The sequence below is a fragment of the Simochromis diagramma genome, unplaced genomic scaffold (genome assembly GCF_900408965.1).
Source record: "Simochromis diagramma unplaced genomic scaffold, fSimDia1.1 OVJJ01000419.1, whole genome shotgun sequence".
NCBI classification, from domain to species: domain Eukaryota; kingdom Metazoa; phylum Chordata; class Actinopteri; order Cichliformes; family Cichlidae; genus Simochromis; species Simochromis diagramma.
This window is the reverse complement of record NW_024387244.1, coordinates 3587398-3729401: the sequence shown is the minus strand read 5'-3', so window position 1 is coordinate 3729401 and position 142004 is coordinate 3587398. Positions and strand designations below refer to the sequence as shown.

General features: G+C 40.5%; 10 protein-coding genes and 1 long non-coding RNA gene across 16 annotated transcripts; 3 read left to right on the top strand and 8 right to left on the bottom strand.

Annotated features, from left to right (window-relative positions):
- Positions 1-1493: 1493 nt before the first annotated feature.
- On the top strand, positions 1494-4764 carry ccl44 (chemokine (C-C motif) ligand 44). The gene is made up of 5 exons (XM_040053032.1): positions 1494-1680; positions 2547-2676; positions 3361-3505; positions 3624-3704; positions 3821-4764. Exons 1-4 carry the CDS (start codon positions 1617-1619, stop codon positions 3660-3662), a joined length of 378 nt encoding a protein of 125 aa, XP_039908966.1. The 5' UTR covers positions 1494-1616; the 3' UTR covers positions 3663-3704; positions 3821-4764.
- Positions 4765-8577: 3813 nt separating this feature from the next.
- Positions 8578-18123, bottom strand: slc1a6 (solute carrier family 1 member 6). Its single transcript, XM_040052984.1, has 11 exons — positions 16753-18123; positions 13072-13338; positions 12832-12969; positions 12423-12630; positions 11689-11731; positions 11356-11484; positions 11065-11249; positions 10693-10926; positions 10344-10538; positions 9023-9157; positions 8578-8776 (listed from the first exon to the last, which is right to left on the bottom strand). The coding sequence occupies exons 1-11, from the start codon at positions 16757-16759 to the stop codon at positions 8578-8580; spliced, it is 1740 nt and encodes a 579-aa protein (XP_039908918.1). The 5' UTR covers positions 16760-18123.
- Positions 18124-20449: 2326 nt separating this feature from the next.
- LOC120747280 lies at positions 20450-22893 on the bottom strand. Its single transcript, XR_005699077.1, has 2 exons — positions 22518-22893; positions 20450-20726 (listed from the first exon to the last, which is right to left on the bottom strand). It is a non-coding gene; the product is annotated as an uncharacterized LOC120747280 (long non-coding RNA).
- A 4114-nt stretch (positions 22894-27007) lies between these two features.
- Positions 27008-34149, bottom strand: tax1bp3 (Tax1 (human T-cell leukemia virus type I) binding protein 3). The gene is made up of 4 exons (XM_040053031.1): positions 33933-34149; positions 30072-30191; positions 28647-28724; positions 27008-28504 (listed from the first exon to the last, which is right to left on the bottom strand). The coding sequence occupies exons 1-4, from the start codon at positions 33969-33971 to the stop codon at positions 28355-28357; spliced, it is 387 nt and encodes a 128-aa protein (XP_039908965.1). The 5' UTR covers positions 33972-34149; the 3' UTR covers positions 27008-28354.
- A 991-nt stretch (positions 34150-35140) lies between these two features.
- hsh2d (hematopoietic SH2 domain containing) lies at positions 35141-42524 on the bottom strand. The gene is made up of 6 exons (XM_040053018.1): positions 40332-42524; positions 39710-39900; positions 37830-37919; positions 37558-37723; positions 37119-37379; positions 35141-36670 (listed from the first exon to the last, which is right to left on the bottom strand). The coding sequence occupies exons 2-6, from the start codon at positions 39832-39834 to the stop codon at positions 36206-36208; spliced, it is 1107 nt and encodes a 368-aa protein (XP_039908952.1). The 5' UTR covers positions 39835-39900; positions 40332-42524; the 3' UTR covers positions 35141-36205.
- Positions 42525-43544: 1020 nt separating this feature from the next.
- LOC120747271 (ras-related protein Rab-8A) lies at positions 43545-51377 on the bottom strand. Its single transcript, XM_040053028.1, has 8 exons — positions 50939-51377; positions 50388-50448; positions 49472-49532; positions 48881-48958; positions 47962-48051; positions 47795-47860; positions 45667-45717; positions 43545-45533 (listed from the first exon to the last, which is right to left on the bottom strand). Exons 1-8 carry the CDS (start codon positions 51060-51062, stop codon positions 45444-45446), a joined length of 621 nt encoding a protein of 206 aa, XP_039908962.1. The 5' UTR covers positions 51063-51377; the 3' UTR covers positions 43545-45443.
- Positions 51378-51595: 218 nt separating this feature from the next.
- LOC120747278 (40S ribosomal protein S27-like) lies at positions 51596-53794 on the top strand. 2 transcript variants are annotated; one of them, XM_040053037.1, is made up of 4 exons: positions 51596-51729; positions 52431-52539; positions 52628-52738; positions 52831-53794. In XM_040053037.1, the coding sequence occupies exons 1-4, from the start codon at positions 51724-51726 to the stop codon at positions 52857-52859; spliced, it is 255 nt and encodes an 84-aa protein (XP_039908971.1). In that variant the 5' UTR covers positions 51596-51723; the 3' UTR covers positions 52860-53794. The 2 variants fall into 2 exon arrangements, with proteins under 2 accessions (XP_039908971.1, XP_039908970.1); XM_040053036.1 differs by lacking the exon at positions 51596-51729 and adding an exon at positions 51859-52305.
- Positions 53146-75079, bottom strand: tpm4a (tropomyosin 4a). 5 transcript variants are annotated; one of them, XM_040053019.1, is made up of 9 exons: positions 74746-75076; positions 71971-72096; positions 58060-58193; positions 57807-57924; positions 57628-57698; positions 57441-57516; positions 56355-56417; positions 56049-56118; positions 53146-54340 (listed from the first exon to the last, which is right to left on the bottom strand). In XM_040053019.1, the coding sequence occupies exons 1-9, from the start codon at positions 74857-74859 to the stop codon at positions 54258-54260; spliced, it is 855 nt and encodes a 284-aa protein (XP_039908953.1). In that variant the 5' UTR covers positions 74860-75076; the 3' UTR covers positions 53146-54257. The 5 variants fall into 5 exon arrangements, with proteins under 5 accessions (XP_039908953.1, XP_039908957.1, XP_039908955.1 ...); XM_040053021.1 differs by lacking the exon at positions 53146-54340 and adding an exon at positions 54461-55181 and having other exon boundaries at positions 74746-75079; XM_040053023.1 differs by lacking the exons at positions 71971-72096; positions 74746-75076 and adding an exon at positions 65681-66277.
- A 15298-nt stretch (positions 75080-90377) lies between these two features.
- si:ch1073-396h14.1 (disintegrin and metalloproteinase domain-containing protein 10) lies at positions 90378-121256 on the top strand. Its single transcript, XM_040052982.1, has 15 exons — positions 90378-90605; positions 92685-92832; positions 93080-93198; positions 93805-93960; positions 99131-99216; positions 100022-100144; positions 103672-103764; positions 104036-104204; positions 110400-110563; positions 113896-114067; positions 114195-114339; positions 114588-114771; positions 117504-117603; positions 117975-118195; positions 119854-121256. Exons 1-15 carry the CDS (start codon positions 90545-90547, stop codon positions 119956-119958), a joined length of 2046 nt encoding a protein of 681 aa, XP_039908916.1. The 5' UTR covers positions 90378-90544; the 3' UTR covers positions 119959-121256.
- On the bottom strand, positions 120906-126562 carry LOC120747255 (lipoprotein lipase). The gene is made up of 10 exons (XM_040052986.1): positions 126314-126562; positions 125279-125475; positions 124832-125011; positions 124522-124633; positions 124194-124427; positions 123484-123726; positions 123123-123243; positions 122606-122824; positions 122247-122354; positions 120906-122155 (listed from the first exon to the last, which is right to left on the bottom strand). The coding sequence occupies exons 1-10, from the start codon at positions 126411-126413 to the stop codon at positions 122134-122136; spliced, it is 1536 nt and encodes a 511-aa protein (XP_039908920.1). The 5' UTR covers positions 126414-126562; the 3' UTR covers positions 120906-122133.
- A 4621-nt stretch (positions 126563-131183) lies between these two features.
- On the bottom strand, positions 131184-138394 carry lpl (lipoprotein lipase). Its single transcript, XM_040052985.1, has 10 exons — positions 138155-138394; positions 137186-137391; positions 136655-136834; positions 136041-136152; positions 135148-135390; positions 134314-134556; positions 133348-133468; positions 133008-133190; positions 132799-132906; positions 131184-132241 (listed from the first exon to the last, which is right to left on the bottom strand). Exons 1-10 carry the CDS (start codon positions 138252-138254, stop codon positions 132190-132192), a joined length of 1548 nt encoding a protein of 515 aa, XP_039908919.1. The 5' UTR covers positions 138255-138394; the 3' UTR covers positions 131184-132189.
- Positions 138395-142004: the final 3610 nt, after the last annotated feature.

Sequence of the window (142004 nt, the reverse complement as noted above, 5' to 3'; positions counted from 1 at the left end):
TCGGAGTCAACTCAATGACCGTAAGGTGTTCAGGTCCTGTGGCTGCAAAACAAGCTGAAAGTATGAGGTGTTCATGCTGACAGCCTGTGTTTGGTTTGGGCTAAATGTGGCACTATGGCCAAAACCGTGTCCTCATCTGTGGAAAGAACACTGTTTCAGAAGTCTTGTGGTTTGTTTAGATGTAATTTCACAAAAATTAAGCTCTGCTGCTATGTTCGTTTTGAATGGAGGAGACTGTTTCCTAGCAACCCTTAGAAACAAGCTATGGTTGTTTAGTGTTTTTCTAATTGTACTACCATAAAGTTTAACATCTAACATGCTTAATGAGGTCTGTAGAGTCTGAGATGTAGCTCTTGGGATTTTTGCACATCTGACTCCAAACAGAACCTCTAAAGCTTCAGCTTTTATAAAGGTGCTCACACTTTCTGATAATCAGTTAGCAAGTGCATTTGACAAGCAGCATGTGGCTGCCACTTACCATCTGTATTCCACCAACAAAGGTGCTAGCCCTTTGTTTACTTTTTGAATGACTGCTTACAGCGGTGCATCATTAGCATAGAAACGTAACGTTAACATGAAAATTAACAGTGTAAGAGGCCAAGGAGCTCAAAATGAGCAGATAAAGGGATATTAAGCATGTTAAATGAGAAAACTTTATTCTTTTATGTAGCAGTTTAAGCCTTTAAAGCCTGAACCATGAAATATCATAATGTTTTGTGTTTAATGAACCTTCTGATGGCAAAAAAGTAATAAGATATTTGTATCAGATTTGCTACATCAGACATTTTTTTGTATTTCAGTTTTTGAAGGAAAAAAAATCACACTGATGATATCTGAATAACTCACAAAAACTTGGCTTTAAAGAGTTAAAGGAGCATAAAATGTATCTAAAAAAAATAGATTTCATGAATCTGTCTCAGACTTTTTGATCTATTGTAAAATGTTACATGAATAACATTTATTACCATTTAAAATGACAACTGAAAGAGACATTTTTAAAGCAATCACTCATATTAACATCAGGATAAAGACATACTAAAGGAGGCAGACAGAAAACTCTGTGGTAAGAATGATCCAGATAAAGTTCAGATACTACCGCTTCCCCTACAGCCCGTACAGCTGCAAACCATTTTACATTCATTTTGTTATTTGGAAATGAAAAAAAAGCCAAATAACTGGATTTATCATGGGAATTAACATAAATGCTGCATGTTGAATACTTCTTGATAACTCGCCTTTTATCTATTTTGGTTCTCAATGAGAAAAATGCAGGAAAGCAAAGGAAAAAAGAATGAAGGAGTAATTTAACACCCTAAATGAAATAAATCAGGCCTGGCATCTTGAGTGAGGAGACTGAAAGGGAGAAATGAGGGAGAGGTGAGATGAATGTGAAAGAAAAAGAAGGAGGGAGTTAGTTGAGCATAAGAATGAAAATGGATAAACAGACGGTGGGAGGGAAAGACAGTAAGACAAAAAAAGAGAGGTGGTAAAAGTGAGTGAGAGATGGGCAGGGAGGTATAAAGAGAGGGAGGGAGTAGTATAAGAGAGGCAGCCATAGAGGGAGAGGTGACAGAGTAGATTATCCTCCTCTCCTCTCCTCCTCTGCCAGCCTCATCATGTTCATGCTGCAGATGTTGACTGTTATCTCTCTGACTGTTATCCTCTTGGCATCTGTAGAAGGTAGGACATAACCATACTTTCTATGTGTGTGTGTGTGTTGCATGGCTTGCATGCACCCTGCAGGTGGACACTCTAGCATAGACGGTGATGGCGAAGACAGAAAAGGAAAGAAGAGGGAAAGAGGAATAGCAGCAGCAGGAGCAGCAGGGAGGGAGGCATGGATGTAAACAGAGGAGCAGAAATCACATCACACACACACACACATGGAGAAAAGACAGCAACTGTGTCAGGGCTCAGTTCGCGTGATCGTGTAGTCTTGTCTGTTTTCTGAAATGTAGTCAAAGCGCTGGAAGTGCACTGATGTGGCTGAGGATGGCTTCAAAATCATTTGTGGCATTACAAAGCAGCACTGTCCTATTTTGCTCCTGCTGCCTCACATCACACTTTCAGTTGTTTACAGATTTGGATGAAGGGACATCATGGCATTCCTTACACACAAACACCTCGCTTTTTCTACCACTTTCTCCCGTTTCACTGGCATGCTCGTATGTTTCTCAGCACAACGGGATGCCATTATAATTCCTCTGGCATTCTAGTGTGTGTCCATATGTGACTCTGCGTATATGTGGGGCATGTGCAAAATACTCTGCTTCGGTCTTTGCTAATATCAGAACAGGGACTTGACAGTGCTGAAAAACTATAAATATGAACGCTCAGATTTAGGGTCTGATAATCTGCAATAATTTCTATTATTTGAAACTTTTCTGCCTGGCGTGATGCTGCATTAGCATCCCGTTTTCACAAAAAAGTAATTGAATGTGAAATCTATTCAATGATGTGAAACACCTGAAAGTTCAGCATCATTCTGGCAGTCTGCTTTCGTTTCAGTGACTCATTTGTCTTCCTTTGTCCGTGTTATTTCCTAGCCATAGGTGTGCAGATGAAGAACGATGTCCAGTGCTGCATGCTATACTCCCACGGCAAGGTGCGTACCAAAGATGTGTTGCGGTTTGAGGTGCAGACCGAGGGGCCCGACTGCAGTATACAAGCCATCATGCAAGTATTTCAACTATCCACTCCTGGAGCTAAAGAGCACACAGCAATCTGCAGGAATGGAAAATATGCCTCTCGTTAGAGGAGGGCAGAGCTTGGGCTGAGAGGCATTGTCATCTTTCCAGGTCATGTTGTTATGGCAGGGCTTAGAGCTGTAATTGCCAGGGAAGTGAAAAAGGAAATATGTGGGAATAACAAGCCATCTGAAAATACCTTCTGAGCCAGCTGAGCCCTGCTGCAGCCAGTCAGTCAGTCAGAACAGCAGGGTTTAGTTAAGTAAACTACATTGTGATACCTATTGTTTCCAGCAGGTCAGGGAAATCTGATGAAGCTGGGGAATGAAGAGCTTGCTTTTTCATGTGGCCCAGTTAACAAAAGCACTGAATTCTCATCCGTTGGATACAAGGCATTATTTTCGTTACCTGTTTTAGTTTGATCGCAATTTGTTCTTCGTTATACTAGAGGGGGAAATACAAAATTCCCTCTTTATCATCTTATAGTATATAAATATTCATTTTAATTTGGGCTATAGCTGGCAAATACCTTTGTAGATCTCAGCATGATCTTCTCCTTCTTACTGCAGCACATTCAAATCGGTGTGTTTCCATCCTTTGTCTCGAGTCTTCAGCACATCCTTGTACTGTCATCCTGCAACTTCTGCACATAATTTGCATTTGTCTTTCAAAGACTGTACACGAAGAAGGCGGTGAAGTGTGCAGACCCCAGAGACCGAAAGGTAAAGAGGTTGCTAAGAAAGCTCATCCAGAGACAGAGAGACAAGGCCCGCCGAACCAAATGGTTCCTTTCTGACAACCTTCCTGTCATGTCAGAGGTGAGACGCAGTCTGTTACACGGCTACTTTACTGTATTCTACACCTGAGATGTAATAAAGGCAGCTTGATGAAGTGAAACTGAGGAGTGCTGCAAAGTCATAATTTCCATGTCTTCAGGTCAAGAAGGACCACTTGGTGGTTCTCAGTGTGGAGTGATGGAGCGATGGAGGAAATATGGAGGAAAAGTTGTAGTCATAAGTAAGGCTCTTTTCCGTATGTTATTACTCATATAAACTTGGTATGTAGGCTATATGTAAAGTAAATCTCTAAAAGTCTCATCTGGGATTTTGAGCTGTCTTCCTGTGTTTCTGCAGGCCAAGTAAACTTTCAGCAGCTTGTCATCTTTACATGTCAAAGCTCGCTGACTCTCCAATCATCGTGTCTCTCTCTCTATCTACACTACCCGTCTCCCTGGGACTGGACCTGGGCAGCAATACATATTTAGATATTTAAGAATGAACTCTGCTTGAAATATTCCCAGTATGTGGCTGGAACATTCTCAACAAAGGGGGTGTTATTTGTAAGATATGTTGCAAAGATTTTTTTTAAAATGGCTTATACTGTTATTTGCCAGAGACTGCCTGAAAGTGTCTCCCTCTATAAAAAAGCATAACCACTCCTGGCTGATGTGAAATCAGTGAAACAGATGTAATGAAATGAGCAGTGATATGAATATTGTATATCACCAAGATACTCTTATGGTTATTTGTGACTTGTATACCTTAAATGTGTAATGACACTTCATACAGTAAAGTAGATGGGGTTTGGTTACGGTACACTGAGCGTGCAGAATATTGAGATAACATGTCTCCAGTGGTATGGTTTACAACTCCTTTTTCAGGCTATATTTGACTGTTTATAAAAAAAAAAAAATCACAGTTGACTCAGAGTGAATGTTTCACCTGGATGCAACCTTCACTATAGCTCAAGAGCAAATGTTCCTAATATTTTGTCCATTTTGTATATTGCGTGTTTGTAAAGTCCTGTATGAAATGTGACTCTAACACTAGGCCCTCAGGCATCAGCGACAGATTTAAGTATCTATTTGGAGTTTACATTTCTACGTTTAAACAATAGTTTGTCACTAAACTATGCCAAAGTGTTCATGATTCAGTTCACCACATGGCCAGGCTGTTAAAACTTAGAGGGCTCGACTGTGTGCGAAACACACAAGCATTGCATCGTAGGAGAATGCACTATATGTTAAAACACAGCATCTCGAGTGAACAATTTTATAAATAAATCTGAAATAATAACTAGAAGGGCTGCAGCGTCTTTTTTCAATCTTGAGATGTTTGCGCATCGCTTTCTACAGCGTGCTACTGACGTAGCTCAAAGTCAAACAAAAAAGAGTGAAATCTCTCACAACTGCACAGACATTCACTTTTATTTATATAACATCAAGTGCTTTAAAGGTAAAGACCCTACAGTAATACAGAGAAAACAATCAAATGACTCCCTATGAGCAGTGTTGGGAAGGTTACTTTTAAAATGTATTCCATTACAGAATACAGAATACATGCCCCAAAATGTATTCTGTAACGTATTCCGTTACGTTACTCGATGAGAGTAACGTATTCTTAATACGCTGGATTACTTAATATATTATCATGCTGTTTACAACTACGTGAATGTACTATTGCTGTGATTTATTACTGTTACTGAAGGTCCGCGGCTCCGAACCGTAGTAAAGGACCTCTGACTAATACAGTGGGTTCCGTGTCGGGCTCGTAGCCGAAAAATAGCTTTACTTTGTTGTCTGGGTCAACTTTGCTTGCGAGAGACAGAGAGAGGCGTTGAAAGGCTGCTCCAACGGAACTTATTGTTTCGGAGGAAAACACCAACACAGCGTACAGTCGAGTCTTAAGAGCGTACTTACACCTCGGCTCGTCAGGCACTCTTCTTGGCTGCAGTGGTTATTATTATATTTACATGCTTCCAGCTCCCGTTTTTGCTTGATGACAACTCCTACTTTTCCTTTTTCTCCCTCCCTCGCTCACAGACACATAACGGGTACGGCAGTCCATTCTCCCTGCAGCACGGACTACACTGCCCATGATGCTACATTCTTTAGAGCTATACCTGTAGCATTCTGCCTATTAGCTTAGCACAACAACAACAAAAAGGCGCTCTCTCACCCAGGAAACAGAGAGAGAGCGTCGCCCTGTAACCATGGCAACCGTAACGCTGCCGCCCGGAACAACAGAACATCACAGCTGTCAAACAAAACCCAAACAGTCCTGACCCGCGACAAAATGAAACAGGGAAGTACCGCCGTGTAATCCATTTATTTCAACAAAGTTACTGTATTCTGAATACCACCTTTTTAAACGCTACCTGTAACGGAATACAGTTACTCATATTTTGTATTTTAAATACGTAACCGCGGTACATGTATTCCGTTACTCCCCAACACTGCCTATGAGTAACAGAAGTAATTATCATAAACAGCTACAACATTAAAGCTACAGCAAGTCGTTTTTGAGGTTTTATTTAATTGGAAAAAGGAGATTATGATTGAAAAATGATAGAAAGATAAGTATGTGTAATTACATCTCCCAACAAATTGCATTTTCATAAACTTAGAATTAATCCGTTAAATATAGAAGTTGGCAACAGTTTTAATTTGCGCCTGCACAAGTGTTAATTTTGCAGACCAATAACTTTTGTCATAGTTTTTGCCCACAATCTCTTTTTTCAGACAAAAACAAGATAAAAAACTAAGGCATGAGGACAAAAACTATGATAAAATGTACTGACATCAATAAAACGAATGACAATGACATGAAAATATTCGGGAGATCCAATCAGAGGTAATCTCCTTATAAGATTAGATCCACACATTTGAGCTGCCATCAAGAAACAGTACCACTACCTCTCATGAAAACGCAACAAAAAGGAAAACAGGAAAAGGAAATATAAGAGCTTTTGTAAAACATGTGGAGCAACTCTCACCAGATTTAGTCTAACTACACTAAAACTAACAGAACAGGCAAGAGTTAAGAATATCCTCAAAATCTCTCCTTGGTATTGTTGCCATTGGTCAGAAGTGAGTTTACCTGACTCACTGACTCATATTGGACTCCTTTAACAAAGTTTTACAGCCTCCTCCAGAGTGAAATAACATGGACGCATATTGACAGCTGCGGTAAACAATGGACTGAAACCCTACAATCACTACATATAAACAGGAGCCACCGTAGGTAGGATTGTACACTTGGGATCGCTAAGAAAACAGAATACATTTGACTGCAATCTGCAATCTACTGACATCTAGTGGTGAGATTTTACACAATGTAACTTTAAAATAAGATAATAATGAATTGCTGTTTCATTATGTTTATGACTCTGAAAAGTCATTATACATAATAAGAATATTTATTTTAGGTACTTTATATATACTTTATATATATATATACACTTATATATATACTTTTATACAACTTGTCCTATATTAAACTATGTAAATAGTGCTGTTATTATTTGTACTAAAGCGGTAAATTGTGTGTTGTGTTTTGTAAACACTTTTCTAAACTGATTTTATTTCTGATTAAATATTCTGGTTTCCCTATCACATCCAGTAGTGACATATCTGTAGTGCTTACAGCAGCACAGCCAGGGTTAACCTAACTATTAGCTTTTATATAAAAGGATTTCAAACTTAGATGAAATGTTCGTAATAAAAAAGAAGAATTCACCTCATCCATATGTGAAATTTGTTTTTCATATAACATTTGACCCACTGTTTTCTCTAAGAGAGCAGCTGAGAGTGTCTGGAGGGGAGAATATCTTCCACAAGGGGTAGCCACAATCACAATAATGAGAATCACAGTTCATTTCAGTTCCTGAGACATTTATTTATCACGTTTTTTCACACGCTGTCCATCGACATGTTGAGCTGCTCCTTCATCAGAAATAACAATTCTACTGAAATAACTTAAAGCAACAAAACTCTAACCTGCAAACAAAAACTCGAGACCTCTTAATGGGCATGAACTGGTACAAAATCAGACACGTGTATTCACACCATCACTTTTATAATTATGTACAACACTGAAACAACTGTGTAGGTTCTCAAAAGCATTCACCAAGTTTCTTCACTGCACTTTTTCACAAAACCATCAACTGTAAAGTAACCAGCAACATTTCAATCAAAATATACCAAAAATCCAATTACATGTTGAGTAGATAATAACATATAATGCAGAAAACACAGACCGATTGGTGTAATAGTGTACTAATGTTTAAAAACACTGTTGCCATCAACAGGAGGAAAAAAGAAACAGAATATGAACACCTTCAGTATTGCAGCTATTTCTGTTTAATTACTCCTTTAGCATTGCAGTACTGTGCCCATATAGCACCAAATAAATACAAGAAATACACACCAATATCCATAAGAAAGCACTGGGAGTGGGGAACAGTCTATAAAGTCATTTAAAATATATCAACTAAATAAAACAAAGGAGTAAAAGTTTTCTTTTTCACTTGTATCCAGTGTTTAACAGTCACAGTTTTACGATTAAATCGTGTAAGCACACTTAAAAGAGGAAGGAAACAATACTGCTGCTCGTGTATTTACATCCAGCTTTATTTTTGTGTAGTGCTGTGGAAATCCCACATCTAAGTCCTATTAGAGGTAGTCATTATTAGAATGACAAAAATGGGTGTTTGCAGTGGACAATGTTTAGTCATGCAGAAGAACTGGGCAAAGTCTAAAGAATAAATTCACAAGACTGAAAAAATAAGCTGGTTTACATTATGAATGGTGTTGTTTCTCTAATAATGCTGTGTTTTCAAGCTTGAAAGTGAGATTATTTGATGGCTTTAAACTGTATTTCAAAAGTAAAAAATAAAAAAAAAAATCACAGGATGCTCCTAAACAACATGTGAACATTAGTTTCTGTCATCAAGCTGTCCCAGGACAGGCGTCACTGTGTCGTATTTCCCAGATAAGCTTTTGTATTTGAGGGAAAGATGTGAACCTCAAGCATTGGCTATCATGTTCTCCATCACTGCATCACGCTAATGCTTCTGTATGTTCACGCCGTTTCATGTGCTTCCCTTGCCTTCACATTGTGGTCTCGCTGTTGAGATGATTGACTATGTCATTGTCCTGGCAAATGAGCTGATAGGGTTTCTCGTTCTCCTCGATTACAGAGTTGCGCACCTCGGCGTCCTGATTCTGCAGCTCTTTGCGGGAAAGGTGCTCCACAATGCCGGCCCCGAGGGAGTCGCCGAGAACATTCGTGGTAGTACGCAAACGGTCCCTGGAGTCACGAGAGAGAGAGAATAAGTGAGAAAGACTAAAAAATGACTGCGTATATAAGTGGAAGAAAATGGATGGATGGATGCTATGAAAACAGTTGCAGGCTCTCTTATCCATCACTCTGCATTATGCATCGATAACCTTTGTAGTTGTGGGACCTCTGGGCTCTCTGAAGCTTTACAATGACATTTAAGCTGGCACAATCCCAGACCAATCCCCATCAAGCTGACATTTAGTGGGAACTCACAGGAACCAATCCACAGCGATGATCAGCGTTATGTCCTCCGTGGGCAGTCCCACCGATGTCAATACAATCACCATGGTAACCAGGCCAGCCTGAGGAATGCCTGCTGCTCCGATGCTGGCAGCCGTTGCTGTGATACTGAGTGGGCGGTGGGAGGGATGGAGAGGCGAGTGAATGCATTTAATAAAAGGAAACAAACAAACAGCACATGTGCACTGCTGGTGGGTGTAGTAGAGTGTGATAAAAGCACACGAGGAATACTGTCTCTACCATATGTTCTTTAAAATGTATTACACATTTTTGTCTAATAATAGTAATAGCAGAAACACACTTTTAATACATGTTTACATATTTATTAACCTCTCATTTCCCTATCTAGTAATAAAGAGTGTGATCAGAAAGGGGAGTGTAAGCTGGAGCAAATCCCTATCTCACGCGTTTACCTTGTTCTGTATTTGTGTATGTGTTGTATATAGGGGACAGCATGGAAGTGCCAGAAACTGCAGTTCCTTAAATGGACACTAGAGGTTTGATGCAAAATATTTCCATAGGCTACTATGTTAAAATGACCAACTTAGCAGCAGAATTAAGCATGTTTACACACATAGTCTATAGATTAGCACCTCCTTCGTAAACACCATATGGATATTCTTGCATACCAGTTATAATTTTTAAAATTGTATTGAAGCTAAAATCTCAGCAATTTCAAGTGACTGAACTCGATCTAAAGACTTGATTTTCTCATTTTGCTGAGTGAACTTTGAATATTTTATTTGTAATAGATGTGGCAGTTTACACACCGGATCCCTGATTTGATCCCAGGGCAGACACAAAGCCCTTGGTGGGTTGCAGTAGGAAGGCCATCCTCAGTAAATATTTGCTAGTTTAAATATACAGAGCTGCCCGTTATGGCAACCTCTCGTGAAAAATGGAACAGCCAAAAGCAGTAGCAGGTATTTAAACCTACTGGCCACTTTATTAGATACACTTGTTCAATGGCTTTTAAAGCAAGTATCTAATCGGCCAGTCACATGGCAGCAACCCTGTGTGTTTAGGAATGTAGAAATGGTCTACAGCAGCAACACACCACACACACCTACGCCACCTCTGACAGCTAGCAGCAGGAAACTGTGGCTACAAGTTGTAGCACCAATGTTGGACAATAGAAGATTGGAAAAATGTTGCCTGGTCTGATCAGTCTTAGTTTCTGCTGTGACAGTCAGAGAGTAGAGACAGCGATCATCTCTTTATGACCACAGGTTGCCCATCTTCTGGGAGGAAAGAGAGGGCTCAGCTGAGTACTAGCAAACCAAAGTACTGTTACCTGATGGTGAGAATCTGACCAAAGTTTAGCTCCATGCCATTGACTTGAGCAATAAAGATAGCTGCCACTGCTTCGTAGAGGGCGGTGCCATCCATGTTAATGGTGGCTCCAACGGGAAGGACAAAACGCGTCACTCGTTTATCCACGTGGTTGTTTTCTTCGAGGCAGCGGAAGGTGATGGGCAGGGTAGCAGAGCTTGAAGCAGACAGGGTGAGACATGTTAGCATTACCATAAACACGAGAAGAGACTGGCCTTTAATGCTGCTAAACACAAAGGAAGTAATGCAGTGCTTCTTATGATGAGATTCAGATGAATGAATAACAATGTTTGAATTATGCAGAAGCTAACCTGGAGGAGGTTCCCAGAGCAGTGATCAGTGCCTGCAGCAGGCCGCCAATGAAGCTGTAAGGATTCTTCCTGGTTACCAGGAAATAAAGCATTGGCAGGACAAAGAGGCCGTGGATGAGAAGACCCACGATGACCGACACAGTGTACATCCCAAGCTGACTACCCACTTCTGCCAGATCCTTCATCTCCACAATCTTCCCAGCAATCAGAAACAGGATACCTACTGGAGCATACCTGCAAGTTTGGAAACATTGTTTTACTATAATGGTAATTTTATTGGATTAGTTGCTTTTATAGACTAAAAGGGAGAGTTTTCTTCAGTTAAGTCTACTCAGAATCTTCATATGGTGTGGATGCTGGGTTTTTACTAACCAGATGATGATGGCCACCAGCCTCATGATGGCTTCATTCAGGCAGTCAAAGAACTCTCTAAGAGCCTGGCCCTGCTGTTTCATGTTGCCAATGACCAGACCGAAGCACATGGAAAACACCACCAGACCCAGAGCGTTTACTCCGCTCGAGGAGCCAGACACAGGGACGACCTCCTCCACAGTCTCCTGTGGTTGAAAACGTTTTACACATAAATCAATACGCACTGTAGTTTTCTTTTTCATAGTGATTAAAGTATTGCACTTATACCTGAAGGTGCTTGTAGACACCCACCTGTATGGTGTGCAGCACCGTGCTGAGGTTCATGCTCAAGGCAGAATCGGTCACATTGAGCGAGTCGGTGAGGTTCAGGGTTACGGTCACATTTCTGGTGTGAACAGTCTTCTTGTACACTGTTTTATACTGCAACAGACATGAAATGTTTTTAAGGTAGTTACATAGCAATACATGCAATTTAATAGAGATTAGGAAAATAAAACTATATGTTTATCAAATTTTTGTTGATCAAGATTTAGAGATAAAGGAGATTTTCTTTCTTTAAATGAAATGAAGTGTTCCATAATAAAGAAGATATGAACCATGGCTGGGATGAAAACAAAGGCTTACCTGCTTGAAGCAGGCTTCTACCAGATTAGGAGGAAACATGTTCCTAGAATAGAAAAAAGCAAAGATCAAATGAGCCACATATACATAAATAAATATGCCTAAAACCTAAATTATTTTAATAACCAGCAGGGGGCGACTCCTGGGGTAGTCTATGGGAAAACAGCACTCAGTTGCTTCATTCTGACCTCAGTAAACACGTTCCTGCTAACTTTATGGGCTCAGTCCAAGTTTCAGGTCTCACTGAAAATAAGATTGAGTCATTTTTGTAAATCAGTGTCATTCTAAAAGTCAGAAAGATGCTTGTGACGTGCTGTGGTTTCTCAGTTTCAAACAAACTTCACTAACTGATCGGTGACACCATGGTGGCTGTGCCCATCTTTTACACTGTCTGTGGCTAAGTATAGCTCTGCAGCCATTTAGCATCGTTCAGAACAAATAAGGGAAGCAATGGAAAGAGCCTGACTCCATCCAATTGCTATGTCTGCCATCCAAGCATGTTAGGTTACAGCTTGCACCTTATAAAGACAGAGGTGTGAACATCATTGGGTGTTTTGGAAGTTATCCTGAGCTAAGTAATTTGATTACTGGCAGTAGCTTCATATAAAAAAAGAGTGGTATCAATCTATTAATCCAACTCTTAACATTCTTGTTAGACTGCTCTCGTAATATGAACTGCGACTGTCTGTGGAAACACTGTGTAACCTAACACATGAGTCAAGTTTCTGAGTCGTTACCTGATGAGATCCAGAAAAGCATCAGTAGCCTGAACAGGTTCGATATTCCCACCGTTGGCCACGGGGCTGTCCCTGTTCCCTTTCCCCGGCTGGATGATGACGACGATGACAATGCCGATAAACACAGCAATCAGCGTGGTCACCATGTAGTAGACCACTGCGTGCAAACCCATCTTACCAGATGCTTTACTGTCCAAGGAGGAAATGCCTGAGGCAGAGAACATTATTTTCTCAGTGGACTGATGAAAGTTTGAATTTGACGTTAAATTAATCATAGAAACAGCTTGCTGGTAAATACTGAAGACTACGATAGGATATCTGCTCTCATTTCAGGATCTAGACAGTAATGTGCTGAAGCAGTGTGGGAAAATAAAACATATTTGCTTTTAAGTGCTCATTAGAAGCTAACCTGTGATCAGACTGGAGACAATTAGAGGCAGCACCAGCATCTTCAGCATTCTCATTAGGAGCTCCCCAGGAAAGGAAAAGTACTTGATTTCCCTCAGGGACAGATTGTAGGGGCGTAGAGCAAAGCCCAGGATTATACCTGGCAAATAAATAAATTAACTAATAAATAAGCATCGAAATGCACAAATATAAAAGCACAAGTGGAAAAAAAACCCTCCATTTGTTGTTCCTTTCCACTCACCCAGAGCCACGGCAGCGATGGTGAACAAAACGAACAAGTTCCTCTTCAGGAAACCCTTCACACTGGCCTTGCTGACGGAGCTCATCCTCTCCTTCATGCTGCTTGCTCTCCTCTCCATGGCCCTGCGTAAGCGCCTCCTCAGGTCTACTCTGTCTGGTAAGGGTGGTTTTTCTGTGTCCTCGTTTAGGAAAAGGCTGGCACTGGTGGGGGGCTTCTCGTTCATAATAAGCTCCAGCACCTGGTCCAGGAGGCAGGTCTCGTGTGAAACTAAGAAAAAAATAATAAAAATTATTTGGTAAGTGTGAAGTTTTTGTCACGTGTAGTTTCTGGAGGGACGGCACGCTTTAAGACATTCACAGAATATCCACACACATCGCATGTTGCTCAATTGCTCGGGGTGAAAAAAAAAATAGAAAAGAGGATGAAACGGCTGCTGCTGTGTGAAACACTGAAGCACCTGTTTAGGATTACAAATCAAAACCTGACCTAGCTGTGGCACAGTAACTAAAAAGCCTGAGCTATGTAACCTACCACTGCCAACTGAGATGGAGAAGATTACCAAGCTGAAATAGTTTTTATGAATACACAGTTTTCTTTTTTAGTGTTCAGAGAATAAACATCCCCTTTTTGTGTATAAGTTGGTTCAGTTTAGTGGTAAAACAGTTGGTGGACAAAACATTAATTGGCCACAGTTTGGATTAATCTGTTCTTCAGCATCTCACCTGCCACTTTGTTAGGTACACCTTCAACTTTAACTGTTCATTAATGCAAATAAACCAGTCGTATGGCAGCACCTCAAAGCATTTAGGCATGTGGAAATGGTCAAAGGGGCGTGATGAAATTCAAACTGAGCATCAGAATGGGGAAGAAATGGGAATCATGTGACTTCTGATGTGGCATTGTTGTTGGTGTCAGATAGGCAGAAACTGAGGTCTGCTGGGATTTTCCATCGCTAGAGTTTACAGAGAATGGTTTGAAAAAGAGAAAAAAAAAAGTTCTCTGGGTGAAAATACCATGTAAAGGTCAGAGGTCACAGGAGAATGTCCAGACTCGAGCCGATAGGATAGCAGAAATGACTCAAATAAGGACTCGTTATGCTCACGTCGTTTTATTTTACTGTGCTCAACAATCACCAGATCTCAATCAAACACAGCACCTTTGAAATATCGTGGAGCAGCAGAGTCGCATCACAGGTGTGCAGGGGCTAAATCTGCAGCAGCCGTGTGATGCTATCATGACAATATGAACCAAAATCTGCGAGAAATGTTTACAGCTTCCTGTTAAATCTAACTAGCAAGGCATTCCTAACAAAAATATGTATGAGCACTTCAATATGACCTCATAGTGTACAATAGCCTGTTTACCTAATTTGTCAAAAAAAAACAATAAAGACACGTTCAAGAGCATGAAGTCTAAAATACACACTGTCACTATGACAAAAAGCAGACTGCAAGCATAGTTCTGGTTTTGCAGTTACAAGCAAAGCTGGACTAGGTGCTGGTTTAGTCTTGAACCGAGTAAGCAAACATGAGCTGTGTCTTTTTCAAGCCTTGCTTTGCAATTTTTTCTATGCTTAAAGCTATAAAGTAGACTTCTTGATGCGTGTTCAATCGTCCAGGTAATAAATCTCCAAAAGTTGATTCTGTTCATCTGGACGTAGCGCTTTGTGGGAGAAACGTTTCGTCACTCGTCCAACTGACTGCAGGTTTCCCCAATCTTACAAACAGTACATTTGCATAATGACTGAAACCAGCCCAGTGAAGGAACAAAATCAACTTTTAGAGATATAAAATAGACTAAAACCTAACATGAATAACGAGCTTTTTCAGTCTTACCGTGTTTCCCTTCTCTCTCTCGGTGTGTGTGTAACACATGGACGCTGCTCGCACTTCCTCCTATCTAAGTAGGCTACATTGTTTCCTCTTAGCCAACCACTGCAAACAAACTTGAAGTCCCACAGAGCGGGTAATAAACAGGCAGTGTCCTCATCTGCTTATTCTTCACATTTACTATAATCACTGACCTCACACAAAAATCATTTTTTCATTCTTCCCCAGAGATAAACACTTTATTTTGAAAACCAAAAACCGAATCTACTCAAATCATTTTCTAAGGTTTGCATCAATCTATACATAATCTACATGTAGTAAAAAAGAAAAAGTTAACCACGCAAAGAGATGGACGTCTTCTTAGTTCTCTCACAGCACGATTCAGACCTGCTGTTTGTAAATGTCTGAACGAATGTGTAGCGCGGTCACAATGTTCTACTATCTGGAGGACTGGAGTGGACTGATAACCCCATTCTAGTGTGTAATGGATAAGAGTGGATGAAGCTGCCAGTTTCTACAGCGTTACACTAGAGTAGGAATGAAAACAAAATGTTCAGTCGTGAAGCTCAGTAAAGGCAAGACTAATGAAAAAGGAAGTCTCAAGGAAGGAAAGGCACTACAGCGAAGGGCTGAACATTAACAGTTCACAGGTTACCATATAACAGCATTACTACATAAATCTTGTGATGAACACAATTAAAGGATCAAAATGTTCCTTTCTGCCTCAATACAAGTCAAGCAGTGAGAGAGCGGTTTGATCTTAAGCTGCACCGCATGAGCTAATTTTGTCAGGCTGGAGCTGACCAGAAACTTTCAGCTGTGAGTCAGCTTAATGTTTCTTTTTTTTTAAAACTTCTCTGTGCTTCATTAGTATTCACATGCAAAAACCTAATTCCCAAAATATCCAGATGCTGATCAGGCTGCAAATGAACAGAAAGACTGCAGAGTTTCTGTTTTAAATCCCTGTTTCATTCACAGTTTCAGTAAAAAAGCTGCAGTTCCAGCTGCCTTAATTTTTTTTTGACAAATAAACACTGAAACCTTAACTCAACAACCAGGAAATATACCATAATAAAAGGGGCATTAACCCCAGATAATCAGCAGGCGTTTATTATAATGAAGAGATAATATTAAACTCTGAAATCCAAGTGAACACTGACTAACAATAAATCTGTCAAAACACGTGAACTCATGGTGGATATATGGGCTGGCAAAAGTCAAGCAGCTTGTAATGCAGGACATAATTCATGAATACTAAACAGGAAACCCCCAGCATGTAAAAAAAAAAATTAAAATTAGCCCGTGTTCCAATGCTTTATTATTATTATCACTTATTATACAACACAGTCTCAATCTGTGGTAGTTTTTGAAATGCTCAAAACCTTTAATGCACTGATTGTCACCAAGTACAAAAGACGACGTTTTGGGTTAAAAATGCAGATTTTTCCACCTTTTTTAACGTTTTCTTGGTTGCCATGGTGAGGTCTCCCCACACTTTCTGCTTCTGACATGAAATACAATGCTTCCTAATTAAATATATTACTTACAACGTTACTCTGACTCACACAAAAAAGGTGGAAATTCATGTCCATGAGCGCAAAACACAGTTTGCCTGGTCATATTACAGTTGTCATATTTTGTAAACTACATTGATACTATTCGGAACACTGATTAATTTATGCCGATGAAACACGACAGCTTTCTTTAAAATCAGACCAGGTGCAGGTCTTATTCTGTCGTGGTTACAATCCCAGCAATTTCTCCGTGAAATTGAGAAATAAAGGCAGGTATTTTTCTCGTGATCGCACAAAGTAGCGATCGGAAAAAGCCTTTAAGCTGTCTGACTACTCACCACTCATGTTTTAGACTTGACAGTCCAGTTAAAATCAGGTAACCGTCAGAGCTTCACCGCTGTGGACGAGAGGGTCAGGATGTCGCGTGTGTGAACCTCCAGAGGTGAGTGGAGAGTTTGTCTCAGCTCAGCTTTCATAACAAGACAGACATGAAAGACCTCTCATATGGCCTGACCTTCTCATACACACACACACACACACACACACACACACACACACACACACACACACACACACAGCCAATATTTTGTGGCGTGTGACAAATCAAAGTCAGACAAATCTGCCTACATTCCTAGTTTCTAATCGTCAACACTCCACACAATAAGCTTTCCATGTCAAACAGCATTCAGTAGAAAATGACACAGTGATGTACATGATAAATGTCCAGATCACAGCGATTCAAAGGGGACTATTGATTTTTCCCATGAAGGTTGAGTTATTTCAAACTCTTCACAGCCCGAGACAATAAACTGTCAGTGTAGAACAACGTGTAGACAGGAAAGACAACAATAAAGAAGTCGAATCTTCTCTTTGACAGTAGCTGGATCCCCTTTTGCCTTCCGGACTGCTTTAATCCTTCGTGGCAGAGATTAAAGAAGATGCTGGAAGCATTTCTCTGAGATCTCCATATTGACATGATAGCATCACACAGCCGATGCCACCACATCCCAAAAGTGGTCTGTTGGACTGATATCTGGTGACTATGGAGGCCATTTGAGTACAGTGAAGTTCCCTTCTTATCTGTCGAGAGTCCCACCCAGTGTGGTCTTCAGCAGTTGTACTCCATCTGCTTCAGGGTTTAACGTGCTGCACGTTCAAAGATGCTCATATGCACACCAACAACAAGCACCCCAGTTTTTTCTCTGTAAACTTCATGGTTATGAAGGAAAATCCCAGCAGAGTATCAGTTTCTGAAATACTCAGACCAGCCTGTCAGGCACCAGCAACCATGACACTTTCAGAGTCACCTTTCTTTCCCATTGTGATGCTCAGTTTGAACATCAGCAGGTCGTCTTGACCATGTCTACATGCCCAAATGCACTGAGTTGCTGCCATGTGATCGGATGATTAGATATTTGCATTAATGAGCAGCTGAACAGGTGAACCTAATAAAGTGAGCAGCTAAGATAACAAACAAACAAACAAACCCATCTGCACTGCATACGTCTTTGTTTAATACAATCCGCTTTCTCTATTACAGCAAACAAATTATGTTACCAGTCGAGAAAATACAACTTTAGTGCAAAAGTCTTTTGGATGCAAAGAAGCCAAAAGGTGGCAAACACGTACCAACCCTTCAGGAAACAGAAATATAGAGCTTCGTTTCCACTCCACAACATCTTTGTTTCCAAATTATTTGTTAAAAATAGAGAAAGGTGAGAATTAGTATAGCAGTATAGCAACAGGAGAAAATTCAATCCAATCAGACACACACATACATTCAGGCAAGAAATGTGTGAACAGTGGTCTATAGATGTCCATAGATAGATAGATAGATAGATAGATAGATATTTACCCTGTTTCTGTTTCTAGATGTGCTGAGCTGTCATAGATCCTTCCTGCTTTCAGTTGTCCTCCTTCAAGTCGCTGCAAGACACAAATTAAAACTTGACACAATCTTGCTACAACTTTGAATCGGACGGTTTTATCTATGATGCCTCCTGTAATTACAGATGAACTTGCTCCAAAAACGATTGGAAATAAACTCTCACACACCTCTTTCTGTCCAAGACGCTCCTCACACAGTCATGTAGATGCTTTCCTCTCCACTAAGCAGTCGATAATGAACAAGTGTCGCCCACCCACTGTACCCCCCCCCCCCCCCCCCCTTTCATCTTTACTGTTAACTCCTGTTTTACTGTGTGTCGGTTTCTGTTTGTGCGTGAAGCCTCCAGCCAAGATGAGCACCTGGGAGGTCTGCGTGGGAGGAGGAGGTTAAGGACTCTTCGGGAGAGAAAAATAACGATGAAGATAAGCCGCCTGCTGCCCATTCACGAGCACCAAAACTGTGCGAAATGCTTCATCGCAAATCAGCTATCTCGGTGGGTTTCATGATCACGTCACAAGCCCTAGTGGATAACCGGTTTATGTGTGTAAAACAGCACAACAGATCCACAATAAATCTCACGTGTAACTACACGGCACTTATTGCTATGACAACATGCATCTGCTAGTTAGACTCTGGGGAGCTCGTGTATGCGTAACCCCGATGCCATCCAGCTGACCGGCTTTTTACTCGCACTCCCACACATCATATCCACGTTCACAAACGGTGCATTAATATGCATGAGCACATACAGTGGGGAGAAAAGTAGCTTTAACATGCAGTCATATACTCTACACAACTGTGTGGCACGAACAAAGAAACAACAAGCCAACAAACTGCGCAGGATTTGGAGACGAGTTGAAACATTTTCTATTTGTTTCTTTACTCGTTTTATTGTTATGTGGTTGCCTCTGCCTCTTTCTTGGTCAAGTCACTGTCGAAAAGGAGACTTTAATCTCAACGAGACTTTTCCTGGATAAATAGAGGATAATTAAAAATACATAAGTAGATAAATAAAAGCCATTGAAAAAAGCCATTAAACATAACAGTGGATGAACTTTTATTTTTCAGAGTGAAACTATTCAACAAACAGAATCAAGATGTTGTAGAGGTATTTTAATTTAATTTTATTGGGCACCACCAAATGTGACTGCTGAGACTGGAGACTTTGGAAGTTGTTCTGGAGCTTTTAATTGACAGTTTGCCTAAGTTTGATGTTCAGAGACAAGAAGACTAGAAATTTAAAACTTATTAAAACTTTTGCTATGTTGAGTTTTTGTCAACTACTGTTCCAGAAAGATTTAAGAAAGATTAGAGATAAAGAACAGTCTCAATCTTTACACCACGGACAAAAGGCAGCTCTAGAACCAACTTCTTCTCCTTCTTCTTCTTCAATTTTGATTCCTTTATGATTTTTGCTTATTGTGTTTTATTGTAAAATGCATGTTATTGTAATCTAGCATTGTCAGAAGCTAAATAGAACAGCTAAATAGACAGGACTGTACATAGGACAGGACATTCCTGTGAAAAAACTAAACACACCCTGACTGCTTACATGGGAATTAAAAGGGTAAATACTTCTAATCAAATGCATTTGATTAACTGATCATCAGTGAACTTTACCATCCTTCATGAATACTGAAGTTTGGGGGTTTTATTGTGTCTGTGTTAATGCCACAATCTTCCCAGTAGGGCTGGGTATCGTCACTGATTTCTAGAATCGATTCAATTCCGATTCACAAGGTCCCGAATCGATTCGATCCACGATTCGATTTAATTCGATTTAATTCGATTTAAATCTGGGAAATTTTGACAGTCAGAAATATTATAATTCAGATCAGTACATTTACATATTTTTGTATCAATAAAAAGGAAGCTGACACACGCAAGACTTTATCACAGGTGTAAGCGTCACAGCAGATGCCTTTGTGTCAAAGTAGCTGAAGATAAAACACAGAAAAACATGAAGGTGATTTTCCTGGCCTGGGATTTTATAAAAATATTCTGCAGTACATCAAAAACGAAAGAAAACCATTAATCAACATATGGACTGTTAGGTATTTTAGTACCATGGGAGCATTTACGGGATATTGTTTTATAGTGACATTATACAGGAAAACTCTGTCATTCAATAAGGCCCCTTTGTTTTAGTTATTTTTCTCTTTGACCCAAGAATTGATGTGTGAGAATCACAGGCTGGTACAAGGTTGAAATACCACAGAGATCACTCCCTCAGCTACATTAGTTTGTAAATCTCTTAGGAGACGCCTGTTGAAGGCCAGCTGGTTTGTTTCAGAATTCACTAATGAAAGAACTCTTTATTTCGTGCCTTGAAAATATGTCGCTGAGATAATCATAATTGTAGCTGAACTGATAAACTATACAAAGGGTGCTTCTTCACCCAAGGGCAGGAAGACACTCCCTTATCTTGGTCATCAGCGAGAGACCGGTGACCAGCATCGCGGAGCATGACGTCCGAGCGGCACTGAGGAGAGTGAACACAAGGAAAGCGGCGGGGCCAGACGGCATCACCGGCCGTCTGCTGCGCTGCTGTGCTGACCAGCTAGCAGGTGTGTTCACTTACATCTTCAACGAGTCCCTGGCGAAGTCTGTGGTCCCCACATGCTTCAAAAGATCCACCATCATCCCTGTGCCCAAGAACAGCAAACCCTCATCCCTGAACGATTACCGGCCAGTTGCACTGACCTCGGTAGTAATGAAGGTGTTTGAGAGGCTGCTGAAGAACATCATCTCCTCCTCCATCCCAGACACCACAGATCCGCTGCAGTTCGCCTACAGATCCAACAGATCCACAGAGGATGCCATCGCCCACGTCCTACACACCACTCTCAGCCATGTGGACAAGAAACAGGGTAACTATGTGCGAATGCTGTTTGTTGATTACAGTTCAGCGTTTAACACAATAGTGCCCTGCAGACTGTTCACAAAGCTGAGGGATCTGGGACTTAACAGCCGTCTGTGTGCATGGGTGTTGGATTTCCTCACTGGCAGAACTCAGGTGGTGAGGGTGGGCAGGTGCTTCTCCAACAGCATCACCATCAACACAGGAGCACCTCAGGGATGTGTCCTCTCGCCACTGCTCTACTCCCTCTACACTTCGGACTGTGTGGCCACCCATGGCTCCAACACCATTGTGAAGTTTGCTGACGACACAGTGGTGTTGGGTGCCATCTCCAACAACGATGAGGCGGCCTACATGGATGAAGTGAAGAATCTGGCATCGTGGTGCCAGGACAACCACCTCCAGCTGAACGTCAGCAAGACCAAGGAGCTGGTGGTGGACTTCAGAAGGGGTCAGCACAGAGACTACAAGCCCATTATCATCAATGGAGCTCCAGTGGAGAGGGTGCAGTCCTTCAAGTATCTTGGTGTCCACATCTCCTCAGACCTGACATGGGCTGCCCACATTCAGGTCCAGACCAAAAAGGCTAGGCAGCGCCTGTATCACCTACGACAACTGAGGAAGTTCAGGGTCTCTCCAAAGATCCTCAGGATTTTCTATACAGGCGCTGTGGAGAGCATCCTCACACAGAACATGACATCGTGGTTCGGGAACAGCTGTGTGAAGGACCAAAAAGCTCTCCAGAGAGTGATCCGTACAGCAGAACGCTGCTGCAGGATTGCTCTCCCCCCGCTTCAGGACACCTACACCAGGAGATGCCGGACTAGAGCAGCGCAGATACTGAAGGACCCGTCCCATCCTGGCAACAAACTGTTCCAACTTCTGCAATCTGGTAGAAGGTTCCGCATCTTCCGGGCAAGGACAGAGAGACTCAAGAGGAGCTTCTATCCCCAAGCCATCCGTGCCCTAAACACACACACCCGCCCTCTCACATCATCTATAATTGACTGAGTCAGGACTCTTCCAGACACTAAACCAAGGCACAATGTACATTTCAAATTCCTTTAATTTTAAATATGTTTATATTGTCTATCCTGTAAAATAGTCAGATATCTATTCATATTAATGTACAGAATTCACCTGCTTGCTGCTACTACTGCACATTCACCCAGTGTATATACTATATGTGTGTGTGTGTATATATATATATATATATATATATATAATGTTCTTCCTCTACACCCCCCCCCCCAATTTGTGCACATGTCGAGGAGCGTGTCAGGTTACATTTCACTGTGTGTTATACTTGTATAACTATGCATGTGACAAATAATAAAGAACCTTGAACCTTGAACCTTGGTCTGTACTGGTTTAAACTGAGAATCTGCTGACTCGTGAATTTTTCCCTCTATATAAACTGTTGTACTTGAGAATAAAGTTGAGTCGATTTGGGAAGACAACCTGAAGCAGTCTCTGTTTTCTTGTTCTCCCAAGCTGCTCCCGAGCTCGTACTAACACGCTGAATGGCATGCTTGAATGTTACTTGAGAATATATTTGACTGTGTTACAGATTAAGGGACAATCTCTGCTGATAGACGCCCACGCCTCGGAGGAAGCCGATCCACGGATTAGGCCCTGGAAGCCGTTTCCTTCATGAACATTACCTCTGACGTTACAGCGGTTTTATTAGAGACACGGCTAAGCGTTTTGCATTTTGAATAATTTTAAAAAGTTTAAATTTGTTCAGTATTGAATGGCAGAAATGAGGTTTTCTTTTCGGAAGAATGTAAAAGGGAAAAAGGGAAACTGTTCTTGAAGTACAGAGAGAGAGAGAGAGAGCTGTGCATCATGGTGGAAGCAAAACAGTAAAAGTCAGAGTGAATTCATGATGATGTTTATGTGAAGCGTTTGGATCTTCTTTTGCTGCTGGTTCGGTCAATATTGTTTGGAGAGAGATCAAACTAACAGCTTTAGAATCGGCTCATTAAGGGCGTGAACACAAAGCGCGGACCCGCCGACAGATCAGAATCAGCGAGCTGTCGGCTTTCAGCCCCGACTGTGAGAAAGGCGACATCTGATTCTGATCCGCGGGTCGCGCTGTGTGTTTAAGTCTATGTGCAGAATCCGTGTACCTGCTCTCATTTACTGTCTTAACTGTTTGGTGGTTCTTGAAATTTTGTGAGATGTCACCAGAGATTCTGGCATTTCGGGCAAAATAAATTTATATTAAAAAATCGATTCAGGATTTTAATGAATCGATTTTACGTTATCCAAGCCAGAATCAATTTTAATCGATGAATCGATTATAAAAACCCACCCCTACTTCCCAGGAGTAGAAATCACAGCAAGTTCACCCCAAAATCAGACCACGCAGTGCTAAAATAAATGGAAAAAAACAAAAGTTACCATACTAAATGTTAATCTTCATGACAGTACAGTTAAAGAAAGACTGAACAAAATCAGTCTTTAGAAAGCTTGTCAGGTGAAAGCCTCCTCTCTCTAAAAAGAACATGGCAGCATAGCTTAGCTCTGCAAAGTTATATCTGAAAGAACCACAAGGCTCCTGGAACTGGGACCTTTCCACAGATTAAACTGAAGCAGGCATGTTTGGCTATAATTATAACACAACATATCAGCACAAACACCTTTTACCAGCTGTTAAGCACTTTTGGTGGATGGATGAGCTTATTTTGTGAAAAACAAAAGATTCAACATGCTGCAACGGCCCAGTCAAAGTCCAGACCTTAACTAAGTGCTGTGAACTGCAACATTATAAAGAAGAATAAAGAAGAATGGGTCAAAACTCCTTACAGTGTTGGTTTCACAAGCTGTTGAATCATGGATGTATTTAGATTGTCACAGGACTGTACAGAGTCCTTTGGAAATTTTATTTTTTACATGACTGTATATAGAATTCAGCTTTAAATATATATTTAAATATTTTAATTTTAAATTTAGGAGCATCATTCCTAAGCTGATGAACTGTCACAGAATGGTAAGCTCTGTAACATTTCATTTTTGAGAGACTCTTTAGGATTCTCCTTTATTGTCAATGTCTCCAACATTCAGCTTTCAATTCAGCCTTATTTATGTTGCACAACATTTCAGACTGAAAGGTAAATCTTTACAATGTTCTAAAGAGAAACCCAACAATATCCTCAGATCACCAAACCCCCCTCCCTTTTAACAGGAAGACATCTCTGGCAGATCCAGGCTCAGGGAGGTTGACCATCTGCTTTGATCAGTTGGGGTGAGTGGAAAGCAAAGACAAAAGAGAGATGATAAACAATTTAGTTTTTAATGGCGGTAGCAGCAGATCAGTAACGTGCAGCACCTGAGCTAGAAAAAAAAATGCAGAAAGAGTGAAAACACAGAAGGTTACAGAAATAGTGCAACATACTAATAAATGCATGGTGGGTGAGAGAGAGGAAAGCAGAGAAGAGGTGCTCTGCACAATATAGCATCTACCCCAGCATTTTGAGCCTATATCACTGAACAACAGATCCAACCTTAAATATAAGATTTATAAAAAGGACTTTAGGCCTAATTTTTAAAGTAGACGTCGTGTCTGAGTCCAAACCGTGAGCTGATTCTACAGAACAGGGTCCTGAAAGTTGAAGACTCTACCTCCTACTATACTTTTTAAAACTCCAAGAACCACGGGGATATTATGAGTCCCACAGGCAGCCAGTGATAAGTGGCTAACAATTAGATATAAATATGGTTTTGTCAGGTAGTAGAGCTATTAAACAGCCTCGCAACAAGGAATTGCAACAGTCCAGCCTAGGATCGGGATATCTCTGTAGGCTTCCTTCAAGTTCCAATCTGGTGTATGACCACAGTGATAGGAGCAGTCCGCATTACCATGGCAACCCAATTATCCTGCCATAACGTGGGAGGCATGGATCATGTATGATCCATGTTTAGATAGTGTAATTATTCACCCGCTTGTCTTAGTGTTATCTTTCAGCAGCAAGAAGCTGCATTCTTACTCATGTCATTATAGGCGGTTCGTTTAGTCTGATGGGAAAGTGTGCTGGGTTTTGATGAGTTTAATAAGTGTATTAATTGATACATACTTGACCACCGTGTTATCAAACAAATTAAGTAAGTTTGACAATTACTGCATTAAAATAATACAGAATAACTACTGCTGACTGGTAAGTGCTGATTAAATAATCACACTGGAATCAAATTAGGGGCTCGCTGTTACCCACTTAATAGCTGTCCATTAGTTACCTAGCAACACACAAGGTATTAATGTTGCGGTATTAGGGAAAGCCAACCTAGATAGCGAGTCTGAGCTTTAGCTGGTGTTTGCACAATCGCATTCTTGTCTCACAACATGGTGCAATAGTATTATGAAGCCCAGGTAAGTGGAATGGAGCATGCTTCCTCTGTCCTGATAAACATAACAAGCGCACACACACGGCTCGCTCATAAATTATTTCTCAAAGGGGGGATTTTAGCTAAGCGGTGCCCTAAATCGACCCTCTCCCATTATGTGTCCAGATGTTATTTTAAGACTTTAAACATTACACAGCACATTCAGTTCAGGTGTGTTTGGTCGTCAGAGCACAGATAATTCACTGGCAGTGCATTACACAACACCAAAAACAGCTTTTCCAAAACAATTTAAAATCACAGTAGCCCTGATCTATTCGAAATTAATAAAATACAAATAAAAACAACATTTCCTTTTTTTTAAAATTTTCCCCTTAAATAGCTTTAATATTTCACCTTAAAATCTAGAAGTACTGGTGCGAATGTTTACTTTTTATTGCCCTGGAACATACGTGTACCCCAAAAAAGGGTTTACTATTATGTAGCTTGCAGGCAGAGAAATGCACTTCCAGTGTTATTTTGAACACACTTGTCACTGCACAAAGTGGAAAATGAAATATTAGAGGCATATGCAGTTATAGCAACACGATGGAAAGGTTCCTTTCTATGAATTATCTGAGACCTCTGTTCAAAGGTATGCTTTGAATAGCTGATAGCGGACACATTTAAGAGATAAAAGAAGAGCGCACTATCAAAAAGCCTTGCTAAACATGGAAAGGTCAGGGAATAGATTCTTTGCTTTGAAATGTCAGCTGATTACTCTTTAACTGGCATCACGAAGCTATCTGAAGGTCCTGCAACATAAAAAAAAGAGGGGTAAAGTAATCAGTTACTGTATGTCTGTGATTCGCAGATTTTAGCACGTTTCACACATGCGGTCCTTTCTATTAACATGACATTATCTGAATCTGTTGGTTTCGTGTTCGAGCGTCCTGACAACGTTTGGATCAGACCCACTGACATTAACATATCAAGATAGTACAACTCTAAACATGATTCAGTCGGCCATTGTTGAAAAAGCAGAACTCCTTTTATATCTGACAAACATTCCCTTTTCAAATGTTCTACAATAAAACAAACAACAACAAAAAGACCAAAACAAACTTTGTAAACTGCCAGATGAGCACAAAGTCTTTAGCAAAATGTTTGAAACATAAAATTTTTCCAGGCTAAACTTTTATAAAAATACCGCTATACTGACATTTTCTGAAGCAGTGGTTTCCAACAGAGCAGTTCGTCAAAAACTCTTAGAGAGTCTAAGATGACATGAATTTAAAATACTGGGAGGCCCACATGTGCCTGTAAATCGACTCTACAGTACAGTATGAAACAATAAATAAATGACCAGCAGCATGTTTGTTTGGTTTTTTTTACAGTTATACAGGTATTTTATTTGAGCAAACCATTTATTTTACAAACTTGATTATTGCTTGTATAATATTGTAAAAAGTTTAATATTTTATAAGCAACTTACATACAAAAAAAAAAAAAAAAAAGAAAAGTAAGTTCACCCAAAAGTAAAAGAAATGTAGCAGAATATCGGTTTCAGTATGAAAAGGTTTCATAGCAAACATACTTATTAGAAGTAAACCAGTCATCTCCAGTGTCATTTATTACATGTTGCATGAAAGATGCACTAATGAGATCATACCACACTGGTAAATTGGAAATGAATTATTAAAACTTAGTGTTAATACATTTAAGGCTGCTGTGCACATTTTCAAGTTAACAAACAACATTCACTCCTTCTTGGCTGATTTACAGTTTCAAACTGGATTTTTGTTCAGTGACAAGAAACAAAACTAAACCTCGAAACAGTCTCAGTGGAGCTAACTGCTGAATATCATCTCCTCCAGGAAAAACAAACAAACAAACAAACAAAAAAAAAAAAAAAAAAAAAGCATCGTTCTCTTTCTGAAGCCGATAAAAGGTAACTGGAAGCAAATATGCCGAAAATGAGAAAGCTGATTTGACAAGTGTGCATCCAGAAACATCCAACATGTGAAGTAATGTTCATATGAAACACCTTTACTGTAATTCTGGCTGTGTAGTTACTTTAACAGATGAGAGGATGTTACACTGAATGCAACTTGAAAAATGTGATGCATCAGTAGAATTATCATTAGGAAAAAAAAACACATTGGAAATTGGCTCTATTGACATTTTTTGCATAGGTTTTATACAATATACTGTACCATTATTTAAAGAAAAAGAAAACTGGAAATACTAAATTACAAAAACTTTGATTTTACTTTGGCATTTGTTGCTGTGTTAGTGGCAGAAAAATATTGGTTCTTTAACTGAGATGAATAAACAACAGTGAATTTTTCCGGGTGTATCCAGTGTGTCCAGTTTAACTTTGGTCAGCTGCTGGAAAACAAATTAAACTCGGATTGTTCCCAAATAACCTTGTGGACAAATTACAAATTACTTAACAAATAAATTCTAAATGTGTGAATGACTTAACACTCCTTGCAGAAGAACCGGTCTATAAAATGTTCTCCAAATGCTAATTTAAATTGCTTTAAGTACAAATGAAGATGATAATCGCTGCAAATATCTCAAATGCTGTTATTCAAGCAGCGTTATTTCACATAATTTACTGAGATCAGTTATAATTGGATATGCCACAAATGAGAGAAAAACAAAACAAAACAGATAACAGTCTCATTTTCTACAGACTGATCTGAATGAACAAACTGATCTGTCTCAGTTTGTTTACTTATCTATTTTTGCATTACTGGAGTATAAAGGCCACGGTGCAACTATTTGGGGTAGTATGTGTTCTCCAAGTGAGTCTTCATTCCTTGGCTATGGCATTAGTCTGTGTAAAAGTAGAGCCACCACACTAGTGTTTGGGATAAGAGCACTTAGAGTGTTTGACAGCCTCCTCAAGCGACTTCCTGGTTACTAGCAGTCGTACCACATCCTCTCTCTTCTTTGTTAGTTTTTTACGAGCCTGATCATGAGTCACCATGGTCATGTCCCAACCGTTCACCTGGAAAGAAGGAAGGAACTTAGTTTGAAATAAAAAGAATCAAATACCAAAAGTAAAAGTCATCACAGCACTGCTCCTGAGGTACACAGTGCCATCTTGTGGATCAACTATTCCAAAAGAAAAACTTCATTTCACTAAATACCTGCATTATTTTGTCTCCCATCTTCAAGCCGGCCAAGTCTGCTGGGCCTTTAGGTGATATCCTGGTCACATAAATGCCCTGTGAAAACAAAGAACTCATTTCATTTTTTTGCCACAATTGGAGAGCAGGTCTGGTTTAAAATGGGTAGTCCAAAATAATACAGAATATCCTTGAAGGCCTTTGCCTTCAATACTGCCAGTCTGGAGCTCTGGCAGTACAGGAGGAGGATCCCAGGGGGAAAGCATCAAGTGCTTAATAGGGGTGGGGGAAAAAATCGATACTGTGTAGTATCGTGATATTTTGTTTGCTAATAATGTATCGATACAGGGACAGCAGAAATCGATATTTTGTTACAAAAAAAAGGTTTTTGTGCTCTGACTTCAGAGCATGTTGATCCTTTTTCTGAGCAAGAATCCTGACATTCCTTCACTGTCCAAATGTGTTTAACTTTTTTTTTGGCAGCAATAAACACGACAGTATACTTATTTTAATTTAAGACATGTTTTATTTTAATTAAGTTTAAAACTTTATTTAATGTAAAATTATATTTTGTTTTAATTTACTTTCAAATTCTTCAGTTGCTGAAGGGGCTGCATAGTTTTCATAAATTTCATAGTTCAGAATAGCTATAATTGTACCAGATGGTTGCATTCAGTTAAGTTGGACTAGACTGTAATACAAACCGTTCAGTTTGTCAACAATGCTTAAAGTGTAAAGGATACACTAGCATAAGAAATTATTTTTGTTCCATTAAAGTAAAACTAGGATTAAAATAAAGAGAAAAATGGACAGAGGCCTGATCTGTTGTTAATTTAAGGGCACAGAGAACATCTCTCACAACAAAGTTCCTGTAATGCTCAAAAATATGTTAATAAAGGAAACAGTAAAAGTGTAGAAGCCAGTATCTAAGTCTTATTCCTCTCTAACAAATCAGCTGGTACATTTCTGTGCAGTCAGCATGACTTAATGTAAACCTAAAGTCTTCCTCTCTGTGGCTCTGCTGAGTTTGTTTAGTCACCACCCGAGGCCATGAGTAATGTGTTCAGGCCTGTAGTTAACCAAAACGATAAGTACTTTGTAGATACTTGTACCACTAGGCTTTAGCACAATTGCAACTTGTGGGTGGATATTCAGCATCTTGCCAAATTAAGAATAAAATCCACATAACCAAAACGAGTGACCCGAAGACAGAGCAGCTCATCATCTTAAACTTTGATCACATTTATACTAAAATCCACCGCTGTATATGTATAACCATGACAGAAAACAGGGAAAATATATAATTTCACTTTTGATAGGGTCATTTGTGGGTTTATTCCTTTCGGCTACATCACTATTGTCTACAAATATTCTATTAAGAACAAAGGGAGAGAATCAAAATGAAAAAACTGCACGTAAAGAGATGATAGCTGCAGATAAACTCACTTTGTCAGACTTGTCCTCAGAGAAGGGATTCTGCCCGGGGTCCTGGTCTATCCCTCCTCCGATGCTGAAGCCAAGGATGAGATTCTCTCCTTGCCGCAGCTTCTGAATCTCAACTCGTTCCTGTTTAACAAAAGAAAACAAATTTAAAAACATTAAATACTGTTGAGGAAAATATTGGGTAGGCTTATCACCAAGCTTTCTCGCGTGCTGCTCAGTCACGTTTGCTGAAATGTTCTTGTTTCCATCACTGCTAATGTTAATACGATAAACTCCAGTTAAATTAGGTTGACAGGACCATGGAAAGAACGCAATTGCTTCCCTTCACATTTCACTACGATCGGATTAAAAACTCTTCACTATGAAGGTAGAAAAACGAAACACTTCCATACCCATAAATAATCAGTGTTGGGCAAGTTACTTTGAAAAATTAATTAATTATAGTTACTTGTTACTTCTTCAAAAAAATTAACCGAGTTAATAACAGAGTTACAAGATTCTAAAAATAATTAATTACTTGAAAAGTAACTATTGCGTTACTTGTTGTTTAACCCTCTGGGGTCCAGGCTATAATTGGCCATTTTGACTACTTTTGATGTTTCCTGGTTTGGCTTTCGTCCGTCAGATACACAACAAAGCATTATTTTTGGTAGAGCATGCTAGCGGGCCATCGTTATTACCGTGTTGTTTGGAAAATACGGCACTTAAAATCAATCCTTTGATTTTTCTGAAAATCGAGAGTGCCCCTTATAATCCCGTGTGCCTTATGTATGAATTCTGGTTGTGTTTACTGACCTCGAAACGATTTTATGTACACGGCGCTCGAAAATCTGTCAAATGTTTTAGTACGACTTTGCTAAGCTACGAACCCGCACCGCTTGATGGATTGTCGGAGCATTACGGCTATCGTTGGCAGGCGCCTCGTGGAGTGATACGTACTGTGCTTCAACATAATATTACCGTATTGTGTGTATAACCTCTTTTTAAGTTTTGTGGATATTATACATGGTTATGCTGAGGATATGTCGGCCAGTTTCCACTGGAAACACCTTTTGGTTAAACTGTCAGCAAGGAATTTGCATTGTTACATTTTTATATAACTTTAATGCACATTAAAAAAAAAAACTAAAAAAAAAACAGCTGCTTGTTTAAGTGAAAATACATTGGGGTTTTTTTAAACTAATAAAGTTGTGGAGTTGTAAAGTATTTTGTCTAGTGTCAATTATATCATCAGTTATATCGTTATCGCAAATTTCCAAATATATATCATGATAAATATTTTTGGTAATATCGCCCTGCTCTACTCCCAACTGACATACACATCGCAGTAATTACAGAAAGATGGACAACTTCTCTTCCCGTCAGGTAGTGAAGCACCGACTTATCACCACAGACTCATTTTCTAGATTTCAGTGCAGGCAAACGATGGATCTCAGAGGCTGTTTTTTCTTAACTCGAGTCCAGACAGACGGGCCCTACCCTTGACACTGACAAGCAGCTGCAGTTTCACTACATCGCAGAGACAGATGACTCAGAGAGACTCTTCAAACACAAAGACTGGCTCTGTGTGCGCGACAGTGAATAATCAGACAGCCTCTCAGTAGTGTGGCTGATCCAAAGTCTGACAATGACTTGAGCTGCTTTTCTCAATGTGCCGGATTCACACAGTCTGCGTAATCACAAGGACCCTACAGGCAGACTTAAAAGTCAGCATGTGTATGCTACAGTATTTTTGACGTGTTCATGCTGTTGGCAAACCGATATACTCAATCACAGTGAGAAGTCTTTCTTTATATGCTAACAATGGGCAATTTCAGCTTGTTGCTAGGTGGTTGCTAGGGATGTATAATTTTATAGACATGAATTGAAAATCACACAACATTTTTAATAGCTGTTATTTGTGCATTAAAAGGCGTACACCAGTCTATTATGACTCTTCATAACATCTGATATAGATTAGAGCTTTCAGGGGGCTGAGGTGTACCTGCGCGCCAACACAGGTGATTTAGTTGTTCGAGACTTGATGAAAAAAAACAAACAAACATCTAGTAAGTTTGTGTATTACAGTAAACCTGCTTCAAAGGTATTTTTGTGTAGACCTGTGACATAATACTTATATGTACTGTATAAATTTTATTTCAAATTATGTAACTCTAGCAGCTAAAGCAAGAAAAATACATTCCCACCTTTCGAATCCACCGACTTTTTAATACAAATGTAAATGTAATATATTTACTGAATTCATGCGAATGATGTTGTGCTGTAAAAACTTTTCAAGTTACAAATTCTCAAAGTTCAAAAAGTAGGTCAAAATTTTGCAATTTAAAATTTGCCACATTTCTTTCCGGCATTTTTGATTTCTCATAACTTTATAAGTGCAAGAAGGAGCCACAAGAAACTTCCAGGCAGAAACAAATTTGACATTACCTGTAAAAATTTATTCAAGTTACATATTTTAACATTTTCTTAGCTGAATTATCAGGGGAAAAAGCTCAAACATGGAGTCTCTGTTATGCTGCCGTTATGTTAAATTGGTCATGCAGTTTTACTATTGGTCCTATGATATATCAAAAACAAAAACATTATTCTGAAAATAAAACAAACTTTTGGATTTATGTCTTTAGGTTTTGGCCCCTGGAGAGGGTGTGTGTGTGTGTGTGTGTGTGGTACAATGTTATGCAACTACCTCCTGTATGAGAGAATTCATGACTCAAAAATGTCTGAAAAATTAACGGGAATTTAAACACACCCACACGTCCTTTGAGGGCATTGAACAAAAAACAATGATAGTAGAGTAGCGCAATTGTTGCGTAAGTCAGGACTTCTATCTTACAGTATTTCATTATAGGAGGTGGCTTGATCTGAAGTGTGTGTCAACCAGCAGGGGCACAACTGAGTGATCATTAAAAAAATATTATATTAAAGAATTAAAAATGTATTTTAGAAGACATTACAGAAACTGATTCTTACACACAACTGACTAGACTATGATTGGGATAAACAACCTCCCTGCCCCTGCACACTCTCTGATGCTAGGGGGACACAGGCAACAAGATGGATATATTGGGTGGGCATGGATTCACCCTCATCCAATCCCCACAAATCACTGACTGCTGTTTTGTTTGATCAGGACAAATTAAACGCAATGCCTCTTTTACGTCAATATTTCAGTCTATTTATACAAAAGGGACTCTGAGGGGACAAATGTTGAGCTGCAAAGGTCAAATAAAAGCAAAATAAGATCAAACAACAGTGATTTATGAAAATATATAAAGTTAAACAAAGATTTGACTCTGAAAAACTTGACTTATCAGTTAGCTCAAATCACAGCAATTGCTCAGATTTCCTAGTATTGATAATTTAGTGCTTGTCACACACTCTGCTCTACAACACAGGCCTGCTACAACCCCAGCTGTCCATCTCCAGCTAGATCTCCAGCTTTGGAGAAGACCAGGAAGCCTGATTTACAAAGGTGGCGACGCCCATTTTCATTAACAGCAGTTTTCTGACGATAAACTCCGTTGTCTTTTAATTAACGGTCAACTTCATGTCACCCTTTGTGTCCCCCGTTAGTGCCCACTTCTTTGCTGCAGTAATTTAATGAGGTATTCGGTTAAATTTAACATTACTGGGTACATAAAGTGCTCATATCTGTTCAGCTGCTATCACTCAACTGCTTTTAGCTAAACAAAGAAAGTCGCCCTGCTGTTAGCAAAAACTCCAGTTAGCTGGTTAGCGCGTATAGTTACCCAACATTAGTTAATTCAGAGTTTGCACCGATACGGTTTGGTGCTAAAGTCGGGTTAGAAGCTGAACAATAGAGTGCGGTGGTTAAATGTGGAGAGCCACAGCCCTCAAACTTACCACAACAGCAGTCACCGGCTGACCTGGGACGAAAGACATACTCTCGCTGAGATTTTTGGCTTATATAGAGAAGAAACTTTCCGCTTCTGCTGTTTTAAAAACTAAAGACACGTCGATTCAGATAGCGGGACTACTTCCTAGATCCTTATATGAAACAGCGCAGGAAGATCCCGAGCTGGAATCCAAAGGCTTTAGGGATGATGTCACGTCGCCCCCAGGCGTTCGGGTTCGCGTGTTTTGTCTCACCTTTGTAGCCAGGGAGGGCGGTGTTTAAATGCTGGCAGTCGTCCCGTTGTGACTCTGAACAGAAATGAAAACAAATCGAACTCATTACGGGGTTTTTGCTCCTCCTTTGCTCAGGCGAACACCGACAGCTGTTTTCCTTATATCGAGTTAGCTAACAGCGACATCTTGGTCGATTCTGTTTTCTTGATCGCACTTAGTCGACAGGATATTCGAAAATTAATTATACTTTGATCATGGATTTTGTACGACTTTACTTCACTTTACTTTTCACTTTATTTTTGCGCTCAATCACATAGATGACAATTTCCTCTAGAAAACAATATAACAAAAAATATTTAGAAAACCCCCCCAACGATTTTTATAAATATTTATGAGTGTTATATAGATGTTGATATTTGAGATTTATTGCTTTTGTTAAGCTGATTTTTTTTCTCTTACACAAGCTCATAATAATCATATAATAGCTACAGCACTCATACAGTAGCTGGTGAGCATATACGTGTTTAAAATAGTCTCAGCTATTAGTAAATGTTTCCTTCTGATTTAAAGTAATAAAGTAAAACACGAAAATAGTAACCATTTAAAGCCAGACACCTTGACGCTGTTGTACTACTCATTGTGCAAGCATCCTGTGTCTTTTGCTGCCACTAGATGGTAGTCCGTAATGATACAAGACTTTTCTGTCAGTACAGTGTGGAGGGATGAATAAAGCATGAATCTCCCAAAGTTGATTCTGTTCATCTGGACGTAGCGTTTTGTGGGAGAAACGTTTCGTCACTCATCCAGGTGACTTCTTCAGTCTCAGCTGACTGCAGGTTTCCCCAATCTTATAAACAGTACATTTGCATAATGACTGAAACCAGCCCACTGAAGGAACAATGGGCTGGGAGGTCAGTTCCTTAATCTTAATTATGCAAATTCTCATGACCATTGATCAACAACCACTGACCAAAACCCACTGATTGAGCATGCATCAAGAAATAAAGAATGAACATTAGAAGTGCTTTTTTCTAGCTCTGTATTCTTTTAGCTATCTAGCTATAATTTTATTTGCCATAAAATCAAAATAATGTTTTTAAGAGCGCACTGCTGTATGTTTCCACCTGTAAAAAATGTACCAGTTTGGGTGTTCTCTCTCTCTTTCATCATCTCTATCACACTTCTGATCAGAGATCTGCATGTGATGCAGCAGCATGCCACCTTTACTCAAAGCAGCTGTTATTTCTTATTTGCATATGCTACGCAAAAATTCCCCTGAGCATGTTTAGACTTTAATATCCTACCAAATAAGTGTATGGAAAACTTTAGCATGTATGCAAAGATGGCAGGAGATTGGCTTCAGGTAGACATCTATGTAACAAGTTTATTGCATTATTCATTTTAATGTGACACCTTTTGTCTGAATAGAGTTTTGATGTATGGAACATTTTTAAAAAATAATAATATATAATTTGGCACTAAATACATTTGCATGAAGGAGGCAGTTTAATCTATCCTATAATTTTATGCACAATAAATATTCCTTGCGACCTAAATGTTAAAGGAATAGGAATATTAAGAGGCTGTGGCAGCTGTTGGCTTAGCTTAGCTTAGCATAAAGACAGAAAACAGGATGAGGCATCTATCCCGCCTCTGTCATCTTATACAACAGGGAAAAAAAGAAAACACACGGAATGATTTAATTAGTAAACTTTAAAGAAACTGATAGGCACATTTTGTGTCTAGTCTAGCTGTTTCACTGTGTTTCAGTGTCTGCATTAGCCAGTTGTAGACACATCCTAAGAATGAAAGACTGGTGCACATTAAGCCTCTCTTTAGGTGAACAAAGGTCATAAAGATAAAGGATCATAAAGGTTGGACGAATGCAGTATTTTTCCAGCATGGAGCCTACCACTTCCTCTCCTTTGCCCAGATGAGGATACATGTACACATTAACCTCTTCCTTGACTTGACTCACTTGTTTATCATAGTTTCAGGTGATCACTGTGACCTGTCCATATTCACTATATTTTATGCACTCTATTTTCTCATGTGGGTCCGTAGCCTGGAGCAAAAGGTGGAGGTGGCATATATTCTAAGGGTAACATGTCATCAGTCAGCTTCACAGGAGTGCAGCTGGAGGAAAGTGGTGGATCACAAAAGGTCAGATCCCTCGTGATCTCCTGGTACTCATGCTCATCATTTTCACCCCTGTCAGTGTTAATCTCTTCGTATGAACTATCCTGCAACGGGCCCCTCTTCTTTTGGAATTTCTTCTTGAAGTTCTTTAGGTTGGTGACGACTGACGGCTTTACTTCTTGATTCCTCACTTGCTGGTTGTTGGTAGTGGGCGGTTGTTCGGAGCCTGCAAACGTGGGCAGATTCTCAGGAGCAGAGACTGTTCTGACAGCCTGATTCTGCTTCAGAGCCATGCAGTCTCGAGAAGGGACTTCGGGAGGCTGGTTGGATGGAGGATTATCACCTGTATATTTCTTCCTGGGTGTTGGGACAGGCTGCAGATGAACATAAAGACAAACTTAAATTATTTTTTTAATTTTTAGATCTCTTTACTTCTTATTTTTAAAGTTAATGAAAACCTCATCTCAAATGTGCATCACCACAAATCCATCAACACTCAGGGTTACATTTACTTCTAATTTGTCAAAAATCTAGACTTCTCAGTCACTCACAGCAAGTAGCTCATTGATAACATGTTTTCAGGACCTGTCTTCAGTTTTTAGAAAATATTCATGCTACTATTTCAGTTTAAATCAAACCTGATCATCATAAGCAAATATCCTTTTACATGAAGATTTAGAGCCATACTTATTCTTTAGATTCGTATAAAAGGATGCTAACTGCAAAGAAAAGCTTTTTAGATGAAAATCTTTTAACCTTAACTTTATCAGACAATGTACGGAGATCTTTAGCTTGAACAATAGCTTTCAAGACCATTTTTACCAGTGCTGGTGGTGGAGAGGTATTGTGTTGAAACTCATCTTCCAAAGAAGGGTAGAGTCTATTTGTTTGGCTTTTTGGGGGCAAAATTGGTGAGTTTCCCAAGTAATTTGGGCGGTGAGGAAGGGCAGGTGGGATATCCTCTCTTGACCCTGGTGGATTTATGCTGGGAACCTGGAAGTTGTTTGGTGGCAAACTGGCCCTAGAGTCTGGACCTCTTGAGCAAAACAGTAGTTCTGCATAGTCAGTCTTGTCATTAGAAGCCTGAAAAGATGTAGAAAAGTTACAGCACAGATGTTTTATTGTAGTTTACACAATTAATCTTACTTAGCTTAGCTTGATTAGCTTATGCTGAGCTTATATAATGTACTAAAAAGTAAACCTGTAATTTACAATAACATAAAAAAGCATGAATGCAGTTGAGACAAGCACATTTTCTCACCTGTCCACAAGGAACAGTCAGCACTTGAGTGAAAGGCATGATGGGAGTTCTACGATGAAAGTCCACCAGGTCATGCAGAAACCGGTGATACCTGTTTTCCCCCACTATGATGTAAGAGCCATTTTCCAGTGCATCAATCATAAAGTGTCTGCAGCGGTCCTCGGCACTGATTGGTCAGTACATTAGAGTGAACAGAGTGGAGTGTCAGGGTCACTAAGTGTGTGAGCACATTACTTTAAAAATAAGGTTTCCGTCATGCTGAAAACACTCACCGATACGAGAGAGTGTAGCCGATCCTGCTCTCACTGACTCTGATGAGGAAGTAACCCGGTGGCTTAGCCATTAGCAGTTCCTCTGCTGTCCTACACAAAGGACCACAAACAAAGGCCTCTTTCATGCATGCACTTCAATCTTTACATTTTATGGTTTGGGGTTATTTATAAACCGTAGCTGTCACTAAAATGTGAATCACATCATAGTGGGAATCAGCCTGGCCTTTGGGCATATTCTACAAATAGTTTTTGTATATCATATGACATCATATGACATAGTGAAAGAGTTCACACCTACAGCCAATTTAGAATCACCAGCTAGTCTAACATGCATGTCTTTGAACTGCTGAAGGAAGCCAGAGTACCCGGACAGAACCAGCACAGTCAAAGGAAGAACATGCAGACCAGCTGGTGGAGTCAAACCTGTGACTGTCTTCCTGTGCAACAGTGCTAACTGCTCTGTCACCATAATTAAAGATACTAAACTATCAAAAGTATACCAGTCCTTTTTCCAGCTATATTTAATAACTGATCTACAGCTTTAAAACATGGTAATTGTGCAATACATCCCATATAATCATCTCTCATAGTGCAATTGTACAGCACAGGTTTGGTCTCATATTAAGTGAAGTAAGCTACTTTCAGCTGTTCCCTTATTCACAAGACGTCAGGACGTCAGGTATCTTTGTTTAACGCTGTATCCCTAAAGGGATTTGAGTCTCCTTCCAGGATGGAACCATCTTTCATGTGCTAGCTGAGTGCATCAACCATTACTCTATGGAATTACTGTGTAGTGACCAAAGTAAACCGGCAGAGTGAAAGATTAGTTTCAGTCTCACCGCCTAAAAATAGAGTAAAAAAAAAACTATAGGAAAAGTAAATGCATATCTCTGCTGACACATATTTGTGCCTAGATGTTTAAAGGCTATTAGATGGGCGGTTGAGAGAAAAAGAGTCTAACCCTGTGCTTTCCCAGAAATATTGGAATACCGTAGCATGTGAGCGATTTAACAGTTTAATAAACATTAATAAAGAAATGTAGCCTTTACAAAATGTTCAGTCAGTTAGACAATCACATCAGGTCATGAAAACTGATATCTTTCAGTCTTAGCTCCTCATATTTTGGACTGTTTGCCTTCCACTGGAGTAGATGGAAGGTAATGATATAGGTATGATATGATATGAGGTGAAGACGTGCGGCCTTCATCAGGGTCATTACAAAATACCAAACAGTGTGTGTTTAAATAAAACAGTATACTGCAGAAAAAAAGTCAAATGAACCAATCACACATTCACTCATATATGTAAAAAAAAAACATCAGTATTAGAAAATCTAATTAAAAACATAAAAACAAAATAGATTCTTATTCATACCTGCAGGAAATAAACTCTTTAAACAAAATATCCAGAATGCTTCTGTCTTTTCCCTGATAAAGTTCATATTACCGACTCTTTGACTGGGCTTAATGGTTTCAATGCCTATAAAAAAAATAAAGGCAAGCTGCAATGTTTTTCATAAAATGTCTTGCAACAGGACTGGTTAAATTATTCCTCTTTGTAGAACTTAAATGTTCATTAATTTGTTCTTTCAGGGATGTTTCTCCTATAGATGTTGCATTAATAGGCACTGTGTCATATAGACCACATTTTTAGTTTTGCAAGTGATGAAGCCTTTAACATTGATGATGTTGCCACTAATGGTTTTACATTTTTATTGTACTAGCAATTTATGCAAGACCCACGTTTAGAATGACCTTGTAGTTTATGAGTTATCAGGGTTGTTTCTGGGGTTGAAGGGTCCTGGAAAGCTGGAATAACCTAATGTTCTTCCCTCTTTTATAATGATAATGCGAGCACAATTATATATCTCATAAACTTACTTTCTGGAAATGATCCCATGAAACCACTCCGGGACTACACCGTTCCTGATGACAGACTGGAGCTGAGACTGTGTGAACCAGGTGTAAGGATCACGTTGTCCCTGAAACGTCTGACTTCCCTCCATCCTCCTGCGTAATGGTTCATTTAATCGACAGTTATGGCTAATGGAAAAGTCACTGAGCACAAAGACCTGCAAATGAAGAAGTTAGTATATTTAGTCTGTACATTAACTACGCACCTACAGTACAGACCACATACAGGTATGAAAGCTGGGTGTTAATATGCATTTTAAATATTCATTGTTCCTGTTGCAGGTGAAGTGCTCTGTGATATCTATCAACAGTTCCTCAGGTGAATTATTATTAGTTCCCGTGTATTTTAACAATCTCAAACATAATGCAGTTTTCCTTTAAAATGGCAAAGAGCTAAAGGATGGAGTCTACTCACTAATACCTTTGTTTACAGCAGTACCTGTTGTAAGACTTTATCAATTATATTTGTGAATTCATCTTAAATTTGCAATATGAACACATAATTCATTACAGAATACTGTTTTTGTGAATAAAAATCAATAATGTTGCTTCTGGCGTCAAATACAAACTCATAGGAAAAGTTACTCACCCTGTCTGGCAGCTCCGAGATAGAATGACACGGCTGAGCTCGCACACCTGAAAAAACCTGTCTGGGGGCGGGGGCGGGGCCAAAACCCTACTCGATGCAAGTAGAATACAGTAAATTTTTAAGTACAGTAGAATAGTTTTTTTAAGAGACACATAGAAAACACTGAATAACATCACTAAATAAGAAATTAAATTATTCAGATACTCCACATACGTTAAGGCTGAAGTTGCATGTCTTGATTGTATCTGTGGCTGTATGCACACAAGCACACATGCGCAAAGCTGTGGAGAAAATGACCTTCAAGTGATTGTTCTGACTTAACAGATTGGAGATAAAACACAAGTGAAAGGAGAGGCGACAGTCTGAGTGATTTTAAGCAACAACAACAAAAAACCTCAAAAGACTTTATCAGTACTTTCCAGCTCTCCCACGTTACTCCAGGGCCAGATTTTTACAGAGTGCCGAAAAACAATTTACATCTGGGAAACTTCCTAGACGTCACTGACGACATGCAGTACGTCCGCATCCCACAGCATTTTATGTAACTTATCATTAGTAAAAACATATTTTTTTATATGCAGTGCATGATATACGGGTGAGCATCTTTTAAAGAAAAATAGATCCTGCTTTCAGGCATAATAGGTGACTTATTGACTGATTTATGATTCAATAAAAAAAAAAAAATCCTGTAATATCGACATCCGCTTCAGAGAAAATCCACCGCCCACCTGACGATTGTTAAAAAGAAAAAAGTCAGAACAAAGGTCAAAGTCTTTCTGGTGTGAAGCAGAAGTGTTGCGCTCCAGTGCAAATCTTTCTGCAGGGCTCTTCTCCATTTATACACAAAGTGCCCCCACCTACGCACTCCACCTCCTCCACAATTTTATGAAAAATAAGTTTTTGGTTTGTTTTTTTTTTCAAACCTTGGTGAAGAAAGTTATCAGGGAACCACTAATGCTCATATGTCTTCTCCTCAAGCAAACAGGCCCCTATTGTACACCTTAAAGCTTCCTTAAACTGCCAACTACTGATAGAGAAGAAAATAAACCAGTGCCACATCAGAGAGGAGAACGCGGCAGGGAGAAGTAGCCTCAGTCTAATCATAATTCCATCAGCTGACTAAAGTGAAAGCTGCAGCTCAGACTGCGGGCATATTCTTTCCCTGTTTGTAAGGCTGAGGAGGAAGTGCACGAGTACAATACGCTTGCTTACAGAGGGTGTGGAATAGATGGCATGCTGACTCCACAAATCTCCCCATTTGTACAGAAATAATCAAGTCTCTCAAGATCCCCGTGATAATATGAGGCGATAGACTGCTCTGCAGTTTTTGCGCCACTTCGATGCCGTAGGCTACACATTTGCATATTACCATGTGGTAGAGTGGCAGATTCATTTGCAACGCAAAACTCTACATCATGGATGGGAAAACATCAATAAATAGATTTCAGAGAAACTGGATTATAGGAACCAAAATTTTCAATTTGTACTGGTGTCATGGTGCAACCAGTTAACCAATTGATGATATATGATGACATATACAGTGTATATATATTAATTCTGTTTATGGGACTGTGCTCTGGATCTGTTGGAGCCACTTACCCAGTTTGGGGTCAATGCTGAGGTATTTACTTCAGTGTACTCATGGATGTTTGCTGTTTCATCCTGGATGGTGGTTCTGATACTCACTAGTCCTCGGCCGTCCTTCTTCTTAGCAGACAGTCTCAAGGTGCTGGAATTCCATCTCATCCTTTAGCCAGCTGATTATCCGAGTCAGGCATCTGACTGCTCAGGACTTGCTTACTTTCTGCAGGTGTTTGGTGGTTGCGGCTTTCCTAGCGGCCTCTTCGTGATTCCCACTTGCCTGTGGGATTCCCAGGTACTTGTAGCTGTCCTCGGTGTCGTCGTCTGGTAGTGCAGTCCTCTCAGTTCTAACCATCTTCCCTCTCTTTGTTATACTTTTCCAGCCTGAATGACATTGCAATATGTCTCATTTACTCCTGGCATACAACTTGATGTAGAGGATAACAATTGTGCCATCCTGTAGTCGGTATCCGTAGCAAGTCATGTTAATGATCTAGCCTGGGCGGTTCAGGCCTATGCAGAACAGCAGTGGGGACAGCATCTGTCAGTTTGAACAGGTCATCTTGACCTTGACTACATGCCTAAATGCACTGAGGTGCTGCCATGTGATTGGTTAGATGCATCAACAACCAGCTGAACAGGTGTACCTACACAATTAAAGAAAAACATCAAGAGTACTTGTCCTGCAAATGTTTTGTGTTTTTGCACAGAAAAAACATACTGGACACATTTAAGAATCTCATTTTTAATAAATCATCAAAAGTACACATATCTACAAAAAGTGTAGATCAATAAGATTTATGAAACTACAGTACAATCATTGTAGATCTTATTTACAATTGCTGAATTATTTACTTTATTCCACATGAAGCCCATCAGTAATCAGCAAAGAAAGCCAATTGTAGTTCAGGAATGCTTAAGATATGTGAACACAGAACTGTCACATTTGCAAAAGGGAGAGAATTACAGAATAAAGCAACGGCAGACTGTAGCTCACAATGCTGGATTTTCATCAAGCTGTGAACCGATTTTAACTGAGAGTGATTTTAAGAAACAGCCGAAACAAATTTAAACCAGCAAAGCTGACATTTCCTTAAATCCACAGGAAAACCGTTTTGTTACAGGTTTGATTGGATGACTCTTCAGCACCACTTCAAAGGACCTGCTGATCTGGCCTTTGACGTGATTTGCTCAATTTCCTATTTTTTGTCCTCTGATGAGCTCTCGATGTAATTGCATGGAGTGACAGCAGAAAATAATAAAACAAGATCAAGGATCCTCTGCACAATTCTAATCTCAAATAAAGCTCATTAAGTCAACTGTGCAAAGCCTTTTGAGGTTTCCTACGCACCAAGAATGCATAGATTAGATGGTCATAATACTGGACCAAAACAACACAGGAGGAGAGGTGGAAGAAGGTGGTTTCCAAAAGCATCAGAAGCTACGCAAATGCATAAACAACAAAAGAAAAAGTTCAATCACTAAGTGGGAATGTTGTGAAAACAAAAAGAAAATCTCTAGATTTCTGGTTTCAGTGCTCAGATGTTTTAAAGAAGCCCAGAGAGGCTCTGTGGAAATCTTGTGCATGCAAATTCTTTGCTTTCAGTTAAGACTTGCAATAAACACAGACAATAAATGTTAAGAAATCTTTTTTTTCCCCCAAAACAGAAAGAAAATGGAAGAAAAGTGCATAATCAAGAAGAACATAAAAGGGCACTTTGTCATTTTGGTGCTATGATTTCTTTCACTCCATAAATACTGCTACAGCACAGCACATATCCAAGGCCCAGGAAACAGTTGTGTTTATGTTCCCCCATTGGAACAGACAACCGGAACAAGTACAAATGCATAAAACCACACTTTCACCATTGCTGTGACTCTTTCTGCTGTGTAGCTGAAGTTGCCTCCAGGTGGTCAGTGTAGGTATTGCTAAAACGGTGTGGAAAGCAACATCAAAAAGGAGCATGTGTGTGCCCTTAAATTACCCCCCCTTCTAAAAACCCAACCCTACTGCAGACATGTGAACACAAGAGAAAAATCAGGGCTCTTTCATACATTACATTGCACATTAAAGAGGACTGGAATGTTTTAGCAGAAGACACGAGAAGAAAGGACACGTAAACCCCACTGTGGATATGATGAGTGACATGTGCTGGCATTACTCTGTAATACGGTGAATCATAATCAATTATATATATATATATTTACACGATGCATTTACATAGATGTGGACATTAAGGAAAGAGCTAGACCACCCTGTCAGGACAAATATCTAGTATAATATCTTGTGTGTGTGGGGGGGATTGTACGCATCACTTTGGAAGCACAGGTGACAATCGAAATATTATAAAAACACATGAGTGTAATACACGTATTCTTTAAGTATAATCTGGTCTTTTGTTGGTCATAAGGATCAAATACAGCGCTGCCTAAAGGTTTGTGGTGACTGGGGACCGTCCTTAAGGAAAAGGATATTTGTTTTTATGTAACAGCGCATTAAATTAATGATAAATGGAATTATTCATCAGGAACCATCACTGAGCTTTAATGGAAGATCAAGCATACATACCCTGTTTTCAGCAACCATCGCCTCTGGCTTCGAATGTTGCATCGTGTCACCTAACGCAAGTTTATCATGTAAGAAGCTGAAGAATGCTGTGCTGACTAAAGAAGCAAACGATGCGGCTAGTTCAGCGTCTGGAGAATCAGCCTTTGTGTGTTGGATTAAAGGCTCAAAACGCACCTGAAAAAGTTATATTCTTGTTCAAAGAAATGCAACAGCACTTCCTACTCACTTCAAAACTAGTCTAGACAAATACATTCTTTTAAAAAGCTGCCAGATGAGGAACTGTGAGGCGTTTCTGTGTGTGTTTCTCAGACTTGTCCTATTGTTGTTCAGCTGGGCACTGAGGTCTCCCACTTCTCTTTCTCCTCTGGTTAGTGCTCTTCTGTGCACAGAGTTTTGGCAATGTTGTACATGCAACGTCCTTAATCTCTAAGAAGAAGAATACTTTTTCCTATTTTTGTATCCAATCCATATGGTATTTAGCTGTGCACAATCAGCTTTTGAACATGATAAACTCAGGAAATGGCTGCTTAAAAAATTAGCCTCTCTAGTTACGTAGACATTAAAACTCTCTCAAATTTGATGAACGAATCCCTTAATTATTATCCGTCACTGCCGAAAGGTTGGATCTTTCTTAGTATTTAAGGACGTGACCGTTAAGAATCTTTCACTCTTGTGCCTACGCTGAAAATATTAATTAATGGGGGGGTGGGGGAGAAAAAAAGAAATGAGATTAAATATGTAACAGAGCCCACAGCAGTTAGATCCACAGGTATTAAAGGAAGACTGGTAAACCAAGGCGGGGGGGGTTGACTTTTCCTAATTACATAATGACGGGACAAATCAGAAGGAGGAGGAAGACAAATGAAGAAGGATAAAACAGAGATCAGCGTGTGCTCTGTCCAGTTATGTCCAGTGGGGGGGACACGGTTAAGGCGATGGTGGTTGCCGACGCACTCGTCTTCTCACAGCAGCGTGCAGCGGAAGAAACTGCTCTTCTTGGGTTGTTCTGTAATCTTTACTCCTTGATTGCTGCCCTGTGGGTTGTTTCCCTCCTAAAATGCACAAATGTTAAAGCCCATTAATTAGAAAAACATCCAAGACACCAGAAAACACCATTAACACCATACCTACTGAAACTACTGTGGGTGAGCTATTAATAGAGTTTTCACTTCTCTACTTTCTTACCAGCTTCTTGTCCATTTTTGCCTTAATGTCTCTGGCAAGCGTTAAGAAGGCCTGCAGACCAAAAAAATAACCAGAACATATAAGATCATTACACCGCATTGAAGTAATAATTCAGTACAATTATCACTAAGAAATAAATAATAAACAACAAGACGATGTAATCCCAAACAAGTGTTCCAGCAGTTATCACAGGGAATCTAAAGTGTTTGGACAATAACTCGTTTTTTTATTTTGTTTGGCTTTTAACTCAGAGTGGTTTCTTATTACCCTCTATTTATTATTAGAATAATAAAAACGTCAAAAATAATCAATGTTTCATTGGATGTGTTGTTTTGGTGCCTTCTATGGCAAACATGTGCTTTTAAAAAGTGCTCTATTAATAATTCATTTTCCTCTTAGGGTGGTTTGTTTGTGCGGTTTTGAACACTGTGATTAGATTCAGGCACAGCTCAGAACAACCACACCGAGACTCTTTGGAGGAGGTCGTTTGACCCAACTACAACGTGTAGGCTGCAAGTTTGAGAGTATCACACATGTGCCGAGGGCAAAAACTGTAGTAATTAACCACGAAATGAAGTGAGGGCTAACTAAACTCTCCCCTGTAATCCACTGTCAGTGCGTCCCAGGGTGGCTGTGGCTACAATGTAGCTGCCATCACCAGTGTGTGAATGTGTGTGTGAATGGGTGGATGACTGGATGTGTAAAGCGCTTTGGGGTCCTTAGGGACTAGTAAAGCGCTATATAAATACAGGCCATTTACCTTCATCCTGTATTTGTTTTCAAGATTGTTTATTGTCCAGATGTGTCTGTGGCGCAAACTGATAATTCTTGTGTATTTTATAGTTCCGCATTTGGTTTGGTTGGAGTTTTCTCCATGTGAAAAGAAACCGAATACCAAAAAAAACAAGGAAAAGCTACGAGTTTACAACAAAGTGCATGTGCATGTGAAAACGCCCCAAGACCAGAGGAAACCCAGTGAGGGCAGTTTGGTGTGCTGCACTCAGACTTCCTTGCCTCTGGCTTTAGGACTTTGGGGAAGACAGGGATATTAATCTGAGCAGTAAGAAGATATGTGGAGGGATTACACTTATTACGATTGAAAATTGGGGAAATCCCAGTCGTGTCAAAGCTCAGAAACATTCCTGCGGCCTGAATACTGAATTACTAGCTGCTGGAATAAGACCATATTACTCGATGAAGGAATTCATTTTTGCTATATCTCTTTGTATCCACTTTGAAGGAGCAAAAGGTTTGGATTCTGTGGCTGTGCATGATTAATGGATTCTGACCACACTGCAGCTGGAAACTTTCTCTAATGTGTTTAAAGACACAGAAACTCTTAACCATGTCATGCCATAATAGCCACATTGATTTCAGATAAAATTATCTCCTCCTTTTTTACATTATTAATTGTAGTTATATTCATGGTGTATTTTGGTTTTCATGTAACTGAATGTTGTAACTTTGTGTATTATGAATGTAAGCCCAACAAGGGACAATAGTTAGAAATTAGCAATAGCTATAAACTTATGTGCAATACATCAGTATCATGTTTTATATTTGGACTATGTTAAACTGCACTGTCCCTTTTAAACAAAGAATAAAAAGAAAGATTTAAGATCATTATTTGATCATATTAAAAGTTTTGATTTATTGGATCTGTAGTACTTTACCTTTCAAAGTTATTTTGAACTGTTATATTCTACCTATATATTTAGTCACGTCGTTTATACTTCAAAGAAAAACTTAGCTAAGAGTATCAAAGTCATTTCCCAACCTTTGGGATAAATAAATATTAATATTAATATTAATAGTAATAATAGTAATAATAGTAATAATAATAATAATGATAATAATAATAATTCTTTTTCTTATAACGTATAAATATTTGGTTTTAGGTATGCTTGTAATATTCTGATAGAGCTGCTTGACCCTGCTTCCTGCTAATAGGAAGTACAATCGTGTCGTTGTCCGGTGTGGATTTCAAGAGTTAAAAATGATTTAACATCTGAGCTGTCGCACATGTGCTGTCCCCTAGTTTTACAGAGTAAAAACATAAATTAAGCTGGCCATCTTCCACAACACCACTTTCAACAACTAGCAAATAATTACTGAAAACTGAACTCACATTCTCCACGTTGATGTTCGCCTTCGCACTGGTCTCCATAAATTTGATACCGTACTCCAGCGCCAGCTGACAGCAGAAGAAAAGAGTCATTAGTGGGACTATTCAGACACTACTTTTATATTGCAGGGACCTCAGAGTAACATTATCACCGACAAATCAATTCCCACCTTCTCTCCTCTTTCTTTGGACACTTGACGCTTGTCATTAACGTCACACTTATTCCCAAGGACCATCCTTTCCACGTCTGCTGATGCATGCTGTGGAAAAGAAACTCGTGGTGAACAGGTAGGAAAGCTACCTCATATATACTAAGAATATACTGGTATGTTTTCACCTTGTTCAATGCCACCAGCTCACCAGTAAATAAGAACATTGTTACTAAAGGTAACTGATGTTGATGTTTATCTGCTGTGTATTTTACACTCATTAAATACTGTGTTGGTTATTTATAAGGCTGACGAAGAAGGCCTCTGGATTTTTTTTATTTATTTATTTTTTCACCAAAAAAAATCTTTATCGTGAATGATTAAAACTTTTGCATGAATCTGTATGTTTACATTTAATGTAGTAACATTAAAATAGTTCTGCTATTACGTTATAATTATAATTTTGCTTTTCTGGTACAACAGAGAGAATGAATAACAAATAACAATGCAAAACATGGGCATAAACATCAGCTATTGTCCAAATTGATATTCTAAGCACAAGAAATTCAGATTTGATACCAATCATTGAGCCCTAACACAAAAATTATAATTACAACTATTCTGTAAAACCCAAATAGATTAAGCTGCTTAAATAAACGTAGCCCTGCAGGAGGATTTGGACTTTTATTTGTTGACAAAATTACAAGGAAAAGGATGTGCAGAAGGCAAAACAAGAGGGTTCCTGCAAAACAGGGCCTAGCACAATAACTGCTTTATCTTAATTATCTGGGTATAATAATTTTAATCGTAACAGAAACTGAATCAAAACTACAGCGTTACTCTATAGCACTTTGTAGAAGATCAAAATCAATAATTAACCAAAGAGGAACAAATCTGAACAGAAAGAACTAGAAAAGTACGAGTAATGCAAGGTTTTTACCTCTTCTATATTCCGTATCCAGTTCTTGATGTTTTCAAAGGACTTCTCATTGGTAATGTCAAACACTAACATGATGCCCTGCAGAGGTCATAGAGCAGAAGACATAAGAAAACACAGTAACCTAAGATCAGTGCTGTCATCGCATACTTCTTAAATCTATCTGATCCACAGAAACAGAGCTGAGAATCAACTCTAATGAAAATATGCAGCTCATGTAACCACTGTGAGATAACCACTTGTCATTAATTAGTACTATGTCAATAAAACGAAACTGAGATGAAACATCGTCGACCGGTGATGAATCATGTTGTGTTGGAGCAAAGTAAAAGGACTTTGGTCAAAGGTAAGAAGGTCCAATTAGGTTTACAAATACAAGCATACTAACTGTATGCTTGTAGGAGGGACTAGCAAAAACTGCCAAGGTGCTGTAGTGAGCACACCTGATTTTTCAGGTGTACACGGCATTAACAACAATGTGGGGTGTGGTTCTAGTAGAGGTTTATGCTGCAGTACATACATCATTTCACCTACTCCATTCCCAGAGATTATCTCAGCTAATGTATCATCTGAAAGGCTAACGATGCAACTTACCATGGCTCCTCTGTAGTAGGCTGTTGTGATAGTCCTGAACCTCTCCTGTCCTGCTGTATCCCTACACAGAAGACACATCTGTTAACTGTCCTCACAGAACACATTAAAGGTATAACAGCTTTTTTAGAGATTTTTTTAAAAGCATACAAAATAGGGAGCAGGACCAAGTTTCCGAGTGTTCCATACAAGTGTTAGTGACTTTCCTCGCTTGACACAATCCTATTCTGGTCAGTTACAGTAGTAGATACTGTCCAGCAGTTATACAATAACTTGTTCAGCTAACACCAACAATGTGAGGTCATTATCGTTTGTGACGCTAGGTACCCAAGCCAAGGCTGTGTGGTATTTTGCTTTTGAATTTCTCTTAAGTCTTATGAATAGGGGGACAAAGAAAATAATTCTAAGAATATCGAGTACTTTTTGTCTTTCTCTAAAATATACAGGATTAGATTTAGGGTAAGACTTAACATTAACCCCAAGAAGGGTTAGACCAATGGTGGCCAGACCAAATGTGGGGAGTACAAAGAGTCTGTTTGTTTGGGAACTTTCCATCTGTAAGTTAATAAATACACACAGAAAATACAGGTATGGCAGTGATCATGTAGATAAGTAAATACAAGTAAATACCTGTTTTTAACGATAACATTGTTATGAAACATTCTTTCTGATTTAAATAATTTAAATAATAAATTTCTAATTTAAATTAGTTTGTGTTGCTGTTAAATTGCATTGCATCATACTGAAATGCTTCTTCATCAGAAATGCTTCTCAGTTTAGAACAATTATTCTAAACAGTAAAGAGTGCAGGCATGCTGAATTATGCTGCTGACTTTCAGTTTGAAGGCAGCTTAATATCACTGTCATCCATCGCCAAACCCTGTCAGATGAAGACAATTTATGGACTTGTCTATCTTACCATATCTGTAGCTTGATCTTCTTTCCGTCTAATTCTATTGTTCTGATTTTGAAGTCAATACCTGAAGAAAAAAAAGTCACATCAATTGTCTTTTAGAAGCACCACAAACTTTGCCTGACCACCCCACAGACAGTAACAATATCTGTTTTTAATGCACGAGATAATTCACACTTTTGTAACGTTGGCAGCATGAGTGCGAAGTACAGGGCAGTCTGTCATAAGGGAAATGACAGTGCCAACTATCACTGTTAGCTTTGAAGCATGCTAGCTCAGTTTACCCCTGTTAAAGTATTTATTACGATAAAAATGTCAGGTGGGGTGCACTCTCATGGAAATCACATTTATTTGACGTTGCCAAATATTCAGGCCGGTTACAACGTCTGTGAGGTTTCTGGAAAGTCCCTCTAACTAGCCGGTTGAAAGCTTCCTGACTAGCCTGTAGTACAATATGAATGCTAGCCAGAAAAGTTAGCAGAATTAGCCTGTCGGGATGGGCTACTCCTATGTCTCTTTTCGTCCAAAACCACACCGATAATTCGGCTTTTACCCACCTATCGTGGAGATAAACGTTGAGTTGAAGGCATCTTCTGAAAATCTGAAAAGCACACAGGTCTTCCCAACGCCGGAATCGCCGATTAAAAGTAGTTTAAACAAGTAATCGTAAGTCTTCGCCATGTTATTAGTTAGCTTACTACTGCGGATATCCCGCCCGTCGCGTACAGGGAGGCGTCACTTCCTGCGAGCTTCTTTCGGACAAATCAAACGTCACTCCCCACTGTCGTCGTGGCTGCTCTCCCGAGGGGGTTTGCTCGTTTTGATGCCTGTGTCCACCCGGGAGAGTGTTGTTAATTAATCGCTTAACTAACCACTGCTCGTAAGAACACAATACTAAGCCGCTGGTTATGTGTAGTCCAAAGGAAACTGGAAACTGCACACAATTGTTTAACCCTGAGAGTTTCTAAGAGTTTTCTACTTTAGCTTTTAATTTATTGTTGCTTCTTATCTTTTTTTATTTATTTATTTTTACAACAGGTGTTTTTAAGACCTGTTTAGATTTTGTTTTAAAAAATAAATAATTAAAAGGCTAAATTAAAGCAGACCTTTTCCAGTACACTTTCCATTCTCTTACAGCTGTGCTGTTTGTCTGTTAAACACGTATTGTGCATTCAGCACGGACCTACTTAGGCCCCTCCCTTACACGAAGACTCCGCCTACTCGATTCTTATAACTCAGACCTACACCAAACTACAGGTGGATTTAGTGACGAGCATAGCGGGCTTAGTTTGCTATATCATTTATTTACATTTGACGAGAAAACCGGACGATCTGAGCAAAAATGTCTGTAAGTGAAAATCTTATTATAATTTTTAGATTTGACTGTTTTTGTTAGAAATTTTAGAAAGTAGAACAGTTCTGACTGACAGAAAGATGCTTTAATAGTATTTTGTGAACTAAGAAATACAACATTGTACTGAATTTTAAAAAGAGTAGCAATAAAGTGAGTAATATTTTTTTAACTCTTGTAATATTGAACTTGTAGCAACATGTTATATACTGTTATCTGCCCATTGTTCTTGTACTGTACGAATGATGCTTGGGCTTGTCTGGACATGTTGCTCCTCTAACTAGCAATTCATTCTTCAGACTGTAGGGGGCATACGGCTATAAAACATATTGCGGTACATCTCTTAAGACAATCCTGTCTTCTTCTTTCACCTCAGCGGATCATCTGTCTTCATCTCACCCTATCCCCATCATCTTCCACTGTCACCTTTATCCAGTATATCCAATATCCAGCCTCTTCTCTAATTTCCAAACCAGTTAACCTGAGCTGTACAAATTCCTGTCAGCTATGCCTCCTGTCGTTTTGTTAGTGCTGTCTCCAAACCATACATCACAGCAGTTTTACCATGATCTTGTAAATAATCATTTTCATATTCTTATCCCTCCATTAACCCCATCCTGTCAGTAGCAGAACAATTGAATAGTTCATGTTTTTAAAAAAAAAAAAAAAAAAAAAAAATGCTCTGCCTTTTCTTGCAGCTGGCTAAGGATCTGATGCACCAAAGTTTTGCCGAGGAGAGGAGGCAGCATAAGAAGAAGAGGCTGGTGCAGAATCCAAACTCTTACTTCATGGATGTTAAATGCATGGGTAGGAATTTTGGCTCATGGTGCAAAGTTTTAGGATTTATTTTTAGTTATGTGTGGCAAGCTCTAATTGATCTGCAAATGCTCATCAGGGTGTTACAGGATCACCACCATCTTCAGCCATGCCCAGACAGTGGTGCCCTGTGCAGGCTGCTCTATAATCCTTTGTAGACCACGAGGGGGGAAATGCAGACTGACAGCAGGTAAGTACAATGCCAAAAACAGTAGCTTTGAATAAGATTCTCCTAATTTGCTTGCAAGACGTTACTGAAATGTTTGACATTTCTCCCTCTAGGCTGCGCCTTCAGAAAGAAACAGACATGAACAGTAACGAACCTGGAACCATGCAGCAGAAATGCCCAAGGATAATCGAGGCTGAGCGATGCCATGTTGCAAATCCTCAGCAAATAGAGAAATTGCCTCTATTTATCTAAATGAGTACGATTTTACCCCCGTGTGGGGCTGAATGAGACAGAATCATCTGAATGCATGTACACTCCAAAGCAGATTGACATAATGAAGCACTTTCCTGTAAAGACATTGTCATTACTTCTTCTGCATGAGTAAAATGCAACAATCAAATTTGCAAAAAAATTCAGACAAGTCATGATTTCTGTAAAACATTTTAATAGGTTGACATGGGTGGGGTGGGGGTGGGTGAATGAAGTATTTCATAACAGTCTCAACCAAATGTGAGGCACTCTCAGTGGCTCTGACATGAGATGAAACCACGATGACCATCACAAAAAAAAAAATAAAAACATTTCATGAATTGTCTGTGTTGTGTGTGTTCTTTGGTTTTGAGAGTTCCTCTGGCAAAAAGGAGTGGTGTAAATGAAACAAAACCCAAGGAAAAAAAAAATACAACTTCTCACATTACCTAACATTATTCTACTATATACAATAAGTTTCCATGGTTGATAAAACTTGACTGAGCTTCCAGTGGTTTGGGGTTTAGCTCACTCATATTGTAAATATTGGCTACACAATGGCATATTGTTGGTAATGATGCATTAGGTATCAGTGGTCAGGTCAAGCATTTAAGTGTTCAGAACGTCCGCATCAGGTTCAACACCTTGGCCAAAGAGGCATTACGTTACAATTAAATGTAAAGAAGTCTGAATCACCGAGCCTTGTTATCAGGTCATCTGTTCACGTGACTGTTGTGCTGTTCTAACACAAAAAGAGACTGAGACGAGCACAGATCTGTCAAATATCTGTTAATTTGCAGCCACTGGAGATAAAATGGAATAATAATAAGAAAAAAAAAATGTTGACTAACTTCAAATTACCACTAGGTGGCGCTTAAAAGCCACACAAGACTGAGCAAACCCCTATGCCATATGTAGCCTATGTATTAAAAATAATCAGAAGTGTAATGTATGTGCACATAATGTGTAAAATTAAGTCTGTTTAAGTGGTTGAGTGACCAAATCTGAGGTTTCTTTGGACAAATTTAGTGCCAGTTCTTTGTAAGTGGTCAAAAACGAATTTCTACAAGAACATCTGTAGGTTAAAAAAAAAATAAAGTAGCAGTGGATTCAAAAAATCTTTATATAATAAAAAAAAAAAAAAAAAAAAAAAAAAAAAGGGGACAAGCATTAAGTTAATCCCCCTTTAGGTGGGGAATAAAGATTTTACAGCTCGAAAGGCGGAATGGAGTCGAACGTTTAATGGAATGTTAATGACGACCTCATCCTCTCCAGCTTCCTCTGTGTGTGTTTATAAGCTGTTCAGCTCCTGCAGGGTCTGGTCCAGGACTTGGTGCATGCCCAGATTCTCCTCTTTGGCATGTGATAGTTTCTCTGGGGAGAAGAAGAAGAAATATGACACGGTGAACCCTCAATCACCAGTTAGCAGTGCTCGCTCATTTCATGCCACTGTAATCTCTTCGTGAGGTTTGTCACACAGCACCCCTTTTTTTAAAGGCTGCACAAAGGTCGGTGTTACTGGGCAGATGTTTTGCATAACTGGTTTGGTTAAGTTGTGCCACATGCAAAAAATAAAAATCAACCACTACAGAGTACCTTTCATGCATAAACTGCTGGGAGACTGTTAGTGGGATCATACAGGATGGACTTTTTAAAGGACTCGTTTGCTGCACAGTGAAGTCATTCGTATATCCCACCTTGTGGAAATGGCATTAAGATCTATGCATACTTTATGGACATACAAATCAGAAACTACCAAAGCGTGTAGATTAAAACCCAGGTGACTGCAAACTATTAATCCACACTAAAACCAGAAATGCTCACCTTTGTAAAACTGATATTCAGATGAACGCGTAGAGTAACAACTAATCATAAAATACACTGTTAATAACCTAATAAGAAAATCATAATAACCTATATAGTTAGCTGAGACTTTGCATCAAACAGTTCATAATTTCCTTACACACTGGCAACAAACAAACAAAAAACAACAGACAAAAGCTGCAAACTAGGAAAGAAAACGAGCTTTAATGAATTATGTTTTGCATAGTAAGATGAGCAGAGGCACATACGATCAGAGGAGATGAACATTTAGAGGCACAGCAGACAGAGAGAAAGAGCGAAACATGTCTCTACAGAGATGTCATGTCATTGAGGGCATGGTCCAGCTCCTCGCTAATGGCCTTGTACTTCAGCTTCTGAGCATACAATTCATCTGGACGCCAGAGGTCGACAAGAAGCAGAGGCAGGTGCCAACGACAGCAGCGACACAAGCAAGCCGAAAGCAGGACGAGAGCGAGAGACAGATGGAGGCAAAGAGCAGAGGGAGAAAGGAAGAGACAAAAAAATAGGTCAGCCTTTTTAAAGATGCAGAAATGCTTGGAAGAAAGAATGATGAATACCTAATTATGCTCAAAGCTCTTCACGTTTGCTTTTTTGTTGCTGGGGGAGCTTTGAGCATTTAAGACTTTTGTGAAAGTCTCATAAAACTGATCCAATAAATCCATGAACTCAGCTGCCTGTGGTTCAACAACTGAACGATCCTGACCTAAAAAAAAAATATGAGTACATTCTGTCCTCTTTGCTGCCGCTGCAGCTTCGTGGCTGACATGGAATACTTGTCCTTCAGTAACAAGGGTCTTTTATTAGCCTGTCTTAGTGAAATAGTTTCCATACATTTAGTTCCTGTGGAAAATCCTCTTTTCCACAGGAAAAAAAAATTCCAGTGATGCTGAAATAGGACACCTCTTCTAGAACTCAGGCCAAAACTCAGGTAAGTGATTTTGCAACTGTGTATGAAGATGTGCTCGTAGTTCATCAGCAAATAAATCACCATTTAATGAAACTGAACGCATCTTTGCAGGTTCACTTAAAGCTAGCAGACAAAATGATTTGGGCTACATTTGTGTGAATGGGTGGATGACTGGATATGTAAAGCGCTTTGGGGTCCTTAGGGACTAGTAAAGCGCTATATAAATACAGGCCATTTACCATTTACATGTTCTGTTAAAAAAGAAAAAGATTTTGGGCCACAGATGCTGCAAATCCCCCAAAAACCTCAATATGAATGTGACTCTCGTACCTTCCAGGTCATCGATGCTCTTTTCCAGTTTGGCAACTGTCCTCTCGGCAAACTCTGCACGGGTTTCAGCCTGGGAGGAATTCAGACAAAGCATGTCAAAACAAACTGATGAGCGCCAACAAACACATCCATCATGAAAGACTGCAACAGAAGAGCTTTTCAGCCAGCCTTGCTAAGCTTATGGAAATGTCACGTTTAACATTTTAGTGATGGGGGGGGGAAAATGCTACAAATGTCTCTGAATGACTGGATTATTCTCACTATTATAATTTTATTCTTAATTCTGTGAAAACACCATCATCTCACCTCCTTCAGTTTGTCAGTCAGAACTTTGATCTCCTCTTCGTACTTGTCTTCTTTTTCTGAGTACTGGTGACAGACGGAGAGGCAAAGAAACAGCATTAGCTCACACTTAGCTTTCAGCAGCAAACGTGCACACAATGGGAGCACAAAACGACACCATCCCAGGATTATTATTGCTTTGAGAGCTCATGGCGCCACTCCCTCGCTGGCACGTAACAGGAAAGGTGTTGGCCTGTCCTGGGAACAAGTTCTGCTGTTACGCTAACCACTGCAGGTCGGTTTCAAAGACAAGCCATGCCATATTTGCTAAAGAAAAGTTGTCATGAGGTAAACCTGGCATGAGGTAAACCTGGCATGCCGTTGCACTGCATGCCTGTGCACAGGCGGGAATGAAGCAGACACATTTCTGAGTGCGGCAGGTTTCTACTGGCTGCTTATATACACACCTGAAACACCTTACGTAGCCAGTAACACCACTCATACACATATGAAAAAGAAAAAAAAAAGCCTCAGTGGCTAATTTGTCATGCGGTAGATAAGTTGGTGTGCAAACATATATTTAAACAGCTGCATATCAAAGGAGTTCAGGTGCCGAGCTCCCTTATATAATAGCTTGAGGGTAAAATAAATGGTTTTAAGGAGGGCCTGATGATACACAGTTATAATGGAGGTAGTATGAAACAGTCCTTTGCCATGTGGTCTCTCTCTCTCTCTCTCTCTGAGGACAGCTCACCCAAATTACGGTGCACCGAGCCATGAGTAAAGCCCTAATGATAGGATTCGTGTGTGCATGGTGCCAGACTTGGTGTTCAGTATATATATTTAGTTTTTCTGTTTGTGTTTGTGAAAGACAATGAAAGCAACTGCCTAAAGTTTTAGTTTGTTTTGTCATATTATTAGATTTTCACAAATCACATTGATGCATTTTGACAGGAAACCTTTTTTTCCTCCTTTACTGGATAAAATCAGATTTTTTTTTCTATATTTGGAAGATTCTTGTTTGGAAAAACATCACCAATCTCCAGAAAGCCAAAGCAGAATTATTACTTCTTAAAGTGTCAATGCATTTCTATGCATTTCGTCTTGTACCTTCTCAGACTGGGCTTCTAAGGACTTCAGGTTGTTGGTCACATTTTTCAGCTCCTCCTCTAGGTCACTGGCTTTACTGTAAGGAGAATCCCACGCATACTTTGTTTTAATCTGAGAGCCGCACAAGAGACCATGCATCTGTATGTGAGTCAACGGATTTATACATTTGTGCGCTTATTGCATTTACCATTCTGAGAGCTCGGCCCTCTCCTCAGCTCTCTCCAGCTCGCCCTCCAAGATCACCAGTTTACGAGCCACCTGAGACAGAAAAAGAAAAATATTTTAAACTCAAAACACTAAGAGGCTATTAACGATCTGAATAAGGGAATTTCTCTCTTGCACTTAAGCCGTCACTGTCAGAATCACCTCCTCGTATTTGCGGTCGGCCTCCTCTGCGATGTGTTTGGCCTCCTTCAGCTGCATCTCCTGAATCTCCATCTTCTCCTCATCCTTCATCGCTCGGTTCTCAATCACCTTCATTCCTCTGGGATGACAGGACACAGCGTGAGGAGAAGACAGACTTTCTTTTGTGAAAGTCAGGTGAACTAGATAACACATGTTCTCCCGCGCAAGGCAGACTTTTTCCTCCACTTGTGTCTAATGCGAATAAGAAACTGACCTCTCGCTCTCATCTGCAGCCTTCTCTGCCTCCTCCAGTTTCTGCAGCGCTGTGGCCAGTCTCTCCTGGGCACGGTCCAGCTCCTCCTCCACCAGCTGGATCCTACGGTTAAGAGCTGCTACCTCACCCTCTGCCTGCAAAGGAAAAAAAAAAAAAAAAAAATAGGAAGAACTTTAGTCATGCATTTATTCAACTTTAAGTCACCCGAAGTTGTCTGTCGTCCTCCACCATAAAACAGGAAGAGACGGAAATGACACAATGACAGAAGTCGGGGGAAAGAACTTGTCACCCTGTTTTCAGCAATTGCTGCAACAAAAATCAGTGAATGTCCAAACCAACCAGAAGGACGTAATTTTAAAAGTAAAAGGGAATAAAAATTAACATCTTGTAGATTTAAGCAAGGCCTGTGTGGACAGGATATGGTGATGTCCTGTCTACACTTCCCTAACAACTACTGTTATCAGGAGGTTGAATCTCTGTCTTTTTTTGAACTTAGTTCCTCATCCAACAAATCGATGCATCACTTTAAAACCAAACCACATCTATTATGAACAAAAGTCCAAAAATGAACTCAAGTGTTGCATATTTCACCACATGAAACACTTTTTTTGAAAGCTGTCAATGGAAGAGCAGCTATACAGTCACACAGTACAATGCCTACCCAGAACTCTGATAAAAATATTTAAATACAGCCACCTGAATATAATCATGGTGCTATGACGACAGGGAAATATTCACCCTTATCATTCATATCCTAATCCTCACTAACAAAGTGAATCCAAACAAAGGCTGCGAGTGAGTGAGTGAGTGAGTGAGGGGGAGACAGTGTAATCTACGCTGTGTGCTCTCTGGGGTCACTCGGGTTTCTCAAATCAAAATGTGACGGTTAAAATGTGAAATGGAGGCAGCTGGAGGTCGTTGGGAGATTCGTCCATAAAAGCAGGGCCCAACTCTAACCGTCTTTAATGAGAACATGCTGCATCTGGCTGGAAAGTGTAATTCCTTAAGATGCAGCAGGACGTCTGAGCGAAACATTTAGACAAACTCAATTTCCGGTGATGCTCAAGCCACAACTGGGCAAAGAAGGGAGAACGAATGGGCTTCTTCTCGTCTGCCCTCGATAAACAAAAAGCCAGAAAGAGGAAAAAAGAAAGCAAACAGACAACTACACAAGAATTTCCTCTGTTGGTCGGGGAGTTTATCCAACAATCATCTCCTTGGGAGTTGCATTCAAAGTAAAAACTGAGCTCAGTCTTAGCATAACACAAAGAACCTGCTGTTAAAATGAAAGTTCACAACCAGACCGATAAGTTGCTGAACCATTCACTGAAACCCGGAGTACTCACACAAGTTTATTATGTTTACCACCTCGCAGGCTGTATTCTCTGCTCTGATGAGGGCAGCAGTTAGTAGGTCAGTGACTCATTAGCCAGTTTTTCAGTCCAGCAATCGCTCTGATCAACCATCAGTGTCGCCACCATTCAGCTTACAGGCAGAGGAGTCATTCTGCGCAGAAACTGGTGACTGAAAGTCACAAATAGAAAATGAGATTACTGATAAGAAGGACCAATGCAAAGAAAAGAAAAAACAGAGCTTAAATATACTGAGACTTCCATTCTCTCATAGACTCGATATGTTCAGGAAATCCAAGCATGATGGCACAGGCTTCGTTCTCATTTTTAGTATTTTCTCCATCTTGCATCCATCTAATCTAATCTTGGCCTGGTGACCCGCCACTCCCTCCGCCGGTCGTCTGTGTGTGTTTTTTTTTCCCCACCCTCTTCTTCATCCTCTCCCAGGTCCTCCCCTGCTGCACAGAAAGCTCACAGGGGAGGCCACCCATACGAGACAGGAAATGTCTGCCCAACTATCGCTGACGTGTCTCAAAACCGCCGGCACTTGACAGACGTTGAAAACCGAACCGGACACAGAATGAATGAAAAATCATAAATCGCTCAGTACATCTTGAAATCTCATCAGCAGTGTCGCTCGCACAGGTCTGCATCCATCGACGCCACATCTGGCTGCCCAGAAACGTTACCTAGTATTCAACTGCAACCTGAAATAACAGATATTGGTACTTCCTGTGTCCTGAATGGAGCAATGTCCAGCACGCAAACAAACATGCTATTCATCTGTTTTAGGTCAGCTACGTTAGCGCACCAGCTGCTGTAATGTGCTTCCAGACACGCACACGCTCTGCAAACATGCAAACAGACACTCTTATTGCACCAATCTCTGCCTCTCTCAAACACACACACACACACACACACATAATTACCAGCTATCCAGTCTCCTACCCAGTAAACTGCGTTCAAGTATCAAAACAGACAAACATAAAAACCTCAGCTAACACCGGTATGGTGGCAGTGACAGAAATGTGTGCAACCTGGTGCCTTATCTGCCATCTGCTCATAGCAAAAAAGGCAGGGAGTGGGGGAGCCCCATACAGACAGAGACACCCTTGTGTCAGGTTTAAAAGGAAAAAAAAATGAATGCATTTACAGGTTATCTCATGCTTCTAATTGACTGAGCTGTGAACAAAGAAGAGCCTTTCCTGTAAATCCTGAATGCACAGTTTTAGCCACAGACTCTTCTGCAGCTTTAGAAAATCATTTAACCTTGGCCGGTGCAGCCACAAGCCCAGCAGCAAAAGCTGACTGAAAAGTATTCAGAGCCTTTGTGCGAACACGATGTCAAAACAATGTTACCAGAAATGCCAAGAAACAAGAAGTAAGGTTAACGACGAGCTTTCACTACTCATCATATAGCAAATGAGGATCTTGAAAAAAGGTGACAGGAAGTACGCTGCCCAACATCCTTTCATTTCCTCCCTTTGATTGTTCTTTCTTTCACTGCTCCGTCTGTCTCTCTGGCCATGCCCCTTCCTTTAGCACCCACTTTTCATTCTTTGGCTGCCAGGGACGCACCCTGCCTTATATGGTAAAACAAACTATGGAGAATGTTTGTGGTGGAGTATCAGGAAGACTGAGGCAACAACCACGCAGACTTTAAAAGATACTGGGACACAAGTAGCTGCTCTGTTGTCACCGTAAGTTAATATGTCACCAGCTTTCTAAGTCAGGAATGGAGCTTTACTACTCAGTGCAACCAACAGGCTGTGTGGCTATTAGAGCCACAAGATTCCTAAAGCTTTAGCTCAACATTTCGGGAACTAAATTCTAGTGTGAGATTTAAAAAAAAATAAAAATAAAAACCACTGTTAACAGTCTCAAAACACAAAACTTTGGGCTGACAAAATAGTTCCCAGCTACAGTGGAGACTATGGATAAGCTGCGGATTTAAAGAGCCTAACTGCCATCATTCCCAGCCAATAAATAGTGTTAATTAGTGAGCTTAGATGGGCTGATTTCAGCAGATTACACTGACTGACTGCCATAGTTTCATTTCATTGTGCAGCAAGAAAGCAGTGCAAGATGTTCCAAGACATTAAGCTACCTTTTTAACAGACACTGCATTAGTAAGTGGCACAGACTACGGTACTACTGATGGCATGGAGTGATTCATCTGTCTTAGTTGAAGTTAGAGCACTCGAAGTGAGGCTGCAGACTGCTGGGAGTGACTTAAGAAATACCTGAGTGTATTACATATCTTAGAGACAGCATCAAGGACAAGTGAAAGAGGAATCTAATTACTGGCTGATTTCAGGGCAGTGGGCTAATGAGCGGCACAATGCTGTTGGGGTTCAGTGCAAGTTATTCCTGACTGCCTGCTGCTCTTAAAGTTACTCTGTGTTGGTTCGTGACAGAAAGAAAGTGTGTAATCATTTCCCACAAAGATCTGGCATGCAAAGAAAGCTGCATAAAGTATAAGCCAGTCTGTCATGAAGTATGTAAAAGACGGTTGTTAAACATTCAGACAAGCATCACAATGAGCTCCTTCAGCGCTAAACAATTTGTCGCCATTTAAAAGCATGTACTCAGACTTTTAGGAGGATCTCGACTCTGGTCTGAGTCTTCAGCTCAGTGTGTCTAATCCTAACCAGAGGCTGATTGCAACCCATTTGTGAACCGCACCACCAGGAATCCGCAAACCATAAGAAAAACCAAATTTTTCCAGCGTTGATACAATCTAACTTTCCAGATAAATATTAACAGGGTGATTTTTACCTGCAGGTCAAATATGAATCCCGGTAATCAGAGTTTCCTTCAGGTTACCATTTCCACTCTGCATTCACAAGCAAACGGACTCGCTGAAGTGACTCACTTTCATGGACTCTAAAAGCAGTTCAAACACAACTTGGTGCTGTATACATGCTATTTAACGACATTACAGCAAATTCGCCTGTGCTAGGACTAACCGAACAAATATAACCCACTCCTCGTTTGAATGAGAACCCTCAGCCTTGGCCTGCATAATCAGCAAAGCCACAAGCCACTTACATGGGAGTGTTCCCCAGGATGCCAGCGACTGCCAAAAAGTATCAACATGTGGCAGTTATATTTGGAAAGTTGAGCTATTCCCAGGGAGAAAGTCCAAAGAAAACAGTGAAATCAGGAAGTAATTCTTTCCACAGAATCTGCTGGAGACTCCTAGAGGCCCAGCAGAAAGCCTTAGCTGACCGCACAAAGCAACAAACGAACACCTTTAGCTCAGCAGATGAGTGTGGGGACGTCGTTTTTCACGATAAGCATTTTTTTGAATGGCTTCCTGCAATTTACTCTCGATATGAGATGCAAGTAAACAAATACAGTTGCCATAAGCGTAGGAAGCAACTTCAGTGTGTCTAATTAAATGTTGTAGTGCAAAAAAAGACTGCAGACTTCTGCTCTACATGGAGAGAATAGTGTTAGTAACTATAAGAACATAACAGGACACTAAAGATAAAGTGGCACATCAATGTAGAAACACCAACTTCACTGCACACAGTAATCTTCCTGTTGATCAGGGCTGGAGCCAGGGGACAGGAAGTGTTGGGAGTAGAAGCGCAGGAAGTGCTGGACCAGGGTCGGCAGCCGACATCCTGGGAGGGTCAGTCGGAGGGAGGGCGTGCGTGGGGATTCCTCAGTAAGAATTCCACTTCCCTTTTTATATTTATTTCTGTATTTCAACTTGCGTGTGGTGAAACACTGATGCTCACCATGGCAACTGTAAGTTGTCTTCACAACAGCCTCAATTTCAGAAAAGGAAGCAGATATTTTTTTCCCCCGTCATGACTGATTGTTTAAACTAATCGTGTCATTATTAAGTGTCTGACAGAAGGAGAAGCACTCAAATTTGCTTCCATGTTCCAAAAACAACTAATCCGCTTCATCTGTGCTCTTTACAGGACTCCGAACACAGTCAAAACGATCACCTCTGACCCGACTCTGCTGCGAAAACTGAACGAATTCATGTAGAGAAACAGTGGCTATAAACAAAAAGCATCACAAGCCTTTGACTACAACCTTAAATCATTACAGAGAGGTTAAGAAACATCCCCAGAAGCGTCAAAACCACAATAACATGAAGCAATTTTCTTTATCAGCGAGAGACGTAGCCAACGTTTTTGTACCCCCTCACACATTTTTAAAGAATGATTCATTACACGCGGCAAGGTTCTTGTTTTGATCTCCCCGCACTCAGAAGGATTTTCTGTGCCAAGGAATAACTCCAGGTTGTCCTAATTATTCACACATGGGACCACACCAGCCTCGCCACACAGTTGCACCCCTGTGTTCGACTTTGAATGGAGGGACATGTGTGACATCGAACTGCTTGTGCACGTTAATCCTGACAGGAATGAAATTTTTTTTTTTTTAAATGCAGCATCCACTCTGAAGATAAGAGTTTAACCACACCCTCCCATTTCAGTGTAAACACACTATACAAGACATACTTATAAGTACTGGTCAACAACTATAAGTCCACCTCTGAAACCTCCCAAACGGGACGCTGGTATGTAAGCTGATAATGAACGACACCATAAAAACACTGGTAACAGATTACTGGTTCATCAGTTTTGAAATGCTGGACCAAACTGACCAACCAGTCTGTCTCATATGCAATAAAAAATTTTCTAACAATTAATTTCTTAAAAAAAAACACAACCCTTTCAGCTCTTCATTGATGCGAGACCACACATGCACCCTGACAGCAGATGTAGCTATACGGGGCATCCCCATATCATTCATTCATTCAGTTACCATTCCTGTGTCAGTGTTTTGAAGTTCATGCTGCAGTTTGCACAAACATTGAACAGAAACACTTGTAAAGTACACAAAGCACCCACTGAACAACCACAAACGCCAACACAAACAAGCCAACTATGAAGTCAAACTTCTTAAACCGATGCCGGTATGCGAGTCCATACCAAAATAATTACCCACACGCCCAATGGTCAAATTAAAAAGGTGGCCTGTTACCTAATAGCCATCCTGTAACAAAGGGCTTTGCCTTGCAGCAGGCCCAACTCCTTTCATCAGTTCAGCTGCCATATCTTTACTGCCACACCTTCCCCTCCCACTCTCCTGAAGTCTTTCTCATTGTCCTATCATTAAAATAACTCCTATGCAAAAAGTATGGCACCGTGTTCCATAAAGCAGCACGTGAAACGAGTCAAAAACTGTTGCCTAACTGTGCTGCTACTAAGCGTTTTTCTCTCTCTCCCCTCCAGCCGCTACCTTTTCTGCATGTGAAGCCATAAAACTCGGATGTGGGCACAGTCAAGAGACAGGCAGGTGACAGACCCGCCAATTACTCAATATATGAGTCACATCTGACACATTGAAGGCGATGGTTAAAGACGCTCAATTTGTGGAACTTTAGCAATGACTAATTTCAGCCCAAGCTGAGCAAATAACCCAAACTTTACAGTTTAAAGTAAAGAGGTGTGGAAAACAGCTTTCAGTTGTTTCATTGTTCAACTTCACCAATTTACAGTTTTATAATAAAAAACTTAAAGGTGATCTCAACTGTTACTGACTGTTGATTGACTGATCAATGAAGCAGCTGATCTTTTGCTTCTAGCTGAAAACAGCAACATTTTTAGAGCTACTCCTTTGTGTCCCTAATAACAGAGGAGGCACTCTTTAACTGTGCCCTGTATTTTCCGATCATCTGTGGAGGCCCGAGGGTCAGCCCTTCAACCAGACAGCTGCCGAGGGAAAACAGCCACCCTTGCCGAAGTGCCTTTGAGCAAATCAGAGCGTTAAAAAGTGAATTCCATTGAAATTCCATCAAAACATTGTCCCATTAACCCGCAAACCAAATGGAATCTGACTGAAAATATAGTCACAATTATGATAATTGTGATAATTATGATAACACAAGAATTATTTGACTTTAAAAGAAATAAACTGGTCAGGCTAATAGATTCGCCACAATTTGCACAATCACTTCAACGCTGTCTACGTGGTCTAATCACTGTAGTTTCACAGCGGCCTTCAAGTCACACGGAGCATGCGCGAAGAGCTGTAGGAATCCAAACTTTTTTTTCGTTGCAGACCAACGCCTTGCATTGTGGCACATTCACGCCCGCCACCAGTGAATCAATGACATGAGACTAATAAGACTTTTTAGAGGCGAATACGAACAATTCAGTCCGTGTTTAATGATTATAATACATGTGAAATGGCGACAATAGAAAAAGCTAGAACAATAGAGGAGTTGATTGTCTCACTTTTTCCCGGAGCTCCCGTTCACTGTCCAGCTCTCTCTGTAGGACCTGAGCCCGATCTTCTGCGTCGTCGGCCTGCTGCTGCAAACACTGAATCTTTCTCTTCACAGCATCCAGAGAGTTCACACCTGCCATTGTTTACTGTTTCCTTACTTAACTTAAGACTAAACGTAAAAAAATAAAACAGTTATGACTTTGTATATGTTGTGCAAAAACGAGGCCACTGATTCCTGCTTATTTGGTCTATTCAGAGTAGTTGAGTAACAGAAAAATAAGACTTTTGTTCGTTGATTTAAAAAAAAAAAAAAAAGAAAGGAAAAACGAGAAAAATAGGCGTGAGTCCGGAGATAAAGTATGAGGAATGTAAAGGAGTCACTCAAGTGCAGCAAAAAGTTATATAACTAGGAAGCGTGAGTGTCCAGGTGTTCCCCGAGTGTTTCTTCTGGATTGTAGGAATGAAAAGTTCATGAGCGGCGCAGAAAGTGGTCCTCGGGAATGTAGGTAGCCGTTTTGGTCCGGACTCAGCTTCAGTTAGAGTTTGAGGAGCATACAGAATAAGCTGCGCGGTGAGAAGAGCGCCAGACTGTGGCGGAGGAGGAGAGTGAGTGATTGGGTCGATGACGCCGAGGAGGGCGGGGCTTGAGAGTGAGCGAGTGTGTGTAAAAAGCTGATCCCTGTGACTGATGTGAGCACTGCTGCGAGACTTTGAAAAGAAAAAGGAGAGCCAGGATGAATTACTTTCAGTCATTGTGAAGGCGCAGTGTCCATTGTTTAATTGTCTCACACAAACTTGATGTGACAGTTAAATTTCCCCTGAGTTTGTACTGCCTCCAGTGAAGTGTGAATAATTTGAGTATTTCCTCTTTTAAAAACCCCCCACACAATTATATTTCATTCTGTCATCGTGGACTACTGGTTAAAGTGCCACTCTGCATATACTGTTCTAACTTCATGGTGGAAATCCAAATCTAAGCAGCAGCGATTAATGTGTTTTGGATGGCAACAGGTTATTTAACCTTAAACGACCACGTGGTCACAGAGAAGCTGTTGCTCCATTTCAGAGGGGTCAAACAACTGGCCTGCATCAAGCACAGAATACAGCTAAGGAGAATGATTAAAACTAGTGAGGAAGAAACACTTATCAGTGAGGCTCAATGAAAAAAAAAAAGGCTTGTGTTTGCTATGGGGCATAAAGATAGGACAAAGGTCACGTGGTCTGATGAGTCCAGATTTGTCTTCTTCCAGAATGATCAGTGGATCAGGCAGATAAAGTGATGCATCTACTGTACAAGCCTGTGGGGGCAACACTAATGATCCGAGGCAGCTTTACCTGACCGGATCCAGGTTCAGTTAACATGCCCCCCAAAAACTGAGGTCACCTGACTACCTGAATACACTGAATGACCCGGACTTTCTATCAATTGATTTTTTTTTCTTCTCTGATGGCACATGCATATTTCAAAATGGCATGCTAGGGTTAGTTGGGCTCAGACTGTGCAAGTATCCTTATTATTCTTTACATGAATATAGAGCAGGGGTAGACAACTCCAGGCCTCGAGTGCTGGTGTCCTGCAGGTTTTAGATATCACCCTGGGTCAGCACACCTGAATCAAATGATTAGTTCGTTACCAGGCCTCTGGAGGACTTCATGAGATTTTGAGGAGGTAATTTAGCAATTTGAATCAGCTGTGTTGGATCAAGGACACATCTAAAACCTGCAGGACACCGGCACTCGAGGCCTGGAGTTGCCTACCCTGATGTAGAGCAAGGGGCAACCTCTAGAGGTGAAGCTAGCAGAAAAGTACCAAAAACGGCAATACCTTAAATGGCAACTTGAGGCTTGCTAAAAGCAGGTAAATTTAATTGGCTCAAATGTTCAAATACTAAACTTCACTGCAGAAATAAGCATGTTTAAAGCCAGATACTAACGCGGGGTTTTTTTGTTTGTTTGTTTTTTCCTTTTGTGACCCATTTTAATTAACTAAAGTGATGCACAACTAGGCCCATGGTCACACTGAGCAAACATGTGCCAGCTAGGTTGCTATACTATCTGCTAAATCCGATCTTACCTAATATGAGGAGGTCTCTGAAATAGACCTCTCGGCCATATTTGAGATGTTGGTGTGTTTTTTTCAGCAATTTTAATGCAGTAATCAGACAAATAATATGGCAGTCTACAGATACACGCAGCTAACCCAGGTTGCTACTGTTAGCTGATAACCTATCTCTAGATCTTCTCGTCCATATACGGTCACTTCAAGCTCTAAAAAAAGGGAAAAAATGGTGAGACTTCTCACCAGGTCTGCACAAACCAACGGGTAAGGTCACGATGGCTATATCCATCTTTTATTTACAGCATCTGGTCTCAAGTGACCACTTGTGTAATAGAATGTCACGCCCCTGCTCAATATGACAATAAACACCTAGATTATTTCAGTGGGCAAAGACCAGAATTTTTCTATTAGACGTCAGAGAGTAGCCTTTTGCAGGACCATTTAAAACAGCCAATGATGAGTGACTCTAGATTATCTTTCATTCATATGTCGAATAAGACACCACCGGTGCCCAAAGGAGTACACACACTGTTTTTGCTGAGGACACGTGATTACTTGTATGCTGCTTAAAGAATGTGGCCATATGTGGCCCCGGCACCCTCCAGATGTAGTCAGTTATCTTGGGTTGACACCCACACTAACCAGTAACCTAAACCACAAGCCAAAAAGCAAAAAAGGGGGTAGCTAATGTAGGAGTGCAAAAAAGTGCTGCTGGTTCCAAAAACAAGACTCCATGTTCAAATACCGAGCTTTCAGAGCATTAAGAAACATGTTTACAGCCTCATGCAAAAAAAGAAGATTTCCCCATCTAATATCAACTCATGGGAGTCTAGTCTTTTTTTAACATCCTCATGGGTACTGGAGTTAGGGGTGTAACTTCTTTGATAGACATGTATCCAGACACAGGCATCTCTAGCTGATATCTCTGGTTGGCCTCACATTCACTAACTGCAGTCACTGAGCTCGACCCCTCCACTGTGTTTATGCTGTTGGTGCCATTTGGTGTATTATATTACAGCTTACTTGTGCTTACAGTATTTTATTACTTAGTTACCATTAATTAGCTGATATCTAGATTGTACAGAACAGTTTATGGACAGAAATTGATAGCCAAGCCTTAGCTGATAACTCAGCACTGCCCTTACATTAATGATGGGAGGAAGTTCAACTAGCAGCAACGTCTAAACATAGCCCACACACACACACACACACATATATATATATATATATATATATATATAATTCCAACTTCTGACCTCTCAGTAAACCCGCAACTCTCTAAGTAGAAATGTGTTAGTGTTTGTCTTGAAGCAGAGAGCAGATACAGAATACATGAACCACTTCCCTGCTGACTGATGATGTGCATTGTGTGGGTGTAAATCAAATTTATTCTTCATTTTTCATGTTTCACTGCTTGCCCTGCCTGTGTTTACCCCTCATCGGCTCCTATTCACACGATCAGCCTGGGAGCTTGAATATGTCGGGCGGACGGGCAAGTAGGCCAGCAGATTTCAGCCGAGGCTCATCTCAGATTCAGTCCTGCTGTTCTCAACAAGAAGAACATGTCTCACAGTCAGTCTCATGTGTTGATTGAGCTGCTCTCTCTCTGATTTGGCCCTTGCACCAGAAAAGCTGGAAGCATTGATTTCATTAGACACAGGAGTGTGGGCCTTTCTGTTTGCCTTAGCTACATTCCTCACATACCAGAGCCCCCCCCTGCCTGTTCTCTGCTCTCTCCGCCCGGCTGACCAGCTTTGCCCTAAAACTGTGACTGTTGCTGCTGTGATTGGTGTAATCAATGCCTGTACCAAGACCACATGCGCTAACTTTACTTTTCACTGCACTGTGTTTAAGTACTTAGATCTATAAGGATAGACTCTTCGTCTGGTGGCTTGAGCTAGCAATAAACAGTGATGACCTAAATATCAGCGCGTCTGCTCTGGTGCCCTTTTTCATGAATCATAAACGGTTTGCTTGCAGGAGCTGCTGGCTCATTGCTCTGTTTTCCCAGTCGTTTTCAGGTTTCCAATTTTGGTCGGTGTGAATTCAGATGCGTAATGACTTGACTGCTTCCTCTAATAAGTGACATGTGGAGGGGAATTCATGGAAGTGGAGCAGAGCAGACTTCATAATTTGATGTCACTCTGTACTCTGTGGTAAATCTAAAAAAAATGCCATAGTGGACATCTATTTTTTAACACAACTCGCACCGCTTGAGTTCTCTTTCCAAACACTATAGGACACCCAAGAGTGATAGCTACAGGTCATGCTCTGGGTTTTCAAGGGGCCCACTTGACCCAGTTTATATGTGAGGCTTCTCAGAACCATCCTGAGTTTATTTAATCGCTGCGTGAGGATAAACCAGCATGTCTCAGCCCCTAGGTCTATGTCTATATAGCAGGCACTTCCCTTCTCTTTGTGTTTAGTGCAACATCACATTTCCCTGGGATATCCTCCATGAGACTAAAACAATACCACATCTTAGTGGAAGGTGGGGGAGGTTTGTGCATGACTCTTCTCTCTCTGTGCTCACTTTGCTTCGTAATGCTGTGGTACTGCTTTCCCCTACTTTTTATTAAAATGCCATTTAACTGATAAACAGGTATACTGTAAACAGTATTGTATGTTTGTGATATATGTGATTCCCCCTTCCACCCATATTAACACACAGTAACGGACACAAGCAAGCAAACACACAGCTGTGCTGCATGAATCACCACTGACAGATATACAACCATGTGGTTTGTGGTGATGCCAATCTAAAATATGACCGCCTTTCCCAGATTGCAGCTGATTAGGCTCAGGAGAACTGCCAATTCCAATGTTCTGCTACATTTACTCAATTAACTGTTTCTGTCCACAAACAAGATCCATATAGGATTTCTCAGTGGTGGTTACATTTATTTACATCTTTACATGAGAAAAAGTAAATACTCCAGAGCCAAAAAATGTTGCCATTGCAAGTTTGAGTTTAGTTAAAGGGGAAGTCTGTTTACAGCTTTTGGTCCAGCTGTGTCTCCATCATTTGGCTCTGACCGCAAGACTGCGAGTTTGACAATAAAGTAATTTGGTGGTGTGAAGTTAGAAATAAAAAAAAGCTTATCAGACTTCTTTCACCGCCTCCTTAGTCATGCCTGAAGTTTGTGGGTTAAGCTACCTGAAGCTACAGCTAGAGGTTGAAATGCATTGTTGGATATGTAGGCAGTGTGCTTCTTAACGAAGAATTAAAAAAACATAATAGCTTCCAAATGTTCAAATTAGTCAGCTTGGACATGAAATGCTATTAAACCTGCTAAGTCGTTAGAACAAAGTCTGTTTGATGTGGGACTGCACTGATTTCCACTGATGTAAGAACAGCCCAAGTAATAGTGCTGCATTCACAGCGAGTGAGTGGTCGTCTTGTTCCCTGTCTCTTGTAAGTGCAATGCAGTGAGCTTACAAGAGGCAGGTTATTGACTAATTATCTCCCCTTGTGTCCTAGATGTGCCCATAACTTGCACATCCATGTATCAAACTGACTTTTAAATGCTACATAATTTATTTAATTAAAGTCCAAAAGCATCATAAATACTTAAAATATTTAAAAATCCTTAAAGTGCCAAAAGTGAATTTAGGCATATAAACTGTTTTGTGTTGTTTGTTTTAATTTTAGTTATCACCTTTAGTAAATTGTATTAGAACATGTGAAGTGGCACAAAATGAAAAACTCTTATATTTTTTGCATGTTTGTCCCTTTGCTATCATGATTGCAACATCTGCATGCAATTTGTTGTAAATGTCCCTCCTCATGTTTGTGTAACTGTAAATGTCAGAACATATGTCATGATGAGGCTTACAGTGTGTGTGTGTGTGTGTGTGTGTGTGTTTGGGTGAAGGGATTATAGTTTAACCGTGTGCTCATCTTTCAGGAGTGGCTGCACAGGAATGTAACTGTCTCTGAAGTGCTCCAAATCGTTCACCGAGGATCAAAGCAAAGCCACAGCTGGTGCCGGCTTAGAAAGAGTCCAGCTGTGGAAGAATGGTCCCTAGTTTTCAGTAGTGCCACAGTAATGTGTGCATGCCAGAGTCAGATGAAACAAGTATTAACATCCTTTGTTCTTCTTTACGGGATTCAAGGATTCAGTGACTGTAATGATCATGGTTATTTGGCAGTTTGATTTCTAGTTTAACTTTGAGTAAAGTGTCCTGAAAATGAAGTGACACCGAACCCTCCTGTGTGTGTGCGTGCCGTTCACTCACATCTGCAGCTTTCTTCTCAGACAGTTCCAGTTTCTCCTGAGCATCTTTCAGGCCCTCAGAGAATTTGTCCAGTTCATCCTCTGTCTGCTTCATCTTCTTCTGCAGATCCAGTAACTCCTCCTCCAGCTAAAACAAAGGATACTGTTAGTGCTGTTTTTTTCATTTTAACTCAGTTTAGCATGAAAACCTTAGATGAACCTCTATTCTATTCTACTCTATTCTAGTGTAGTGTAGTCTGGCCTGGTGTTGTATTGGATTGGATTCTATTCTGGTCTGGCCTGGTCCATTCTAGTCTCTGTTTTTTTCTGTTCTTAGATTCGATTTGATTCGATTCAATTCTATTCTAGTATAGTGTGGTCTGGTCTGTTATGTTCTCTTGTGTTCTGTTCTATTCCATTCTGGTCTGGTCTATTCTAGTTTCTGTTCTGTTCGGTGATTTGGTATTCTATTCTATTCTATTCTATTCTGATGGAGTCTGGTATGGTCGGTTCTTCTATTCTATTCTTTTCTATTCTATTCTGGTGTAGTCTTTTCTATTGTATTCTGATGGAGTCTGGTGTGGTCGGTTCTTCTATTCTATTCTATTGTATTCTGATGGAGTCTGGTATGGTCGGTTCTTCTATTCTATTCTTTTCTATTCTATTCTATTCTGGTGTAGTCTTTTCTATTCTATTCTATGGTGATGGAGTCTGGTGTGGTCGGTTCTTCTATTCTATTCTTTTCTATTCTATTCTATGGTGATGGAGTCTGGTGTGGTCGGTTCTTCTATTCTATTCTTTTCTATTCTATTCTATGGTGATGGAGTCTGGTGTGGTCGGTTCTTCTATTCTATTCTTTTCTATTCTATTCTATTCTGGTGTAGTCTTTTCTATTCTATTCTGATGGAGTCTGGTGTGGTCGGTTCTTCTATTCTATTCTATTCTATTCTGATGGAGTCTGGTATGGTCGGTTCTTCTATTCTATTCTATTCTATTCTATTCTGGTGTAGTCTTTTCTATTGTATTCTGATGGAGTCTGGTGTGGTCGGTTCTTCTATTCTATTCTATTGTATTCTGATGGAGTCTGGTATGGTCGGTTCTTCTATTCTATTCTTTTCTATTCTATTCTGGTGTAGTCTTTTCTATTCTATTCTATGGTGATGGAGTCTGGTGTGGTCGGTTCTTCTATTCTATTCTATTCTTTTCTATTCTATTCTATTCTGGTGTAGTCTTTTCTATTCTATTCTGATGGAGTCTGGTATGGTCGGTTCTTCTATTCTATTCTATTCTGATGGAGTCTGGTATGGTCGGTTCTTCTATTCTATTCTATTCTGATGGAGTCTGGTGTGGTCGGTTCGTCTATTCTATTCTATTCTATTCTGGTGTAGTCTTTTCTATTCTATTCTGATGGAGTCTGGTATGGTCGGTTCTTCTATTCTATTCTATTCTATTCTATTCTATTCTATTTGCATTCATCTGAGCACTGAGACCATCATATTTATTCTCACAGATGAATGAACCTTTGCAAAGATATAATGATGAAACTTTTATCGAGTTAACAACTGCTGAGCAAAATGATGGTTGAAAGGAAACCAAGTTAAGCAACTGATAAAGCTGCGGTGGCTAATTTGCAAGCAGAACTGTGTTTATGATGTTTGGAGAACATTTATTTAAATGGCATCACCCTCTCATGACAAGAACTCTGGTATGCGGTCTAATCTCTTTTCTCTTTCTCCCTTTTCTTCTCTCTCTCTCTCTCTCTCTCTCAGGGTTAGCTGTTCCCCCTAATCAGTGTTTCCCTCTGAGTCCATGAAGTACATCTGATAACCCTGCTGTGTCCCACACTGCTGTTCTCTTCTGGGCTCTAAAAATACAGCTGTTATCAGCGAGAACACACAGACGCCTGGAACCATAAGTTGTGTGTGTGTGTGTGTGTGTGCACGCATGCACGTGTGTCTAATCCTCCATTTGTGTGTCTATGCATGTCCATTTGCATGCTTATTAAGGGTCACACAGTCTCCATAATGGCTGTTCTTTTAAATAGGTCCTCTCTATAAAGCGGTTGAGGTGGACTTGTTTTCTTTCCCCAAAGACCAAATCCTGGTCCTGGGTGGTCTCGTCACTTGTGTACCAGTGGTGCTGACCAGTTCAAGTGAAGAGAAGTTCAAACTACTGTTTTCCTGCAGATCTCCTTTAGTACAGCTTTGTTTAAAGAATAAAAAAGTAACGAGTGGAAACTGAAAGCAACGATTTGCACCTCATTTGATCCAAAGTCAGCAATTTAATAACTTCCAAACTTTCCTGGACCTGTGGTTGGATCATCTGTACTATGAGGCATTCCTCAGAAAAGAAAAAGAAAAAAAAGTTAAACTACTTCCTAAAATATTTCCCAGCAAAGTAAACCAGTAAATTAACTGTGAAGAATGTAGAATAAATAAATGTAAGAACTGTTTACACACCGTGTCCTTGTAGGTATGTCTGGTATGGTTTGAATGTCGTGATTAGTTTAAGAACTGGATAGAAAGAAAAGTCTTCAGAGAAAAGCACATTTACTGGGTGTGGACATTTCTTTTTTCATGAAAAACTGTTTTGAAATAAATTTCGCTTCAGAAGTTGCAACTAATCAGTAAATCTATAAGTAAACTATAAACTTAATCTATACATTTTTGCTTAATATACAGTTCTAGTTGCGTATTTCCAAAATCAGATCAATATCCCTAAAAAAAATATCTAAAATGTTTTCTATATGCGCTGGAATCCCTTGTGATCCATCTCTTTCTTGCTCTGTCTTTCCCACCTGCTTGCATTTGTCCTCTGCCGCCTTCTTGTCTGTCTCTGCCTGCTCGGCCCGGTCGATGGCATTCTCCTTGTCCAGTTTCAGCATTTGCATCTTCTTCTTGATGGCCTCCATGGTGGCTGCTCGGCTGGATTTTCTCCCTCTGAGATGTTCAAACGCACCGTTAAAAGTTTGGGCTCTCACTGAGATGTAGGAGATTCAGCCTTGCTTGCAGTGCAGGAGAAAGCTCGAGCTGAACAAAGCTGCAGAGAAAGCGAGAAAGCAAGAGAGGCAGAGACAGAAAAGGAGAGACAGATGGAAGGAGACAGAAAGAGCTGTGAACAGAGATGGAGAGTCAAGCCCTATAAGGATGGTTATTTAAACTTCAACAGAACCTGCCTCCAGTCTCCACTCACCACCCCTATCGCCATCCTCCTCCCATGTTTCCCCCTCCCTCCCTACATCCATCACTTTTCTCCATCCTCTCACTCTCTGTCCATTCCTCTCTTCATTCAGCCACTCACCACTCTGCGTCCACTCCATCCTTACTCCCTGGCTATCACTCTTTTAGACACACACTCCACCCTATCAAGCCACCCATCCAAGCTCGCTCTCAGGAATGGTCTGACTGCTCCGCTCTTCAGCCGTGGCCGATCTCCTTATTTGGGTTGCTATGTTTTCACAAAGAGACGGAGATCAGACGTGCAGGTCCTGTTTCCACATTTAACCCCCTGTCAATGGCTACAAGTCCTGCTGGCACACAGCATCTCGCACTCAAAGCCTTAGAGAGTGCGTATATAAGACAAACAGAGATAGACGGGCAAAGTAGAAGGAGACAGGTAGAAAGGAGACTATAGAAAGGAAGTTTCCATGATGTGATCGCTCTATTGTGACTTTTAAGCCATTTAAAGTGAAGGTGTTGGCTTTTCCCAATTCATTACTGTGTCAAGAAGACTAAAACAGAATAGAGGCATTGATGTGGTCTGAAAGGAGACATGAAGGAAACTCGTATGGAAGACAGATGCAAAGATACTTTTTTCAGAGATTAGTTTGTGCCACAGTAGTACAGGGTAGTTTGATGATTCAGCCTTCACATGTTGCCTTTGTCAGAGTATCATAAAGCTGTTTTGGTTTTATAACTCTATGATAATTTCCCTGCTGCACTTCTTCAAGTGTGATCATCTGCGTGACGATGGATTACAGCATGCTTTCTGAAACTTGAGCTCTGCATTCTGTGTACCTGATACTTCAGTTTGATGACTGAGGGACGAAATCAGACTGAGAGATTGTGCAAAGAATGGAGACCAGTGTCCACATTCGCCTACACAGAGAGAGAAATATGCAGAAAGATGGATGGCCCTGAAGAGAAAAGACCTGCATGAGTTTGTATTTGCATGGACACATGCGCATATATTACCCAGGATTAGTTGGCTAATGTTAAACTAGTGGTTCACTAAGACTCGTTACACCAATAAAAGCTTTATTTTCATGTATTCTGTAGATTTGTTTTTAATTATTTTCTTCATATTTGTCTGAACGATCCTTTTCTGTGGCTGCTTGTAAGTTCGGGTCCTCTTTTGGGCCTTTACTGTTTCTGTTACATCTGCTCTCTTTTCAGCACTATATATTTTGTTTTCTAAGTTATAGATCTTCCATAGGCGCTTGGACTGTATCAAAAATCAGATATTTGACAATTTTCTCCAACTTAATAAAGAGAAGGTAGTGCTTGTGCCCTCAACAGATTTGTGGTAATGGAAACTCTAGGTCCTCCTTGACACTTTTGCAAAATCTTCTATCTGTCATGGCTTAATATTTGAGTCAGCCTTCCCCTTGGAGGCTCATGTTGACTCACTCTTGCTTTTATCACTTTCAAGTTGCCAAGGTGAGTTCCTTCGTACCACGCTGTTAATTGGAAATTGTTATTCATGCCTTTATTTCATCAGAATGGACATGAGGGAATGTACAAAGAACTGGAAAGATTTGAGGGACAGATTTGTTTGATTTTAAAGGTGCTCTTTGTAAAATATCACAGCTAGACATCAGCAGATCGCAGACGTTGCAGTCAACTGAATTCTGTTTTCTGCCTCCTCTCAATTAAAGTGCAAAATCCTATCTATGGTGGTCACTGTAAGACAAACAACTCTGGCCACCTTTCATCTATAGTGAGTCATTTCCTTGTTCATCTCAGCAGGTTTCCAAGTCTATTTTCTCTGGAGACTTTGTGAAAGGAGTCTGATATGAGCCGATGAGTCTGTGAAGCTCACTTGTTGTTGTGGATATCCTGAGTTTTTCTGTTGCTACGCTCTGCTGTTTTTGCCACTGTTAGCTGCTAGCCAGCATTAGTGGGTCTTTCTTTGAAGTGGATCTAAGGTTGATCAATAAATCAGTAAATACCAAGCTGCAACCTTCAAGGCTAAAAACAAATTCAAAGTTAAATTTCCTTTCAGTTTAGTTCCATTTTATCTGATCTATATAGCACCAAATCATCCCAAAAGTTGCTTCAGTGTGGTTTATAATGAAAGGTCAAGACTCTAATAATAGAGAGATAGGAATTGCGCTGGGAGACACTTAAAATAAGTGGAGGATCTATCGGTTTTGTGAGGAAAGAAAAGATGAGAGGTAAGTGTGTTAGCCTAACTATTAGCCTACACGCTTACCTAGCATATTTTGGTTCCTGCAACTGGTCCGTCGGGTTATTGTCTCCCCAGAAACACTTTTGCTTTTGTAAATCTGTTATTCCTATTTCTGTTTTCGTTTTCATTTTTCCAATTTCCGTTGTGTTTTGTGTGTTTTTGCAGCGTTTTTCTGGTGTTTTCAGTTTCAGTCTGTTTGGCCTCTCAGGGCCACCATACAAAAAGCCCAATCTCCAGGGTTAAAAACAGTCCCCATTAGTCACAGTGGTTATGTCAATATTTTATGGATAATTTTTGGTAAAAAACTTAAAATTGAAGTAAACATTAGAGTCTGAACTGAACACCTGAAGCCGGTCCAACTGGCTGGAAGTGAATAATGTTGATGTACAGATCCACTCAGAGACAAATTGTACTAGAAGTCTGTGTGACCAACTTGACAAATTCTCATCCAGCAGCTCATCTGTACAGAACAATTTTGTTCATTATAAGTTGTTGCTTAGCATCTGGCAACATTTCAAGGTGACTGCAGCTAAGAAGTGAACACAGCTGGAGCAGTTTAAAGTTGTGTGTTCTCCTGTCTAAAATTCATCTTGTCTAGATTACCTGTCGTGTGCTTCACCTTCATGTCATCTTGTTGTGAAGCGGTCAGTTTGCTTGTATTAGTGAAACAGCAGAGTAGCTTTTCTTGACATTAGTTTAGGTCTCAGGACAAAGACTAAACCAGATTTATGTGAAGCCAGCTGGATTTCAAATCTCTGCTGCATGTTTGCTGTCTTTAAAAAACTGAATTCTGGAGGACAATCATCTATAGAGATTAAATGACTCTCTACAGACATTCTATGTCAGGGTTTTTCAACATATGAGAATATTTTCTCTTAATAAAGAGCCTTTAAATTCATGTCTTAATTACAACAGTTACCAAGATAATCACATAAAACCTGAAAGCACTGACTCTGGACATCTATGCGTGTAAATACAGCAGCAGCAGAAGTTGCTCTGGTTTGAGAAGCAGCAGCTTTAAGTCTCTTACACATACTGTGTGAATGTAGCCCTGCTCCACCCGACTGCTCAGCCAGTAATTCAAGAGTATAATTTAGTGTCTTCAATATTTTCTCCCGATGTTCCAAGTATGCTTTCTCTTTCTGCAGCTTAGCCGCAGAAATGCTGCGGAGGGGCCCAGACTAAACATGAAGATATTTTGCAAATGCAAGCAGAGCAGGCAATGAAAGTGAATGTTTTTTTATCATTATTTTTGATGGAGAACAGAATACCGGAGAGGATAAAGCAGCCAAAAGGCAGGACTTTCTGCACTGGAGTTCCTAATGCAAAGCTAAACAAAACGGCATCTAAGCTATTGCACAACTGAACCTCCAGTCCCTTCAGCAGAACAAGAGGTACTCTTTGTACATGTGCGTAAGTGAACTCCTGTGGCCTTGGGGTGGAAACAAAGCTCATGACTCTGCTAGACAGGACACCACCTGGACTCTGGTGATACGCACACACATAGACACACATGCACAGATGGTGAGGCACATTCCCTTTGTAACTCAGAGTCTGTACGGGCGGAGGCATGTTTCCTGTATGACGACGAGGTTAAATGACGTCAGAAGCCTCCCATCCACCTCTCCTAACCCACTCACACAGACACATACGTGCAGTTATTTCAAAAAAATATTCTAATGACTTACATTTTCTTGACTTGTGCTTTAACCATAACCATACTTTTAACCAACCTCAAATATAAACCTGCCCTAAACTGATTATTTACTTTGAGGGGACTTAAAAAAAAATGAATGCATGTCCCCATGTATAGATCCCCTCAAGGTGATTAGTACTTACACACTCTTTCTCCACAGGCATTTCAGAAATGTTTGACTCACAGCTAGCCAATCAGAATTGACCTGGCATGTCTCAACTTCTCTTTGCTTTGGGGTAAGTAAACACATCATTGTTACGGGCACCGATTAAGGTGAAATCGCAGACGCAGCTGCATGTTGTGACCTCATTTCACGTTTTAGTGTTTTACAAATTCTACCTTTGTTCGAACATCTTGAATTCAGAAGCTGCCCAACCCAAATGTCCTGATGAACGTGTTGCAATGAATGGAGTAAGTCTCAGTCAAGTCAATCAGCTTTTAAATTAATCCCAATTATTTCCAACGCCTTTGCAATAATACTTAAGCTCAGTAACTCTGTAATCACAGCACAATGAGTCACTGTGTAATGAAGAATTGTTGTCAGGTCACCTGGAGACTAAACCTGCCACTCAGGTTCAGGTGGTGAGCATAAGCGTGAAAATGACTGCTCATATGTGAAGTGGTGCGATCTGGGAGTGAGGTGACTTTACTTTCTCCGGTTCAGCTCTTCCACTGTGACCTACTACACCAGAGTGTTTGCTCAGTTTTCAGGAATACACTAATATTAGCACTGAAAAAAAATATCCTGATATAAACAAGAAACTTGGGTTGGGCTCAAACGAGCTGCCATTATTATGAAATATCGACGATTATGACTGATGATCATTCAAGCAATTACACCATTACCCACTCACTGGTCTGTGACTTTTTCTTTATGCAACAACTTCCTGTGTATAAAACAAGACAGAACATTCCCGACTAATGAGCCGTATACCTTTCGAGGAAGAACAGGACATGCAAAGGCAGAAAGAGTCACAGACTACGCAGAAAAATTAGAGGCTTAAAAGGAAGTTATGACAAATATATCTAAAATAAATATTAAAGCAATTAAACCCTTCTAATAATGGTGTTTTATTAGAACATTATCAGTACTTCAATCTGTTCAATATTCCCTAAGTAAAGAGAAAAAATCCAGGGAAACATCGTAGAGTTTCCATTGACCAGCTGCAATTTAATGATGCAACCAATAATCCTTACAGTCACCCTCTATGTTTTACAGCTCACAATAATCCTTATATTTCCTTATTGTAGGCGCTGGTGCATTTTCTGTCTAAAACAAGCTAAATTTTGGGCTCTTCCTCCTTTATCACTCTCCCTTTAAGCCTACTTTCTTCTTCACCAGCTTCCTCCCAAGCAGAAGCTGGTGAGTGGGACTTATCCATATCCACTCTCACTGTAACTGATTGTTAAAGATGTCTGAACCCTGAGCTAGCTGCTCTGGATCAACTTTACTCATGTTTGTTTTAATACATCCATATAAATGACTTCAGGTGAACAGAAAAATCCAACATCTGAGTTTATGCCACATATAGAACAAGGTACTTTTTATTAATTCCCATGGGTGCACAATTGTGGATGGAGCCACATGTTAATTTGGCACAGATAACAGGCCACAGACTCTTCGTGAGCTAACGCTCGCGTTTATCCGGGCGTGCAACCGGAACTAGGAGTACAACAGCACGTGACCCCCCAGCATGTGGCTCCTCCTGGTCTTGAACCAGGGACCTGTCACATATGACGTGAATGTGTTAACCATGCACCACGGGGCCACTTTATATGGCATACGGAAGCCACAAATATATTAGGTGAAGTCACAAATAAAATGTATTTAAAAGTATGAAGTGATGATAGCTAAAGCCCTAAGTAAAACTGACTGAGCTGGGATAAACTGAAATACGCTGCAGAAACTGAAACATAATAAAACCACAATAACTCCTGTAGATCATAATCATAAGCGCTGACAAAAAGACAGGAAGTCAGACAGGGGCACAGTAGTAATGACCTCATAGTGATGACACACCAGCTGCTGTGCCAGGAGCACTGCAGTCAGATCTTCAGCACAGGCCTTATAAGGACAATATATTTGACTCATTCTGTGCTGTGTGAATGACTGACAGACTAACTGAAAAGGGGATGACAAGAGTGGTGTTCATTATCACCACACCACACATCTTCCCTCTTCTTAATCCCTCTCATTTATTTCCTGTCTCCTCCCACACTCCAGTCCAATTCTTTCCTGCTTCCTTCTCTCTCCTGCTGTCTTTACTTGGTTCCTCTCTCATTTCCCAGCTTTTAACCGTGTTTTCACCTTCTGTTAAGTAGGAAGGTCAGCATGAGTCCTACACAGACACACATGAACACTGTCACATACACACACATCTGGCTGTAGCTGGATCTCACCACTTTGCTGGGAGTGCAAAAATGGAAGGTGGCTGTGTGCATGTGTATGAGGAGGAGTGCCTTAAACAGGCAGGGCCGAGAGAGGATGAGGATGGGCTGGGCCTCCAGCTCCAGAGTTAGAGAGAGGAAACCCCTCCCACAGGAAACCAGCGCTCCACTCCACATGGCCTTTTAAGGTAAAAAACTTCCCAAAACTCTTCTCGCTTGGGAAAAGGGCTAAGATATAGTCATATTTAAAGCTACAGAGAGAGAGAGAGAGCTGCTAAAGGCAGGGAAGAAGACCCAATGAAAAGCAAGCAGAGGAAAATTCATGTGCTTGGAATTTATTGTGTTGTTTTTTAAGTAGCACACCTCATTTGTCAAGAGCCGAGTCAGTTTCCTCAAGTGTTGCCAGTTTAAAGTCATATTTTCATAACATTTCACTATCAGGGCTTTTATGACTGAAAGCCTTCATTAGCTCTGGTTGTGATTGTATCTTTATGACCAAGTCTTTGACCTGCTGCATAGTCAACATTCATGTCAATTATCTCCTGTCTGAGTCATATCACGAGGGGAGGGGTGTGGGAAACAGACCCCATGCATTTCTTACACATGGGAAAACTATCTGCAATTTAAAGGAGATACAAACAAAAAGATGCGTCCGCAAAGTGAGCCATTATGAGAAATTGGTATTGTCGAGAGACTTGCAAAGAATTCCTAATGTTTCTGTCGGATGTCTTCTTTGTGAGCAGTTACTGGATAACAGCCAGAGAGAAGTTTACTGTCAGCGTGGATGTTTCAAAGTCTTGCACACAAACAACTATTTGGCATTTTGGCCAAAATGCAGTTTTCTTTTTAAAAATTTCTTTAGCAATGTAAAAGAATAAGGGAGAGCTTTAATATATGATATTCAGAATTTTGTGTGTATCAACATTTTACCTGTTTAACAGACTCACTGTAAGGAACCAACTTCCTTTGGGAGGAAAAAGCAAATTCACATAATTTAGAGTAGAATGAACTTTATTGTAGTTAAACAAGTGCAACAAAATTTAGACTGGCATCCCTCCTATAGCCGTGATGGAGGCCGTACCTCAGGGAAAAAGACATTGCCCAGTCTGTTTGTGTGTACCATTTGCCTAATGGCAAAACAAATGCATGTATAATACTTTGCTTAAGTTTAAGGTTAGAGGCTAATGTTATGTGGTGAGTCTCTAACGGTCTCCGAGTACTTCTGTGTCTTACAGACGGTCTCTTGGATGCACTTCCCTTGCATTTAAACCCCATGGTTTCATTTACTGCTTTTACCAGCACACCTTATTGTATGTGTGTGTGCATTTCTATGCACGGCCCTATTTTTGATGGGCGCTGCCTTGTCTTGCCCTATGTTATCTGACTGTTTAACATTGCTCACAGCAAATGTGCAAATAAAGATCGTTGTCTCGAATGCCTGTCTTGCACCAGTTATTCACAGTTTTATCGCCTCATCGCGCTCATTTATCAGAAGACGGGCTGACAGGGAAGTTATATTACCTCCCTGTCAGAGGTGAGATGACACATTTTGTCATGAATGGCTAACAGTGTGAATGAATGGATCATAAATTCATCTAATTTCACACTTACATTATAATCTCTTATAGTCCTGACTAAATAATCTAATATGATCTCCACCTGCGGGAGCTGCCAGCTTTGCCTGTCTGCAGTTTGGTGCTGGATCGCTGAAAATAGCTCCTGCTGCTGGAAATGAGGTTGATGAGAGCGGTGAGAGTGAACCAAAACAGTAAAAATGTAGGTTGTAAAACCAAGCCCAAAACGATGGGCCATAAACCTCCACAGAGCTGAGGGTATAAAATGAATCTCTGTGGGTTCATTCCAGCAAGAGATCTACACATTAGACATAAGAACCATTGTTCATATAAAAACACTGATTAGAACATCTTTAAGAGTAAATTATTTGCCTCATATACCACAAAATCGCACACATATAACAAGCTTCTGAGGCTTTTCCTTCATTATTGTGTGTTTAAGCAGCATTTGTACAGACTTTATCCTTCTTAAAGATATTCTAGGACAAAGTTTTCACCATATAAACAAAGGCGTGTTGCAGAGGTTATCAAGGCTCTCCAGTTAAGAAGCCATACTGGAAAATGCATGACGTTAGCCTGATAGGCTGCAGATAGCTGCCAGCATATCCCAGTTAATTAAAACCTGAAGTGCTGCCACTGCCAGCTCGGTCACAGGAGGTCAAAGGTCACCGTATGAGTGATCGTTAGTCTTCCTGGATTAGAAATGAAACAAGGAGGTGTGGCGAATGCATGAAGACTGTGAGAAAATCACGACTGTAAACACTGCAGCCAAATCTAACAGATGTTACACATTTACTTTTTGAGTCAAGCTCTCTATTCAGACTGTAGCTTTTAGTGTAACTCCTCACTGGATGAACTTCATACTCTGCAGCTCGTCCAGAACGCTGCTGCCAAAGCCTCTTTTCTCACCCGTCTCCTGTGAAGCCTCCACTGGCTCCTCACATAAAGTCGAAATCCCATTGTGGAGGAACTCCTGAAGCTCGTAGACCATTTCCAGCCTTCCTCATCTGCACGGTTTGGGCTCAGTTTGTGACGGTGGGCTCTTCCTGTCCTTCAGCAACCTGGAGTTCACCTCTCCACAGCCTGACCTGAAATGTTCTCCCTCCTGATTTCGCAGTGTGGAACTTCTTTGGTAAACTTTTGCTCCTCTCTCTGTCAGCATCTTTGTTTTTCGGTCAAATCATTCCAGTATTGTTCTCAACACTGATTATCTCTCTCTGCCTCATTAAGCTACATTAGCTTTTGTACCTCTGTTTGACAAAGTTGTAAAACAAAGCAATAAGCATCATGATGTAAACCAGAGACCGTGCGTGCGCGTGTCTTTTTGCCTTACCCACATGTATTTGAACACATGGCTTCATTTAAAGACTAATGGCTGGGGCCATTTGTCATCAGCAGTACAAACAAAAGAGGTCTCACGCACACTAATGCACACATATTAGTTTATGAGATGTGTATTTTCCCCTGCAGCTTTTCAAAATCAGCTCATTTTATGATGTTTCAATGTAGCCACACTCCATTTTTTTCAGTGCTGCCACAGAGAAGTACGACAAAATTTATGCTTATATTTTTGCTGAGTCGCACCCATTCTCCCTCTGTCCCTTGTTGGGAATATTACTGTTTTCCATTTGTGGAGGTGTCCCCTCCTTTTCCCACTGCCTCCTCACCAAGCGTAATCACATTTTTTTGAAGGTTTGTCAACAGCTCCCTCTTCTGGGCTTGAAGAATATGACGTAACGTGTGCTGATTACTCTCATTTCTTTGTCGCAAGTGAGACCAATAGGAAAAACACTCACTGGCCACCTCGTTAAGTACATCTGTTCGACTAATTGTTAACACAAACATCTGATCAGTCAGTCAAACAGCAGCAGCTCGTTTAGGCGTGTAGACATGGTCAAGATGAGTTAATGAACTCAAGCTGAGCATCAGAATGGGGAAGAAAGGTGATTTAAGTGACTTTGAACGTGGCATGGTTGCTGGTATCAGACAGGGTTTTCCAGAGATTTTCCCACACCAACTAACTGTTTACAGAGAATGGTGCGAAAAACAGAGAACATCCAGTTGTCTGGGTTAAAAAAATGCCTCACATCAAGGATGTAGCGCCAGCAATTCTGCTGCAGACGTGTGATGCTATCGTGTGAATATGAACCGAAATCTCTAAGAAATGTTTCCAATACCTTGTTGACTCAATGCCTCAAAGAATTAAGACAGGCCTGTAGAGAAAAAGGCTACTACTTCAGGGTTGTCAGGAGGCAGGCAACCCCTGACACGTAAATCCCCACCTGCAGCCATTTAAAGTCAACATGCATGTCTTTGAGGCATGTAAGGTTATACGACACGCATCGACTCAGTGAGAACATAGAAATTCCAAAATCCAAAAGCCCGAGAGCCAGGGTACATCCTGGACAGGTCGCCAGTCTGTCACAGAGCTAACACAGAGAGACCGACAACCATTCACCCCTATGGGTAACTTAGAATTAACCCCACTACAGGCAGCACAGTGGAGTGGTGTTTAGCACTGGTGCCTCACAGCAAGAAGATTCTGCGATCAAATATACAGGCTGGCCAGGATCTTTCTGTGTGGGGTTTGCATGTTGTCCCCTTGTTTGCGTGGGTTCTTGCTCAGTACTCTAGCTTCCTCCCACAGTCCAAAGACGTGCATTTAGTAAGGCTGCACAAAACTATCATGTAACGTAAATCTTTTAACTGTAAAATCCTGGCTGGGCTTGCTTTCACTCGTTTCAAACTGCAACATTTCAACATGATGCTGACTGTACTTCCCAAATATGTCAAGGTTATTGAATGTGTTTTGGCATCAGAGCTATTAGAGCCATATCAAACAAAGTTTATCAAAATGTTAGTTTAACGGGCAGAGACTGCTCCAATCTCTGCTGTCGGAAGACCTCGTCTGCCCGTTTGTATTTTGGGTAACAGTTCGTGACATGACCTGACATGACAAGGCCTTCAAAATCTATTAACGATTCTTAGTTTTATGAAATATTGAGAGATTTGAATGAACAGCATTTGAAATGTGTTTTGCCACAGTGCACAGTGCCACACCTGTCTCCAAAAAAAAAAAAAAAAAACCCTCACAAAACTACAAACATATCCTAATGTTACTTTTTTAGTCATATGAAAAAAGAGATTAAAGGTTTATAAAGATTTCAACAAAAGAAAAAGGGGAATCACACCTACAGCCTTACAAGGAATATGAACAAAAACGGCATATGACGTGTTTACTGTAGGGGGAGGCATTGCATTGCAAGTGGACAGCCATGTGTAGTGTTTTTCTCTTTCTGGATGTACAATGTGAGTCCACACTGAAATACATCTACAGTGCGCTCTTCAAGAACTCCATTATTTTATACTGATTGTGATCAGTGTAAAAGAAGCCACTGCAAACAAACACGATCCTGCAGATAAACTTCTAAATGTTTTGCCAGCGGCGATATCAGATGTTACACAGACAGCGTAGGATGCCAACTCATCCATCTGTTTAGCTCAAATTGTGGACACAATGCTGTCATTATGGAGTCTAACACAGACTGGATATTGTGCGCTGCATGTTATAAAGAAAGGGAAAGCCGTGGCCCTTTGTGAACTGGGTCATGTCGGTAAAGAGGTTCACACTTGTCTCTGTCAGCAGAATGATGTGATTTGATAATTCCCATAACCTATGAACCCCCCTGAGAACCAAAGAAACCGTGATCCTTTGTCTGAAATTAACTATGTAGACATTTGTAGGGTCACACTGGATGTCAGGAATAGTGTTGGTTTGAATTAGCCTTGAAGGCCACCAGAAACTCCCATGAAAAACACTTCAGCGAGTTAGAGACGAAAAACCTCATGAGACCACCTCCTGCAACTCGAAAAAGGAGAAACCGACAGGATCGGTTACAGTAGCGTGGCCTTAAAAAAAGAAGAAGAAACTTTAGGATACTTGTGACATATGCAACAAGTGACGAGATCCATGCGAGCAGGAAACCTTTGGAAAGGATGGATTTGAAACCTGAATTCTTTTGTTTCAAGAATGTGGCATTGTAGCGCTTTAAAATGTTCCGAATAAAGCAAACTTTGGGCCATAAAATGTTAAGGCAAGGTTACATTTCATAAGAAAAACGCTGAGATAGTGTGTGAGTTAACACTCTGTCTAAAGCCAACGTCCTGGAGTAACCTCTACACTTCATAAAGGTAATGATAGGAAGCATAAAGGTTATGGGGCCTCTCCGAGAGCTGTAAAAGTTGCTTGTTTTTAATAGACAACTTCTGATTTTGTATTTTTATTCACTATATTTGATGTCATTTAAGCCGTTTCCATTTTAAAATAATAAAAAGCTCACTCTGACAACCCAAAGGACACATGAACACACCACGCATGTGTTTAGTTGCACTTTGTTTTATTGATAATACAACCACAAGCAGACTTCTTGATGATATGTGTGTGTGGCCAAAGTTGTGTGAGCCTGGTGGGTGTGTCTTCGAATCCGGGTGATTCCTTTTCAGCCAATCACCGGAACCCTGGAGACCTTTCAGGGAGCCTGCCGGTGAATGATTAAGGGATGGGGGAGGGGAAGCTCTAAACCAGGCTGTAAAAACAGACCTGTTGGAGTAAACTGATAGTAATATGTTCATCTGTAGTAGCTTATCCGGCCAAGAACCCGTCTGCAGGCCAAGTTTGAAATCTGTGGCTGGATGTGACCCAGCTGAAACATCCATCCAGTATTAGTACATTTCAATATTAGCTGTATTAAGTGAGGACGTTATCCCACTGTCTCTTAGACAGGCAGATCTTATGTGTCCACGTGTGCACAGACATGCTATAAAACTTCAAAAATAAAGCGGTCTGATGCATAAGACTTAACTGGACAAATTTCTACTACTACGCCATGAGAACACAACATAAGGACAACTTTGCATGATAGCAAAACCGGGCCGACTGATTTAGTCCTTTATAAACGATAAATATTAAAACAGGAAGGATGAGTGCAAATTAGGTTTACAGGAACAAAAAGGAATCAAAGTTAAACATGCAATAAAATCTGCTGTGGATTCATAAAAAAATAAAAAAATAACAAACATGGCTGCTCTCTAACAATATGGAAACCATCTTAATCCGGTCTGATTCACTTGGCTCCAGTTCCCACTGAGAGCTCCAGGATGTCGATAACTAGAAATCCTTCTCCGGGACAATGTGAGGAAGTCCCGTGAGACGTTTTTATCAATGCAAATATCATCAACACAATGTGATATGTCAATAAAACCTCTCAGATCATTTGTACCTGTTATGTACTTAAGACTGGAACTGTTTAAATATAGAAAATAAATAAAATAAAGTTGCTTCCATCCTGCGTTCATTTTATGTTGTCAAGAAAGCAAATTAGGACATCTGCTGACATACATTTGACAAAAAACAAACAACAAAACAAAACAAAAGCTCTAAATGTAAAAATAGATCAAACTTATAATACATCCTCTTAAAATTCTAAGATTTTACTTATCACGGCAAAATATCAAACATCTGGTGCTCAGCAGGTCTTAAAACCAGGTAAATATGAGCTGAGATGAACAACAAAACGTGTCGGGGAGATGGCCTCACATTTGTCAGGTGTCCAGATCCCAAAGCTGCAAAACAAGCTCAAATGATCACCCTTCCTCCCCCGTGGTTGACAGGTGGTATGAGACGCTTGTGTTGATATGCCGTGTTTTGGTTTTCTCCAACATGGAGTTGTGTGTCTGCGTTAAGGCCAAACCATTTTGGCCCCATCTGCACAAAGGACATTGTTCCAGCAGTCTTGTGGTTTGCACAGTTGCAACTTAAACCTTAACTGCGCTGCGTGAATAATCCTTCTCACCGTATAATGTTGACTTCAAATTCTTTAGAAACTGCAAACCTCTGCTTTTATTGAGATGCTCAGATTTGCTGATGTTCAGTTAACGAAATGCTTTTGACCCGACTCCCATTTTCCCTTTTAATTCCTATGGAAGTAGCAAGGGTGCACTTATTGTTTTTCCACACAGCTTCGTCATTTTGGCTTTGTTATGGTTACATAGATAATGCCACAAGTAAAATGTAAGAACTATTTACCGATTTTTAGCACCTGCTAAGGACTAGGTGATTGTTATTAGTTTCTGATATGAAACAAAAATAATTAAGCCATTTAAACAGTTTTTACCATGACTGTATAAATGCATAACTCTAAGCCATAAATATCCACACATTAATTTAGTAGCACTTCCCACATCCAATCTACGCTGATTACGACTGCTTTCTTTACCATTACATAATCCCTGATTCCCGAGATCTCTAATTATGTGGCAAACTGTTGTAAACATGTTGCTCTTCTTGTTGCAGAAGTGACACAGGTGGCTTTTATTTTAAGCAGTAAAACCTTTGTTTTATTTGCATCACTTCCAGGTCGACTGATGTCCTGGTTCTGCTATTGTTCTAAAATCTTAAACTGTCACCTCTTTGCTCAGGATGAGGACACAAAATACCCTTCACACAGTGTTAGTCATGCATATGATTACTTCCTTCTCGTATTTATTATGAGAAGGAACCATTTCAGCACTTTCTTTTCTACACAAGGGTCAATAATTAGACCTGTGGGAGACATCTTCCTTTTTCAGAATCATTTCTGAATCATTGCAACACTACAAACTGCAACATGATCAAGCAACTTATTTACAGCCTGTATGCTTTGTTTTACCAAACAACTACTGTGTTATTCTGTTGACTTTTAATCAGAAAATGTGCCTCTTTGAATTTGATTCCTTTATTTATATATCTATCCAAACCTAGTCTCTATATGTGGAAGAAGTAATTGGCCCCTAAATATAAGAACTGGTCGTGCGGCCCTTGGCAGCTATTACTTTTACAGGGCAAGTTTAGTGAGGTTTTTTTTTTTCATTAACAAATGAAATCATCATTTAAAAAATGCATTTTGTATTTAATCTGGTTATTTTGGCTACTAAAAAATAGTTTAATGATCAATAACCCAAAAAAGGAAGAAATTTGAGGGGCGAAGGGGCGAATACTTTTTTCACAGCAGTTCTATGACTTTTGATTCTGTCACATTTAATCTTGCCCACCAGGAGCTCTCTAACTCTGGGGAAATTTCATCTTGAGGACCTTTAGTTCCTTTAAATTCAACTTTTATCCTTTTTTATTAGTAGTAATTGATCTCCCCCTCCAGAATATGCTGGTTGTGAGGGCTGATTTTTTGGACATACCAGAAAAAAAAGTGAGAATCTCTGCGCTATGCTAACTATTTGAGAAACATATCTCACAAGTTCATTTGAAAAACTTCCTGCAACTGCGCAGGTATCTGTTAGCAAACAAGTCTGAATGTGCCTCTCCAGTGTGTCAGTGTTCATATCTTCCTGTGTCATGGCTTGAATTTTATAAGTAGTCACATTCCAGTGTGGGAAACCACAGGTACGAGATAAGCCCAAGAGAAAGGTAAGGAGAAATGAGATGAGAAAGACAGAGAGAGGCGAGGAAAGGAGAAGAGCGCCCCAATAAGGAGACGATGGGGGTCCAACACTGCTGTTTGCTGCTTTTGCTTGTGGGCTGCCATGAATGGATTACAGGTAGATTCTAAATACTGTCTGAATAAGAGGTCTTAGGACTGCACCTAAAATAAGCAGGGCTGTTTGTAGTCACATGTGCGTATGCAAGCGTCAGTCTGCCTGAGTGTCTGTGTGTGTATGAAATGGCTGTGTTTTGGTGGACTGGTCTGTCCTGGGCGAGACATGTCTCAACCTGTCCCCTCAGGAATGCTGTACAGAAGTGTGCTCTTGCAAAGTGTTATCAGCAGTGGAGAAAAATGTTTTGCTCACTTAGTCTTGCTTATTGGAGTGCATTATAGTGTATTTATGCGGGAGTCACTCATGATGGGCAACTAAAAATGGCTGCAAGCTACAGGGAATTATAATTTTCTTCCCTCAAGGGTTTCTGCCGTTAGCCAGAAAACACTCAGTAGATGGAAGATTAGTTTTAGGCAGACAGACAGTTAAAATTGTTGTGATTGTGCCAAGAGGATATTGTCTGGAAAGATTATTTAGGATAAATTTGGGTTTATTGCTGGATTTATTTTTTCTCCTTGGAGCATGAATGTGCTTAGCAAAGTTTGTGTCATTATAATCTTGATCGGAAGTCATGTTGAAGTCCAACAAGTTATGTATATTCAAAATGTTTAATATTTCTTTGCTTTAACAATGAAACTAATTAAAAAATCTTTCAAAAAGAAGAAAGATATTTTTGAGAATTTAGAAGCAGCTACTTTTGATGCTCTCATTCAAGAGGGGGAGCCCCACATATCTGATTTGGCAAATTTTTACACCAGATGCTTCCTGGCACATCCTCCAAGGAATATGTATCTATTTGTCATTGAACTGTGGATGTTTTTCTTACTATGCCCATGTGTAAACCACTGCACTATAAAGCTACTAATAGAATGAATAGCAGACTTGGATTCATGTCTAATTTTAAAGTAACTTTTTACAAACCCATTGCTTACTGAGAGAGTGAATGTTGACACTTAGTAACAATCACATTTCTGGTTTAGGTTTACATTAATAAAGCACAGCAACATTTATTTCAAAACCTTAGCATCTTAGAATGGCCCTAGATAACAAGGCTCAACTCCAAAACAACTCCCCTGCTGTTTAACCTCCAACAGCTGCAAACACAACTTGCTGGAAAACAAAACAGAGTAAAGATTGTGTTTAAAAAACCGAATATGTTTCCTGTAATAAACAAGGATTTTTTAAGATTAGGAATGTGTCATCTGCATCAGGACTGACTTTGTGGTGTAGTGTGCCAAGTACAAATCACTCTATAAAGGCTGCTTGCAGTCATGACCAAGCTTTGGCAGTGGTGCAAATTCGGGACCTTCAGATTTTGTTCATCTGATCTTTTTGAACATGTTTCTATTATATTTCGAACCACAATGTGATATCAGCTTCTGGACTGTTATCTTTATTTATGGCATACTATTCCTGCCTTATCAGTGCTTGAAGCTGGTCAAGTGTTTCTGTTTGATCCCCTGCTTTATAAGGACCGACCAAAGGTTCTCAGTCGGATAAGGTTTAGCGAGCTTCTCAGTTGGCTAGCATGGTGGCGTTGTGCTTATAGCATTGGTGCCTTACAACAAGAAGGTTTGGGGTTCAAATACACCATCTGGGTAAGACTTTACATGCGGTTTAATTGGTTATCCTAAATTGCCTGTAGGTGCGAATGGTTGTCTGTCTCTGTGTTGGCCTTGCAACAGACTTGAGACCCCACTATGACCACTAATTAGATAAGTTGAAACGGGTGACTGGAACTTCTCAGCAATAGGAACATAATGTTAATTTGATTTATTGTAAGCCTTTAGTTATCACTTTTGCTTTGTGAAATGGTGCTCTATCATTTTGAAAACGGTACAGATTATCACCAAACTGTTCCTGCATCAAGCAGATGCCCACAAACTGTAATCAACTACAAGTGCAGATAAGGCAGGAATAGATCACTATCAATCAGGATTTGGCTCAGATGCTGATATCCAGCATGCCATAGAGAATTGTAGTCACAAGCTGTTAAAATCAGAGTTACCTGAAAATTAGAAACAAAAATACTTTCAAAATGTTGCTTTTCCTCAGTAATAGGAACATCTTCCTTTCCAACAGGTGCCGTGAGTAGCATCAGTCCTTACATAAAGTATTACGAGGGCTTGTCTTACGACAGGGAAGATCTTCACAGGAGGCACTTGAGAGCCAAGAGAGCCACACAATCTCAGGACTATACACTGCATTTGAATTTTACTGCTTTTCACAGGTAAATTTATATTTCCGTCTGGGCGACTGGTTGAAAATGTCTGTCTATATGCAACTCTTTGGTTAAACTAATAGGAAATACCTGGTTGTGCAAACTCTTTGTTGTTGCTCCTAAACCTGTAACACATGTCAGACATTAGTCACTCATTAGTCCATATATCTCAGGAGATTATAGATCTGCATACTTCCCACAACACTACAAAGCTTTGACCACATCTGTAAGCTGTTTGTGTTTTTCTTCCCTTCAGGACTTTCCACCTGCTTTTGAGGCAAAACAGTGCAGTATTTTCCAAAGACTTTACACTGGTCAGTGAAAATGATTCAACGTATGTTGATCTTTTCCACATCTACTCAGGAATACTAGAAGGTTGGTATCAGAGAGATATCCTGTCATCCTGTGGGACTCCAAACAATTTGTCTACATTTGCAAAAAAAAAAAAAAGCAAAGATCTATTTAACCAATTTCACTACAATCAGAATTTAACCTCGGCTTGATCTGGAAAGTTCCACCTGAAGAAACATCTTTAGTAATAGCTCCACATTGATTAGGCCAAAATAAACCGTGCTGGGCACAAGGATAAAAGATCCTCTGCAGAATTTCAAAAGTCCTCATTCAAGTCTCAGGTTTCAAGGTTTATTTTCATATGCAATGGAAAGAAACAGATTTCCCTGTATAATGAAATTCTTTCTTTGCTGTCCACAGATGCCAAACAGAATAGATAAATAAAGTGAATGGAAATTTAGAAACCATTATGAAGAACTAAGCAATATACAACAAAAGAAATACAACAGAATATGCAAAATATATAAAAAGATTTTAAAAAGTAATCTGAGCTGCAAAAGGCTGATTTCTCTCTTACCCCATACCTCACCTTGTGTGTGCAGTTGCTGCCCCCTGTATTCAGGTTTCTGTCAGTATCATATATAATCTCACCTCTCTCTAATCCCCGTCTCTCCTGCCCTGGTCATGCAGGTGAACCTGCCTCCGCCTGCCATGGCTCTGTGTTACAGGGACAGTTTGAGGGAACTATCCATACAGAAAATGGGACTTATCACATAGAGCCGTCTGACAGATACATCAGCAGTCCAGCAGACCACCACTCGATAATCTACCGTGAGGACGACATGGGTAAGACTGCTTCGGCTTCAATGAAAAGGTTGTCCTGCACTCAAACTTCTAGTGCCTCTGGAGTAAGGGTCCCAGTAATGCTCACTGTGCAGGATATTTGTGCGTTTGCAATCCAAATGATACACCATGACCTGAATTTCCTGGTCTTTGGCATAAACATATCAATAGCTTGATTAATGGCCCTTTTGGCAGTTTTACAGCAACACGTCTTTCCCTCTATTTTTTCATCCTCAGTGCTCCTCGCTTGTGTAGTATCTGCAGCCTGTAGTTCTCAAACTAATGTTACTACAGGTCAGTGTAGTACCCGGGGACCTTATAATGTAACAGAAAAGCCCTTTAAGAGGGGGTGTAGGGGCCCTCACTGCCTGGGCACTGGCCAAAGAAAAGATAAACCAAAGATGGTGTGACTCTTGAAACAGGAGGGGTGGGTGAGACTTGGGCCTAAATCAGGAGGAAGAGGAGTGAGAGAAGGAGGTAGGTTTCTAAAATAAGGAGAAGAAGAAAGAAAGGCAATATGTGGTGACTTCTTCAGGGTTTGAGGGCTTTGGAGACAATTTCTACAACAACAGATTAAGATGAACTTGGGTTTGGCTAAGGATCAAATGATCTATCCAGATGGGGTACGTCAGACAACCGTCAAAGAGTATATGAATCAATGTGGATGCCAAAGTGTGATTCCCTTGCTGAAGGTGCACATTTGCAATAGTATCTGAATTTTTCCAAGAAAGCTTTTTACTGGAAACATAATTCACATTGTGCAAGAAACCCCGTCTCCCCCCACCGTTTCTCCAGAAGTCTGCACAGACCCCGCGGCTGCCTTTCCTCCCTAATCCTCCTGCCGTTCCTTCAGCGTCTTTCAAAGCTGTATCCAAACGTTGCATGCGATAGCATCGCAGCTGTTAACATCCTGCTCTTTCATTCACAAGGCCAGCATATCTGCAGGAAGCTGTGAAAGATTTTGCAGATGATAAATAAACAATCAATGCTTCTAAACAAAGTGGTAAATTAGACCACGAGATGGGTGACATAATGCGTCTGCTCTTGTGTATATTTCCACTTCCCATGGGTGCCGTGTGGAGGCAACAAGGGACGCATAAGGAACTTTCAGTCCCTGATGCCATAACATGTTTCAGATCTGGGGGACAGGTCAAGCCAGGAGCGGACATATTGCAGCAAATCATCATAGTGCAGTGTGGTAACATTAAGGAACATATGAACAATGTGCCCAGTCATTTTGTCTGCACTGTGGGAACCCTTCAGCTAGTCTTCCGCCCATAGATGATGGTCAGTATTGTCCTGGTCATTTAAAAATTTGAATAAAAACTCAAATTATCAGTATCTGTTTTGGCTAATGCAATCATACCATTAAAGGTCATTAAACTACATGCAAAAAAGTTAAAATGCATAGACACATCTTAGGGACATACCCACGTACTAAACACTAAGTTATGCATGTAAATACTATCAAAAAGGCAATAAGAAACAAATTTGTTTAATTTCAGGGCTGCATAAATAAAGATAGAGGAAGCTGGTTGCCCCCTAGATGTTTAATGTGTTTAATTAAAACAATTATGTTGCAAAAATGCAGTTTATAACTGTCAGTGTAACAAATTAACAATACCAAAAAGGAAGGAAAATCTTTAGTTTTACATTTTTATATTTTTTAAGTTTACCTAAACATATCATTGACTTTCCATTGTGATTATGAGAATTTACTTTTTTTAAAATTTCTATTTATTATGAATCTTTTTAGCCATCTAAGCCATCTTAAGTACTTTGGAAGTACATACAGTGTTTCAGGGAACGTGTACTCATTGCCCCTGAGATCGTGCATAGGGAGTTACCTGCAGTTACTCCTACTGCTAGGGAGTAGCCTAAGAATGATGGGTAATTATTAACCTCAAATTCCTTTTGGTTAAATGAAAAGTAATACATATCCACATTTATTATAACTTTTAATGTTTAACTGCTGGGTCCTTAATTGCTCCTCCAAACTGAAAGTGCCTTTACAATCAGGAAGTAGTCGTTGCCCACAATATATGTCCTCTTCAGAACATCTACTGAGGATTTATTTTACATTTTGTAATCTTACAATGACATAAATGGACCTTCAAACATCTACTTTTTTGTATTTACTGATCTATTACATGCAAGCTTGGAGAATTTGAGAAATAACTCTCACCCCGGCTGAACTCCTGATATTCCAGCAATACAAGAAAGTCATTAAACATTTGAGTCGGTGCTAAAGTCGCTTCAGTTGTTGCATGCAGGTGATGCTCTGGATGGAAAATGTAAGAGTTCTTAGCTCTTGAAAATGATAGTTGTCCTTTTTGGCATGTAGCACACAAAGGGAGGTATTTTGTCTGAGCTTTGTTCTCACTGCTTAAAATCCAGGTGAGGGTGCTTCCTAATCCGAGCTTCCAGGAGGCAAGTCTCACATTGGGTAAATCTGCACAACAGGACCCCACACAGACTTTGCATTTTGCTGTTTTAACACCATTTAATCTGTTCCAACGTGGCTAGACACTTGAGTCTCTGCTGATTAATTCAGAAAGGTTCAGTGCATTTGTGAAAATGGCTGAAGATGCATCAAAATGTTCTTACATTATTTCAAACAAATATTCAGCAAGTGTCATTCATAGTGGGAAGTACCTTTAGCTGTATTTAAGTTTCATAAATTGCATAAATAGAGAAGACGTGGGTTGATGAGAAATATCTGAAGTAGGATCGCCAAGCAACTTCCCAGTTAGTGTGCAAATGACATCATCGGGCAAACTGTGACTCCACTGAATAACTGTTGGATCAAAGATCTAATTTGGGCAACGACCATGTGTTCATGAGTAATGTTCACCCGCTGGAAACAGTTTATCTGATACTACTGTATCACAGATGATGCTTGTGACACTTATACTTTTGTTAAATTAATATTTTGACAACAATAAAAGCGAGTACAATAAGAGACAGAGGCTATGGGATAAAAGAAAGAGAGATCTAATGTCCAACATGGGCCCGGGAAGGACAAACGACCTGCCCACTGTGTACAGCTGGGATAGGCTCCCAGCCCCCCAGAAAATAGAAGGGGGGGTCCAACAAGCTCATCTGGCCCCTAAAACAGTAACTTTAGGCCAAAAACGGAGCTCTCCTATGCACACATATTTTATTCATTTCCATCCTCAGTGCCTGTTCTGGACCTGCTCCCAAACAACCCAAATCTCTTCAGCACAATGCAACAATTTATGCACAGGAAGAGCATCCATTAAAGATTTAACTGTTCTGTGATTGTGTGGCAGGATTGTAATTTTTGTTTTGTGTGTAAATAATGTAACTGTTACACTAAAAAGCTGGAATAAGACTTTGACTCTGGATTGGATTATCTACATTTTTCTTCACGGTAGAAGTGGCTTCCAGCATCTGTTGGAAATGAGGGTCTTGGCTGAAATGTGACACTGATGGTTTTTTTCATCTGGGAAAATCCTTTTCTGTTTGCCCTGACTGTACAAGAGGCCATTCCAATTAAATCCATTTAGTTGCTGTCTTTGGTTTCCAGTTGGAAAAAGGTGTTTATTTCTTAACAAATATTATAAAGAAGAAACTATTTGCTTGCAAGTTTGACTACACAAAGATTTGTCTTCGGCTGTGAGACTCTTCAACAGACTAAGGAAGAGAACATGGACATGTGGTCTGGAAATAATTCAGTCTGTGGGTAGTCGACACCCAGCATTTAGGCCTCCGCATCTATACCCACCCCGACTCGTGCCATGTATAGGATGAATTACGGGTTTCTGATTGGCTGAAGGACTTTGGTATAATGGTGTGATCCAATCATGTGTTCTCTCACTGTAGGTTCATGCCTGAGTGTCTCTCACACACAAACTTTGCATTACCCCTTAAAGTCACTTATCATCATGTCATGTGACTCTACTGTAACTGTGGATTTCAATAATATTTGGTCAACATTAATGCAGAGTGGATTACATTACTTTCCATTTGCACTGGTTTCCTGACTATAAACCTTGTACTCTTTCAGTGTGAGCACCTTTTGACTTCTTGCACTTTTGTGAAATTCTGCGGCTTTTTCAATGCAACATGATGCGCCAAAACATGCAAAAGCAATACCCCCCGTGGCTGCAGACCCATCATTATTGCATCAGATTGAATGAGACAGCCTTCCCAGAGGTGTTGCAAATCATGGACAATGTTTTAATGAAATCAGAGCAGCAGTTATAACATCATTTCCACATGTGGCTCCATTGCTCTCACTCCAGACCAGTGTGCTGGTTTCCAAATGCAGGCCTATTTACAAATTGTGTGAGGGTGCTTCTGCCCATGATTGCTGCACGAATGGTCGCTCGTGCAACAAGGATCCAATCCCCAGCTTTTGCTATCGTTAGCAAATTCAAGAGTGGAACCACATGACTGATCTGCATCATGTGATTTGATTTTCGTGTAAGTTTCCAGTTTGAGGGCCTTTCACTTGATATTTTAAATATTCTGTTGCTCTTTTTTCTAATTGCTGATATTAACTTCCATTTGGAAATGACTAAAAATAAATAAAATGAAGTACAGCAGGAACAGGTCTAAAAGAGAGGATTTCAAAATTTCCCAGCAAAATCCAGAAACAGCTGTAGATTTTTTCTTATTAGAGGAGTAAAGTCTTTATTGTGACCTCATGCAACTATTTAGTAGAGAATAAGGATCGCACCGGGTTGTGGTTGGGGTACAGGGTTGGGGTTAGTTCTAGCAATCAGTACAGGCAGGAAATATTTCTGTGCAGTCCAGTTCTTACATACATATATTCAGTATTTGTTCACTGATCATTGCCCCTAGAGAAACAAACATGCCGAGCAAGTTATTTACCATTATCATGTCAGCACAAATATCTTCCAAAGATCACACTGTGGCCGACGAGTACATCACATCATGTGTTTATTTTGATCTTTCTAAATTGTTCCAGTAAATTTGAATAGTTGCAGGTGGAGCAAGCCTTTGATCTCTGCTCAGTTATTTAGCATGACTGAAGAGAAAGCAACGTGAATAAACGTGCTCAAGGACAAGCGTCACTCATTGGCTTGGCAATCTGCAACTTTCTGTGTATTTGGCTAAAGGCGAGGTAGAAGAACAGTGCAGATTCAGTATTTTTGTGACTGTAAATATCTGTGTTTGTTACTAGCTCTGTCATACATGACGTCTGCCCCCGATGGATTCTGTGCTGCAAAAACTCTAAACGTCCTCGCCCAAAACCTCAGATCCAGTCAGGTATGATCATCCAGACATAAACTGAATGAGGGATCTTCTGTATCCACTTTCCTCCTCTTTCTTCCTTTGTAATCTTTATTTATAGCCAATCCTATAACTGTTTTTGGAAGAAATTCACTCGTGTGTCTGATTCATCTTTTATAACTGACCATTCATTCACTTTTATTGGGCCTCGTGAGTCACTGGGTAAGTTGCTGTTTATAACTCCAGAAGGCTGTTATCACATCACCGGTAGCGTGGTGACCAGCAGGGAGCTGAGCGGCCGCCTCACAGGCGACCTTGGCTGTAAAATGATAAGAACAGCTGTTATAAACATCTGCTGTATCAATTAATCTAATATTCCCCATGGGCACGTGGAAAATTGTTAACCTATGACCAAGTGGGTGGTGCTCTCAAAGTCTATTGTCAACAGTGAATGTTGGGACATTAGTATGAATCCATTTTTAACAACATACCTCCTGTCAGACATCACTTCCACTGTTTGGTCATGAGATGTTCTCAACAGATGTTTTTCCCATTTAAGCATCCAAGTTGTGTTCCTGCCACTACCTGTCCCCGCTCCCACTAGGTCATGAGTACGAGCTCTGTGTCAACATTTACTTTGAGAAAGTCTCACTTTCATCTGCTTTCATTTTCTTAAACTCGTGTATGTGCAGTTTTTGCCACTTCATGACATCTTTCTCCCTGAATCAGATCTGTAATTTCAGTACATTCTGTTGAATATTTGCTATGGAGAATAACAAACTTCAAATCAGTCTCCCATCGGTTTTTCTTTTGCATCATGTCCTTGCATTTTTATCCACAGGAGGCACCAGTGAGCCAGGCGAGGAGAACTCTGGATGAGTCAAAGACCACCTGCCTCCTCCACGTTCGTGCTGACTACCTCTACTACAAAAGATTCAAGTCTGTCGAAGCTGTTGTGGCTCAGGTGAGAAGTTCAAAACTGCTTTATTTGCCACTTAAGAAGTTTGGCTTCAGATATTCAGGATTGCTGCAAAGGTTAGAAAGATTCACAAAAATCTAAATAGAAACATGTAAAAAAAAAAAAAACAGAGCTAAGAATAGTTCTGATTCTTTGTGCTTTTTTGACATCACAAACAAAAGATCCCCTGCCTTTAGGGCCACAGGGCGCTCGTTTAAGAGCACAGTGTTTCTCTATTGGGACATCCTGCAGGAGCATCAAATCACAGCACATTTCCCCTCCTGTTGGCAGAACTCTCCACGCTTTGTTTACACACTCTTAACTGCATTCGGTGTCCTGGATTTTGGGTACACAGGTCACTTAATGTCATTCGTCGATAGTAAAACCTTATCCTAATAAAACAAGTGCAATCATTAGTCAGACTTTAAGTTATCATTCAAGCCTCTTGTTTCAAAATACAGGCAGACAAAAAAAACTATACTAAATCTATGTTTGTTTACTGCTTATCATCCTTTTTGTAAATGTACCAGCTAGTAGTTCAGTACACGGCGTCAGGCTTTACATGCTATCATATTATTTAAATATCAAAGGAGCATTATGCTGGGCTAAGGTTGGATTTTGGTCACGACTTAAACTTTTGTCTGATTTTGTATCGACCAACATCAAAGGATTGAGTGGACAACAATTTGTGCTGCATTATTTACCTTTGGGATAGTCAACAATAAAAGTGTTTGCTACCTTGACGCCGAACGAAGATGCAAATGCCAGGCCCCGCTCTGACGCACACAGCAGCCATGGCGCAATGCACTGCAGGGACATTATGTTGCACTGGCTGCAAACATGGCTAAATGAGGCTCTGTCAGGTGCAAAGACCTGCACTAGAATTGTTCTCATTTTTCTACATAGTTTCTTCAGTATGTTCTTTAAAACATATAACTGACAGCTATAAAACTGCCATGCTGAGAACAAGGTGAAGTTTAGATGTTAAATGCATGGTAAATGGTGAACTGTCCATGCTTACATTGCTTTATCTTGCCTTCCCTTTTTCGCCAACTCTTTGAAAACTGAAGCCAAGCAGAATCAAAGTTTTAGAAAATCATTGATAAAAATGTGATGAATGGTAAACAGACTGGTTCTTCTATAGTGCTTTTCTGGTCTACCTGAGAACTCAAAGCGCTTTATGCTTTGACATAGGCGAATTTTCTCCAAGCACGACATCCCAGTACACTTCAGACCCAGCCACACCCTCAGACAAAAACTGGTTCATCCCAAGGACAAAACTCTAAAACGCAAGCTAAATATGTAGTGCAGTGCAGCGAGGAGTGCTCAGACCTCTACACTGGAGAAACCAAACAGCCACTCCATAAACACAAGGCACAACATGGAAGAGCCACCTGGACATGACAAGATTCAGCTGTGCGTCTGCATCTAAAGGTCAAAGGTCACTCTTTGGAGTATGCCAAAGTTCATATTTTGGACAGAGAAGACAGATGGTTTGAAAGAGGAGTAAGAGAAGCCATCTATATCCGCTTAAAACCACCATCTTTGAACAGAGGCAGTGGGTTACAACTCCAACTGTCTGCCACCTACAGTGCAGTTTTGAGATCCCTTCCCAGGCACCTCAACACCCGCTTCACATCTTGCGTCAGATAATCTCAAAGGATCACTTGAAAGGGTTGGGCAAGGTCACACAATGGTTTTACCCAAAACCTCTGCTGATAATGACTTACACCCTTTTTCAGACTTTGGCTCACGTGGTTGGGCACATGATCAATGCACGATCTGATATCGTCGTGTTGGTGTTGTTCCCAGATCAACATAGTAAAAGTTGTTCCAGGATCAACATTGCAAGTGACCAATCAGAATGTTGTGACGTCATACTTTTGCGACTTCGGGAAAAACCGCCGTAAAACAAAAAACTGTACTTAAGCTGCGAGAAACCGCCTCTGTCCGCCAATCAACGGACCCTGACCCTAACCCTTTAATAAACGCTGAGCAGAATTGATATTGTCCTTGCAACATTGGAATTTCATAAATGCACGAATGGCTTGGCGCGCCAAAGAATAACGTCACAACAATGTGATTGGTCACTTGCAATGTTGATCCTGGAACAACATTTACTATGTTGTTCCAGGAACAACACCAACACGATAATATCAGATCATCCCATGGTCAATAGTGGGTCAACGACGCACTGAAGGGACAACTCCCACTACGGATTAAATACCTGGGACTCTCCATTTGGTTTTAGAGCTGAAGAAGCTTCTCTGACCAGAGGTAAAACAAGTCCAGTCACTTTCTTCCCAAACTCCTCAGACTACCATGACCTGGAGGGCTGAGAACCTGCACAGACATATTTATGTATCATTCATCCATTCACACCCATTTATACAAGCACTGCTTTCTATGCTTAAAGAAACCTCCGACAGCACCAGGCTCAGGGAGGGGCGGGGCCATCTGCCACGACATCAGCAGACAAGCAGCTAAAAGCTTACTTTCTGCCGATGTCCCCGCATTGCCTCAATGCAGTCAGAAACATAATCAGACAGAGAGGTCACATGATGCATTACTTTAAATTGAGTTTAGTTACAAGATGATACGATAATGCAAAAACCCACTTCAGTATGATTATCTTTCTGATTCCTCCGAATTAAAAACCAATAAAGAGTCATTATTTTTGTGATAAAACAAGATAAGTGCACAGATGTGAGTTCATGCTCCCACGAATCTCTTTTTTGACTAATTAAATCTCTTATTAGTCAAAGTCAAGTCAGTTAATGAGTAAGTCAGTTTGTCCTTAGTTTACTTGTTATTCTCTCTGGAGTTTCTTGTGCTGTCCACCCTTTCAGCACCTCTTTGACCCGCCTCAGATTCTTTCCACCTTAAACAAGCACATTTGTTGTCTCTGGTTCAGCGCCAGACCTTTGTTGCACAGAGTGAGAAAATATACTGTAACTGATGCTGTGATGGGATCGTTGAATGTAAATAAGCAAAACCTTGTTGTCAGAGGCTCCTGTCCCAGTTTGAATGTCTCCTACATCCAAGCTGTCAATATTTACATTCATGAGCATTTCCCCACAGGCGCTTTTGTACGTTTGTCTCCTGCTGTGCAGAATCAAACCTGCGCATGTGACCGGTGTGCACATGCTTTGCTGAAACTGTTACAATCTGTGCCAATCACAACAAAAACACCCAGTGCTTTATATAATACCTGACGCGACACATTTACATATAGAACAGTCACATTGTTGTCAACAGATTTCTATTGTTCAATCTTTTCAAATCAGCAGGAGAAGGTTATCTTCAAGACGAAAATATCATTTATAGCACTGAAAGGATAAAATGCTAAACCTTCTGAAAATCTTGTTTTTATTTATAAATGAGATAGAATAAGTTATTATGATATATCACTTAATGTTTTCATTTTTCCTTTTCTTGTCTTATTGTGACTTGTTAAAGGCAAAAAAGCTAATTTTTTTTAGCTTAATTCCAGAGAGATTCCTGTTGTTCTCGCATTAACTGTGGTTTCCCAGGTCGCCTCGTACATCCGGGCTGTGAATGACATCTACGACAAGGTGGACTTCAGTGGAATCCAGTTGATCAACTTTAAAGTCAAGTCCCTCAGAGTAAGCTTCAGAACAGTGCACAAACTCCACAAACCTTTGAGCAATGTTCTTCAGTTGCTGATCGCTGATAACACAGTGAAGCTTTTACACATTCAAAATCATGTCATGAACAAGCTTTTTATTGAGATACTTGGGTTCATGCATCAGTCGGTGATGGTGCCCATGTGTCTTCTTCTTGGAGTGGAAGTGAGTCACAGCAGCAAAATAAGCTGAAATACAGGACCTCAGAACTGTGGTGTGTTTGAGTGTTCCTGTGTTTGTCTGTCTCCAGGTGATGACAGAAGAGGATAAAAATGACCCGCTGTCTCCTCTGTACATCGGCCCCGAGAAACTGCTAAGTCTGTACTCGGAGAACAACTGGGGCAACTTCTGCCTGTCCTACCTGCTCACTGACAGAGACTACAGTGGAGTGCTGGGGCTTGCCTGGGAAGGCAAAGCCGGTGAGTCAGAATCACTTTGCCACTTTTACAAAAATCATAAACAAATGACTTCTTCATGTAACTAATGCATATGCAGCATGGTGGAAACACTGGTTTCCACAGGTACCGTAAATGTAATATTGTGTTTGGTTTCCTCACAAAAGAAGCACACAAAGAATTTGGGACACTTGTTAGGCTACGAATGAACCTTTACTCATTCACTAAATAATGCACAGAGCGAGTCAGGCTCCTGGAAATACGTCCACTGTTTAATAGACTACAAAATCATCATGTAGCTCTCCCTACAAAAGTTTTACGAACCATCTATTGACCGAGACCATCATGCATTGGACCAGTCAGTGTTAGCGTTGCAACTTTGCCACCCCAGTACAATGATTTAATTAACCGCTATTAAAACATCAGTATAAGCTGTGTTTTGGCTCCTGAATACGAGTATGAGCTAAACTCTGGACTTGGAGGAACAACTCAACATTTTTCAAGAATTGGACAAAATAAACTCATTGTTTTTCCACGACACAGAGAGAATCAGTTCTCTTTCTCACAGGTAGCAGACATCATGATGCTATCTTCATATCTTCATCTGAAAGCAGTTTTACAAAGACCAAAGAATGTCATTATTTATTAAAAATCCAAACTTTTAGCATTGGTAAGCATTTTCCAGCAGTTAATAGAGACTAAAATATTTGCTGGAGCATTTCTACACTGAAAAATTAAAAAGGATGCATTGAGAACATAAGCCAGGCTCAGCGTTATGCAAATACATTATACAGAATTATACAGAATGTGTGGATATGAGCCAGACAGTGTTAAAAAGTTTGTAACCTGGAAAAGGAATATTTAAATAAGAATGTGCATTAAATGAGGTATCGAAGTGGGTGTAAGAACTATATACAGTGGAACCCCGACTTACGAAATTAATTCGTTCCCGAGGGTCTTTCGTAAGTCGAAAATTTTTCGTAAGTTGAAGCACCCATTGCGCGTTTTGAGTGAGGCAATGCTGAATGATAGGCTATAGGCTAAATGCTAACTAGGACAACAATATGTCGTTCGAGTGGAAAAGCGGAAGCCAAGGGGTTGTCACATGATTCGGAAGTCATTGTGGGCATTGTAGGCTCAGCCAATCAGAGCCAGCGGATTTCGTTACTCGGGCATTTTGCCGTAACACGGGCAGAAATATTGCCGTTCAGTGCCTTCGTAACTTGAATTTTTCATGAAACGGGGTATTCGTAAGTCGGGGTTCCACTGTATATAGAAACACATATGTTTTATTATGTGCTGGTTGCCCTAAAATGCATCCAAGCATAGTTTTCCTTGTTCAAATGACAATGTTGCACAGTTACAGGAATTAGACAGCTCCCATTTCAAGGCTTTCATACATGCAGTGTTTGGGTCTGAGACATTGAAGTAATAATCCTCAGTTATTCACATACAAACCTGCATGTTGCACAAAGCATTTCTTTTGAAAACATGATGAATTTATTATTTGCATGTAAAATAATAATAAATAAACTCCCATCCCACTTTGCCACAGTATACCTGGATTAGTTCGTACGGTTCAAGCATTAGTCAGCTCCCGTAGATGTGCAGTATCATTGGTGTGCTGGAAGGACTTGACCACATGTATGAGAACTGTTGCAGTAGGAGGTTCTTGATTGGTTCTATGTCTCACATTCAGCATTTGATTGGTTAAACTCAGGGGCGTGAGAGCAGACCACCAGAATGACATACGATTAGGGTGCGCTGAACCTTTGACACACACACACACACACACACACACACACACACACACAGCCGCTCCTAGACGACTTAGAGAGGATTGGAGCTGCATTCCACCACATGATTGCCATGGTGACATCTCACATAAGTAACACACACACACACACACGCACACACACACAGTTACACTATTAGGACTTTTCAGGCTCATGTGATCTCCCATAGACACAGCAGAGAGGTTTGACCTCCACAGGCTGATACACTCGACCTCCGTATGACCAGTTTCTTAGTGGTTTCACCACTGGCCCTTAAACTCAAAGACCCCGTTTCCATCTGCAGCCTCAGCAAAGTGCTGCATTCACACACATGCGGACACACACAACCCCCATCCACCACACCAAACTCCTCCTCTAACCCCTCCAAGTTGCGTTTTTCTATGTTAGTGGAAGATGGGGGGTTGGGCTCAGCTCAGAGTTTCGAACCACACCAAGACAGTAAGTTTCCAGACATTACGTTTAGCGTTAATGAATCTTTACAATGGCCTCGAACATACGTATACATACACAAAGGAGGGGATATTCACCAGCTATATTAGACATGGAGAAACTTTAAAGGAAATGCTGCAAAGAAAACTTGAGAAAGCACTTTTTTTTCCCATTACCATGGTTTGCTTTGAAAATGTAGCTTGTATCTGTAAAATAATTGCTGTATGAAAAGCTAGACAGAGCACAGCTGCTCTCCTTTAGATCCGACTCTTATTTGTGGTTAATCACCTTTCAGCTGGTGCCGGGGCATTCAGTGTAGGACGTTTAGATCTTTGTCACATGTCACCCACCCCCACCCACTCCCTTTGCCTGTACGCCTCTCTGTCAGCTTTCAAACAAGGACAAAGTGTCAAAGCGCAGTAAAATAAAATGCATGGCATGGCATGCAGTTTGGAAAGCAGCGAAAGTATCTAATTACTATTAGGCCAGTTATTTGCTCTGTAACTGTAAGTAGACCAATTAAAGGCTTTATGTGTGTTGTACCAAAAACAGTCTTATTCAGATCAGGTACATAAAATCTCAGCTATAACAAGCTGTTTAATAACCTTATTCTGTACTGGTGGCATGCAGGGCTCATAACTTGTGACTGAACTTCAAATTAGTCGTCGTTCTGTCAGTGATTTTTCACACTGTAATCTGGAGAAATATGTGTGTAGTGAGTGGACAGAACTAATAATATATAATATATAATATATCCATATATATATATGTCCATATAGCCATATATATCCATAATATATATAATAACAAGAATAATATAATTTCTTTGGTTTCTTCCTCAAACTTTAATCATCTAGGGTCTCTCCTGACACAATTAACTAGAAAAAAAAAGTACTTTCTTAAGATTCAATGATTTTTTTTGTTGTTATTGTCAATTTCCTGCATGTCCAGTACATGCAGGAGAATCAAAATACTGTTGCTCTCTCTCCTTATTATAGAGAAGAATTAGGAAAGATGAAGGACACATAAAAATCAAACCTATGTACAACTGGTGACGGCAGTAATAAAATGAATGCGTGCAAATAACCAGCAGTGGCAGCCTTTTCAATGAAATAGTTTCATTTCGTTATACTGACATTATTGGAGCTGAAAAACATACAAAGCGTAAGACCCCGGCTGATTAACAGCTGTGCTACACACCCGTCAGATTAAGTCTTTAGTCTCTGACCAATAAAAATGCTCGAAACAGCCTCATAACACAGCAAATAAACACACACAACTGCAAGGTCATTGAACTCTGGAGACAAAGACAGCCTTGAGCGGAAGCCTGTATAGACGTACATTATTTACAGTACTTTTGGTTGCCTTCCTGAGTAGTACCAGCGTATTATCTGGGAACTAGTTGTTGTTTTTGGCACGCAAAATGTTCACTGCATCTGTTTTTGCTGTTAAAGGTCTTATTTGGGTACTCCGACTCCCCCAGATATGTTCAGGTCTAAGGAAAGACCCTTAACGTCTTTGTAGCGTTTGCTCATTTACATTAAAACCATGTGTGTTTGCTTGTGTGTGTGTGTGTGTGCTGTGTAAGCATCTCAGTGTTTGTGTGTGCTATGATGTTAACTGATGCTGTGTCACCATATAAACTTTTTTTCTACCGTTAGTGTATGTATACAATATATACACGCATGTTTCCTGCTGATGGTGAGTGCGTGTGTGTGTGTGTGTCGGTGTGTACATTAGATTTAAGCGAGCCAGATGATTGTTTGCTCATGCAGACTGTGTTTATCCAGCAGGCTAATAATAGGAGTCTTTCAGTACGCGTCCTTTGTGTGTCAGAGACGAGAAGGAGAAAAGGAGAGGAACAGAGTGCAGGCCGACTCTGCGATCGCTTGCACGCTCGCTGCCAAAACCCACAGTGGGGACCTCTAAAGTAACACTCTTTCTAGGAAATGCAGCCCCTTGAATTAGGGGGACCATTTCAGGTCAAAAGGAGGGAATGGAGGAAAGAAGCAGCCAGCATTCTTCATCAATGTGACTGGAAAAGCCGTGCTCGGCAGTTTGACTTTTAACTATGCGGAGGATTTATAGTAATGGCAGTCTATCGTAATTCTTTTTGTGTTTTTATCTAAAGCTTAAAAGCCTCAAAGTCTCAATTAACAAAAGATAAAATAGCCTCAAACCTCCTTCGCTTATCTAGAAGACATTTTATTTGCTACTGCTTCCAGCCTGGTGTCATAGGGTACGCTTCTGTTTTTGTTTTCTGACCTCTGATTGTCCCTGACCCTTCCTGTCACACTTACACCCACTGCGTAACAAAGACATGCAGGTGGGAGATCCAGATGCCAGCGACATTTTCCCACAGTCCGCGATGACACCTGGTGTGCTCGGTTTTCTCAGAAACGGACACGTACCTTGCAAGCTTTTCCCGCCAAAATGGTGGCGCTGATAACATTATGTAAGAGGATGTTACATAAAAGTCACGAGACTGCCAAGACCTGCAACCTCAAACGACACACGGGTGCACGGGAACCAATGAAAAGATGGGGAAGTAACTCCCCAGCTGTGCTTTGAAAACGCGGGTTAGACTCCTCCAATGTTCGGTGTGTTGTTGACAATGAGAAGAACTGACCCTATAAGACTGAAAATTTAGTTAGATAATGTCAAACTACTGGTATTCACATCATACTTTATCCAATGAACAGTCTTTCTGACCTATAGGTGTGCAGCCTGACCAATCAGACTGGTTTCTGTAGAGCTAGCTCTGTGGCTGGCCAGCTGCAACATGACATCACTTCCCAGATATCCCTCCATGTGATTGTGGACAGCTGTTTGTAATTGTAAGAATGGCTTTCAATGGATATTATGTAAAGTGAAAGGCAATGATGACCACCACAGGCTTTGGTGTAAAAAAAGGAGAGCTCACCTGACTCTAGCCACACCTCAAACTGGAGCCACAGTAGCAGAGCACTGTTGGTTTTAAAGTATTTCCAGTAGCACAAGGTCACTTATGCAATCTTATCACCCTGTAAAGTAACAGGTGCCAGGCTTTAATTAGATCTGCAGCTCGTTTCTGCTATGATTGTAAGATCTTCCTTATCAACTCAGGAGGCATTCATGAGGTTACAGCTTTGCAGTGACCTGTATTTCTACCTTCCTCAGCTGCTTCAGTGGTTTTTAAAATCCTATGTGGATCATTTGGTTGCAGCACTCAGAAGCTCCCCTCACAAACAAGGTCGCAGCAGATGGTCGCCCCTCCCACAGCCTGGTTCTGCCACAGGTTTCTTCCTGTTAAAAGGGAGTTTTTCCTTCCCACTGTCACCAAAGTGCTTGTTCATAGAAGATTGTTTGATTGTTGGGGTTTTTTGGATTATTGTCAATTATTTACCTTACACTATTAAGCACCTTGAAGGCATTAGTGTTGTGATTTGCTGCTATATAAATAAACAGAAATGTATTAAATCGACAGCTATACAAAGATATGAACTAATTACAGTTGCATATAACATAACAAAACCCTCTGAGGCCTCTATCTCATCAACATGATCAATACCTGCCATCATTTCAACATGTTATGGACAAAACTATTTTTTTGTATAAAATTAACAGTGTTGTTAACAAAAAGTTGCCAAAAATGCCCAATGCATCAAATGCAATACAAAAAATAATAAGATATATCATCAAAATATATCATACAAAAAATGATACAGCAAAAAAAAAAAGTGGATTTTGTTCTAAGGGTTAATAAACATCTGAGTTCCCAAAAAAATCTGAATTCTCTGGCTATTTTTGATGGGTTGGGTCTTACAAGATTGAGATGAATTCATAAATGTTACATAAATATATGTAAAGGTTTGTCAGGAGAACGCTGAGATAAATCGGAATGTTCAGAAGTTTCACCTTTTAAACTATATTTACTTTAAGTATTAACTTTAAGTGTCACATACTCAGTGAACCTCACAATCTCAGATATTGTCTTTTATTTTCTTTATCTAAGGAAACTGGGGAGGAGTGTGTTCAAAGCCTGCGACCCTCAAAAACAGTGTTAACTGCACCCTGAACACAGGTCTGGTCACAATTCAGAACTACGGACAGTTTCTGCCTCCTCGACGAGTCCAGCTGACTTTGGCACACGAGCTCGGCCACAGCCTTGGATCTCCGGTCAGTCACCACGAAAAACACCAGCAAAAAAACCCAAAACAAGACATGATTACAATTCAACCATACAACTTATATAAAGATTTTTTCATATATGTCGGAACTTGTTGACGTCAGTTGTGGTTTAAATTATATCTAGAAGGTCGAACAGGAGGCCTTTTGTAGATATTGCAGAGGCAGACAGAGCAAGTTGTATTCAGTTGTATTTATGTATTTATTAAGTTGTATTTATCTGAGTGTACTGATAGCATTTCAACATCTTACCTTTAAAAAGTACATCTCAATCTTCTGTGCTGCTATATCTCCATGGTGCAGCTAGCGTATGTTGCTAATTTCCAGAACTACTGCAAGGCTCCACGACCACAATTTCATGTTCATGTAAATCAAATTGTGGGTTATTAGACAGACAGTGTTTTTGTTGAGAGACAGTAATGACTTAGCATTAGCCTAGCTTTAGTGACAACAGTGCTCCATGCACCAAAATAAGGCCAGGTGATTTCTGACTGAAGGATTACCTGTATTGGAATCAGTCTTACTCATGGTTAAAAACTCTATTGAAATGAAAGCCAGATTGCTCAGCACCAAGAAAACAAAATCAAATGTATCATGCCTTTTCTTTTCTTCTTCTTTTCTTTTTTTTAGTGCAGCCATATCTGCTGCTGTTTCTGTTTGTTGTACTAATGAGTGACGGTAAAACGTGAGGAGACTTTTCATTCGATTTGCACGTTTCATGGGTTCAGTGTATCCTGGATGTCTGTTTGCTAGTTTCAACCTGAATCATTTCCATCTTTTATTTAAACATAAAACGACGTTGGCTGTTTGCTGAACGTGACGAGTCCCAGAGATTCAAAGTGTTGTGTCGCATATTGTCACACGGCTGTTTGCACTGGAACGAATTGTCTGTGAATGATTCACTTCTGTGGGCGTTGGAGACCTTGTCCTTTATTGACTGGTTTGTTTTTATAGGGACCCCTGTCTCAGTCTCACTGGTACATCTCAAAAAAGGGAACGGGAGGAGCTCTGATGTCAGTCACTTGTGTCCTATGGTTACTCTCTGTTTGTGTCCATAAGCAGAGCCTGGCAGTCTCTTCCGCCACCTCAATAACAGCACACACGTTATATAAGCGCGCAAATGCCTGCACCTCAGTATGTGTGACAGCTGCTAACACCTCCAACCTTTCTCCTGCTGCCCAAAACGCCAGCAGCACTCCACACTCTCTTTTCACCCTGCTCTCTATTATTCATATTACCACACACTAAAGAGCCCTCCGAGGCATTCCTGAGCAGATTAGCTCTGCTATGTCAGACCCTGCTGGCTTTTTATAAATTAAACTACTGTAAGCACAGAGCGCCCCTCTAATATCTTTGCTCCTGTGACAGCCATGTTTCCAGGCTGCATAGGATCGAGGAAGACATAAAGACATGTGACTGAAGGTCTCTCCTGCAACTTCATGGTGGAAAAAGCACAGGGGTGGCACTGTGATGGGGAGAAACTTTGATTAAAAAGACACTTTAGCTTTCAGAATATTTCTCTTCCAAACTGTGTATCTCTACACTGATTTTTAAAAATGAATTCATCAGGTGAAAGATAAATTGAAATATAAAGAGGACATCATTGATGGGTTGGAAACAAGACCAAAGTTTGCAAAGGCGACCTTCACTATCTAAACCATTACACCTTGCAACTGTAAGTCAGCAACAACAAAATGAATTTTTGAAGGTCATTTATCAGACTGGCTTCCAGGTTAATATCTGAAAAGTTATATCTTTTCTTTGCTTTACCTCCAATATGAATGGATAAAAAGAAAATAACTATCAAAACCATCAAAGCAGATTTAGGCAGCAAGTCTTAATTTGCATTAAGTTGAAACGTCTTTTTTCAGGTGTAAAATGTAAATAAAAACAAAATGCAATGATTGGCAAATAAACTGATCCGCAAGGCCAGTAACGTTGTGGGGATGGAGCTGGACTCCCTTAAGGTGGTGTCGTAGAGGCGGATGTTGTCCAAGATAAGGACAATGTTGGATAATACCTCCCACCCACTCTATGACATGCTGGCTAGCCACAGGAGCACGTTCAGTGAGAGACTGAGAAAAAAGCACCACTGAACCACACAGGAAATCATTCCTGCCCGTGGCCTTTACAACTGTAAACACTGCAACAGTTACACCCTTTTTGCACACGCGCTTTTCTACTCAGTAATGTTGCTGTCAATATTCTAGATATATATTTATAATCACCTGTTATTCATATTCATATAGGAGCACTTTTAAGTTTTTCCCCTGTCCCCATATTTGTTTACAGGTGTTGCTGCTCCATAAATCATATTTACTTAAACTGTATAGTCATTGATTGCTTTATCCTTTGTTCTTGAATATTTTGTTGTCCCGCTCCTTATTTTCTCATTGTATTCTGGGGGGTGTAGTGCATAGAGCTTATGTATATTTGTATAAGAAGAAACATTCAGTACCTCATAAAATACAAGGAAACAGCACACCAGGTTTTTCCTGAATTGGAAAAGCTTTCTAGTATAAACATTTATCTTTGTTTTTGGTTATGTTTAACCTAAAATCACATCGTGTCTGTGAAAACAGCATCTGTAGACTGCTACAGGTGCTCAAAAAGTAAACAGGAAGTGCTGTTACATACATCTCTGCAGAGGTATTGAACACAGCTTTGCTTTTCTTCCTGTTTTTCAGCTTTAAAGAAAGCGTAGTTCTGGTATACACTAGAAGCGAATACAAGGTTTGGTGTAAAGTCTGAAGCCCCCACAAAAGAAACTGAGGCATGAGAGTGGAAACACAATTCAAGTTAGTTTTATGCATGCTGAAAGAAAGAGTTCCAACATCTGCTGTGTTGCAGTGCCCTGGCAAACCCAGAGCTGCAGATAGCGACAGATAAAGTGACGACTGTATAATCACCAGTGTCTTTCAACCTAATCTTAAACATATGCAAAAATATCCACATCAATGCCGTTTCCCTCAGCATGTTTGCATGTTCACTTCAAGTCTCTGCATTAGACTAATAATTCATCAGAGACTTTGACATCCTAAGAGTATGAGCTCCAGAAAAAGAGGAAGCTCTAGTTTTACTGCACATGTGGAACACATCATTAGATGGACAGGGGATTCAAGATTTGTCTTTTTGCTCTTAAAAGTAAAACTGCCCTTTCAGCTGAGGCCTGCTGATGGACATGACTGGAAAAGCTCCTCATCGTGATCAGTGAAGGAAGTTGATTCCCCGATCTATATTTAAGAGGTGGAAGCAAATATCTTCAGCTTGCTGCTTCTCTTTACAGTCGAGTGAAGATGCTTGCCGTTTTGTCTGTGTTTCAGCACGATGAGGGCGCTAACTGCGGGAACCTCGGCTCCGATGTCGGTAAAGGCAGGTACCTGATGTTTCCTTACGCCACAGACGGGGCGCGTGAAAACAACGATAAATTCTCACCCTGCAGCATCAAACACGTTAGCAACATCCTGAAGCTGAAGAAAGATGACTGCTTCACGGGTGAGGAAGAAATATCAGTGTCCTGCATCCTGTTTACATTGTGCACTAGTTGCTGCAGCCTTCAGGCTATATCTGTATGTGTGTATCTGCTCATGTGTTTATCTGCTTGTCTGTTCATTTTGGGCAGTCAGTGATCAGCCCATCTGTGGAAACCAGATCATAGAGGAAGGTGAGGAGTGTGATGTCGGTAACAAAGATACAGATCTCTGCTGCTACAGTGCTAAAGAGCCTGTAGGAATCCAGTGTCACCTCAAGCCTGGTAAAATCTGCAGGTACTCCACATGTACACAACATCAAAGTGTGCGAAAATGATTTCCAAAACTGTAATTAGCTGTTCAGGTCTTTCTGAATATTTGTAGTTCAATCATGTATGGGTTTGTGGTTAATAAATTTAAATATTCATCATCAGTCTTTCATCTCAACTATTTATATTCTAGTTTCGAGATGCGGCTTTGTTTAGTTTAGCTGTAGCTCTCATGTGCAGCCATGTTTGTGGTGTTTTTTCTCTTCCATTCATCAGTCCAAGTCAGGGCCTGTGTTGTGGTCAGAAGTGCGAGTTTAAGCCAGAGGGTCAGAGGTGCGACGAGGAGACAGACTGCCAGAAAGCGAGCGTGTGCTCAGGACTCTCCCCGCTCTGCCCCAAGCCAGCTGCCAAGGAAAACCTCACTGTGTGCAGTCAGGGCACGCGTGTCTGCCTGAATGGGGTGAGGCGGGCACATCCACCACACCAGAGCGTTACTTAACACACTCCGTTACCCAATGAGGGAAAGTGTGCAAGTGTGCAGCAATGTTGCAAAGCATGTGAATCTTGACCTTGAAAGCAGCACATGGCAATAGACTTTCAGTATAAGGTTCATTTAGTAGCTTTTCCAGGGATTTCTTTTTCATCACGTCCACTCGCCAGACACCTTATAAGGTGAAGATGGGCACAGTGTGGTCATAAGGACATGGTCATAGTTGGCAAAAATACTCAGGTAGGCTGTGGAATTTGTCAAAGCCAAATTCTGACTCTACCATTAGAATGTCGCAGAACTTCAAAGAGACTCATCAGACCAGACAACAGATTTCCAGTCTTCTAAGGTCCAATTTTAACAATCCCGTACACGCGGTTTCTTGTTATGAGCTAATAAGAGTGCCACCTGGAGTGGTCTTTTGCTACTCTGGTTCATCTTTCAGAGATATGAAAAAGAGTTCTTCATATGTTGACACAACCTCTGACATCAACAAGGCATTTTCATCCATGAGACCTGCCAGTGAGTGGATATTTTTTCTTTATTAAGACCACTCTCTGTAAACCCTCAACATGGTGGTGTGGTAAAATCCCAGCAGATCAGCAGTTTCGGACATACTCAGACCAGCCTGTCTGGCAACAACTCTGCCACATGATTGGTTCATTAGATATTTACATTGTTCAGTTGAGCAGCGGTTCCTAACAAAGTGTTCAGTGAGTGAGTTTGTTGTGTTGTGTGTCAGCTCTGTCTACACCTAATATCGTGATCATACAAAAATATCAGTGTCAATGATATTTGTTGTATTTGGCACAACAAGCAACCTTTTTTTGATAAAACCGTGTCGTCTGCATACGCAGAAATTCACATTACAATTCAGCCAGAGTCTCACTTATTTTAAATAAAAGTTAAGAAATGTCTTCACTTGAAATCGTTGCTGCAGAAAGGTGATTTAACTGCAAACTAGCCTTGCTTTTATATAGTAGTTCTCTATTGCAAAGAGACGTGTTACAGATGAGTTGCACTCATCGGTGCAGACTGACTCAGACTGATTGCATATTGCAGACAGAATGCTAACATATAAGCAGTCTGTCTACTTTTATAGAAGAGAGCACAATTATTTGCAAACACTCACCAGTGTGTCTGAGAGTGCAGAGAGTGCAAGTTGCCTCCCATCAGCTGACTTGTGCATTTGCCTTCTGATTAAAAGTGATTGAGGGCGTTGCACACAAATAAGTTCGGCTGTTTCCAGTTTCTCATTTAAAATACAATCAAGTGCTTCCTGTTTTTGTTTTAGGTAGCACGAAATGAAAATTATCTTGAAATAATCAGAACATTTAAAACCCACCGTCTGTGCTTACTGGCAGGTATTACAGGTGTAAACAAAGGTGCCATTTTAACACAGCATTTCTGAAAAAAGAAGAGAAGAATCCTTTTTAACCAGCAGGATAACAACAGGATCTCCCTCCAAAATTAAACACAGACGTTACTCTGTCCTCTCAGCAGGAGAGCATTTATTCCAGCTGTGACTGTGGTTTTCTGGATATATTATTCTCCAGATGTTCTAACCTCATCTAACCTGGATGACCTGACCCGGGAACATAAAATATATAATCCCAAACGTAAAACATGATAAAAGGCTTTTAAGAAGATGTAAGTAATAGTGTAAACCAAGAAAGGGAAAACGTATCTTTAGTTAAAATTCTCAAATTCATCTCTTTTTTTTCACTGACACTGATATATTATTTCCAACGAAACACAAAAGAGAAAAAAAAAACTTCAAACAAACATATTCGGTTCATCAAAACATGTCAAACATAAATTTACTTCAGGCTTAAAAAACAACAACAGTGAAACACATCTGTGATGCAGATCCCCACATTACAAAGTCTCAGAAAGTAAGAGGCAGTTTCTAAACTCTGTCGAACACTATATAAGTGTCTGTAAGTGTTATATACACTGAAAAAGTTAATGCAACACAAGCGCCCCAGTACCTCTTACCTGTCTGTTTCCCCAGTTTTCTTATGAGACATTAGCCAGGAGTGGTTATGAATGGCTAAATCTGATGTATTAACATGAAATGAAAAACACTCCCTAAACTAGCTCATGTCTTTTTGTGTGCGTACGTATTTGAGTGTTTGAACTAGTGTTGTTTGAATTGAACCTGGTATACTTTTCTGTATTTTTTCTTGACTTCAGATCGTTCTTTAATGCCCTAGGCTCTGTATGACATCAAAGAGAGCACATATGTCTAATATGGAGCACAGGCACATGGCTTGGGCTGTGAGGAAAGAAGCCCCGCCCACCTTTAGTTCAAATCTCCTGTTTGTGGGAGGTAGCCAATGAGATATAAGAAAGCTTAAATCGAGGGTCCAGTGTACGATAAATAAGGACCTTTATGAGCTCTGGTAGAGTCCAGTAATAAAAACACGGATCTGGAAACTAACATAATAGGTCCTCTTTAAAACATAAATATAGATATAAAAATTTTAATTCACTGCTAATTCGCATGACTGACATAAACTGTAAGGTAGTGAAATAATCCAATTACCTACCAATCGAGTCAATATTTTTGATCATCAACAATAGACGTACTGATATTGATGAACTTGAACTGGCTCTTATTTGTCTTAATTTCTTACATCATAGTTCTCTCCCAGCTTCTTCTGACTCTACATCCTAACTGTAGTATCTGTTTGTCTCTGAAGGTCTGCACTGGCTCGGTTTGTGTGAAGCACCGCCTGGAGAAGTGCGACTGTCCCGGAGACTCCATGAGGGAGAAATGCCACATGTGCTGCCAGAAGCCCGGTAACCACGGGAACATGTGTCCTCTGCTACAGAGGAATGTGTTTACACGCTGTGTCTCAACAACTCAGGCTGTGTTAATTAGTGCTGAGGTTACATTTCTAAATGATTGTGTTCTTTTAGACCAATCTGTGTTCACAGATCGTAGTTATTAAAGGTCAACTGTTTCTCAAACTCCGGTTTCCATTTCATATTGTCAAGTTTTGAGTAAGTGGCATATCTCTTTATGATATACACACACAGGCTGGTATTCGGCTCAAGAAACTTGCTTTTGTAAAGTATAAACAGTATTTATACTCTCTCTCTCGATGTGTGTGTGTGTGTGTAATGTTTCCGTAACTTGATTTGATTTCCTTTGTTTGTATTTCTTGCAGATCAGCCTGAGACTTGTGCGAGCACCACATCGTCTGTTCTGTCCGATCACTTCCACAAAAAAGTGTTGCCCCTGGTGGGTGGTGCGCCGTGCTCTGGAAACCGTGGATACTGCGACAAATTTCACGTATGCCGCATCCTCGATGCAGACGGCCCCATCGCGAGACTGAAGAACTCCTTTCTTCATTTGGATGACTTCGACGACGTGGGAGAGTGGATGAAGGTGGAATCTACATTAGTGCGATAACATCAGAATAAGATAAATACAATGATTGTCAGGTTTCGCTGCGTGGCAGGCACAGTTGGACCCAAGCTCAGGACCCAAAAAATTGCTTTATTTCTGAAGGTAATAGGGCAGAGTGGACACACCTGAGGAACACAGCTGAACAGAATCCGACTGACGAGACACGGGAAGCAAAACTGAACATGATACATAGGAGACCTTAGACTATTAAAATAAAACAGGAAGAAACACTGAGACTAAGACATGAGGGGTTGTAGCTGGGTCTAAATAAATACAAATCTGCCTACACCTCAAAAATGTATTCGATCTACACATGGCTATAAAACATGCAGCTTGTCTACTAGAAGCTCCTCTACTCTACTCATTGAAGTATACTCGCTCATCTGTATGAGTCTGTGAACTTTAGGCTAAAAGCTCTTAGGTATAAGAAAAGGTGCTTGTGAGAAAGATGGTTGTAGTAAGAAAGTACTTTTTGTGCTCAAATACAGAAGAAAAGTCCTCTTTCCTTCAGATTAGGTATGATCCAAAAAAGAGGTTTACGACTGACGGCCTGTAGATCCACGTGATGAGCCCATCCCATTATTTGGCTGATATGCATTTGGCAGCTGGAGAACATTTGTTTTCTCTATCGGGGCCATATGTTGTTCATATCTGGGTGTTCAGTGTTCAGTCTTAAAACAAAGTAGAGTCTTTTCTACAGTTTCTGGGTTGAAACGGTGTGGAAAGCACGTGCAGCAGGCCTTGAAGCATGTTTTCTTTCAGCCGGTGGATGCGTCAGAAGTGTTACTCAATCGGTAGAGTTACCCAAAAGATCAGCTACCATATGTGCTCCCTGTGTAACAAACAGGATGTTTAGCCATTGTGTTCATTTGAATAAAACAAGCAATTCAAAATAATATAGACCTTTTTTTTTAATCCCTCTTGGTATCCTATTGGTCACTGGGAGAAACTGTGCATTTCCCAACCAGTAGGTGAGTAGTTGCAGGAGGTTGTTGGCTGTCACTGTGTGACATCAGTCACAAAAGTCACAACCAGTGGAATACTCCCTTTTCCCTAGCAACTAGTGGTTGCTAGGTAGTCATCAGCCAGTATATAGGTTATTGTGACTGGGACCTAACCAGTATGAAACCACAAAGCATTATAGACTGAAACTTTTGAAGGAAGAAACTGTTTTGATGCTTCAAGTGGTGGAAAAAGTCGCACATGTAGTGTTTTAGTATCTGCTTCAAAAACAAAAAGAGACATGATTGCAAAAGAAAAGGTAGATTAATACTCAGTGATAACATTATAATGGCCTGTAATGCTATTTAATTATAACATTATTACTAAATAACAGCTTTGTATCCGTGATGGGTTCTAGCTGAGTGATGTTAGACTGATTTATTTAAGGGGGGGTAATAACTGAGGGAATAATATGAAAGTGAACAATAATGAACAATAAGGCAAAATCAGTGAGGTAATATTTTTGGTAAAGATATGAAAACCTTTGAACAATAAAATTATTGTTTCTGCTCAACATTTTAAATTAAAGATTAAATTAAAGATTTTTATTCTAGTGATCTTAATCTTAATCTTAAACCAAACGACACCAATGCTTCCAGCTTATTCGAAATCATGTTTCTGTTTATTCTCCTCAGGCTCACTGGTGGGCCATCCTGCTGGCTATCCTGACGCTGTCTGGAGTCATGGGCTGCACCGCCTGCCTCTGCAGCATTAAACTGGACACACGTAACTTGGAGTGACTTTTTATCCCTGAAGACTCTTGAATAAACGTCCTTTACCTGAGATCTTCAGGTGCCACGTCGAGGAGGATTCATCAGCTTTGTTCAACTGCCCAAAAACTCAGCCATGTTCACCGATGTCTTTGTGTAACTCTTCACATTTAGGAAAGGCGCAAGAGTCTCCTGTGATGTATGTGTTGTGGAAAATGTTGATTCTTCTGCTGCCAAATGTGGGTCAGTCAGCTGCCCCTCAGAAAGCTGAAGCACCGCTGCAATGTAAAGCCACCTGTCACTACAAAGCCTTAAATGCACGGAGCATGTTTAAGTCACTAATTTCAGCTATGAGGAGCATCCAGCTTTCCATCTCAACCATAGCAACACCTGCAACTGAAGGGTCTGCGTGTACATAGAGTTTGACGGTACTTTCTTTCAGTAGATACTATTTTGCAAATCTTTGGGCAAATACCGTGTTTTACTCCGCTACATTTATCTTCAATCTTCTTAACAACCTACATAACAGTTTAGAATAAGATATAAAACAAACTTATCTACGAGGTCAAACCAGCAAGTTCCAACCTTTGTGGTCCTGTAAGGAAGCAAAGTGTGGTTAAACTAAAGCTGACGCTGCAGTTTACGGTGTCCTTACTCAGCATATCTTTGGGGTCACCTTGACACATGTAGCCAAACACGTGTCACAACACCACAATTACAAGGACTTGCAGAAACAACACCGCTCGCTGGGCTGAATCCAGGACTGCTTGCACTTTTATATCAGAAACAGTTGTGAGTGTTTAAATTGTTAAAACTGTTTAGATCAAACACACTTGAATAATATTTTTTAACGGAACAAACAGCCTTGAGATGGTAAATAGGACTGATAATTATATTTTTTTTATACTGAGCCAGCAAGGAAGAAAAGTTGAGCATTTCTCTCGACCTTTAAAAAAATGCAAGCTCAAGATGACCTCTCAGGCGACACGCTGGTTTTATTAAAGAATTTATACAATACAGAGACGTATTTACAGCTATGTACAGTGATTACATGAACACACTTTTTATAGATCAAATTCACAGAGAGGTGAAAATATATAACTAGCAGCGCTCCATATAAGAGACTCCAGTATCTATATTATAGTATTTACAGTTATTGTACAGGTGAGTTGTTTTCTCTTTCCCTGTTTTAAGTGCAAAATACCTTTTTTTAAAAGTCACAATCATTACAGTACAATACCTCTGAAGAACTGAGGTTCAAGTATTGCTTACTAACTGGAAATGCGTAATTGAATGAGCATGAGCCAAAAAATAAAATCTTATCCACAGCAGACATTGCACTTTACAAAGACCACACATCACAAACATTAATAGAAGCTTTGCTTTCGAGCTCACACCGAATATTGCATACTCGTTAAAAGAAGGAAGCCATTTTTAGAAGAGTATCCAGCACTTCTTTGAGGTGACAGCTTCAAAGTAACGTCTTCTTGCAGGAGTGAAGCAGTAAAACATGCAAAAGCATTTAAAATAACACCTTTTTCAGCTTTGAGTACTTCAGTATAAGTTCATACAGTAAGAACAACGGACGCCGAGTTGGAAGGCAACAATAAAAAGCCGAAAAGTTCAGTTTGCAAGAGCTTGCTTCTGCTGCTTGTTTACAGTAAGGCACACTGATACGGGTCCTACAGTCACATACAGCGCTGAGAGTCACAGTGGTGAATGCTCGGTGACTTAGGTAACTTAGTACTTACTTAGGTAACACAAAAAGGTAACTAAACTGTAACCTACTGCTTAAAACACACAAAAAATACACCTTTAATATTATTTTTCCTCATTTTCAGAGGTGTCACTCTATTATATTTCACAGTGGTTCCTTTATATGAAATATTATTATTGTACTACACATCAGGGCATTAGTACCTCTACAACCAAACTTTGTTGATCTGGCCTGTAAGATTTACTAGTAGTACAACAATCAAGCAAAAGTCATTAAATTACTTTTTTTTTTTTTACAAAGTATGACATAGTATTCACATACATATTGTTTTAAACATTATACCTATTTGGATATATACAAGGTGATAAAGGCTTTCAGATATTTACTGGTGTATAAAAGTTACTAGTGTATAAATTATCTGCTAAGTGCTGAAATGGACGAAGGGGATGGTGGAGAGCGTCTTGTCTTCACGATCAGTGATTCAGTGATCAGTGGTTCTCCAGAGTTACTCTACGGACAGAAGCAGCAAATGTATTGTTATTTATCAGCGTTAGCAGTAATGCAATGGTAAAGAGTAGAGTTAACACAGAGGCAAGCTCACCTTCTTAGAGTTCGCTTTCTGTTCGTCCTCCACGGATCCTTACATTTAACAAACGTGAGCTCCTGTGTCAGCTTCTGAGCGTCAGGATCTTTTATGCAGAACACCATCCTGTGGGAGAAATTCATGAAATACTGCTTAACTGTGCGTGTTCAAGTAGCTCCGTGAGATTCTGCTTAAGCCTGTGCTTTAAGCTTGATATGTTTTAGCCATAAATCCCAGTAATAGACACATTTCTATGAGGTCCATCATGAAAACACCAACACTGGCATTTCAGGAAAACTCGAGGGAAGCCTCGAGTTTTTGTCTTCTGGCAGGCAGACATTATTTGGTAACTACACCTTTAATGTTCTGCAACTCACTTTTGTTGCGTCTCGCCCGCTCTAATGCGGATTTTGTGAACCGCCACGTTAGCGCCATCTGAGCTGCCAGACCACCAAGAGGAAACCATCTTCAGCATGCTTGACGCAGACCAGCCGTTTGTCTCCTCCCATTTAAACTTCAGCATCAGCAGGTCACCGATGTCTTTCTCCGTCACCAGCAGGAACGAATGGGTCTTATTTGTGACAATTTTCTCCTTTCTGCCAGACACAGACGGAAAGAAATGTTGATCTCCACGCATAGACATAGCCAGCATGTTTTATTTAACTGAGGCTTGTAAAGTATGTGCCATAAAAGATGATAAAATGGCGATGAAAGCACGCTGTAAAGGCCCAGCAGTGAAATGTGTTTGTGTGTGGTTGCCTCTTTCTGTTTATGGTTTCTGTCTCGTGCTGTTTTCTTTGATTACTGTGCAAGTGTTAAAAACAACTCGTAACTTGAAAAATGCAAGTCACTGTGCAGTAATTCTCCTTCATAAGGGTTCAAACCCTCACTCACAGTTTAAGCTGCAGGTTTTCAGCTTCTCCTCTGGTTCCATACAGTGAGACAGTAAGCGAGGGCTCCATAGCTGAGCTATTCACCTTACTGGAGAAGTGGATCTTCAGCTGATAGTGGTAAACTGCAAAACAAAGCAACAATTTGCACCATTTAAGGACCTGAAAGCATGCGTGTAAATTAACGTAATAAAACCGCTCCAGATTTAATGGGTTCAAGTTTCAGCCGAAGCAACTAGAATCTCAAAAGTCACCAAACCCAGAAAGTATGAGATGTTTTTTAGATTATTCTTTGCTTTTTGTTTCTGCAAATATATCAGCTTTCATGTGATAACAGCGATGATATTAAAGAGCATGCCGCTGACCTCTGAAAGGCATGGAGGATCGTGTCTTGGTGTACATCTGAACGCTGCGAGGCTTGCGGACCTTGCTGATGTCGTAGCCCACCGTGTTGCAGCGGCTTTTCCGGCAGCTCAGGCACATCCCGCGGTCGAACATGTCGTTGCTGCCACATCTGTACGCCATGGCCGCTTCCTGCTCGTTCAGCAGGGAGTCGATGAAGAGGTGAACCGAACGCTCGTGTTCACACTTGACGGCGTCCGACACAGCTGAGGAGGAAAGAAATGGATGAAATTTAATATCTGCTGTAATTCTCTACATTGCATACACATTACTTTTCCATTCAGTAGCTGACCGTGCTCCGGGTAAATTTACTTATTTTTAATCTGACCTTTCCTCAGCCATGTTTGGGACCCTCTGTTTATTTTCACACTGGTGTGAATGACGTCATTGTGCAGCTGTCATTAACAATGTCCACTGCTAAGATATTAATGACAGCAGCAAGCAGTTACAAGCTTCTAGGCGGCACACTCTGTGTATAGGCACTTATGTGTTTCTAAAAAATGTGCTTAATTTTGTTTTATTGTGGCTGAACCTCTGATCTGATTGCTTCATAATAAAGTTCATTAACGCTTTAACTAACTTTACCTGTTTCTTACTCTCTTCGTAAAAGAATACAACAATCACTGTGCAGATACAGTAAAATCAGGGCTGCAGTCATTTTAGTTATTTTTACCAAATATTCCAAAGTTGGCGATCTTCTCCAGCGCTCCCCTGAGGTTGCAGCCCGGCTGGTAGCTGCCTCCGTTGGGGTAAATGTCCACGTGGCCGACGGGCTGCTGGATTCCGATGCTGAGACCCAAAGAGCCGCGTGTGAAGGTGTGAAGGACATCCACGAAGTGAGCATCATCTGGGGAGAGGCGCCTGTGGGCGTGTTCGCCCTCGAAGTCGGGACCAGCGGGATCCAAACCTTCAGACGGAGACGAGGAGGACCAACATTACACGACTTTATTGTTGTGGTAATAGCTTTAAAACAAACATCTGAAATCTTCTGTCTTGTTTACCGGTGATTCTTCCGACTTTATTGGTTGCATGGCTGCCAGCAAATCCGGCCACATGGGCCCCGAGGCTGTAGCCAATCAGGTGAATGTTCTCAAGAGGCATGTTGGTGGTCTCCTTGAAAATCAAAAGTAATTAAGTTAAGGAGAGTGTAAGAAATACTCCACATTACCTTTGGGTTTAATTTCATTCGCTTTTTCTTTGTTACTCATATAAACACATCGTTTAAATACTTGAGGTTAAATAGCACTAACTCATCGATATTTTAATGAAAGGGCATTTAATGAGACCTGTGAAATCAAGAGCTTAACTAACCTCGATCCAATCGATGAACTGAGCGATCTCCTGCCCCACTGCTTTGGTTTTCTGAGCTGCGACCACATAGTGATTCTGAGCCGAGTTGAGCCAGTCCACCACGATGACGTTGGCCGTCTGCTCTCTCTCATACAGTGCCGATACCAGTTTAGGGATCCAGCTTTCAAACATACCACTCAGCTGTTGAAAAGACAAACAAACATCAATCCTGACAGGTGAAACTAGTGTACGCGTGTAATTTAAGCCACCTCCAGATCAACATGTCAGGGAATACTTTGGCTGGTTGTCAGTTAATATGATTGTTATTTTAGTGAGATGCTACCTCACCAGAATTTGGTGAAAGGTATTCCCGGTCTTTTATTCTCCTTTCGATTCAAAAGAAAACAAAGCTCTGGATATTTTGGAAAATAGGGGCAGGTTAAAACAAGCTGAAGCATCTCTGCTTACCGTCCAGCCATGGATTATGAGAAAGGTTTTGGAAGTGCCGTTGAAGGTGCAGGTTGCCAGGGAGTCGGGTTTTCCTGGAATGATGTAGCAGAGGTCATCATCGGGATGGGATGGCTTGCGGAGCGAGAATTTGGCAACAGTGGCATTGCTCTCAGCCTTGTGGTCAAAAAAGCCTTTCACAGGATCGAGGAAGTTACCTGACAGAGAAGATTATCCAGTTAGCTGGATGGTTTAAGAGGACATTATACTCTTAAAAAAATAAAGAAGGGGAAACAAATCCTCTGGCTTCCTGGTGTTTTGATCAGATATACAAATCTTATCTAATAGTCTGGCTGGAAAGTCTGAGAAGTCTGACCAGCTAGCTGAGTTGCTGGTGGCAATAAGGTCCGCCCCCAGGGCCCCTCAGAAAATGAGCTTCCACCTTAGAGGAGATCAAAGCTCAGGGGTTTAAGGGGTTCACTTGGTCAGGACTGAGCTCCACAGAGGCTCATAAGGGTTTCTCAGCTTTGTTCCTGCCATCTCACCGAATATAATCTGCCCAAGTTTCTGTGGTCCTGCTGGCACAGTCAGCTGACTGGGCTTTGTACTGATTTTCAAAGTGTGGGGAGGCGGAGACCAGACCCTTGCAAACAATTACCAAATGAAAGGCTCCAACAGTTTGAGGATCATATTGTGAAAATAAATAGACATGATGACACCCGGATAAATCAGTTTGTTGGGATAATTTGACAGTCTGACACATTTCAGTTTATTTCTCTAATTTCCAGCGTTAGCTTCAATTTCAGAGCGTCTCTTCCAGGGAATAGTAAGTGAGGAGAGTATCAGAGAGCACAGAGATGAGTTTAGTCATAGACACGTGACCTAAAGTATGTCCTATAGCGCGTTGATATCACTGGCAAGGTAGAAACTACTGTACACACACAAGCACTGCGCTTGGTTTTCACCAAGTTACAGTTACACGGGAATTTTCACCCACGTACCTGCAGAACTACAAACATACAGACCTAAATGTGGATGAAGTAACTGACAACTCACCAAAAATAGAATCGGCGAGCTCTTCCTCCAAGGACGTCACATTTTGCACAGCTGCATTCAACACCACGAAGCACAGAAACCGCACTTTCCACGCTCTCATTTCTTTTGCACTTTATTCCTTTTGGAGAAAATATCTTTAAGGACGAAATCAGTCAATGAAACGCCGCAGCCCGGGAGTGTACGCAGTCCTGTAGTAAGGAATAAGCCCGCGCGTCCTGTTGCGCGCAGTGCGCTGATATCTGAACCACCTTGAACTGTCTGCGTCTTAAATAGCGCTTCTGAAGTTCTGACAAGCCATTGGCTGCTGGCCTCGGGCGGGGAATGGAAAGTAAATGTGTAAACTAAACCATTAAGCCTGCTTTATGAGGAGCGATAGCAACAGTGTTTGGCAGTGTAGCGACTCATTGAACCCCGAGAAAGCGCTATTTATTTTTTAAATGCATTCAGTGTATGTTTCTACCACACGACCACGGCCAGATCAGCAGGAGACACTGATTAGCATAAATGTTTGCATTGTTGCAGTGCTTCCTGTGTGATTAACTAAATCTGTAAAGAAATGCACTTTCATATTTAAATAGTGTAACTAGGCTGAATTGTATACATACATGGCTTTAAACCGATTTTTATAAGTCAAAGGTTCCACATCATTCAGATCATTCATCGTCATGTTTGCAGGGCTCCACTACTCAGAAACAGTTCTTATTCAATATTATATTATTTTTTTAAACTGGAAAGATAAGACTGAAACTTAACTGAGCAATCAGTGAGGTTCTTGCAGTAAAGTTGGCCGCCATTGCTTTAAAACTCTGACCTTTGACCTATTACATGTGATAGGTCAATACCTAGCCTATTTACTTACCAAATAGGCTAGGTATTGCTGATACAAGTTTAAGATTATGGACACATATCCATGCAAGAGTAGCTGGCTTTACAGCTGCTGAGTTGTTGCCCAAAACGTCAGGACAAGACACTAAGAAAAACTGGGAAGGAGGCCGATGAGGTGATGGTGGAAGAGTCAGAAGCTTGTTAAAGTCAACTGCACCATTTGCAAGATATAAAAAAATAACTGGTGCAGTGACTGATATATACTATGTATGTTAGAGTGTGTAATAAATACAGTACATACCAAATTAATATAAGTTCGGATCTTTTTTTAAGTCCATTTTAATATAATTTTCTAAATAAATCCAAGTTCTTGATTCTGACTGCTAAACTGCTGCTACTTCACACTTTATTCACAAATCACTTGTGATCTGACTCAGACATGAGCACATATAAAATGATCATTTGTGAAATGGGACCCCCTGAAAGCTATTCCCATAAAAATGAGCGTTTGATGGAGCATCTAACTTGGAAAATGAGTAAAACCCTGCAAAATCAATAATAATACCCACTTTAAGCCTCACCTGGACTGGACACCAACAGTACAGTCTTGAGATTCCTGCCCAAGGGCTTCAACTCCCAGCGCACCTTGAGTCAGGTGATCTCAAGGTCTCAGAGTGGTTTCATCCAAAACTTGTAGTGCTAATGACACACGCCTTTTTTCACACCTGGGCTCATGTGATGATGCATATGATTAATAGTGGGTCAAGGACAACCACCTAAGGAACAACCCCGACTAGGGTTTAAAAACCTGGGACTCTCCACCCTTTGGTTTTAGAGAAGAAGCATTTTCAATGAGAGGTGAAATGTCTCCAAAACACTTAAAAGACAACTGTGACCTGGATGACCGAGAACCTACACAGAAATATTTTACATAATATCTTCATTTTTGCTCTGTTACATGAGGTGCAGGCCATACTGTGTAATAAAAGCTCCACTCCTCTTCTTCCTTTTGCACACACTCTCCAGATGTTGGTATTGCAACAAAACAGCTGGCTTCATTACTTTTTATTCTTCTTTGAATATGATTGGATTTTCCTTGAAAAACAGTGACTGCATTTGTTTTTCCACTCCTGCCTCTGCAGCCTTTTCAGGGGAAGCACTCGTCCCCTGGTGACTAAAGGGCAGTGAAGAACATGCCGGACCACAGCCAAGATTTGTTGGTTCCAGCTGAGATGAAAAATGGGCAAACAGTAATTCCTCCTTAAAGTTTGGAGACAACAGAATGTCTTTAATTTTATGTACTTCCAAGATTATTTCCCAAGCTGATTTCTAGGAACGGCACATGTTGCATATGAGAAAATCACACAAAAAAAGACGAACAGAGTAAAACTTTGTGTTTTTTAGGCTTATAGAAGACAGCAACAGCTTTAAACCAAGCAAAAATATGAAGAGTTAATTTGTTACCATTTATACATGCAGCGTTTTTCCTGAGCACTAGTTTCAGATTGGAGAGGGCAGCAGGAAAAATGTAAAAGTCATCTTTGTGGCTTCAACAACACTTGTTCACCAGCAACAGAAAGTCATGAGGGAAAGTTTCCACAGTGACCACAAGGACAAAAATGCTTTCCTGTACCTTGACCTTACACTTACTCACACCAAGTTCTGTTACAACTCTTTAACCTTCTTTGTGTCCCAGAAAAGTAAATGAGCAATGATGTTAGTGATACTTTATGAATAATGTGAAACGGACTCTAAGAAACTCTTTGGCTTGTTAGAAATCCTGTTATTCCCCAGTGACACTGCTAAAAGAAGAAAATACTGATTTCTACAGTCCCCTCACATTGGATCAGGCATTTTCAGAGTATCAGAATTATAGAAAATGAAACATTACAAACAAAGTCGGGGGAATTTTTGTTGTTTTGTTTGGAAGATTAAATCACGCCATGACCTGATCAACTTTAAAACTAAAACAGCCGTCAGCTGACATTCAGATTGTGCTTTGAGAGTTTAAACAACTAGAATATAAAAAAACATCCACATCTCATTTCATTATCCCGGTCCAGACTCCAAATGTTGCACAACAGCTTTCCTCTTTTTAGGAAAGTTTAGGTTTAGGTGAGCTGTGGGGCTGTGGGGGCACAGCAAACCCACACCTATTCAGGTTCAAGTGGATGTGTCTACACAGGGCATACAGCATTTTGGGCCTTTGGGACTACTACATGGTCCACAGTGTACTTACCCATAGAAAACCCACGTGGAGCCTCAAAGGGGGAAAAACTGCTGTGGGCCCTGCTTGGGCACCCATTTGAGGGCCATGTGGGATAAGTGTGGGGCTGCCTGTGCACACAGCCCTACAATCTACCCATAGCTACTCACTGTTGGTCAACATGGGCATGTTTGCTGGCACATTATTTATAAAGAGGAAACACCGTACAGGTGAATGTGAGTATTGTGGAAAAGATGAAACCAACAGAATATGTTGTTTTCATATTCTGTGAAAGTTCCCCAGATTGAGCCTCGGAGGAGACACACGTGAGGCCCCAGCACCGAAGTCCACAGTGTGGAGTGGGGCTGAGGTGTGCGTTACAGGTGTGCCCGCTGTGGACCCGTGCGGGAAAGCTGTTACTTTTAAGTAATATTACAGTCTTTATACACAAGGGTAGTAAAAAAAGAGTGTTTACATAAACAATTCTTCTTTAGGGTAAATCATCATCTGTTGCCAGGCAACATCATCTGTTGCCTGGCACCTTATCCTTAATTTTACAGTGCTGTGGTGAGCAGTGATTTATGCACCTATATGGCTTGAGTCCTCCTAGCTATGGAGTGTACTTTTAATGAAAAGAGCAAAAGCAGTTTTAAGAACTGTATCAGTGGTCGAAACCGTTTTAGCGGCTGCTCAGGAAATGGTAACATGTGGGAAGCTGAAAGTATCATTTATTAAAATATCCGAGCACCCATTCTCAGTCAAACTAAACTGAAATTGTTTGAAAATGTACAAGCATGGCTCTCTCCACAAATACAATCAAGTACCAGGCCGTAAAACTGCAAGTCAGCAAGTAGAGAGCATGAGTGTATCTCCAGAATTCTCAGGTTGCTATACTTTTAATTTATTATCAAAGTAATCTATATTTAATTAAATTCATTTGTATAATCACAGGTAGCACTCAAAGTGGCCAGAATATTTTTCTCGCTCTTTTCACAGCAAGATATTTTTTTCCTTGTCTTCACTAACATTCACGATTTCAGTTTGATCATTTCATGAATGCCACACATGCAGAAGCTTTACTGGAATGAAAATGTAACGTTAGCTTCTTCTTCTGCCTCAGTTTCACCATCCTCTGTAATGCCATTCCCCTCTCACTACATCCACAAATCTTCTCTGGAGTCTTCCTCATTTCCTCCTGCCTGACAGCGCCATATTCAACATCCTTCATCCAGGATCTCCACCATTCCTTCTCTCCAATCCAATCCATCTCAGTTTTGCTGCTCTAACTTTGTCTTCACACGGCCCAACCTGAGTGGTCACTCTGATATACTTATTTCTCAACCCGTCCATCAGCACTGCAAACAAGAAGGGGCTCAGAGTCTCAGAGGTTAGATAGGGCGTCATCTTGGCGCCCTATCTAACCTTCTCCATCAAAACTCTGAAAGCAAACATTGCATCTGCGCTGCACTGCTCCTCACTAATCATCACCCTTCGTCTTAACCTAGCTTCAACAGCTCTTCCCCATATCTTCATGATGTGGCTCATCGGCATCGCCACAGATCTGCACATCACTCCTTGTTCTTGAGAACTGGTACCAGAACACATTTGCTGCATTATTTATATGTATGAGTGATGCTGATACATGTAGCCTTCATTATAAGGCTCTGTTCTTTTGATAGCAAGGGCTGTTGACCCCTACCTAACCAGCATCTGCACATGCTCAAAGTAGCGGTTCCATCAACAGCTAGAACTGGGACCAATTTGATCGATCCTTCCAAGGTCTCGCCCACAAAAACACAAACCGCTTGAATTGTAAAAAAAATAGAGATGACAACGGGAGCCTGCCAAAATATATTACAGCTTTATATACAAATATATAAATGTACAATCAATAAATACAAGGTGAAGTAATCTTGAGATGTATTATGGCTGTCGTTTATGTCAGTCCATCACAAATCATAAAGGCTTGGGTGATTTTTTTGTAATGTTTGACCTTTTAGTATATGGCTATAATTGAGTGAAATGAGGTAAACTGTTTCAGGTGAGATGCTGTTGACCGAGAGGCGCACTTATCCTTTAAAATTTGATCAGTTTACCAAAACTAAAAAAAAATGCATATCCTTATTGGAGTGCAACCTCGATGATCTGAACTGCTTCGAGGAGCCTTTTAAAGTGACCAGTGACACAATAACCAATAAAATCAAAGATCAAGCAAGACTTCAAAAGATCAGATATTACCATGTAGCTCATATTTGAAAAGATACTGATTAAGGTATTTACAAAGACCACTGTGATTCTCCATTCAGTAGATTGTAAATGCTTCTTTGGTCCCTGTTGATTGTTGGCAATTAGTGGTTAAGTAAAGACAAATGTTGGGCACAAAATAATCACTTTGGACATTTAAAAAACAAAAAACCGAACAAAGATGTGCCAAAATTATGCCTATCACTCTGGATTATTTAAACATCAATAATAATCCAAGTTCACAAAGGCTCAGAAAACACATCGCTTCTGTCAAAGTATATCAAAGTCGGTATAAACAGTACATATAGGATACAAAAAGCAAAAATAATGATTACAAAGCAGTTCAGCTACTTAAAAATGTCAGCACATCATCAAGAAGAAACATGCTACAGCAGCGTGATTTCTAGCACTGTGGATGAGGTTAAGTTGGTTGCACGGGAAGTTCAGTAAATACAAGAGCAGGAGAAGAAGAAAAAAACACAGCAAATCTCATATGTGTCCAGTTATTTGCGAAGGCTTTCCCAGCGTTGCTGTGTGCTGCCCATCTTTGGCTACGTGTGAAGGGACAGATGATACGCGCGGTGGGTGTTTGAGTGCAACTTCAAGCGTCCTGCTGCCCAAAAAGGCTGCCCTTCGTTTTAAGCTTGTGCGCCCTGGGAAGAAGAAGAGTAGAATGAGACATCTTGTCTTTGATAATACGAAAACAAAGCTCGCAGGACCTAAAGAGTGCTATCTATAGGATTCAAATGTGATAAATGTTTTATTCTTGTTGCTCTTGTTTTCAGATTTCATCTCCTCCTGGCCTCCACAGTTTCCTCTGTCACGCAAACCACCTGCTTGCCCTCTCTCACCACATCCACAAACATCTTCGGGCCGTCCTCCTTTCATCTTGCCTGGTAACTCCTCCCCTCTTAATACCTCCAGTAATTCTCCTCTTTGCATGTCTAAACCTGCTCAATCTCCCCTGAACTACCTAATGTCTCTTCCTAAAACTCTTTCTAATACATTTGTAACTGTTAATTAAAGTTTAATTATCTATTTCTGTGGTTCAGGTTTGATTTACTCATTTTTCCACTTCCTCCAATTTATCAGCTCAGGGGAAAATTGAGTTCTCTACATCTCTCTAACAAGATAAATCTACTTTTTACATTTAGGCAAACACTTAAAGATTTTATTTAAAGTAGAAAATGTTTCACTGTCTTTAACTTACAGTTTTTCTTTACGGCTCTGTTTGTCTTCCTTTGACTTGACAAAGACGGCGTTCTCTCCTCCCCGGGTGAGGTCAACAAACTCTCCGTCCTTTGCATTGAAGATCACCCTGAATACACACAGAGAAAAAAAAAACATTATTATCATCCTAAATGATTATTTTTCCGTCACAAGACTGCAGTGCGTGAATGTCAGCAGGTCTGAACTTACTTGGACTGAGTCTCTCCACACTTGATGCGAAGTTTTCGGATGTTGAACTTGGCGCTGCCCCACCAGTTTGGCCAGCTGATGTACGCATCCCGCTCCCAGCGCAGCTTCACGATCATCAGGTCTCCGATATCCGTGTCGGTGGTGATGAGGAAGGATTGAGTGGTGTTACTGTTCAGGGCTGGTCTGCAAGGTTAAGACAAGAGAAGCTGCTCAGATTTGAAGGTTCTCTACACGGATTGTTAGATTTGTCTACCTTTTCTTGTAATCTACATGCGCACGTCTTTGCAAACTTGGTTTTAAAGTTATAAAAGTAAATATGTATGCTGTTTAATGTACTCACAGAACAAAAGGAATATCTTCCTTCTCTCCATTTGTTCCATACAGGGAAATCTTCATTGGCTGCTCCGTGAAGCTCTGCTTGTTCTGGCTGAAGAAATGTGCCTTCACCTGGTAGTGGAAAACTGTAAGAGGGGGGGATCCAGTTGTTAGAGATTAGCCCACTTCTCTTATTTGACTGCTCCAAGTTTGTTTATCACTAGAAAAGCTTATGTAACCTGGACCTTTCTCTATCTCAGTGTGACCTTTACAGACTGGCATTTAAAACACGGATTTGCGGTAAATCCTGGCTGGTTTCATTTGCAAAGCCACATAAATGACTAACAGCCAGATTCCCAGACACGGCTCAAGACGTGTACCAGATTAGAGGAAAAATTCAATAAAGATCTTTGTTGAAAAAAGTCACTGAGTGGCGAATGAGGCTTGATCCACGTTGGAGACCCTATGTATCTACAAAACATGCTAAGCTGTCCGCACAAAGTTTCTAACAATAACACTGTTGGCTTGTGTCAATAAACTTTTCCATTGCTGGTGTCCACTGGTCTCACTTTTCCTTAACATCCCCTCCAGATAAAGGAAACACCCATGACACCTTCTCGTAACCTTCTGAGTGCATGATACTTTTTGTACACGTGTCGTTGCAGTAAGTGTCACCTTTCCTGGTCCACAAATTGTGCACAGCAACACTACCAGTACTACCAGTAATTCCAGCTTCAGGAAACCACATGCACACTAAGAACACCACAGAACAGTAGCTCATAGACTGAGGATTACTTTAATAAAGTATGTGAATGGCTTAAATCATTATAATCCTCCATAAAGTACATAAAACCAGCTGGAATTTTCTTCAGCTGTTAAATGTTAAATTTAATCTCTTTTGCACTGCAGGGAGCATCCATTCATTCTGCTTTAATATCACTGACAGATACTCAAATCTTTTCACGTGCACATCCTTTTTCCTGGTTTTTACCTTTGAAAGGCATCGTTCCACGAGTCTTGAGGTACATCGTTGTGCTGCGGGCCGTGCGGACTTTTTTCACGTTGTAGCCGATCTTGTTGCAGCGGTTCTTCCTGCAGCTGAGGCACATTCCCTTGTTGAAGGTGTCTTTGGAGTTGCATCGGAAGGCCACGCTCTGCTGCTCGATGTTCAGCAGAGAGTCGATGAACAGGTGGATGGAGCGCTCGTGGGAGCATTTGACAAGCTGGTCCATATCTGCGAAACAGAGAGCAAAGAACGTGTAAGGTTTCTGCACGTCGCCCAGGTAACGTCACGCAAACATGGAAAATTACTTCCTCGTGTTGGACTTTTACTGTTTTTTTTAACACATGCTGACCCACAAGCCATTTCCCACTTAGTTCTGCTCTGCTCTGTTAAAGTACAACAGCTGAGGGGGCAGAACATCAAGAGGTACTTTAATCTCTGTCACAGTGCAAGTCTGTTATGACTGGAGGCAAACACGCTTTAACTGCGGCCCTGAAAGCTTTCATACAGTCAGTGTCTGTTGATGCCACGTAAACTTACAAGAACTGTTACAGACATTCGTTAAACCGATCGTTTATACAATTTAACCGATCACCATTATCTTCTGTTTTTGCTCATTATACTGAACATAAACACTCACTCTTGGTGTTGAAGAGCAAAGATTATGAGATGCTGCATATGCTGTTATGAATCCAGGTTATATTTGTATTTGGCTGTGTGTTATCATCAGTAATCAAATCAAACCTAAACAAAGTGCTTCAAAGTGAATATTTGTAAAAGTGCAGTCAAGAGCAAAAATCAGGGAGGGTTTGTATGTCATACTTTGGAGGCCTTTGATTCCTTCTAATGCAATTCCCATCAAAGTGTTCTGGATGTCGCAGCCTGGCTGGAAGGTGCCTCCGTTGGGGTAAATATCTATGTGACCCACTGGTCTCTGGATGCCAATACTGCGGTCCGGGGAGCCCCTGGTGTTGGTGTGCAGGACATCCACAAACTGGGCATCGCCTCGGGACAGTGTGCTCTGTTCATCCGCGTGCTCGAACGTGGGGCCGGCGGGATCCAGACCTGGAGAAAAAGAGGGATTTGCGTTTTTTTTACTGTGTCACAACAAAGAAAATATGGAGAGATTTGGATGTACTAGAAGAAAGCGATCACTTTTATAGATCGATTTACTAACAGAGCTGCACATTAAAGTATTTTGGCCTTTTACTGCACCTATGCAGAACCGCTGAAGCTCAAAACAATGTGAGGCAGTGAGTGTGGGTTCTTAATGGGCGCAGCTCTTAGATCACAGTAAACACACCATTATTCTTGGCAGGTCAGACGGATTTCAAAGCTGGAGCAACGTCATAGTGGCAAAAAAAACCTGGAGCCACTAGCTGGCAGGAGCTCAGTAGATGTAGATACACATGCATGCCCAGATTATGTTTCACTGGCATGCCGAGGTGCTTTTAAGAGCGGCACTGGAAAAAAATACTCATGCATATGGTATGGTATGTTAACACACAGGCACTTACACTATATTTAGTATTTAATGGTATCTGAAAACAGGTCACAGTGCTTACAGCTAAAACACCTTACACAATCCTAACTGTAATGATGCAGTTGTGTGAGACTGTGCTGTCAGTCGGAACAGAGGGCAACACTGACCCATTGTGCTAATAAATCTATAATGTGAGCAGATAATAATCCATTTGATATCTTAATGCTCTTACCTGTGATCCGGCTGATTTTGTGGTTGGTAAGGTCTCCGGCAATTCCAGCAACATGCGCTCCCAGACTATAACCCAGCAGATGAACTCTGTCCCAGGGCAACTGCAGCTCGTTCTGAAAGGTAAGAAATGCGTCAGAAGAACATATTACTCTCCCTTAAAACAGTTTGCAGAGAATCCTGCAGACTTGCAAGAGGGATCGAAACTATCTTTAGGTTATAGCTTTTCCAAATGTTCACAGAATTTTGGAAATCCTCCAAAAAAGGGGATCATTTTATGTAATTTGGGGTTTGCCAAATCTTTGCAAGCTTCATGTAAACAAATTCTTCACGCCAGTTCCCCTTTTAGCCTTGTTCAAACCAAAGCTGCGCTCCACTAAGCCTTGTTGTGAGCCACAAACGCGGTCATAAAATATTTTTATTGGCATTTAAAATCATAACCAGTAGGAAAACATATCCGCAGCAGCACCACGGGGTACAAAACATTACATCATGTAAAGCAACTTTCTCTGGCAGCACACTGACGACAAGTCAGCGCTGTGGTAACATGGCTGTCCAGAAAGAAAAAAAATGTGTTAAGTTAGTTGTCAACCGCTGCTTATCTGTGAGAGCACTCACTTGTATCCAGGTAACAAACTTGGCGACGTCACGACCCACTAGTTTGGTGTAGGCGGCAGAGGTCGGGTAGTGCTGGTTGGCTCGGGACAGCCAGTCCACCACAATCACATTAGCAGTGGGTACACGGTCATACAGAGCAGACACCAGCTTGGGCACCCAGCTCTCAAACATCCCTGTTACCTACAGGAACACACAAAGCTAGTGTGAGCTCAACTGCAGTATGGCATGATTTATTCTTGCCTTAGCCCTCGCTCTGTGTCCTGTTGTTGGAGAACAGCCAAAGCATCATCAGGTTCAAATCTTGCTGCCTGACTGGCCATAAATCACATGAAAACAGAAAATGCACGGACTTCCTATCATTCCTTACCCAGCCTGTTTCCTCTTACAAGTGTAGCTTTGTATTAAGTTTACAATTCTGCCCCAAAAATAATAGTACAATTGGTAGGTTTGGTTTTTCAACATCAGAACAAAGTATTTCTGTCATTTGCAAAGAGCAAAACATGGCTGTCAAGTGTGCTCAGTGTGACATACCGTCCAGCCGTGTATCACAATGAAGGTCTGTGTTTCTGGATTAAAGTTGCACTCCTTGATGGTTTCCGGCCTCCCAGGTACTATGTAACACATGTCATCATCCGGGGTGTCTGCGGTGCGCAGGGAGAACTTGGACACGATGTCGGTGAAGTCGGTGAGCCATTCAGTGGTATTCAGCAGTTGATCAATGGTGACTGTGGTGTTTGCTGTTACAACACACACAAACAAGCGGTGCTGGATTGTTATGATATGACAGAAAAGCGGGTGTCTGTTGACAGGTGAGACAAAGACACTTTTTTACGCTGTTATTAAGTTTCAGTTAAATGCAGCTTTTCAATAATGACGGAAAACTCTTCAAAACAATACGGTGACATAGTTTTTTAATTAAGTGAATCAGCATCATTCTTACGCCTCGGACTGCTGATGCATAAAGCATTGTGAGCGGTGGAGCAGTAGGAGTGTAAAGCGTGGCGGTGTCGCCCCCTTTTGTCTCCTGGATTCCCACCAACACAAGTTTTGAAAGTTTCGTGAAAAAATGAAGAATGTGGATTTTCCGGAAATAAAACTGGATCTTGTAAAGTAAACAATAATAACTTTTTCCCTATGAGACAGACTATGAAACTGAATTTGCGCTGTAACTTAATTAAATATGAGCATCGTGTTTTTCTACTCTAATATTTTTCATGTTTTATAATAAAACTGTGAAAATAAATGTGCGAATATTTTTTGCTTTTAGTTTTTCCTGTGTTGATGCCTTCTGCTTTACTCTTTCCTCGGACAAAAGCCTCTTGGCCGCAGTCACACATGGAGCTAAAGACCTAAACTCCGTCCGCTTATTACGAGGTTATTACCGGTCAACACGGTGCAGCGCGCATTAATTAACCTGCATCCATTTACTTAAACAGAGCAGCATCGGGGTAATATGATAATAATAATCTAAGATAAATAAAAAGTATCTCAGCCACTTACCAAAAGCGGTGGTGTTGGATTCAAGGTCTGAAGAAAAAGTTGCAAAGATTTTTCCCAAAATTATCCAAGCAGTTAAAAAGCAGATATTTTGTTTTCCCATCTTATTGATGTGTTTCTTCGAAATGTTGCTGGATGCTGGTGGAGCAGTTGTAGATCCAGTTGTTGTTGGACAGGTCAGAAAGTGGTGTGAAGCTGGACCTGAGGAGTGAAGTTGCTTATGGTCTGTCACAGTTGCCGCTACAGGTCATCTTTATTGGTGGCTTATTTGAATATTCAAGTACGATTGGCTGGAGGTTCGAGGGCGGAGACTGATGTTTACCCCAGCTCTGAGTGAGCGAGGAGAAGAACAGATCATCCACATCCTTTTACAGAAGAGCTGGCTGCACGGCAGAGTGTTTTATTTACGCGGTGATAACAGGGTTAGGTATGAATTACCATTCAAGACAATGGATTTTTAGGAAAACACCAAAGAGTTTCCTCACACTTCAGCCAAACAGTGACATTTAAAACAGCATATTAGACTCATTAACTGGTGTATGGATTTGGATGCATGTGTTATTATTTTATGCAACATATGATCATACTGCTGTCCGTCCTGATCAGGACATTCTTGTAAGAGACTTTTAATCTCAAGAGTTTTCCCCCTAGAAGGTTAAATAAAAAAAAATTATGATCGACCTTAGTGAATTAATATAAAAATGTTACCAAAAAAATTAAAAAAGTATATTCAGAATCTTTACAATCTGCAGCTAAACGTCTTGCTGTAAGTTTGTGCTTCAAATAAAAGTGAACAAAAATGAGGGCAGGGGAAAAACAGCCCACTGAGTCATGACTTTAGTTGGGCAATGAACAATCACGCAGTCAGACAGTGCGGATCGAGGCAGGGGAATGAATCCAATGAAAACATGTTGTGTCAGCGTGGAAGTGAGTGTTGGTAATTTGGGTGGACTTAACCTTTTAAATATCCAGATGGAGAGACGTGTGCTTGTGGGGAAACATCACTTCTGTGAAGCCTCGAGCCTCGCGTGCCACAATAATAATTTTTTAATCATAGGCTACCTGTTGCCATGTTTTGTTAGTAGAGGTCGCTCCGTCTTTATGGTAACACTACAAGTACTGGCTTTAAATACTGGAGTACATATTTCATAAGTTAAATATTCATTTTCTAGGTTTTTCCTCCTGTGAATTTATGGCTCAGTTTCCTAGATTACGTTTAATTTTTAATGACTAATTAATGAAACTGGTCACAAGCCAGTGTACTCCTAATGCCAGCCCTGTCCATGTCCAGCACTAGGAGGCAGAAAAGGCATTCAGATTGTCACTAAGAAGAAAAATCATTTGTAAAACACAGAATAAAATATACAATTCATAATAAATGTATACTTATAAATGTATTATGAGCTTAAAAATACATTAACCTACTTGATGTTTCCTATTTCAAGATCAATAAATCGTCTACATCAATAAATCAAATCACTTTAAATTCTAAATATTTCTGCTTGTATCACTGATCTTTTCTTTTTTATTTCATATTCACATTTTTGACTACTTTGGCGGTGGTACTGGTATAAGTCTGATCTCAGCCAGGTGTTTTCTGCTTGTGGCATCATTACCCCAGCGGTTATTGTTGTGGAGTTGACAAAACAGAGCTTTTTGTAAACGGGAGAAGTGTTCCTTCTAACACATCTTGTGTAAAAAGGGGCATTTTAACCCTAACAGCGACGTTTTCCAAAACCAAACCAAACAGCTACTGAAAATAAAATGTAAAAAATGAAAATACAGCACGAGCCCTATGCAGGAACACAAACTTATGTCTTCTTGATCAAAAATCTTGTGATGTATTCGCTGCAGACATGCCAACAAAGATGCTGCGCTGCAAGTTGAGAAACCACACTAGAGGGGGGACCCAATGCATTAAAACATGACAATGCTTCTTATCAAGCATGATGAAGTGGGAGTGAAAGCGTGTTGACACAAAACAGATCCGAAGAAGCGCATCGACAAAGTCTTTGAAAATGCGCACGGGGCAGTGAAAAAAATCCCAAAGAGATGTGAATCTGGAGATCTTTCTCCCGTGTGAGTTGAAGGCTTTCGCATCTTTGTGCCCTCTCTGGCCCAACCTCTGATAATCTGTCCATGCCTTCAGCATACCTCCAGCAGATCAGAACAGCGTGGGTGTGCTACACACATAATTATGGAAGACTTTTATGTTCTTTCCAACAGAAACCACACCATCACTCACCACACGGCATATAGCATTTTACAGCCTGTTAAATCCCCTCACTCACATTATGGATATGTGCTTCGGATTCTTGCTAAATAAATGAGTGAACGACAGATACCTGAGTGGCAGTGGATTTTGTGGATACGCCATCTGTTCTTATCGGACAACCCTGTTGAGATTGTGGATTCATAGAGTCAGCACCTTATCATCTACATCAGTCATAGTCAGGAGGTCAAGTCCATTCCCCTTAAAGTGACCTCCTCCATTACAGAGCCCCCTCTCTCATTGGTGGACCTCTGGTGAGCCATCAACTGTGTAGCAACGCCAAAAGCACGACGTGGTGTCTAATGCTTCACAGTGTCTTTGTTCTCTTTGGGTTTAGAAGAAGAATTTAATACCATTTCCCACCCCTATACCATATATAAATATAACAAGCTGCTTAGATGCATGTGCATACTTAAAGCCTTTTAGTGAGGGCCTCGGGGGAACCAAAGCAGCAGTGAAATCAAAAGCATGTGGATGTTACGAGAACTGCATTTCACTTTTACAATGATTTTCATGCCAAAACACCTGTGTGAGAATATTTTGTGCCTCTCTTCTCCAGACAGAGGCCAACAAACACAGGCTGACTTTTAACCTAGATTACCCACAATGTAATTGTATAGTGTGTTCTCTGTTGTAAGCAAAGTTTATCTGTTTGATGTGAAAGATTAAAATATGTGGAGACTGAAAAGGATTGTGCACATTCTGCACACCTTTTCCCCAACACTAAGTTGTTTAATTGACAAAAACATTGCCCTTTTAAACGAGTATAAACAAATTCAATTTTAACGAATAAACCTTCCTCTCTGTGAATCTCTGACACAATATCTCAACAAATAAAAGAGAATAAGTAAGAATAAAAGCCAGCAAATGGGTAAAGTGGACCACAGAGACACCCAATCTGCTGCACTGACAGCAGAAATATCTTTACTTCAGTCTAAATGGAAAAAAAAAGTTTAATAAGTGTAAAAAAATATTGTAAATAAATAAAAACACAATAGCCTTTTTAAAATTAGTACTTTTTACTGCCATGAAAGTTTGCAAAGAAAGTGAGAAACTATGTGCTCAGTGTGGTCATGACTTTCATCCTGTGTCCGTTAATAGATTTCTTCTTCTTCTGCTTCTTCTTCGGGTTGCTCCCTTTAGGGGTCGCCACAGCAGATCTTCTGCCTTCATCTCACTTGCCTCTGTCACACCAACCATCTGCGTCGTCTCTCGCTACATCCCTGTACCTTCTCTGTGATCGTCTTCCTCTTTGCTTCCTGCCTGGCAGCTCAGTCTTTACCATCCTTTGTCCAATATTTCCACTATCCCTTCCTCTGCACATGTGTTTACAAGGAATAAAAAATAAATCACCCCTGCTCTGTTTTTCTTTATCTAAATATAATCCTTTTGTTTGTGTATGTGTGTGAAAGCTTGTGTGTGTCAGTGAATGCCAGGAAGGTGATGCTTATGGCCTGACCAACAAGCCCAACCCAGTGATTAGACAGAAGAGCGACGCCTATCCTTCAGCCTTTGATCAGCCTCGATCTCTGCTTCTAGTGTGGTTACAGTACCTTGCCCCAAGGGGAGACACATGCAGAT

Bases quoted from the DNA above. Each gene is read 5' to 3' on its own strand.
- ccl44 (XM_040053032.1), top strand. From the start codon at position 1,617: ATGTTCATGCTGCAGATGTTGACTGTTATCTCTCTGACTGTTATCCTC. The intron at 1,681-2,546 runs GTAGGACATAAC...GTTATTTCCTAG, and splicing joins CCTCTTGGCATCTGTAGAAG to CCATAGGTGTGCAGATGAAG. The intron at 3,506-3,623 runs GTGAGACGCAGT...CCATGTCTTCAG, and splicing joins ACCTTCCTGTCATGTCAGAG to GTCAAGAAGGACCACTTGGT.
- slc1a6 (XM_040052984.1), bottom strand. The intron at 12,970-13,071 runs GTGAGTGGAAAG...TTTATTTGCCAG, and splicing joins CATCGCTGCCGTGGCTCTGG to GTATAATCCTGGGCTTTGCT. The intron at 12,631-12,831 runs GTTAGCTTCTAA...TCTCTGCCTCAG, and splicing joins TGTCTCCAGTCTGATCACAG to GCATTTCCTCCTTGGACAGT.
- tax1bp3 (XM_040053031.1), bottom strand. From the start codon at position 33,971: ATGTCTTTCGTCCCAGGTCAGCCGGTGACTGCTGTTGTG. The intron at 28,725-30,071 runs GTGAGTTTATCT...TTGTTTTCACAG, and splicing joins CTGAGGACAAGTCTGACAAA to GGCATTTATGTGACCAGGAT. The intron at 28,505-28,646 runs GTATTTAGTGAA...CCTTCTTTCCAG, and splicing joins TGGGAGACAAAATAATGCAG to GTGAACGGTTGGGACATGAC.
- hsh2d (XM_040053018.1), bottom strand. From the start codon at position 39,834: ATGGAGGGAAGTCAGACGTTTCAGGGACAACGTGATCCTTACACCTGG. The intron at 37,724-37,829 runs GTGAGTGTTTTC...CTGACCAATCAG, and splicing joins GGCTACACTCTCTCGTATCG to TGCCGAGGACCGCTGCAGAC. The intron at 37,380-37,557 runs GTGAGAAAATGT...ACATCTTTTCAG, and splicing joins TGACTGTTCCTTGTGGACAG to GCTTCTAATGACAAGACTGA.
- LOC120747271 (XM_040053028.1), bottom strand. From the start codon at position 51,062: ATGGCGAAGACTTACGATTACTTGTTTAAACTACTTTTAATCGGCGAT. The intron at 50,449-50,938 runs GTGGGTAAAAGC...TTTTTTCTTCAG, and splicing joins AACGTTTATCTCCACGATAG to GTATTGACTTCAAAATCAGA. The intron at 45,534-45,666 runs GTAAGAAAGTAG...TGTGCATTTTAG, and splicing joins CAAAAATGGACAAGAAGCTG to GAGGGAAACAACCCACAGGG.
- LOC120747278 (XM_040053036.1), top strand. From the start codon at position 52,240: ATGCCTCCTGTCGTTTTGTTAGTGCTGTCTCCAAACCATACATCACAG. The intron at 52,540-52,627 runs GTAGGAATTTTG...AATGCTCATCAG, and splicing joins CATGGATGTTAAATGCATGG to GGTGTTACAGGATCACCACC. The intron at 52,739-52,830 runs GTAAGTACAATG...TTCTCCCTCTAG, and splicing joins GAAATGCAGACTGACAGCAG to GCTGCGCCTTCAGAAAGAAA.
- tpm4a (XM_040053021.1), bottom strand. From the start codon at position 74,859: ATGGAGGCCATCAAGAAGAAGATGCAAATGCTGAAACTGGACAAGGAG. The intron at 72,097-74,745 runs GTGGGAAAGACA...CCTTTGTTTTAG, and splicing joins CAGAGGACAAATGCAAGCAG to CTGGAGGAGGAGTTACTGGA. The intron at 57,925-58,059 runs GTCAGTTTCTTA...CTGTCATCCCAG, and splicing joins GCTGCAGATGAGAGCGAGAG to AGGAATGAAGGTGATTGAGA.
- si:ch1073-396h14.1 (XM_040052982.1), top strand. From the start codon at position 90,545: ATGGGGGTCCAACACTGCTGTTTGCTGCTTTTGCTTGTGGGCTGCCAT. The intron at 99,217-100,021 runs GTATGATCATCC...TTTTATCCACAG, and splicing joins AAAACCTCAGATCCAGTCAG to GAGGCACCAGTGAGCCAGGC. The intron at 103,765-104,035 runs GTAAGCTTCAGA...GTCTGTCTCCAG, and splicing joins TTAAAGTCAAGTCCCTCAGA to GTGATGACAGAAGAGGATAA.
- LOC120747255 (XM_040052986.1), bottom strand. From the start codon at position 126,413: ATGAGAGCGTGGAAAGTGCGGTTTCTGTGCTTCGTGGTGTTGAATGCA. The intron at 125,476-126,313 runs GTGAGTTGTCAG...CTTCTCTGTCAG, and splicing joins GCTCGCCGATTCTATTTTTG to GTAACTTCCTCGATCCTGTG. The intron at 122,156-122,246 runs GTGAGCTTGCCT...TTCTGTCCGTAG, and splicing joins AGAAAGCGAACTCTAAGAAG to AGTAACTCTGGAGAACCACT.
- lpl (XM_040052985.1), bottom strand. From the start codon at position 138,254: ATGGGAAAACAAAATATCTGCTTTTTAACTGCTTGGATAATTTTGGGA. The intron at 137,392-138,154 runs GTAAGTGGCTGA...GTGTTGTAACAG, and splicing joins ATCCAACACCACCGCTTTTG to CAAACACCACAGTCACCATT. The intron at 136,835-137,185 runs GTATGTCACACT...GTGTTCCTGTAG, and splicing joins TTGTGATACACGGCTGGACG to GTAACAGGGATGTTTGAGAG.